We start from the raw sequence: 144,179 nt of genomic DNA on the forward strand, positions 1-144,179 counted from the left end.
GATGATGAACACTCCTGCTCCTACAGCGCCCCCAAGTGGACCTGCACCAGAACCACAGCCCATAGTGCCTTATGTACAATTTCCCCCTCAGACCTATGGGAACCCACAACCATGGAGCCCACCATCACCCAGAATGCCACCTATGCAATGCTGGGGGTGTGGACAACTTGGACACATGAGGAACCAACATAAGGAAACAATGTCCACAAAATCTTAAATATCAAGGATGGGCTACAACACCTGGAGTGAACCGAAGAGGGAGAGGAAATTTCAGGAGGAAACCAAGGAGGATACAAACAATAAGGTGGACATCAGCAGTAGGACGCGGAGGAAATCAACCACAGAGGGGGAAGAGGAGGTGTCTGGCCACAAGGAAATCAGAACATCACCAGTTCCAATTTTCCTGACGTTCAGCAATGAAGAAGCCCAGACCCTTTCCTCCAGTGTTCCCAGTACATATTCGAAGATGGGAAAAAGGACATGACCTCTCTGACACTGCCCTTACTGATGCTGACTTGGAGCTTTTCGTTGACGGTTCTGTATATATAGATCAAACTACAGGGAAGAAACATGCAGGGTTTGGTATTGTGACAATTGATAGAACCACTCACATACAACCATTACCAGATACTTTCTCTGCTCAACAGGCTGAACTTTTGGCACTAACCACTGACTGTAAAATGGGATAAGGGAAAATGGTTACAATTTTCTGTGATTCTGCTTATGCAATAGGGGTTTATCTCTCCTGGTGTGGTGTCTGGAGGAGTAGGGGTTTTCACAATACTTGTGGAAGTCCTATTCGTAATAGAACTATGGTTTTCGATCTTTTGGAGGCTATGATGTTGCCCTTGTGAAGGTTGCTTCTCACACTGGGGGGAAAGATTCTGTGAATATGGGTAATACCATGGCAGCTGAGGCTGCTAAATTGGCTGCCTCAAAGTGTCATAGCCACTCCATGTTCTTCTCTGCTACTGTTGGGAAAGGCGCTGATGATTTGGCATCTAAACAGGCTTTGGATGTTGGTTCTCATTTGGTATGGCAACTGCGGGGTTGTAAAATTGACCACATTTCTAAAATTTGGAGACTGTCTTATCACCTCTGTTTGCCATGTGGCCCATTTGTCAAAGGGGGATATGAGAGGCAATTTCTTTGGATTGGTTTTGTCCAAATTTGACTCAGCATGTAAATCAGTTTCTATTTCGATGTGCTACGTGCATGCAACTTAACATTACCAAAGGAACACCTTTGAAACCAGGTCATTTCCCTATGCCAAGAGGACCATTTGTCCATCATGCCGTGGATTTTATGGATCTTTCAGAAAGAAAAGGAAAAGGTACTGTTTAGTCCTTATTGACAGGTTCACCAGGTGGGTGGAGGCATTTCCCACCACACACTGTGATGCTAAGACAGTAGCAAAGCACCTAGTGAGGGAGATAAAACCTCAGGAACACCAAATCTAGGTATTTTCTGCAGACAATGGTCCCCACTTCACTGGTGATGTAGTGAAGCAGGTAGCCATAATGATGGGAGTGGACCAGAAGTTTGTGTCTATCTACCACCCCCAGAGTAATAGGGTTACCGAGAGAGCTAACCAATCCATTAAAGGGTTAGCTAAGGCATGCCAATCCACCAATAAATCGTGGGTGGATTGTTTACCACGGGTGTTAATGAAAATGTGCAGTAGTGTTAAAAGGCCTGGGGTGTACACCGCATGAAATATTGACAGGAAGACCCATGAATGTTCCCGCACACAGACCCATGACTGACAGAAAAATAGACCTCACTCTAACTGAAGTAGAACACTTGGAGTACATGAAAGAGCTAACTACTATTGTCAGATCTCTCCACTCTCACACTAGGAAAGCTCAGGAGGGGGTACCAGGTGAGGACCCCGACTACCTGCCTGTGGAGGTTGGAGACTGGATCAAAATCCGGGTCCACAGGAGAAAATGGAACCAGCCAAGATGGATGGGGCCATTCAAGGTAACCATGGCAACACCAACGGCAGTCAGAGTTCAGGAAAGGTCTGGCTGGCATCACCTGTCCCACTGCCAGAAGTTGTTCAGCCCACAGGAGATTATGGTACTAGAAACAGCCTGAAACAAGAGGCAGAAGCAGATGTGAGTCGAGACCAAAGACTTGAAATAGATGAAGGGCAAGACCAAAGCCCTGAAGAACCAACTGTTTTACATGATCAGCAAGGTTATGTTGTAAATAAACAAACCCTTAGGGGGTATAAGAGAGGGAAGACGACCGCATGTGGTTGTCGGTGGTTGACTGTGTTGGGTCTATCCACACTACTTGTTTATGTAGGTGAAGCCGGCCCTGTCAACACGTGGGTAAAGTTTGTTCGAGACTTAGGTAGAAAAGTGTCCCCAAACGGAACTGCGGTGTTAATTTTGTCTAAACCCAAATCCATGAGAGAGTTGTTTAGTTCAATGAGTAGACCAATGGCAGCGACAGATCAGGCCTGTGGAATGTTGTATTTTATGAGGAGGGCATAAGACAAGCAGAACTCGTGTAATTGTACCCAAGGACTCTTTTATGGACATGAGCAAATTGATCAGGGTAATAAGAACATATCGAAAGGGACTGGGGGATACAAGATCTGGGGAGTGTGTCTAACAAATGGGAATCCAGAAGCTGTGGATAAAATAGGGACTGTAACTCGTGGGTTTTGGCCACGGCATAATCCCCGGGATGATGATAATTGGAAGGTAGTTAGGAAAAGGCTTATGTGTACTCACCCAACGATGTATGGCTGGAGTGAAAACCTGGGGACCACTGTGGCTGAACCAATTTGAGAGAATCTGAAGCAAGAATGCCACCATTATGTATCTGTAACAATGGCTCTTTGGCTGTAACAGTGCTTTGTAGATCTTATGCAGGCTAACTCCCTGAAGAAGAGCGCTAGAGTGACCTATCTTGCTCTAAACGATGGTATGGGATCACCCTGGGGGTTTATGTGGATTTGCGGCGGTAGAGGTTATCTGGTCATTAAGGCATTTACGGCTAGGCACAGTTTGGCTTACCTGCTGTCAGCACAGGAAGGCGAGTGTAAGGCCCTGGGACTGGATCTCGATGACAAATGCGTAATGCTACTTCCTGACTCTTCCAATAACATGACCAAAATTCTTCTTGATATGTCTAAGCTCTCTAATACTCTCAGCCCTAGTGACGATGATGTTCTGACCAGGATGGGTAAATGGTTCACTGGAAAATTTGGAAATGTTATGGGCCAGATTTTAATGGGTATCTTATAATTTGTAGTTCCTGTGTTGATAGGCTTTTGCTGTTTTTTGTTGTCTTGGTAAATGGGCAGAGAAGAAGACCATGCCTGGTTTAATGGTATTGGCTTTACCTGCCTCCTACGATGAATTGGTGTTGACCCCAACTATGACCCTCCTGCTTTCCCAACTGACCCAGAGGATGATTACCATACTACCTACAGTTGAAGTCGGAGGTTTACATACACTTAGGTTGGATTTTTTTTATTTCCATAAAAAAATGTGTGGGCAGAACTGAAAAAGCTTATGTGAGCAAGGAGGCCTGCAAACCTGACTCAGTTACATCAGCTCTGTCAGGAGGAAAGGGCCAACATTCACCCAACTTATTCTGTGAAGCTTGTGGAAGGCTACCCGAAACATTTGACCCAAGTTCAACAATTTAAAGGCAATGCTACCAAATACTAATTGAGGGTATGTAAACTTCTGACCCACTGGGAATGTGATGAAAGAAATAAATCACTCTCTACTATTATTCTGACCAAATAAAGTGGTGATCCTAACTGACCTAAGACGGGGAATTTTTACTAGGATTAAATGTCAAGAATTGAGTGAAAACTGAGCTTAAATGTATTTGGCCAAGGTGTATGTAAACTTTCCGACTTCAACTGTAAATAGGAATGCAAGAACACAAAATAGCAGGATGTGTAAACATATGCTCTGATAAAAGCATATCAATAAATGCAATAATAATACAGGGTAACAAGGATATTCACACATCAGCAATGTAAACATCCTGAAGGCCAATCAGATTGAGAGGGCCGGCCTTTTTTACTGACTGTTGATGATGAGCATATTCAGTTCATATCCATATGTGAACCATTTCAGGAAACTAGGCGTACGTCGCAAGTCACGACTTCACAGGAGAGCCGTTTGAATGTGAAAATAATAATCATGTTTTATCAAAATGCGTTTTTTTGGCAGAAATGCCTTCTCGAACATGTGAACTTTCATGCCATCTGTAAATACGAATGAAGTTGTTAAATTACGAGTTTAGTAGGTTTAGCCAAAGAAAAATTAAGGAACCTTCCTGCTAGTCATGATTGGCTCTGATAATGAGTGGGCTGGACATGAGTTTCAGAGATGAGTTTCAGATTGGTCTACGGTGTAGCATCTTGTGTCTATAAAATTAGCTGCTCGTTATGCGTACATAATCCTTTCTACTGCTGTTGCTTTTCAAAAGATATAACGTTAGCCATGGAGAACTGCAAATATGTTGCTACTGCTCTCAATAACATTGCTGCCCTGAATTTATCAGGCGCTATCGACAACGGTCAGTGAAAAAACTTCAGCTAGTGTTAGAATTGCGTAAATTCGAATCTGGTATGAGTCACCGATTGTATACTATGTATTTTTTATTAGCTAAGTAATAAATGGCAAATGCAACTTTCGTATATACGGGCTCACTGTAATACCACGCAGGGCAGAACAGAGAACTGACAAGATGTATGTAAACAGTGTTCTTATACTGTGATAGACATTGTCCCAACCCGTCTTTTGGCCTATCACAGTAGAGGCTGGATGTGGTTTAAACTTCCCCCGCCTATCGCAGGTGCTCAGGCGGGTCCCCGCCTCTTGGCGCTTCTTGGAGTCCTCCCTCCGTCGATGTATAGATTCCTACTGTTCTGGTATCAATTCAATTCAAGGGCTTTATTGGCATGGGAAACATGTGTTAACATTGCCAAAGCAAGTAAGGTAGATAATATATAAAGTGAAATTAACAGTAGAAATCACACATACAGAAGTTTCAAAACAATAAAGACATTACAAATGTCATATTATATATATATATATACAGTGTTTTTACAATGTACAAATGGTAAAGGACACAAGATAAAATAAATAAGCATAGATATGGGTTGTATTTACAATGGTGCGGGTTCTTCACTGGTTGCCCTTTTCTCGTGGCAACAGGTCATAAATCTTGCTGCTCTGATGGCACACTGTGGAATTTCACCCAGTAGATATGGGAGTTTTTCAAAATTGGATTTGTTTTCGAATTCTTTGTGGATCTGTGTAATCTGAGGGAAATATGTCTCTCTAATATGGTCATACATTGGGCAGGAGGTTAGGAAGTGCAGCTCAGTTTCCACCTCATTTTGTGGGCAGTGAGCACATAGCCTGTCTTCTCTTGAGAGCCATGTCTGCCTACGGTGGCCTTTCTCAATAGCAAGGCTATGCTCGCTGAGTCTGTACATAGTTAAAGCTTTCCTTAATTTTGGGTCAGTCACAGTGGTCAGTTATTCTGCCGCTGTGTACTCTCTGTTTAGGGCCAAATAGCATTCTAGTTAGCTGTTTTTTTGTTAATTATTTCCAATGTGTCAAGTAATTATCTTTTTGTTTTCTCATGATTTGGTTGGGTCTAATTGTGCTGCTGTCCTGGGGCTCTGTAGGGTGTGTTTGTGAACAGAGCCCCAGGACCAGCTTGCTTAGAGGACTCTTCTCCACGTTCATCTCTCTGTAGGTGATGGCTTTGTTGTGGAAGGTTTGGGAATCGCTTCCTTTTAGGTGGTTATAGAATTTAACAGCTCTTTTCTGAATTTTGATAATTAGTGGGTATCGGCCTAATTCTGCTCTGCATGCATTATTTGGTGTTCTACGTTGTACACGGAGGATATTTTTGCAGAATTCTGCGTGCAGAGTCTCAATTTGGTGTTTGTCCCATTTTGTGAAGTCTTGGTTGGTGAGCGGACCCCAGACCTCACAACCATAAAGGGCAATGGGCTCTATGACTGATTCAAGTATTTTTAGTGAAATCCTAATTGGTATGTTGAAATTTATGTTCCTTTTGATGGCATAGAATGCCCTTCTTGCCTTGTCTCTCAGATCGTTCACAGCTTTGTGGAAGTTACCTGTGGCGCTGATGTTTAGGCCAAGGTATGTATAGTTTTTTGTGTGCTCTAGGGCAACAGTGTCTAGATGGAATTTGTATTTGTGGTCCTGGTGACTGGACCTTTTTTGGAACACCATTATTTTGGTCTTACTGAGATTTACTGTCAGGGCCCAGGTCTGACAGAATCTGTGCATAAGATCTAGGTGCTGCTGTAGGCCCTCCTTGGTTGGTGACAGAAGTACCAGATCATTAGCAAACAGCAGACATTTGACTTCGGATTCTAGTAGGGTGAGGCCGGGTGCTGCAGACTTTTCTAGTGCCCGCGCCAGTTCGTTGATATATATGTTGAAGAGGGTGGGGCTTAAGCTGCATCCCTGTCTAACCCCACGACCATGTGTGAAGAAATGTGTGTGTTTTTTGCCAATTTTAACCGCACACTTGTTGTTTGTGTACATGGATTTTATGTCGTATGTTTTACCCCCAACACCACTTTCCATCAGTTTGTATAGCAGACCCTCATGCCAAATTGAGTCGAAGGCTTTTTTGAAATCAACAAAGCATGAGAAGACTTTGCCTTTGTTTTGGTTTGTTTGGTTGTCAATTAGGGTGTGCAGGGTGAATACATGGTCTGTTGTACGGTAATTTGGTAAAAAGCCAATTTGACATTTGCTCAGTACATTGTTTTCATTGAGGAAGTGTACGAGTCTGCTGTTAATGATAATGCAGAGGATTTTCCCAAGGTTACTGTTGACGCATATTCCACGGTAGTTATTGGGGTCAAATTTGTCTCCATTTTTGTGGATTGGGGTGATCAGTCCTTGGTTCCAAATATTGGGGAAGATGCCAGAGCTAAGGATGATGTTAAAGAGTTTTAGTATAGCCAATTGGAATTTGTTGTCTGTATATTTGATCATTTCATTGAGGATACCATCAACACCACAGGCCTTTTTGGGTTGGAGGGTTTTTATTTTGTCCTGTAACTCATTCAATGTAATTTGAGAATCCAGTGGGTTCTGGTAGTCTTTAATAGTTGATTCTAAGATCTGTATTTGATCATGTATATGTTTTTGCTCTTTATTCTTTGTTATAGAGCCAAAAAGATTGGAGAAGTGGTTTACCCATACATCTCCATTTTGGATAGATAATTCTTCGTGTTGTTGTTTGTTTAGTGTTTTCCAATTTTCCCAGGAGTGGTTAGAGTCTATGGATTCTTCAATTACATTGAGCTGATTTCTGCCATGCTGTTCCTTCTTTTTCCGTAGTGTATTTCTGTATTGTTTTAGTGATTCACCATAGTGAAGGCGTAGACTCAGGTTTTCCGGGTCTCTATGTTTTTGGTTGGACAGGTTTCTCAATTTCTTTCTTAGATTTTTGCATTCTTCATCAAACCATTTGTCAATGTTGTTAATTTTCTTCGGTTTTCTATTTGAGATTTTTAGATTTGATAGGGAAGCTGAGAGGTCAAATATACTGTTAAGATTTTCTACTGCCAAGTTTACACCTTCACTATTACAGTGGAACGTTTTACCCAGGAAATTGTCTAAAGTCTAAAGCTGACTGTGAACGCTCTGAGAGACTCTGGGTTGAGGTCAGTGATAAAGTAGTCTACAGTACTACTGCCAAGAGATGAGCTATAGGTGTACCTACCATAGGAGTCCCATCGAAGCCTACCATTGACTATGTACATACCCAGCGTGCGACAGAGCTGCAGGAGTTGTGACCCGTTTTTGTTGGTTATGTTGTCATAGTTGTGCCTAGGGGGGCATATGTGGGAGGGAATGCTGTCACCTCCAGGCAGGTGTTTGTCCCCCTGTGTGCTGAGGGTGTCACCCCCCTAGTTATAACAGTTGCTCAGTTCCTGCTATTGTGTTGTTCAGTATTTTTCCATCTCAGTGAAACCTGGAGATGACCACCCCTCCATATCACAACTTTGTAAGATACAGCAAGTCACACCATGTGCTCAATATTATTACATACAAACACAAGGACAAAGCATCTGCTGGGCTGTTATCTACAGTTTTGCAACATGCAGGTCACACCATGTTACTCAGTTCTTGTCACACACAACCAGGCAAGTAGCAAGCAGTTGTTTAATCTCATAATGATGCTCCAGTGCACAAATGCAGATACCTCACACAACCAACATCAGATAATATTTAATCATATATATGCTAATGGATATAATGTAAAATACAGGATGCCACACTAGCTATGCCAATCGGTTTGTATTGCTAGTACTCTATTGCTTGGGATTATAGTTAATTGTTTATCTACCTAGCTAACATTAACGTCAAATGTCTAAACGAAAGACTCCAAGTTAAAGATTGCTGTTAGCTAGCTAACGTTAGCTGAGGTTAGACAGCTGGCTTGCTAGCTAACATTAACTTACGTGTATGAACTATGCAACGTTAGTGATGTTTTCTCAAATGCCATTTCACATTGCTAGTTATATCATAGCCTAACGTTAGCTAGCTAACATTGAACTTATTTGTTTAACTTTTTTGACTTATTTTTATTGACCCTTTATTTAACTACTAGGGCAGTCAGTTAAGAACAAATTATTGTTTACAATGACGGCCTACCCCGGCCAAACCCAGACAACGCTGGGCCAATTGTGCGCCCTATTGTGGACCTCCCATTCACAGCCGAATGTGATACAGCCTGGATACAACTTTAGCTAGCAATGACAATCGGTTTGTATTGCTAGTACTTTATGGATTGGGCTTATGGTTCATTATTTAGATAAACAAAAGACCAAGTTAAAGCCTGCTGTTAGCTAGGTAACATTAGCTGACGTTAGATTGCTGGCTAGCTAACATTACATGTATGAACTGTGTGTAGTGATATCTCAATGCCATTTCATATCTATTGTATAATGATAAAATATTTGTATCTGGAATTTGTCTTTCAGCATCAGTAGAACATGCCTGACTGTCAAGAGAATTATGTTCTCAATGTCCATAAACCAATTCAATTAAACTACTCAGTCTGCTAAATTAGGATTTGTAAGATACTGATTGAAATGAAACAGACAGAGGTCCAGCTAAAATAGTCAATAAGGTTTATTCGCGGGAACGTTCTAAAGTCAAGAATACAAAGACATCCAGTTTATAGCTGCCCACATACTTCCACACGAACAGTAGGTATCCTACGCACATACTGTCCCACTAGCCAGCCGACAAAGATTAGGGAGACCTTGGGACGTACTCCCTGTCCTTTCCCAAATCTCTAGTCAGGTCAGCACCAAATTTTGCTCAGACAGTCTGTTTTTAAGATACTATAAACATTAGCTATATTGTTTTACCCTAATTCTGACTAGAACTACACATTTATTGATTATAATTTTATACATTCTAATCAATTCCATACAATTATATGGTTTCAGGGTGGAATATTCTAATCATTCAATTAACAGATAAATCCCATTAACACGGACTCTCCCCCACCAGTCATACAAGGAGAATGTTCTAATGCCTCCCACCAAAAAGAGAGCTGGCCCAAGCAAGCACAGATTACATCTGAAGCATGAGGACTTGCAGCATCTGGTGAACTTCAACAACTACGCAGAGGATAATGCAATAGTATTACCAGGACACTACCTCGGACACAAACTCTTTGGTGGAAAGCTGCTGCCATCCCATGTGACAAAAACAGCATGACATAAGTATTTGATCACCTACCAACCAGTAAGAATTCCGGCTCTCACAGACCTGTTAGTTTTTCTTTAAGAAGCCCTCCTGTTCTCCACTCATTACCTGTATTAACTGCACCTGTTTGAACTCGTTACCTGTATAAAAGACACCTGTCCACACACTCAATCAAACCTCTCCACAATGGCCAAGACCAGAGAGCTGTGTAAGGACATCAGGGATAAAATTGTAGACCTGCACAAGGCTGGGATGGGCTGCAGGACAATAGGCAAGCAGCTTGGTGAGAAGGCAACAACTGTTGGTGCAATTATTAGAAAATGCAAGAAGTTCAAGATGACGGTCAATCACCCTTGGTCTGGGGCTCCATGCAAGATCTCATCTCGTGAGGCATCAATGATCATGAAGAAGGTGAGGGATCAGCCCAAAACTACACGGCAGGACCGGGTCAATGACCTGAAGAGAGCTGGGACCACAGTCTCAAAGAAAACCATTAGTAACACACTACGCCATCATGGATTAAAATCCTGCAGCGCACGCAAGGTCCCCCTGTTCAAGCCAGCGCATGTCCAGGCCCATCTGAAGTTTGGGCTGAGAAAGGGAAAGGGTCAGACATTTCTGTGACAGGAATATAAAAATTGTAAAATTAGCTAAAATGCCAATAGAACATACTCAACATCTGAGCAAAGTTGGCTTGCACTACATGGCTAGCTAGCATTAGCCAGCTAACATTACTGCTGACTAGCTGGCTGACTGACTAGCTAGCAGACTGGATAGCCAGCCCTACATGACTACTGGCTATAGTCATGCTAGCTAGTAGTAACTAGCTAGTGGAAGTAAGTTAGTCCCTCAACCTGATACAAGATGAAGCTGCCCAGCCAGAGGTACCTGCTACAGCAAGGTGATATTTCTAAATTACTTTCTGTAGCTAACTTAGCTAGATCTTCTGTCTGGCTGATGCTGGTGCTCATTGATGGAGTAGGCTACTAATTTACCGTAGTTACTGTAAATGGCTACCTATCTGGGCCTTTATAGAGCTATTTCTTACACATTCATTATAACAATATCCAGATAAGCTATAGTCAATGCTGATATTGTGTGTGGGTTTGGGAATGTGCCTGCAGGAGAAGGGCACCTGAGCAGACCATCATTAACTTCATCCAGTTAACGTTACATCAACCAATGCAGTAAGTTAAAAATCAGCCTTTTTATTGGTGTGGGTATATTTCAAACCTTTCCTGTTTAATAAAAGGCAAATGCAGAAAAGGCATGTGTGTGAGGATACTACATGAATTGCTAGGACAATGTGATTACTTTTCTGAATGTATACCTACCAACTTTCAAGGGGGCTGATAATCAATGATACGGATCCAGTCTGATATTACTTGATTATTGATTCCCGTCACATCCTCTCATTTACACAGTTCAGTCACTCAGCCAGATCCAACAACGTTTACACTACTTCTTCCTACAACACCCTAACGAGAAGCAAAAGGCCTGGCACCATGACTGTAAGTTTGCATATCTCTAACCCTGCTGTACCCTACTGTGCTGAGACAATCTGACTCTAGAACAGTACTACACTATTTTTAAATGAAATGCTCAACAGTGATTTGATTCTCTCTGCCATCCTCACAGTTCACTCACTCCGATGGTGTATAGGCTAGTTGATGGCACCTACATGCCTGTTTGAAGGGACAACTGGACAGAACATCAGAATGCTTGGACCTCAGCTGAGCGCCTTCTCTCCTTCCCAGTCTTTCAAGAAAAGCACCTTCTTTATACTTCCTGTTTGGCATGATGCTCTCAAGGTGTCTCTTTCCATGTTGTGTGGTATTACATATAGATTACTCGTAGACACTTACACATAGTTTGCCTGAATTGGTGTCTACCTCAGGCTATGTACTTATTACCTTTACATAATTGAATGATCCCTCCACTGCCACATGCTCTTGCTCTTTCTCTCCAGGATACATTAGGGGAAGCTGCTTTGGTGTTGTCACCAGTCTCCAGTGGTGTAAAGCTAAAGTAAAAATACTTTAAAGTACTACTTAAGTCGTTTTTGGGGTATCTGTACTTTACTAGTTATATTTTTGACAACTTTTACTCCATTACATTCCTAAAGAAAATAATGTACTTTTTACTCCTTACATTTTGGATGATTAGCAGGACAGGAAAATTGTCTAATTCAAGCACTTATCAAGAGAACTTCCCTGGTCATCCCTACTGCCTCTGATCTGTCACTCACTAAACACAAATGCTTTGTTTATGAATTTAGTCTGAGTGTTGAACTGTGCCCCTGGCTATCCGTAATTTAAAAAACTAAGAAAATTGTGTCTGGTTTGCTTAATATAAGACATTTGAAATGATTTAGAATTTTACTTTTGGGGCGGCAGGGTAGCCTAGTGGTTAGTGTTGGACTAGTAACCGGAAGGTTGCAAGTTCAAACCCCGAGCTGACAAGGTACAAATCTGTCGTTCTGCCCCTGAACAGGCAGTTAACCCACTGTTCCTAGGCCGTCATTGAAAATAAGAAATTGTTCTTAACTGACTTGCCTAGTTAAATAAAGGTAAAAATACTTAAGTACATTTAAAACCAAATACTTTTAGACTTTTACTCAATTAGTATTTTACTTGGTGACTTTCACTTTTACCTGAGTCATTTTCTTTCAAGGTATTTTTACTTTTACTCAAGTATAAAAATTGGGCACTTTTCCCACCACTGCCAATCTCGTGCTGCTAGACAACAGCAACCACTTTATCCCCCTGATCCTAAACTTTGCTAACTCTTGTTCAACTGCTCTTTGATTAAATTGTTTTAATGAAATATTTACATTAGCTTGACGTGTATTTTATTTTTTTAACCAAAAGTTGACATGACACTGAGTTAGAAGTTTCAAAGGGTAACAAAGCATAAAGCCACATTTTCCAGTAGTTTTTGGCTCCAAGTAAAATACAATTACACACACCAATCCCTGACCTAATTTCAGCAATGTGCGCTGATGTGGTATATCTGGAATTTTATTTGTAGTAAATCTCACTCGTGTGCCCCTGGTCTGGAAATTCTGTCATTAAAAAAAAATATTTTTTCAACATCAGTACAAAAATGTTCTGGCTGCTCCCATAGGATATAGTAATTACAAAAGTGTACAACGCTGAAAGTAGGACTTAGGTTTAAAAGCTCACGTCTGGTGTCTGCCTGATGCCTCTGAACCTGCAGGTAGATACAGAAAAAAATATTGGCTCAACACTCACCTGCCAATCGGTGTTGGCATCTCAGTAGCATTGGAAATGACACCCTTCAAGTACTGAGCAAAAGTCCAAATGAATTAAATTCCCTTGTGACTGTTGCTTCGATGGATACTAAATATGACTTGTGATCAACAGCACGAATGTATTAGTGGAAATGTAATGACTTACAGCAGCAGTATGTTTTATGATCCAGCAGATGGCAGTAATCCACCTTCAATAACTGAGTAGCCCAAAGGAGAAGGGGCAGAGAGCACAAGGTTTAGGCTTGAGATCCAACGGTGATACATTCACACAAATGTGCCTATAATCCTAATCGAGCAGCTTGAGTGCCATTACTTGGGGTTGAAGTCATTAAACCCACACCCACATTTCAGAAACGTTTTACCTGCTGTGCTCTGCTCACTATATACTCTCAACTTAAAGTGCAACACATCCTCCTGTTTCGTAAAAAGAAATATGAACACAGAGCAGTTTACAAGGTACATGTAAAATATAACACCAGAATTGGATGACCTTCCCTTAAATATAAATCAACACCAAAAAAAACAAACACTATAGATCTGGAGAAAAAGTGACTGACATATGAGAGAGAGAAGTCCATTTCGAAACCTGCATTGGAAACACTTATGAAATACAGTGTATAAACCATTAAGAACACCTGCACATTCCATGACAGACTGAGCAAGGAGAAACCTTTAATCCCTTATTGATATCACATGTTAAATCCACCTCAAATCAGTTTAGATGAAGAGACTGGTTAAATAAGGATTTTTAAGTCATGAGACCATTGAGACAGGTATTATGTATGGGTGCCATTCAGAGGGTGATTGGGCAAGACAAAATATGTAAGTACCTTTGAAAGGGTTATGGTAGTAGTTAAATAAAGGTAAAACAAAAATGATCACAATCTCTGTCAATAATGACAGGAATGGAGGTGGTCTTTATTACCAGTGAGATATCAAGGCGTATACCGCCATGTTTAGTTTTGCCCTACCCCGATCAAGGAACAGACATGGTCTCAATGAGCTGACTATACTGACTGTGCTAGTGGCAGACTCCACTAAGCTGGCAGGCTGGCTAACAGCCTGTGGAGCTAGAAGAGCGGGAGCCCTGTCTATGCTGATAGATGGGATGAAAGTGTCCTTCCAGCTTGGATGGAGTCCATCACTCCTCAGCAGGCCAGGCTTGGTCCTGTTTGTGGGAGAGTCCCAGAAAGAGGGCCAATTATGTACAAAGTCTATCTTTTGGGAGGGGCAGAAAACAGATTTCAAACAGCGATTGTTAACAGTTATATTGCACTTGGTGACCTCTGTTTCATCCTAACATCGTTGGTACCGACGTGGATAACAATATCCCTATACCATCCACACTTGCCAGTTTTAGCATCAGCCAGCAGCATCTTCAGATTAGCCTTTACATCGGTAGCCCTGCCCCGTGGTAAACAATGTATAATCGCTGGATGATTCTATTTAAGTCTAATATTGAGGGTAATGGAGTCACCAATGACTTGGGTTTTCAATTTGTCAGAGCTAATGGTGGGGAGGCTTCGGCGGCTCAGACCCCTTAACGGGTGGAGGAGAGACCTGAGATGGCTCAGGCTCTGAATCAGACTTGTTGCTTCGTGGGGAAAACCGGTTGAAAAGTTTCTAAATCTGCAGAATGAGCGACACTGGTTGTGTATGCCGAAAGCATTTCTTTCCAGAAGCCATGAGAAAATCGTCTGGCTGAGACGGTGCAGAGAGATTAACAATACCAGCTGTATTTACTGGTGGCACAGACGCTGCATCATCCTTTCCTACACTTAGATTGCCCTTGCCTAACAATTGCGCCTGAAGTCAAGTTTGCAACTCTGCTATCCTCGCCACAAGGCGATAGTTCTCCTGTATATAAAGAATACAGCGACTGCAATGGGAAGGCATAATGTTACTTAGCTTTCTTTTTTCTTTTTGTCTGGAGGAGGTCCTGCAAATCCAATTGTGAGATGCTACCATCCCGCCTTACTAATCAAAAGCAAATAAGAGGTGCGTTTGATTCAGATTGGGTGTACATTTTTTTGAAAACCATATTTCTTTTCACTCCTTCACAATTGTCGGGTGTTTATTGGACAGCTCGCCAGTCAATAAGAGATAGGAGTGTGCCAGAAGGGGAGTGGGACATATTTGTAACTGTGAGCACTGACAGCGGTGGCACAAACTACAAGACCAACCCCAGGCCACATGGTTGCATTAGAATCCACTTCCACATAACTTCACCTCAGTAACCCACCCACCTCCATCTACTTGATTCCTCTCTTGCCCCTCCTCATTCTCTTTACCTCCCTCATCTATTTTATATTCACTTCTACATCCATCTCCCTCCCCCATTCACCTATTTCTCCCCCAATTCCAGGTGACAGTGACAGTACGGCGGTGATCGCCTGCTGCTGCTGGGGGCTGCTCCATGGCACGGAGGGCGTCCCGCCCGGCAACTACACCCATCTGGAGTACAGGGAGCGGCTGGAGAGCAGCACTGAAAAGCTCTACGCCCTGTCACACACAGGAGGTGACAAGTACGATCCATAAAGCACTGAGGGGGAGACGGAGAGAGAAAATGTGTGAGAGAATCTGTGAGTGAGGGAATGAAAATAATGTTTTACTGTCTTAACCACATGCATTGTCGCTGTACTCGGTCTTGCCCAAAAGTAACTACACTTGGTAGGAAGTCAATTGATCCTGTGTGGCGCTGTCACAGTGTAACAGAAAAACTGTCATGTCAACGTAGATGCCTGGCGGGAATGGTTCCGTCCCACTGATCAAGAGCAGGGCTGCATCCCAAATAGAACTCTATTCCCTATGGGCTCTGTTCAAAAGTAGGGAATTATATAGGGAATAGCGTTCCATTTGGGACACACAAAGTCAACACCCAAGTACAATGAGGAGGTTGATTCAGTCATACAAGAGGCTTCCCCCTATTGAGCATTGACAATACATGATAAATTAAGGTAGTACAGTGCATTCGGAAAGTGTTCAAACACCCTTGACTTTTTCCACATTTTGTTATGTTACAACCTTATTCTGAAATGTATTATTTTCCTCATTAATCTACACACAATACCCCATAATGGCAAAGTGAACAGATTTTTAGAAATGTTTGCTACAAAAAAACAACAACTTTTTCTGACCCTTTACCTAGACTCAAAATTGAGCTCAGGTGCATCCTGTTTTCATTGATCATCCTTGAGATGTTTCTACAACTTGATTGGAGTCCACCTGTGGTAAATTCAATAGATTGGACATAATTGGGAAAGGAACACACCAATCTATACAAGGTCCCACAGTTGACAGTGCATATCAGAGCAAAAACCAAGCCATGAGGTCGAAGGAATTATCCGTAGAGCTCCGAGACAGGATTGTGTCGAAAAATTTCTGTAGCATCGAAGATCCTGAAGAACACAGTGGCCTCCATCATTCTTAAATGGAAGAAGTTTGAAACCACCAAGACCTGGTCACTGACAGAGCTCCAGAGTTCCTCTGTGGGGAGAGGAGAACCTTCCAGAAGGAAAACTCTCACTGCAGCACTCCAAGTCAGGCCTTTATGGTAGAGTGGCCGAACAGAAGTCACCCCTCAGTAAAAAAGACGGCCTGCTTGAAGTTTGCCAAAAAGGCACCTAAAAGACAGTGAGTAACAAGATTCTCTGGTCTGATGAAACCAAGATTGAACTCTTTGGCCTGAACGCCAAGCATCACGCCTGGAGGAAACCTGGCAGCATCCCCATAGGGGAAGCATGGTGGTGGCAGCATCATGCTGTGGGGATGTTTTTCAACGGCAAGGACTGCAACACTAGTCAGGATCGAGAGAAAGATGAATGGAGAAAAGTACAGAGAGAGATCCTTGATGAAAGCCTGCTCCAGAGTGGTTAGGACCTCAGACTGGGGCGAAGGTTCATCTTCCAACAGGACAACGAACCTAAGCACACAGCCAAGACAACGCAGGAGTGGCTTCGGGACAGGTCTCTGAATGTCCTTGAGTGGCCCAGCCAGAGCCCGGACCTGAACCCAATCGAACATCTCTGGAGAGACTTAAATAGCTGTGCAGCGACGCTCCCCATCCAACCTGACAGGCCTTGAGAAACTCCTCAAATACAGGTGTGCCACGTTTGTAGCGTCATCCCAGAAGACGTGAGGCTGTAATCGCTACCAAAGGTGCTTCAACAAAGTATAGAGTAAAGTGTCTGAATACTTATTTAAATGTGATGTTTGTTTATTTTTAATACATTTGCAAACATTTCTAAAAACCTGTTTTTGCTTTATCATTATTGGGTATTGTGTGTAGAATGAGGAAATAAAACTATTTAAATTCATTTTAGAATAATGCTGGAACGTAATAAAAAATTTAAAAAGTGAAGAGCTCTGAACACTTTCAGAACGCACTGTATTTACAATACCTGTTGCTAGATAAGTAGCTAAATTAGGGCTGGGAATTGCCAGGGACCTCACTATACGATATTACCACGATACTTCGATCTCTATATGTATTACGATTTGATGTTCCAAACATATTGCACACCAATTGTGCAAGTTCTCCCACTTAAAAAGATGAGAGGCCTGTAATTTTCATCATAGGTACACTTCAACTATGACAGACAAAATGAGAAAAACAAATCCAGAAATTCACATTGTAGGATTTTTAATGAATTTATTTGCAAATTATGGTGGAAAATAAGTATTTGGTCAATAACAAAGGTTTCTCAATACTTTGTTATATACCCTTTGTTGGCAGTGTCAGAAGTCAAACGTTTTCTGTAAGTCTTCACGAGGTTTTCACACACTGTTGCTGGTATTTTGGCCCATTCCTCCATGCAGATCTCCTCTAGAGCAGTGATGTTTTGGGGCTGTTGCTGGGCAACACAGACTTTCAACTCCCTCCAAAGATTCTCTATGGGGTTGAGATCTGGAGACTGGCTAGGCAACTCCAGGACCTTTAAATGCTTCTTATGAAGCCACTCCTTCGTTGCCCGGGCGGTGTGTTTGGGATCATTGTCATGCTGAAAGACTCGTTTCATCTTCAATGCCCTTGCTGATGGAAGGAGGTTTTCACTCAAAATCTCACGATACATGGCCCCATTCATTCTTTCCTTCACACGGATCAGTCGTCCTGGTCCCTCTGGTCCCACCCCCATGCTTCACAGTAGGTATGGTGTTCTTTGGATGCAACTCAGCATTCTTTGTCCTCCAAACACGACGAGTTGAGTTTTTACCAAAAAGTTATATGGTTATATAGTTCATCTGACTATATGACATTCTCCCAATCTTCTTCTGGATCATCCAAATGCTCTCTAGCAAACTTCAGATGGGCCTGGACATGTACTGGCTTAAGCAGGGGGACACGTCTGGCACTGCAGGATTTGAGTCCCTGGCGGCGTAGTGTGTTACTGATGGTAGGCTTTGTTACTTTGGTCCCAGCTCTCTGCAGGTCATTCACTAGGTCCCCCCGTGTGGTTCTGGGATTTTTGCTCACCGTTCTTGTGATAATTTTGACCCCACGGGTTGAGATCCTGCGTGGAGCCCCAGATCGAGGGAGATTATCAGTGGTCTTGTATGTCTTCCATTTCCTAATAATTGCTCCCACAGTTGATTTCTTCAAACCAAGCTGCTTACCTATTGCAGATTCAGTCTTCCCAGCCTGGTACAGGTCTACAATTTTGTTTCTGGTGTCCTTTGACAGCTCTTTGGTCTTGGCCATAGTGGAGTTTGGAGTGTGACTGTTTGAGGTTGTGGACAGTTGTCTTTTATACTGATAACAAGTTCAAACAGGTGCCATTAATACAGGTAACGAGTGGAGGACAGAGGAGCCTCTTAAAGAAGAAGTTACAGGTCTGTGAGAGCCAGAAATCTTGCTTGTTTGTAGGTGACCAAAAACTTATTTTCCACCATAATTTGCAAATAAATTCATAAATCCCACAATGTGATTTTCTGGATTTTTTTCCTTCATTTTGTCTGTCATAGTTGAAGTGTACCTATGATGAAAATTACAGGCCTCATCTTTTTAAGTGGGAGAAATTGCACAATTGGTGGCTGACTAAATGTTTTTTTTGCCCCACTGTATATGTCTGCTGCAGAGGGACAAGAGAGCCACGAGAAAGCACATTTTGTAGATAAGTACTCAAAACATGTTGGCTTGCCATTTAAAAAGAAGACGGAGAAAAGGCAATGATGAGAAATACAGCCGACTAGCACTAGCTAACGTTAACTACCTAGCAAATCAATACTCAGTCACAGTATCAATATAAAATTGGAAAAATTATATCATGATACCCTATACATTTTTTTGACGCATTGCTACATAAATTGTGAACATTTAAGAACTCTGGGTTGGACTGTCATTTTGCAACCATACGTCATGTGTAGACATGTTTATGTGTGAATGCTAATTGTTAAGCTGTCAACAAAACTCCAGTAAAAGTGTAACAAAAACCTCTTAAGTGACTAAAGTACAATGGATACCCATGACGTGCTTAAAAAAATCGGTTTTAACTGTGGGAACTGCATTTGGTTGTTTGTTTAAATGACATTATTCATTTGTTAGTGTCTTCTTTACATTGAAATGTGTCTTACAAATGGTTTCCCTTTGGTATAGTGGATATTATGAGATGAGACTTGACAACTAATATATTCTTCCAATAAAAAAAGTTATACATTCAACAAACAAGATGTTTCTGTAGTTAAGTTTAAAACTTTATTTTTTTGTATTTTCCATATTTTTATTATTATTATTATTCATAATTCGCTATAAGAGAGGAAAGGGGAAGGGTGGGTTGATACCAGGTTAAAGTAAAAATCCAATCTCCTCTTTTATGCCGTTCCGTTCATTCCTCCTTTTTGCGACACTCAACGATTTCTGAGCAAGTGTTTGTATTTCTTCTGTCCATTTGCCCAATATCAAGGAACTTAAGCTAAAGGAGTCAGTCTCAAAGCGATTTGATGTTGTCAAACGTTGTGTCCTTCACTCGTTTGGCGTCAATGTCTTTTCTCTCCACTATGATGATCTCATGTGGTTGTGTCTTTTGTCTTTAAAATGGAAGGAGCTGGAAGAGAGAACGGGACGAAGGTTTGGATTGGGTGCGGCTATAACCAAGACTTTAGCAACGATGAAGCTGAGAAGTGTAGCTGACCAATGAGGTCTTGCCGCTTCTCCCTGCAAGCCAATCACTGTGTCACGTGATTGTGTCACTTCTTGGTTGGGTGTGGTCATGTCCAGAGGGCGAGGGGGGTGGACCGTTCCAGGGGGACAGTTCTTTTGGGAGGGGAGAACAGAGGAGCTCAGTTTCCAGGAGGGTGGAAGGGAGAGGGGTGCGTCTGTACCTGCATCGCTGTGGGGGAAAAAACAAGGAAGAATTGAGTATTGATTAACACAATATTACTATGGATGAAAAAATAAGATGATTAGTAGTGTTTCAGTTCAAAAGGCCACCATTCACCTATTTGATATTTATTGAGGATGTAATAGTACCTTTAAACAAAATATTAAAGTACTTTTCAACTACAGTCATCACGAAACACATTAGAAACCAGCATTTTTAACTACAGTTTTTAGGAAAGTTCTATATACACGGCCAACAACAAGACTGCACAAGACAATATATATGCAAAGAAGTCCAGATACTGCTTCTCCAATAGAAATCCCAGATCACGCTTGTAGGTTGTCATGGCAGCTAAACTCATGCGCAAAAACACATCCTAAGGTCCAACGGAGTCGCGCTGAACTGCGCATGTGCAAACCCGTCAAATGAAAAGGCACCTATTCGCTATAGTTTTTGACAAATGTAAACGTGTCAGTTTGTAACTTTCACAAGGTTATAGTGATGACGTGTTCAGCTACTTAAGACATTGAATCCGGGGTGAAAGTAGATTTAAGTTCTTACTGGTACGAGACACGCAAGCTCGCTTAATTACACATTGAATCCCTATTAATTTTATATATGATCTTTCTATAAATAAAAGGGGCCAATTTGTCACATTAGGATAAACATTTCAAAATGTTTTGAAACAAAAATAAAAAAGGATTTTCATGCAGTTCCACATGTGTACTTAGAGGAATATATAAAAGTGAATTGATTCAAATTAGCCCATAACTCAACCTATACAACAACATAGGCCTATGACTATATATCCTTTAACTTTAAGCAGGGTTCATAAAGACTAGATGAGATCTTTTCTAAATGAAACGTTAAGTATTTATCTAAAGTTAACATTGGTAAGTCAAATTCAAGAACTATCAGGGACTTTTTTGAGAAATGAATTGTAATTTTCAAGGACCTCAATGTTATATAATTGTGCATTCTGAAAGTATTCAGACCCCTTGACTTCTCCCACATTTTGCTATGTTACAGCCTAATAATGACAAAGCAAAAATAGAACCGTAAATATTTAATTTACATAAGTACTCATTTACATAAACCCTTTACTTTGATGAAGCACCTTTGGCAGTGATTATAGTCTCTTGTCATCTTGGGTATGAAGCTACAAGCTTGGCACATCTTAATTTATGGAATTTATCCCATTCTTCTCTGCAGATCCTCTCAAGCTCTGTCAGGTTGGATGAGGAACATCGCTGCACTGGCTGGGCCACTAAAGAACATTCAGAGACTTGTCCCAAAACAACTCCTGCATTGTCTTGGCTGTGTGCTTAGGTTTGTCAAGAGTGCAAAGCTGTCATCGAGGTTACTTTGAAGAATCTCAAATATAACATATATTTTCATTTGTTGAACACTTTTTTTTGGTTACTACATGATTCCATATGTGGTATTTCATAGTTTTTATGTCTTCACTACTATTCTACAATGTAGAAAATAGTCAAAATAAAGAAAAACCCTTGAATGAGTAGGTGTGTCCAAACTTTTGACTGGTACTGTATGCCTATTGTAATGACATTCAGCGATTGTATAATTGAATTGCATCCACTGTTTTCCGCGAACGTCTGTCACTCACCTCCGCGTCGTCTCGATCTCGGCCACTCATCTCTGCCTTGGGAAAATGTAAGTGTTCTCGTCGAACCACAACACAAGTTGGAGCATATACCACCCGGTTTCATGTTAATTCACTCATTTCATGCGGTAATGTAAAATAGTGATGTAATAGCCTAGTTTTCTTGGTATTTTGTATTAATTGTGATTGGCTCACGTTTTACCGGATACGGCGTAGCCTCACTATTTATTTTGCAGGGACGCTGGACCGGCTTACTTTTACCCCGCGTTGAATCAAATCCAGGTTGTGCCTTTAGATTTTAGAGAAAATTAACAACTAAGGATGCATTTTTCACTTCTACCATTGACTTCCCAAACCCCATTCTTTTTGCACTACAGAAATGTCGCGCCCCCTAGTATAACACTCTGGTTCCCTTCTCTGCACTAATACAAGCTTAGGTAACCTTCATACCTTGTGGATGTCCTATGTAGAAGTGTTGGTGGGCCCCTTGTTGGAGGCCGTGTTGGGGGTGCTGGGAGACTTGTCCAAGGCCGTGCTGGGGGGGCGGGGCCTGGAGCATCACTACCTGCGGGTGGCCGTGTTGGCCCTGGTGGTGGGGTCCCTGCAAGGCCCCTTGGACGTGAGCCTACGCAGAGGGACCAGGGACATACAATATGCAGAAACGTTCATAAAATGTGTCACACAATATATAAAAACACAGGTAAAAAGACATGGATCTGCCTAAATATAAACATTAGGACATTGTGTTCTTACAATCACTCTAAATTCCTTATTGCTTGGGCATAGAAATTGATGGACAGTTATGCTTTTTCATTTTAGTCATTTAGCTGACTGATCCAAAGCAATTTAGGTTGAGTGCCTTGCTCGAGGACACGGAGACAAACGTTTTACCTAGTCGGCTCGGGGAATCGAACCAGCGACCTTTTGATTACTGGACCAACGCTCTTAACCAGTGCAACCCATTTTGGATGGAATTGAGTAATTTTTTTTCACTCCTTCCAAAAGGTGTTTACTTTACAAATCCGGCATTAGATAATATATTTTTGACGTCTTCGAATAGATATGCAACACAGAAAAAGAAGGATATCTGTTTGTGGGTTAGCCAATTTGAATTATGAAAGAATAAAGGATGCTGTCAGAAAAGTGAGGAATTCCTGATAAGATCAACAACATTATTATCTCTGGTTACAGTCATAACCAGGGTTATATGAAAAACAAATACTGAAACATGGAGGGACCACCTGGACTTTTCCAATAAGAAAGACACATTTAAATGTTATGTTTTAAAACATGTACCCTAATGAACAGAACCCAGAGTAACTCCAGTGTAAATGTAAATGTACCTGCGTTATCTGCCCCAGACCGGGGTACGTGTGCGGGATTCCCTGGTGGCCATGCAGGCTGTAGCCCTGAAGGGGGAACGAGCCCTGGGGCGATGTTTGTCCCGGGGGCATATTAGAGGGGGTGGGGGCTGAGAGCGGCCCGGAGTGATATAGAGACTGGGTTTGGGGTCCCGACTGGGCAGAGATGGAGAAGGAATTCATTAGCATAGGATAATCTTAGAGAAAAAAAAGCTCAGACTCAGCAATATGACATGACCACGAGTAGTAGTGTGAAACAAAGATACTGCAGATTGTGATAGCTGTGTGACGACAACAGTTGAGAAGATTCATCTCTTGCTTCACGCTCTTTGTATTGAAAGTCAGCCCACTTATCCTATCGCTGTCTGAGTATACCTTTAACATGGCCCTTCAAAAGGCCCAACAACACTGTATGCCGATTTTTTTTAAACGTGGCCAAGACAAAAAGGGGTATGTTCTAGAACTGGTATGCGGTCCGGAGATGGATGGTGAGATTTGAAGCTGTGATGAGGGGTGTTGGTTTTACCTGTCCAGGGCTGGGGGCGTGCTGCTGGGGGGGGGGATGGTTACACGTAGGGGTGCTGGAGGGCCGGGGCTGGTGCACTGCACCCTGGTGATGGGAGAACGACTGGGGGGCTAGAGAGGGGCGAGAAAGAGAGAGCTGAAGACACTTTCCATGATAAATTTCCCAAAACAATGATCCAGTAGCCTGGTACAAGATGTGTTTGGGCTGCATACACAGCTCCTATGGTCATTGGTTATACAGCACAAACAGGAAACAGATCTTGGACTAGGCTACCCCCCCCAAAAAAAACAATGATCCAGTCTAAATCCAGGATCCAACCAGTTTTGGACTCACCATAGATACCCTGCTGTGGCACCAGAGGCCCCTCACCTTGGCCAGGGAACTGGGGGCCCCCTGGAGGGCCCATGACCTGGGGGTGACTCCCTCCCTGGCCCAACATCCTCGCACCGCCCTGTAGCATGGAGTACATCGGCTGGGGAAGGGAGAACGGGTGAGACACATAGAGAAAGACAGAGACATTGTTTTCAGTATCTGACCGCTATAGTTATGATGACCAAAACTGGATAACCACTAAGGCAAAGGGAGGTAGTTCGATTCAAAACTCTGGGGATAGGAAATTGAGGTCTGACCCCCCCCCCCCCACAGTACAGCCATAGACACAGACAAACACACACCTTCCCACCCACACACACACACACCCATCTTCCCACCCACTTCTCCACACACCTTCCCACCCACCCACACACTGACCTGTCCTGGGTAAGGCGTCATGGCCTGGATGACCTGCTGCTGGCTGTACTGCAGGTAGGGCTGGGGGTAGGGCGACGGCACCAGGGGGGCTCCGGCTGCAGACCCTGCCGCCTGTAGCATGGCCTGCGGCGGGCCAGAGTTGCCATGGTCCGAGCGGGGGGCCCCCAACCCTAAGCCTGGGGGAGACCAAAACATGACTGCCTAACAACGTTGACAGGGAGGGGAACTCTGACGCACTAGCAGATATGAACACGCTTTAAAAAGAACAATAAAGAACTGATTTGATCCCCAGGGGGAAATTACGTCACATGCTTACGATTGAAACTTTGGAACAAGGATAAATTCACTACTAGTTTTGCCCGACATTCAACTTTACTATAGAACTACAACAGTTTGCCATGCATTAGTAGATAAAGAAGTTAGAATACTAATAATAATAATAATAATAAACATTTGTACGGTAAGTAAGATATATATACACTGCTCAAAAAAATAAAGGGAACACTTAAACAACACAATGTAACGTGAAATCAAACTGCCCACTTAGGAAGCAACACTGATCGACAATAAATTTCACATGCTGTTGTGCAAATGGAATAGACAACAGGTGGAAATTATAGGCAATTAGCAAGACACCCCCAATAAAGGAGTGGTTCTGCAGGTGGTGACCACAGACCACTTCTCAGTTCCTATGCTTCATGGCTGATGTTTTGGTCACTTTTGAATGCTGGCGGTGCTTTCACTCTAGTGGTAGCATGAGACGGAGTCTACAACCCACACAAGTGGCTCCTGTAGTGCAGCTCATCCAGGATGGCACATCAATGCGAGCTGTGGCAAGAAGGTTTGCTGTGTCTGTCAGCGTAGTGTCCAGAGCATGGAGGCGCTATCAGGAGACAGGCCTGTACATCAGGAGACGTGGAGGAGGCCGTAAGGAGGGCAACAACCCAGCAGCAGGACCGCTACCTCCACCTTTGTGCAAGGAGGAGCAGGAGGAGCACTGCCAGAGCCCTGCAAAATGACCTCCAGCAGGCCACAAACGTGCATGTGTCTGCTCAAACGGTCAGAAACAGACTCCATGTGGGTGGTATGAGGGCCCGACGTCCACAGGTGGGGGTTGTGCTTACAGCCCAACACCGTGCAGGACGTTTGGCATTTGCCAGAGAACACCAAGATTGACAAATTAGCCACTGGCGCCCTGTGCTCTTCACAGAAAAAAACAGGTTCACACTGAGCACATGTAACAGATGTGACAGAGTCTGGAGACGCCGTGGAGAACGTTCTGCTGCCTGCAACATCCTCCAGCATGACCGGTTTGGCGGTAGGTCAGTCATGGTGTGGGGTGGCATTTCTTGGGGGGGCCGCACAGCCCTCCATGTGCTCGCCTGACTGCCATTAGGCACCGAGATGAGGTCCTCAGACACCTTGTGAGACCATATGCTGGTGCGGTTGGCCCTGGGTTCCTCCAAATGCAAGACAATGCTAGACCTCATGTGGCTGGAGTGTGTCAGCAGTTCCTGCAAGAGGAAGGCATTGATGCTATGGACTGGCCCGCCCGTTCCCCAGACCTGAATCCAATTGAGCACATCTGGGACATCATGTCTCGTTCCATCCACCAACGCCACGTTGCACCAAAGACTGTCCAGGAGTTGGCGGATGCTTTAGTCCAGGTCTGGGAGGAGATCCCTCAGGAGACCATCCGCCACCTCCTCAGGAGCATGCCCAGGCGTTGTAGGGAGGTCATACAGGCACGTGGAGGCCACACACACTACTGAGCCTCATTTTGACTTGTTTTAAGGACATTACATCAAAGTTGGATCAGCCTGTAGTGTGGTTTTCCACTTTAATTTAGACTCCAAATCCAGACCCCCATGGGTTGATGAATTTGATTTCCATTGATCATTTTTGTGTGGTTTTGTTGTCAGCACATTCAACTATGTAAAGAAAAAAGTATTTACTAAGAATATTTCATTCATTTAGATCTAGGATGTGATATTTTAGTGTTCCCTTTTTTACCTTAATTTAACTATGCAAGCCAGTTAAGAACAAATTCTTATTTACAATGACGGCCTGCCCCGGCCTCCCCTAACCCGGACAACACGGTGCCAATTGTGCGCCACCCTATGGGACTCCCGATCACGTCCGGTTGTGATAGAGCCCGGGATCAAACCAGGGCCTGCAGTGACACCCCTAGCACTGAGATGCAGTATCTTAGACTGCTGCGCCTCTCGGGAGCCCCTGTTTGTAATGTCTTGCCAACTCAGACTGACCATAGTAGTTGGCCAGACAGCACAAACAGATCTGGGACCAGGCTAGAGTATGTCAAGATGTAAACAATGCATGCACACTGGTAGGGAGTCGGAGAGGAGGCGTGCAGAGCGCGCATACCTTTGACTCGGGGGTATTTCCCCTGGCAGACTGTAGACATGGTATACTGGTACATATGTGGAGGCTGGAGGGAAATAGAAGCCAGGAGACAAGAGGTCAACACGAAGCTACAAGCCGCATTGGCTTTTCAATGAGGGGATTTAGGCAATTTTAACATGAACTCGTACTAGATCCTAAAATGCGCTCAAACAATAGCGTAACACTGTATATAGTCACACACTACATCACCACTGGTGAAACTCAAGAATAGCATTGACTATAATTAAGCAATAAGGAACAAGGTGGTGTGGTATATGGCCAATATACCACGGCTAAGGGCAGTTCTTATGCACGACTCAACGAGGAGTGCCTGGATACCAACCCTTAGCTGTGGTTTATTGGCCATATACCATAAACACCCGAGTGCCTTATTGCGATTATAAACTGGTTACCAATGTCATTACAGCATTACAAATAAATGTTTTGTCATACACGTAGTATACGGTCTGATATACCACGGCTGTCAGCCAACCAGCATTCAGGGCTCGAACCACACAGTTTATAGTCAAGTATAATATTACCAATAATCCCAAAGCCTCACATTCATACAAACAGTGGGAGCAGTATTTGATGGGAAAACAGAATGTCCCACAGCATGCAGTCAATTCAATCACAGTGTCAGAAGTTGTGTGTGCGTTACCTGTACAGAGTGGATCTGGGAGATGTAGGAGAGGTAGGGGGCGTTGTAGATGGGACCCTGGCTGCCTGGGTGCTGCAGCACCACTGCAGGGCTGGGAGGGGGTGGCCGGGGGGGTGTGGGTGAAGGGTTGGGCTTCGTCTGCAGACACAGAGTGAAGGGGAAGAACCTTTTATATTAGTTTTATTAAGTAGATGTCTAGGCAGTGTTTGGTACACTCCAGGGTGAACTTTCCCCTCGATACAGATAAGATCAGCTTCCCCTCCCCCAATCTAGGGATGGGCACGGTTATTTGAATATTCGATATCTCCCCAAAATGAATGACCTTATTTGAATATTGAAATGATTTCAAATGCCCATCCCTACCCCAATCCAAAATCATTAGTGGGGAAAATGTAAAATGGACACAAAAATAAGTGTCTACGGGCAACTTTACCCTACAACAAAGATGGGCAAATGTATTATTAAAAAAAGTTGAGAGTTAGAATAGTAGAATACACACAGTGCAAATGTTTTTCTGTTGATTTTTGTGCAACAGCAATCTCTTATGTCAGACAGCTAGGTTTCCATCCAATTTGCAACAGATTTTCATGCAAAGTTTAAAATCTGCATAAAATATGCGCATTGTCCCACCAGAGATGTGTTTCCATCAAACAGACTTATTGCGAATAAAAGTATGTGCGTGATGACATTGCGCACATAAAAATAACGTTTGCGGTTAAATTCCCCATGTACCGAATAAAAAATACAAGTTAAATGGTTTCCATCGCATTTTCAACTCTGATGGTTGTGTCACAAAAACAAATGTACCCACTCTGGTCTTGGCACGTGCGCTCTAGCCAACAGCTCGCAGATACAGTGCAGGTAAGGCAACTAACAGTGGCTGTGAAAAAAAGTATTTCCCCTCTTTCTGATTATCTATTTTTGACACTGAATGTTATCAGATTTTCAACCTAATATGCAGTGTTTGGTTTCCGGCAGAAATAAAAATGGACCCATCATGTCCAAAAAGTTGACTCAAGTTTGCCAAAAGCACCTGGATGATCATCAAGACTCTTGGAAGAATGTTCTATGGACAGATGAGTCAAAAGTATAACTTTTTGGACGACATGGGTCCCATTATGCCTGGCGAAAACCAAACACTGCATTCCACAGTGAGAACAGAGAGAACCTTAAGCTTTGCTGCCTCAGGACCTGGACGACATGCCTTAAAAGAAGGAACCATGATTTCTGCTCTGTATCAGAGAATTCTACAGGAGAATATCAGGCCATCCGTCTGTGAGCTGAAGCTGAAGCGCAGCTGGGTCATGCAGCAAGACAATGATCCAAAACACACAATCAAGTCTCCCTAAAAATGGTTAAAAAGCAACAAATTTGAAGTTTTAGAATGACCTCGTCATAGTCCAGACCTAATTCCAATTGAGATAATGTGGCAGGACTTGAAACGAGCAGTTCATGCTTGAAAACCCACAAATGTTGCTAAGTTAAAGCAGTTCTGCATGCCATAAGTGGGCCAAAAATTCCTCCACAGCGATATGAGACTGATCAACAACTGAAAGGAAAGCATTTGGTTGGAGTCATTGCAGCGAATGGTGGTACAACCAGTTAATGAGTGTAAGGTTGCAATTACTTTTTCACACAGGGGAATTGAATGGTGCATACATGTGTTAAATAAATAAACAAAGTCTCCATTTTTTTTGTTATTTGTAAACTCAGGTTCCCTTTATCTAATATTAGGATCTGGTTGAAGAGCTGATAACATTCAGTATACATTTTTTTTCAAAACTAGAGAAACTTAGAAAGGGAGCAAATACTTTTTCACAGGACTGTACATTATGAGATAATTATGGGTAAGAGTGATATTCTTGTTATTTATCAAACGGCAGCGAAGCATCGATCATCATGTCATGGAAATAGGACCCTAGATATTTTATTGGAAAGAAACATCATCACATGTAATTTCACCACCCTGTGAAGTTCAACATAACTTATTTCATCTGTAGCCTAATAAACTGCATGGCTTTCCAAGTCGTAGTGGGAGAATCACACGACATATCATCGCGACTTCAATATTGCGGTTATTATATCAATATTATATCAATTTAAAAGGCATTTCCACCATAATCTCGCATAATTCATTTTACTGGACACAAAAAAAAAGAGCCCACCAGGTCGAACAAACAAATCGTCCGTCTGTATTTATCAAATTGTACCGGCATATCCTTTTTCCATCAGACGGCCTTGACTTTTTTCATGCATCAGGTAAATCATCCACATGAAATGGTTAGATAGAAACCTGGTTAGACACTCAAAAAATGCAAAACACTTAGGGTTCTCAAAAAACAAAGTCTGACTGCATGTGTGGGTACGTGGACCCACGAGCCACTGCGGCCCCTCATAATGAGTTTTTGTGGCCTTCCCCCCCGATCGAAGTTGCCCATCCCTACCCTACACCATTTCGTGCGTAGACCTAGACACGATGTCGTGTCTAGACAACGTTTGGTACATAGGCGCGTCTAGACAGTGTTTCGTAGTATAGATACAGTAGATAGCAGACGCTTTTAACCAAAGCGACCGACAGCCATGATGTGTGCAAGCGCCATACTCTACCAACTGAGCCACACGTCAAGACAAAGTCATCGTTTGGTTAGTAGACATCAAGACATTTTAGATCCTAAATATTTTGATCTTCTTGACATGTCATTACACCTTCTTGCTTACCAGAGTGAGCGCGACTTTGTTTGGGTTGAACTCTTTGGCGTTGGGATTCAGAGTTGACTTCCTGATTTGACTGAGAGAGTGAGAGAGAGAACACTGTTAGTACTGTATACACAATGATATCCACTGCTCTGTAACCAAATCCATCTATAAACCAGAAAGTAGTGCTGGCCGATGTGCTTTTTGAGGTAAATTCAGTTTAGATTATTTAAAAAAATGATCCCGGCTATAGATTTAGGTTTAGATCATTTAAACATAAAATGCATGTAGTATGTGAGTTGAATGCTTTAACAGAATGAAACAATTATTAAAAGTCCCATGATGGTAGTGACTGCCCATTACTGCTTCAATAAAATATATTTCTAATTTCTATAGAGCTGCTGTCTATGTATACTTATGACTGCTGAATACCAACTATCAATCACTTAGATTATGTATTTTCAGGTAGGGATACCTCGTTGAGCAACTGCTCTTTATCCCTCTCGATCGCAAGTCTTCTTTCTCATTCTCTCCATTTCAGTGTCTTGACAAGTAGACGCGCAATGGATTTTGGTCATTGGCTAAACTATGTCGAATTTTGGCCTGTTGGGAACTACAACTCCCCACTACATTGCACAGTTTGGGTTTGATCTGATTCATGTCTAGATAAACTGCATGTTGAGCTCACAGAAGAAGAAAAAAATCAAACTAAATGGGATTCTAATAATTGAACCGACTTTGGTCAATTAGTTGTTTAAAAAAATGAAAAATAACTGACATTTTGGTTAAATCGCTCAGTAGTACCAGAAAGAATTCTCCTTTCAGTCTTCAGCAAAACTCACTCAATCACACCCTCCACTCGCTCTGCCTTCTCCTGTCTGGACTCCTCATTTCCTGGGGTCCTGGCTGACTGGGATTGTCCTGGCAATTGCCTGTCTGAAATGGGGCTGGCGGTGGTAGCGGCTGCGCTGGAACTGGACTCCTTGGCGGGGTCCCCTGAGGGGGAAGTGGAGGGCTGGGAAGTACTTTGGGGGGCGAGGGTCTGTTTGGAGTCTGAGGTGGCAGGGCTGGGGTACGAGGGGAAGGACTTGACCGTGTCAGAGGGAGATACCGCTGCAGCACTGGAGCCACATCCGCTGGGCTGAAGCTGAGGAGAATCACATGAAATCAATCTTTATTTATACAGCCAATTCATACAAAGCAAGTGCAACCAAATGCACTCTATGCTAAAAAGAAAGAAACAAGAGGGACTTGCATCTCTCAAAATACATTTCCAAGTTAATTTACAAACACATGTTTAAAAGGGTTTAACAGTAGAAATGGGTTATAAACTAGAAATGTAAGTAATTTATTTCTGACTACTTATAAAAGTGAATAAACTCAGCAAAAAAGGAAACGTCCTCTCACTGTCAACTGAGCTTATTTTCAGCTTATCAGCTTATTTCAGCTTATTTTCAATTTAACATATTTGTATGAACATAACAAGATTCAACAACAGACATAAACTGAACAAGTTCCACAGACTAACAGAAATGGAATAATGTGTCCCTGAACAAAGGGGGGGCCAAAATCAAAAGTAACAGTCAGTGTCTGGTGTGGCCACCAGCTGCATTAAGTACTGCAGTGCATCTCCTCCTCATGGACAGCACCAGATTTGCCAGTTCTTGCTGTGAGATGGTGGAAGAGTGGGGTAACAAGGCAACTGCAAGTTCCCAGACATTTCTGGGGGCCATGGTAGAACCCTGACATTCCTGTCTTGCAGGAAATCACGCACAGAACAACCTGTATTGCTGGTGGCATTGTCATGCTAGAGGGTCATGTAAGGATGAGCCTGCAGGAAGGGTACCACATGAGGGAGGAGGATGTCTTCCCTGTAACACACAGTGTTGAGATTGCCTGCAATCTGGGGTGACACACCGCCCCAGACCATGACAGACCCTCCACCTCCAAATCGATCCCGCTTCAGAGTACAGGCCTCGGTGTAACGCTCATTCCTTCGACGATAAACACGAATCCGACCATCACCCCTGGTGAGACCACGACTCGTCAGTCCGTTGCCAGTCCTGTCTGGTCCAGCGACGGTGGGTTTGTGCCCATAAGCGACGTTGTTGACGATGTCTGGTGAGGACCTGCCTTACAACAAGCCCTCAGTCCAGCCTTTCTCAGCCTATTGCGGACAGTCTGAGCACTGATGGAGGGATTGTGCGTTCCTGGTGTAACTCGGGCAGATGTTGTTGCCATCCTGTACCTATCCCGCAGGTGTGATATCCGGATGTACCGATCCTGTGCAGGTGTTCTGCACAGTGGTCTGCCACTGCGTGGACGATCAGCTGTCCATCCTGTCTCCCTGTCTTAGGCGTCTCACAGTATGGACATTGAAATGTATTGCCCTGACCACATCTGCAGTCCTCATGCCTCCTGCAGCATGCCTAAGGCACGTTCACGCAGATGAGCAGGGACCCTCCTGGGCATCTTTCTTTAGGTGTTTTCAGAGTCAGTAGAAAGGCCTCTTTAGCATCCTAAGTTTTCATAACTGTGACCTTAATTGCCTACCGTCTGTAAGCTGTTAGTGTCTTAACGACCGTTCCACAGGTGCATGTTCATTAACTGTTTATGGTTCATTGAACAAGCATGGGAAACAGTGTTTAAACCCTTTACAATGAAGATCTGTGAAGTTATTTGGATTTTTATGAATTATCTTTGAAAGACAGGGTCCTGAAAAAGGGAGGTTTCTTTTTTTGCTGAGTTTATCTGTCCAACTTGATCCTGCTTCTTGAAATACCACCAGCTCAGGACTTGACAGAACAATTATTTTCACCAAGAGAATTTAGACTCAGAGGTAATTGCAGATTTCTCGTTCACACATGGCTAAGGAGCAGCGACAGAAATCTTACCCTGAATTCTTTGCCGAATTTCCGCAGCTCTTCAATTTGTGACCTTTGCTGAATGGAGGGAGCTGAGAGACAAGGGGGAGAGAAAGGATACAAAAAAGTTCTCTAGCAGGGGAGAATGTAATGTGGGTGTTTTTGACTGCACTTTTCTTTCAGACAGCACCTTATGGCAAACAAACGAATGCTTTTCTACAGGAATACTCTTCTCATCTGCGACAACAGCTAATTGACACACTAACATGCACACACTTTTTGAAGGGAGACCCCGCGACAGCAAACAGTTAAAAATAGGGAGTGGCCACCAACCATCCTACCGACCAGAATATCTGCCGTCATTTTCCAACGGTGTCGACATGTTGAATCAGCGCAAAACTGTCCCCGCTCATCGACACCCAGCAGGTGCTTTAACCATTCATTGTCGAGGCGTGTCTGACCTCTAATACACACAAGCTCCCTCCCACAAACACACATTTCACAGACACACACCTTTACTCTTGCCATCTTCCGTGGTGCCTGGACTCTCTGCTGATCGTTCTTTGGCAGCCATGCAGAGGATCTCGTTCACTGTAGAACAGACAGACAGAATGTGAGACAGAGACATATATATATATTTTTAAATACCCAGGGGACCAATAAGCCACTGGAAAACCCCAACCACTTGAACAGATTCCCACAAAACACCTGTCTGGTTCTTGTACAGGTGACCCTGGTGACAGGTGATTGTGCAGGTGACCCTGGTGACCCAGGTGACCCTGAGACCGGAGATTTGCTTTCAGCCAAATGTATGAAAGTTTGTTTTTATAAATACTTATTATCATGAGCAATTTCATTGTCGTCACTACTACTTCAACTACCACAACCTGTCTCCACTTGTTTATAAATATAGTTTGTTGATTGTTGTCATTGTTCGTACCGTCGATGGGGAAGAGCGGGGCGGGGCCTGATGTTTTCTGGGCGGGCATGGAGACAGATGACGTGTCCAGGTACTGCACCGAGTCCTGCGAGTCAGATTTCGGGGAGCGGGAGGCTGAGGGAGGACAAAACAGAACAGAGGTCAGAATGAAAGACAATGAGATGTTATAAATGGTTAGCATTTTTGGCTGTGTCTGAAATGGCACACTGTTCCCTTTAAAGTGCACCACTTTGTGCCATGGCAACCTAGTACCTATATAGGGCCAAAAGAAGTGCACTGTATACAGTTGTAGTCAAAATTTGTAAGTCGCTCTGGATAAGAGCGTCTGCCAAATGACTTAAATGTAAATGTAAGTTTACATACACCTTAGCCAAATATATTTAAACTCAGTTTTTCACAATTCCCGACATTTAATCAGAGTAAAAAATCCTTGGTCTTAGGTCAGTTAGGATCACCACTTTATTTTAAGAATGTGAAATGTCAGAATAATAGGAGAGAATTATTTATTTCAGCTTTCATTTCTTTCATCACATTCCCAGTGGGTCAAAAGTTTACATACACTCAATTAGTATTTGGCAGCATTCCCTTTAAATTGTTTAACTTGGGTCAAACGTTTCGGGTAGCCTTCCACAAGCGTCCTACAATAAGTTGGGTGAATTCTGGCCCATTCCTCCTGACAGAGCTGGTGTAATGGAGTCAGGTTTGTAGGCCTCCTTTCTCGCATATGCTTTTTCAGTTCTGCCCACAAATTTCTATAGGATTGAGGTCAGGGCTTTGTGATGGCCACTCCAATACCTTGACTTTGTTGTCCTTAAGCCATTTTGTCCCAACTTTGGAAGTATGCTTGGGGTCATTGTTCATTTGGAAGACCCATTTGCAACCAAGCTTTAACTTCCTGACTGATGTCTTGAGATGTTACTTCAATATATCCACATCATTTTCCATCCTCATGATGCCATCTATTTTGTGAAGTGCACCAGTCCCTTCTGCAGCAAAGCACCCCCACAACATGATGCTACCACCCCCGTGTTTCACGGTTGGGATGGTGTTCTTCGGTTTGCAAGCCTCCCCCTTTTTCCGACAAACATAACAATGATTATGGTCAAGCAGTTCTATTTTTGTTTCATCAGACAAGAGGACATTTCGCCAAAAAGTACAATCTTTGTCCCCATGTGCAATTGCAAACCCGTCTGGCTTTTTTATGGCAGTTTTGGAGCAGTGGCTTCTTCCTTGCTGAGCGGCCTTTCAGGTTATGTCGATATTGGACTTGTTTTACTGTGGATATAGATACTTTTGTACCTGTTTCCTCCAGCATCTTCACAAGGTCCTTTGCTGTTGTTCTGGGATTGATTTGCACTTTTCGCACCAAAGTATGTTCATCTCAGGAGACAGAACAAGTATCCTTCCTGAGCTGTATGACGGCTGCGTGGTCCCATGGTGTTGATACTTGCGAACCTTTGTTTGTACAGATGAACGTGGTACCTTCAGGCATTTGGAAATTGCTCCCAAGGATGAACCAGACTTGTGGAGGTCTACAATTTTTCTCCACTTTGTGGAGTAGTTGAAAAACAAGTTAATGATTCCAACCTAAGTGTACGTAAACTTAAACTATATATAAGGAATAGTGTGCCATATCAGATGCATATGAAATGTGAGTTAGTAGTTAGTTTACTAACCAACAACTACCATTAGTAGCAATTCTCAATGGATTCATTGGACTTAAGTCTATGATGAGGCAGAATGTCTGTGTCTTGAGTGCGTCTTGAACTAGTGTGTAGACAAAGTGTGAGATAAAAGGCATAGTTGTATGTTACCTGTGGACTGGGTGTGTGAGTTAGGTGTCCGGACCGGTCGGTTTGACTGGACGGGTCTCTGTAATTTGGGAGACATCCTAGAAGACACTGAGGCAGGGAGAAAGGAGAGAGGAGGTTAAATTTCCCGACAATCAACTGCCAATATATTATTGTAAATCAAAATCAAACCAAATGTATTTGTCACATACACATGGTTAGCAGATGTTAATGCGAGTGTAGCGAAATGCTTGTGCTTCTAGTTCCGACAATGCAGTAATAACCAACGAGTAATCTACCCTAACAATTTCAAAACTACTACCTCATACACACAAGTGTAAGGGATAAAGAATATGTACATAAAGATATGAATGAGTGATGGTAGAGCGGCATAGGCAAGATGCAGTAGATGGTATCGAGTACAGTATATACATATGAGATGAGTAATGTAGGGTATGTAAACAAAGTGGCATAGTTTAAAGTGGCTAGTGATACATGTATTACATAAAGATGCAGTAGATGATATAGAGTACAGTATATACGTATACATATGAAATGAATAATGTAGGGTATGTAAACATTATATTAAGTAGCATTGTTTAAAGTGGCTAGTGATATATTTTACATCAATTCCCATTATTAAGCTTCACCTATTACTTTTCAAGACTACAGTGCAAACTTAAGAAATAAGGCCCGATGAGGACACAGCCCTTAGCCGTGGTATATTGGCCATATATCACAAACCCCAGAGGTGCCTTATTGCTATTATAAACTGGTTACCAACGCAATTAGAGCAGTAAAAATAAATGTTTTGTCATACCCGTGGTATAGGGTCTAATATACCACGGTTGTCAGCCAATCAGCATTCGGGGCTCGAACCACCCAGTCTATAAAAACAAATAATTCATGACTGCCATGTACACTTTCTGGAGTAACACATCCACGTAGACACACAGATATCCCATTACAACACAGATGACTCCCCGAACACACAACACACACACTAATAACTTCACTCACCTCCGTTGACGGGCCTACCAGTGTCCGACGGAGACAGCGAGTTGGAATGGGGGGTGGGGGGACTAGCTGAAGAGGGGGCGGCGTTGGCCGAGGCCGGACCCCCGGGGGAGGTGGGGGCGTAGGGGCTGGCAGTGCCAGGGCTGCCCTGGGAGTGGTGGGGGGAGTAACCTCGGCCAGAGAGGGGGCTGCTGCACTCCGAAGACGGGGGAGGGGGCTGGGGTCCACCAGTGGCCAAGGACAGGTGAGGTTTGGGGGAGGAAGAGGAGGGAGGGGCTGAGCGATAGCCGGCACTCATGCGGTTGTGACCTTGGGGTCCGCCGCTTCCTCCTCCAGGGCCTCGCTCCGCCCGCTCGCGTTCTCCTCGCATGCTGCCCCCCGACGCGCCAATCTCCCTAGCTCGCTGGGGTAACGGAATGTATTTGCCTTCCCTGAAAGAGAGCGATAAAGAAAGAATGGGGGGGGATACTGTAGATCATGTTTCCCCAATCCATCCACTGCTGCCAAAGACTTTCAGCATGATGAGGGGATGAGTTTGAGCAAGGTGAGGGGCAGAATCACTAATCTTGATCACATAATGAGTATTTAATTGGGATGACAGTTGATTTGTAGATCAGCCATTCTACTCAGTCCGAATGAAATGTGGTCAATCTCAAATACACAAACCACTGAGCAGTAGCCAATAGTGACACCCCCCCACACACTAGCCAAAGGACACATCCCAATTTTCCACCCTTCTCCCCAAGTGTGGACTTTTTTACTCACCATCATGTATTTAAAAACATGAAATCATTGGCTAGAAAGAGTTAATTTCCACCATTGTTGAATCCATGAAGTGCACACTTCTGGGAAAGGGTGGAGAATTGTGACATAGCCAAAGAATACAGCCTGACCGGAGCACTCACCTGCTGACTATGCTGGGGCTGTCGCAGCCTTTCTCCCTCTCCCTGGGGCTTCCTCCCCCCCGCTCGCCACCGTGCACCACTGTGCTGCACTTGTCCTCCTCGCTCTTGCCCTCCTCGTTCTCCAACGAGACGCGTTGGCGGTACTGGGGGCTGGACTCGATCTCACTAGCCATGAGGGCGGCACGTGCCTCCCGCTGCCGGAAGCCCTCTGTGCTGCCCCTCTCCAGATGGACCCTGAGGGACAGGGAGGGAGATGGAGAGAGAAAAGGATAGAGAGATGGTGAAGATCATCACTATGCATAAATACATACATACAAACAATCATGTATGAAGATCAGATCTGGGTTCAAATACTTTTGTGTTTGCTCGAGTCTGCTTGGAGTGCCAGATGGGCGAGAATTGCAGTTTTGGGACTCCTCTATTGGATTATTAAGCCAGACATTCTCAAACAAGAACAGATTAAGTATTTGAAATTATCTTTCAAGTATTTCAAACCCAGCTCTGATGGATATTCAGGGGAATATTCTTCAAAAGGTTGTCCTTTTGCTTAGACTGTTTAGGCCTTGAAGACTTGTTTTTTTTGTCTTGACATGGAGGTGGACTTACGTGTACATTGAGAGGCTGGAGTCGTAGGTAGACTCGACGCCGAAGTTCACCTTGTTGTAACGAAACATTTCGTTGGCATCCCAACCATTGGCCTGAGAGAGGGAGAGAAAACTTTGTGTAAGTCGCCAGAGCCTGTGGCGATAAGCTCCAGGTTGTGTGTCAATGGAGGCTCCTCAAAGCAGGAAAGGGCGGACCATCCTTCTCAGTGAATTTCATAAAAATTTAAATAGTGAAACTATACTAAATATATTCACAGCGCCAAATAATTAATTATAACACACTGTTTTGCAATGAAGGTCTACAGTAGCCTCAACAGAACTCTCTGGGGTAGCACCATGGTGTAGCGGGAGGACAACTAGTTTCCGTCCTCCTCTGTGTAAACTGACTTCAATACAAAATCTAGGAGGCTCATGGTTCTCACTCCCTTCCATAAAGTTACACAATAATTATGACAACCTCCAGAGGATGTCCTCCATCCTATCAGAGCTCTTGCAGCATGAACTGACATATTGTCTACCCAACCAAAGTAATCGAGAATGAATCTAGTACTGAAAGAATTAGCTACAGGTAGCTAGAACTGCAGAGCATAAAATGTGGTGGGTAGTTGACTAAAAGAGAAAGACAATAGTTGAAAAGATTTGAACAAATTCATTTCTTCAAAAATGGAGAGAGAGAGCTAGCAATATTTCATTGTATTTAAAAATATATATATGTTCACTTGTTTGGCAAAGCAAAGGCAGCTAGCTAGTCTACTCAAACACCTAGCTCAAACAGAGAGTGATACTATGAAAGCTCGCTGGCTATCCAACACTGGAACGCTTCCAAATCAAGGTAAGCTTTTGGTTTTATAAATGTATTGCCACCAGGGCCTGCCGGTGTAACTGCTTAACTGCTTGCTGTACTGCATGATTGCAGCGGATTATAGTAGCTGTGTTAACAACGATGTAGACAGTGTGTAGCGTTTATGGTATGAAGGTTTGGCTTGGGAAGGTTCTCTCACCTGGTCACGGATAGCTGTTGTGCAATGAAATTCACAAGCGAAGGGAAAAGGTGGGAGGAGGAGACCGCAAAGTTGCGAGAAGGAATTATACAACGAGTAAAGTGATCATGCAGTTTGTATATGGCAGCTATGAAAGTGAACTGTGTTTGTGGGTGATCAGGGGTGTATTAATTTCGCTGATTGTGTTGAAAATGTTTCTTAAACTGAAGGGGATAAACATACCTGAATTTATCCAATAGAAACTTTCATTTTCAACTGTTGGACTAATGATTACACCCTAGATCAGCTGGATGCAGGCAAGAGTGTGCAAGGCGGTAGAGGGCGGGTCCCAACAGAGATCATTGCGGCGCTGTCTGCATTTTTCATTCTGCGGGCTGGTGCGGGCAGACAAATGACTCTGGGCAAAAAATATTTTGTTGTCCCTCAGATTATGTGGAAACTGTCATCTTTCTGCATTGTATGCGTTAAAGCAAATGTATGCTTGATCTGTAAATGTGGTTGCAATTTTCGGAGCCTCTGGGGGAAGGCAGAGGCCAAATTAAGCTCCGTACCGCATCACCGTGCGCCTCTCAAATTGTGAAACCACGCAGAGGGCTCCGTATAGCTCCGCATTGACATGATTGGTTGACGGTAGGTGGAGGAGGTACGTCCTGTATAAACACAAACTCACTTCCTTGACAACTTCCTACACAATAGCTCTGCTCCGCTTAGCGCAAGAAGTATGTGTCAGGAGTTCACCTAGGGGTCATGATTGGGGCTCTACCAAATGATTGATGTATTAGAATAATTGATTATGCTTATGTTCTATTAATAGAAGGGGAGGGGTTATAGATTATAGATGAACAATATATATACAGTGGGGAGAACAAGTATTTGATACATTGCCGATTTTGCAGGTTTTCCTACTTAAAAAGCATGTAGAGGTCTGTAATTTTTATCATAGGTACACTTCAACTGTGAGAGACGGAATCTAAAACAAAAATCCAGAAAATCACATTGTATGATTTTTAAGTAATTAATTTGCATTTTATTGCATGACATAAGTATTTGATACATCAGAAAGGCAGAACTTAATATTTGGTACAGAAAACTTTGTTTGCAATTACAGAGATCATACATTTCCTGATTAACCTGAAAGGCCGCTCAGCAAAGAAGAGGTCACTGCTCCAAAACCCGCCATAAAAAAGCCGGACTAAGGTTTGCAACTGCAAATGGGGACAAATATTGTACTTTTTGGAGAAATGTCCTCTGGTCTGACAAAACAAAAATAGAACTGTTTGGCCATTATGACCATAGTTATGTTCGGAGGAAAAAGGGGGAAGCTTGCAAGGTGAAGAACACCATCCCAACCGTGAAGCACGGCGGTGGCAGCATCATGTTGTGGGGGTGTTTTGCTGCAGGAGGGACTGGTGCACTTCACAAAATAGATGGCATCATGAGGATGGAAAATTATGTGGATATATTGAAGCAACATCTCAAGACATCAGTCAGGAAGCTAAAGCTTGGTCACAAATGGGTCTTCCCAATGACCCCAAGCATACTTCCAAAGTTGTGGCAAAATGGCTCAAGGACAACAAAGTCAAGGCAAGTCTGACATTTCACATTCTTAAAATAAAGTGGTGATCGTAACTGACCTCAGCTCACTGGTCACCATAGCAGCACCCACCCGTAGCACGCGCTCCAGCAGGTACATTTCACTTGTCACCTCCAAAGACAATTCCTCCTTTGGCCACCTTTCCTCACAGTTCTCTGCTGCCAATGACTGGAACGAATTGCAAACATCCCTGAAGCTGGAGACTCATATCTCCCTCACTAACCTTAAACACCAGCTGTCAGAGCAGCTCACAGATCACTGCACCTGTACATAGCCCATCTGTAAATAGACCATCCAACTACCTCATCCCCATACTGTTATTTATTTATTTTTTCTCCTTTGCACCCCAGTATCTCTACTTGCACATTCATCTTCTGCACATCTATCACCCCAGTCTCTGTCACTCAAGTGTTTAATTGCTAAATTGTAATTATTTCGCCACTATGGCCTATTTATTGCCTTACCTCCCTTATCTTACCTCATTTGCACACACTGTATATAGACTTTTTTCTATTATGTTATTGACTGTATGTTTTGTTTATTCCATGTGTAACTCTGTGTTGTTTGTGTCGCACTGCTTTGCTTTATCTTGGCCAGGCCGCAGCTGTAAATGAGAACTAGCCTACCTGGTTAAATAAAGGTGAAATAAAAAATTAAATTAAAAAATAAGACCGGTAATTTGTACTAGGATTAAATGTCTGGAATTGTGAAGAACTGAGTTTAAATTAATTTGGCTAAGGTGTATGTAAACTTCCGACTTCAACTGTACTTCCTACATATGATTAGGCTATAGTTTACTACATTGCCTAGAAGTAAATAAATATATCACCCATATTTCTCTGTCTAAAAATCTTCCCACTACGAAAAGGTAGGCTATAGAAAAAGCTCAAGAGAAAGGTCAAATCTCTCCAACTATGCTCTCTTAAACTACATTTAGCGTATTGGCTGATATAGTCCAGTAATACTGATAGCCTAATATAAATGGGCCACGTGAAAATCTCTAGTAAGTTAACCTATTTCATAAGTTATTTTTGTGCATTTGATATTGCCTATGGGGCGCAAAATTGCTGGGACCATGGCGGGCAAGTGAGCTGCGTCACATAGGCCTAAAATAATATTGCTGTTTGGGACCAGTTCTTGTGATAGCGGGTGGAAGTCGGACTGAAAGGCAGCAGGTGCAGGTGGGTTGTGGTATGAAAAGCTGCGGGTGTTGGCGGGAGCGGGATGAAGATAACACTCCCATGCAGACCTCTACAAGGCAGTATTGAATGTGTCACTGTCACCTTGCTTGCGAGAGAGAGAGAGAGAGAGAGAGGCTAGATTGAAGCAACCTCATGATGGGTATCGGGAAAATTTGAGTATCATATAGTAGCCTAAACCTATCAATGTTACATTGAGCTGGGTGAATGGAATATGAATGCTAGTCATCCAATATGCTGAAATAGAAATAAGGCCCATAATAAAATGTAATCATCCTCCCTCATCTTAAAAAGGCACAGACCGCCACTGGTGTTTGTGTGTCAAAAAGGGTGATGGTGTGTGTGATTGTCAGAGTGAGTGAGCGAGTATAAGCGGTTGTATGTGGGCATACATATAAGCGTGTTCGACTCACAGCATCGTTCTCCAAATCGAAGGCCTCTCCGTTGCCATCTCCTCCCTCCCACCTCTGCAGCACCTTCTCTTTGTCTTCCCCGTTGACACGGGTCGAGCTGATGGACGTGTCTATGAACGTGTCTGCACATACAGGGTAGAGAAACAACCATTATCCAAAAAGTCATATCTCTTTTAATCGGACCCATGAACTGTCCCCACAACGTGTGTTTATCGTAAGCAGACAACACATTACATTCTTACACAAAATAACTATGACCCCATGCAAATTACCCTAACGTCTTATTAGTTTAGCACTCAGATGTCAACTTGGAATTTTGTCTTAAAGGAATAATTCACTCAAAATCCCCTTTATTTGGTTTCGCATTACAACAATCATGTTTACACGATATAGGACATTCAAAAAGCAAATTGCAACTTGCCACATCATCATGATGATGATGCGCTTTGCATCATCATGATGTGACAAAATACAATTAGCTTTCTGAAAGTCCTATATATTTTAGATTTTAGAATATTCAGATTTTAGAATATTCACATAAACCTGTCACCAATTGGATGGAATCTTGATTGCTGACATGCAAAACATTTTCCATCCAATTGGTGACAGGTTTATGTGAATATTCTAAAATCTGAATAAGAAACAGAAGTTCAATGGGATTCCACTGCATTTTCTACTGATGGTTTGGTCACAAACTGTTGCGATGAATAGCATACTTGCCCAATTTGGTTTTGGCGCATGCTCTATAGACAACAGTTCGCTGATAAAGTGGAGGGACAACTTTATGATGATGATATGGATAAACGCAAGATCATTTTTATTTGATAATTGGCAGCCAAGCACCAATCATCATGTCACCCGCATCCTTCAAACAATAGCCGACCCTCAATATTTATTTCCATGGCGCTCATCACCGTGCACTTAACCGTCCTTTGTGATGATGTTATGAAACAAGTTGAGGTTCATCCTATCTTATTCTACATAACTATGCTGTTCCACATCATGGTGGAGGTGGTGGTAGAAGTAGTGAAACGTAACATATCATTGTGTGACTCCAAGTTTAGTGCGACATGATTGTTTTTATATCAATATTTGCATATAAAAGTGTGTCCACCGCAATCGTCGCATAATCTACTTCACCGATAAAAAAGTATCCAATCTTGTCTAGCGTATTTTGTTTCGTCGACATCAGGGCATTTTACTGACAAATGTCCTTGTTCCATCAGGCCTGTCGTGACTTTTTATATGAAATAGTTGGATGGAAACCTGGTTAATGTAACCATCGACAATGACCTACAAATCCTTTAAACCACTCGTCCCTTACCGGACAATGCAGACAATCTACACGTTGATCAAACACTAACCTACAACACATCCCTCCCTCCGTCCAACCCTCCCGATCCCACTTCTCCCTAGCTGTCTCAATTGCTTCAAAGTTCGTCCTTCTTCCTCTGCACTTGCAAAGTGAAAACAATATGATGGAAGATCATCATTAGGTTGGCTTTCACCTGGTATGTTCTTATAGATTAGTGAAGATGAAAGAGGTGAGGGGGTGACAGATTTTGTGCAATTGAGAAAAAGCACTCATCTGTACCTCTGGTGGCGTAGTTTAGGTCCACGTCTCGGCAGGTCATGGTGACCACATCGTAAGAGCTGAAGACCATGGTGTCGGTGATCTCTTCCCTCCGGGGCAGGGCGGGCCTCTCGTCTTCGCCTCGCTTGTGGACTGCGTCCACTGCCAGCTCACACTGCAGACAGAAGAACATTTAAGTCAAAGGGAAGTAGGGCTGACCCCAACAAAAAATACCTTAACTCGACCAAAGGTCATCTGTTCTTTCGACAAATCGATTGGTTTACATTTTAAAAAGTGTATTTTTCCATATGTAGACAAACCCTGTGTGTTAAATTAAATCAACTACACACAAAATATATACAGCACCAATCAAAAGTTTGGACACCTACTCATTCCAGGGTTGATCTTTATTTTTTGTATTTTCTACATAATAAATAATAATAATGAAGACACCAAAACTTAGAAATAACACACATGGAATCATGTTCTTCAAAGTAGCCACCCTTTGCCATAACGACAACTTTGCACACTCTTGGCATTCTCTCAACCAGCTTCACCTGGAAACTTTTCCAACAGTCTTAAAGGAGTTCCCACATATGTTTGGACACACTTACTCATTCGAGGGTTTTTCTTTATTTTTACTATTTTCTACATTGTAGAATAATAGTGAAGACATCAAAACTATGAAATAACACACATTACTAAGACATGAAGGTCAGTCAATGCAAAAAATGTTAAGAACTTTCAAAGTTTCTTCAAGTGCAGTCGCAAAAACCATCAAGCACTATGATGAAACTGGCTCTCATGAGGACCGCCACAGGAAAGGAAGACCCAGAGTTACAGTACCTCTGCTACAGAGGATAAGTTAATTAGAGTTTCCAGCCACATCAATTTCCAAATAATTGCTTCCCAGAGTTCAAGAAACAGAGACATCAACATCAACTGTTCAGAGGAGACAGCGTGAATCAGACCTTCATGGTCGAATTGCTGCAGAGACACCACTACTAAAGGACACCAATAAGAAGAAGAGACTTGCTTGGGCCAAGAAACATGAGCACAAAGACCGGTGAGAATCTGTCCTTCGGTCTGATAAGTCCAGATTTGAGATATTTGGTTCCAACTGCTGTGTCTTTGTGAGACGGAGTAGGTGAACGGATGATCTCCGCATGTGTGGTTCCCACGGTTAAACATGGTGGTGGTGTGATGGTATTTTGCTGGGGACTCTGTCTGAGATTTACTTAGAATTCAAGGTACACTTAACCAGCATGTCTACCAGAGCATTCTGCAGCAATACGCCATGCCATCTGGTTTGCGCTTCAAGGGACTATCATTTGTTTTTCAACAGGACAATGACACCACACAGTATCATCCGCAAACTTGATGATTGAGTTGGAGGCGTGCATGGCCACGCAGTCGTGGGTGAACAGGGAGTACAGGAGAAGGCTCAGAACGCACCCATGTGGGGCCCCAGTGTTGAGGATCAGCGGGGTGGAGATGTTGTTACCTAACCTCACCACCTGGGGGCGGCCCGTCAGGAAGTCCAGTACCCAGTTGCACAGGGCGGGGTCGAGACCCAGGGTCTCGATCTTGATGACGAGTTTGGAGGGTACTATGGTGTTAAATGCTGAGCTGTAGTCGATGAACAGCATTCTCACATAGGTATTCCTCTTGTCCAGATGGGTTAGGGCAGTGTGCAGTGTGGTTGAGATTGCATTGTCTGTGGACCTATTTGGGCGGTAAGCAAATTGGAGTGGGTCTAGGGTGTCAGGTAGGGTGGAGGTGATATGGTCCTTGACTAGTCTCTCAAAGCACTTCATGATGGCGGAAGTGAGTGCTACGGGGCGGTAGTCATTTAGCTCAGTTACCTTAGCTTTCTTGGGAACAAGAACAAGGCCCTCTTGAAGCATGTGGGAACAGCAGACTGGGATAAGGATTGATTGAATATGTCCGTAAACACACCAGCCAGCTGGTCTGCGCATGCTCTGAGGGCGCAGCTGGGGATGCCGTCTGGGCCTGCAGCCTTGCGAGGGTTAACACGTTTAAATGTTTTACTCACGTCGGCTGCAGTGAAAGAGAGTCCGCATGTTTTGGTTGCGGGCGGTGTCAGTGGCACTGTTTTGTCCTCAAAGTGGGCAAAAAAGTTATTTAGTCTGCCTGGGAGCAAGACATCCTGGTCCGTGACGGGGTTTTCTTTTTGTAATCCGTGATTGACTGTAGACCCTGCCACATACCTCGTGTCTGAGCCGTTGAATTGTGACTCTACTTTGTCTCTATACTGACGCTTAGCTTGTTTGATTGCCTTGCGGAGGGAATAGATACACTGTTTGTATTCGGTCATGTTTCCGGTCACCTTGCCCTGGTTAAAAACAGTGGTTCGCGCTTTCAGTTTCACGCGAATGCTGCCATCCATCCACGGTTTCTGGTTTGGGAATGTTTTAATCGTTGCTATGGGAACGACATCTTCAATGCATGTTCTAATGAACTCGCACACCGAATCAGCGTATTCGTCAATGTTGTTGTTGGACGCAGTGCAGAACATATCCCAGTCCACGTGATGGAAGCAGTCTTGGAGCGTGGAATCAGATTGGTCGGACCAGCGTTGAACAGACCTCAGCGCAGGAGCTTCTTGTTTTAGCTTCTGTCTGTAGGCAGGGAGCAACAAAATGGAGTTTCCGAAACGAGGGCGGGGGAGGGCCTTACATGCGTTGTGGAAGTTAGAATAGCAATGATCCAAGGTTTTACCAGCCCTGGTTGCGCAATCGATATGCTGATACAATTTAGGGAGTCTTGTTTTCAGATTAGCCTTGTTAAAATCCCCAGCTACAATGAATGCAGCCTCAGGATATGTGGTTCCAGTTTGCAAAGAGTCAAATAAAGTTTGTTCAGAGCCATCGATGTGTCTGCTTGGGGGGGGATATATACGGCTGTGATTATAACCAAAGAGAATTCCCTTGGTAGATAATGCGGTCGACATTTGATTGTGAGGAATTCTAAAATCAGGTGAACTGAAGGACTTAAGTTCCTGTATGTTGTTGTGACCACACCACGTCTCGTTAACCATAAGGCATACGCCCCCGCCCCTCTTCTTACCAGAAAGATGTCTGTTAATGTCGGCGCGATGCGTGAAGAAACCAGCAGGCTGCACCAATTCCGTTAGCGTCTCTCGAGTGAGCCATGTTTCCATGAAGCAAAGAACGTTACAGTCTCTGATGTCCCTCTGGAATGCTACCCTTGCTCAGATTTCATCAACCTTGTTGTCAAGAGACTGGACATTGGCGAGAAATATGCTAGGGAGTGGTGCGCGATGTGCCCGTCTCCGGAGCCTGACCAGAAGACCGCTTCGTTTCCCTCTTTTACGTCGTCTTTGTTTTGGGTTGCAGGCTGGGATCCATTCCGTTGTCCTGGGTGAAAGGCAGAACACAGGATACGCTTCGGGAAAGTCATATTCCTGGTCATACTGATGGTGAGTTGACGTTGCTCTTAAATTCAGTAGTTCTCCCCGACTGTATGTAATGAAACCTAAGATGACCTGGGGTACCAATGTAAGAAATAACACGTAAAAAAAAAACCCCACTGAAATAGTTTCCTAGGAACGCAAAGCGAGGCGGCCATCTCTGTCGGCGCCGGAAATACACGGATCAGTCGTCCTGGTCCCTTTGCAGAAAAACAGCCCCAAAGCATGATGTTTCCACCCCCATGCTTCACAGTAGGTATGGTGTTCTTTGGATGCAACTCAGCATTCTTTGTCCTCCAAACACGACGAGTTGAGTTTTTACCAAAAAGTTATATTTTGGTTTCATCTGACATTCTCCGGATCATCCAAATGCTCTCTAGCAAACTTCAGACGGGCCTGGACATGTACTGGCTTAAGCAGGGGGACACGTCTGGCACTGCAGGATTTGAGTCCCTCGCGGCGTAGTGTGTTACTGATGGTAGGCTTTGTTACTTTGGTCCCAGCTCTCTGCAGGTCATTCACAAGGTCCCCCCGTGTGGTTCTGGGATTTTTGCTCACCGTTCTTGTGATCATTTTGACCCCACAGGGTGAGATCTTGTGTGGAGCCCCAGATCGAGGGAGATTATCAGTGGTCTTGTATGTCTTCCATTTCCTAATAATTGCTCCCAGAGTTGATTTCTTCAAACCAAGCAGCTTAACTATTGCAGATTCAGTCTTCCCAGCCTGGTGCAGTTCTACAATTTTGTTTCTGGTGTCCTTTGACAGCTCTTTGGTCTTGGCCATAGTGGAGTTTGGAGTGTGACTGTTTGAGGTTGTGGACAGGTGTCTTTTATACTGATAACAAGTTCAAACAGGTGCCATTAATACAGGTAACTAGTGGAGGACAGAGGAGCCTCTTAAAGAAGTTACAGGTCTGTGAGAGACAGAAATCTTGCTTGTTTGTAGGTGACCAAATAAGTATTTTCCACCATAATTTGCAAATAAATTCATAAAAAATCCTACAATGTGATTTTCTGGATATGTTTTTCTCATTTTGTCTGTCATAGTTGAAGTGTACCTATGATGAAAATTACAGGCCTCTCTCATCTTTTTAAGTGGGAGAACTTGCACAATTGGTGGCTGACTAAATACTTTTTTGCCCCACTGTATATATTAAATGCATTATCAGAAATTACTGTAACAAAACAGACATTGTAGTTTAGAAATTATGGGAATTAATGGTAAATGTAGGCTACTACTGGTGATACTGTAAATGTCATGGGGAATTGATAGACGCTATCAATCAAAGGGCAAACAATTTACACAGTGAAGTTATTAAACAACAAATGGGCACAAAGTGGCGGAAGAGGATTGGATTAGTCCACTGAGACAGGCCTGAATCGGAAAGGTGTCTCGTTTGTCATGAAAAAAATATATCTGTAAATCTATTTGCGTTTGCTCAACTAAAATAATCTTGGTCGACCAACAGCCTATCTACCAAACAATTGACCAGTCGACTAAATGGGGTCAGCCCTAGATGGAAGACAACCTTCTTTAGGCCGTAAGGACTAGTAGAGAGATCAGAGCCACAAACACAAACCGTGGTTTGGATCTTAGAGACTTTCATGTACTTACCCGTGAGCCGAGGGTCTTGAAGATGCCCTCGTACACGTTGCCGTTCTTCACTCTTACGTCACAGGTGGAGCCCTGTAAAGGAGGCATAAAATAGAGGGGCATGGAGGGAGGTATGTAGGCAGGAGAATGAGAGAAGGAGCAGAAAATTGAAGAAAATACTATCTAACACACTATGATGAGCTATGTCAACATTATGGTTCGATATAACAAGATGCTAAATGTCCGTGCAGACATAGCCCTGAGAAATGGCTGTAGACTACATTGAATTCTACAGCCATGTCTCAGGACTAAAACAGACAACAACAAAAATGACTCACCACCACAGCTGTGAGGAAATGTATCATTCTGGCATTGTTGTAGACGCCATCAAACACCTAGGAAAGGGACCAGAACATTCACCTTGAAAGAAACTCCATTCATTAGACTGCAGCTTTGTGCAATATGGCCCATGATTCAGAAATCGATGACAATATATGTGATCTTCACAAATATCGACAAAAAATACACACGGCTTTCAAATGGAGAACAGATGATAGTTGCGTGCCTATTTCTTAACTGATATAATACTACAGCTGAAGACATAAAAAACTGAAAACAACATTAAAATGTATTCCAACCAGAAGCAATGAATTAAAGGCAACATCCGCACCGAGCTAAAGGCTGCCGCTTTCAAGAAGCGGGACACTAATCTGTACACATAAAAAATCCCACTATGCCCTCAGACGAACCATCAAACAGGCAAAGCGTCAATATAGGACTAAGACTGAATCCTACTACACCGGCTCAGAAGCTTGTCGGAGGTGGCAGTGCTTGCAAACTATTATGGACTACGAAGGGAAACCCAGCCACGAGCTGCCCACTGACACCAGACGAGCTAAATGCCTTTCATGCACCCCAATTTGCATACTGCCCCAACAAATCCACAGATGACCCAATATTAATTGCACTCCACACTGCCCTTTAACAATTACGTAATTCTATGGACTTTTGGTTTTGTTGTTCTACAACCTTTGAGTCATACTCACAGGAGAGGACAGGAAAGGTGGCTTCACAGAGGTTTGACTCCTGGGGGGAGGGGGGGGGAGAGATTACAATGGGGTTAGAACAGATTTGACATTGAACAAAAATGCAATAGTCCTTTCACTATATAAAAGACTGGTCCTACTATACAGATTGCATTAGGTGTGCTAATGTCATAGCAAACCACAAAATAAGAAAGTCACATTCCTAAATGGACTCCTACAAAGTGTAGATGGCTGTAATATGCACTTGACAAAACTGTGGATGTAGAACAATACAAAGCAGAGGTTTGGTGACTAAACTAATCAGCTAACATGAGATAACTAATTTCCTTACAAACCTAGCATGACATCATTGGAAAATAGCAAGATAACTTTGTATACCTTTTCGTCTGACAATCTCTGTGAATTAATTTATGACTAATCTCATGCTTTGTTAGCAGATGGTCATTAGTTAAAAATTCTTTATTTCGTGCCACAAAAAAAACCCCGCTTATAGTCAACGTCCTCCTCTGCAACACAGTGAGCGGTTGGCAGAACGATCAATATCCCATATTGTCCCGCCTTATTTGCTCATCAAAGCTTTCAAACTTTTTACTCGCCTCACATTATCGTCTATTTGCCCAAACTCGATATGGAAAATCGGATTGGCTAGTATGTATGGAGGACTGTTCCCGCCACCCCCAAAATAAAATCTGACTAGGAGCTGCGATGATAGCAAGTCATTATGAAATGGTAAGTAGAGCTTAACTAATTTTTTTGGCTGATATTAGTTTTTCACGGAAATATTTATAAAATCGGTCTTTATTCTACACATAAAGAGCAGATATTATAAACATAGATTGAACAAATGCATACATCTGCTCATTTGTGGTCATTTTTTTTAAGTCAATGATTGTCCGAAGAGGGCGCTCTACTCTATGCTCTTTGAACATCATATAGCTCGGAAGTCCCGATGTGAGAGAGTGGGCATGGTGGTTTGACGGTGGGAGGCTTGCAACAGCCAGCATATTTGAATAAGTAAATAATCAAAAGTATTTTGTACATAGTGTTGATGCAACCGTCTCTTTTAACCGAAAATAGTTTCTGGTTATCAGATCAGCGATTACGCACCTCAAACTAAAGGAAGATGTTTTCATGAGTCTGATGCAAAAGATATAATGTTGCTCCCGGACTAAGAAAATAAGGAAATACAGGGGTGCAGATCAGGATGCTTGTGAGAATTCGTCGGCGAGTGGGTAACCTGCCACTACCATCCGTTCTATTGGCCAACGTGCAATCACTGGAGAATAAACTGGATGAGCGAGACTATCCTACCAACGGGACATTAAAAATGGTAATAAACTGTAATATCTTTCGTTTCACAGAGTCCGCACAAGCTAATAAAAAATAATAAACTCTAGACCACCTTCACTCCACACACAGAGACGTGTACAAAGCTCTCCCTCACCCTCCATTGGCAAAACTGATCACAATTCTCTCTTCCGGATTGCTGCTTACAAGCAAAAAGTAAAGCAGGAAGTACCAGTGACTAGATCAATAAAAAAGTTGTCAGATGAAGCAGATGCTAAGCTACAGGATTGTTTTGCTAGCACAGACTGGAATATGTTCCAGGATTCATCCAATGGCATTGAGGAGTACAACACCGGTCATCGGCTTCATCAATAAGTGCATCAACGACGACGTCCCCACAGTGACTGCACGTACATATTCCAACCAGAAGCAATGAATTAAAGGCAACATCCGCACCGAGCTAAAGGCTGCCGCATTCAAGAAGCGGGACACTAATCTGTACACATAAAAAAATCCCACTATGCCCTCAGACGAACCATCAAACAGGCAAAGCGTCAATATAGGACTAAGACTGAATCCTACTACACCGGCTCAGATGCTTGTCGGATGTGGCAGTGCTTGCAAACTATTAAGGACTACGAAGGGAAACCCAGCCACGAGCTGCCCACTGACACCAGATGAGCTAAATGCCTTTGATGCACCCCAAATTTCCATACTGCCCCAACAAATCCACAGATGACCCAATATTAATTGCACTCCACACTGCCCTTTCCCACCTGGACAAAAGGAACGCCCATGTTTGAATGCTGTTCATTGACAACAGCTCAGTGTTCAACACCATGATGCTCATCACTAAGCTAAGGACCCTGGGACTGAACACCGCCCTCTGCAACTGGATCCTGGACTTCCTGAAGGGACACCCCCAGATGGTATGGTTGGGCAACAACACATCTGCCATGCTGATCCTCAACACGGGGGCCCTCAGGGGTGCATACTTAGTCCCCTCTTGTACTCCCTGTTCACCCACAACGGTGTGGCCAAGCACGGCTCCAACACCATCATTAAGTTTGCTGACGACAACGGTGGAAGAACTGATCACCGACAACGATGAGACAGCCTATAGGGAGGAGGTGGCCGTGTGAGACCTGGCCGTGTGGTGCCAGCATAACAACCTCTCCCTCAACGTGAGCAAGACAAAGGGAGATGATTGTGGACTACAGGAAAAGGAGGGCCGAACACTCCCACATTCACGTCGACGGGGCTGTAGTGGAACATGTTGAGAGACAAGTTCCTTGGTGTCCACATCAACAATCTATCATGGTCCAAACATACCATGAAAAGTTGTGAAGAGGGCACGGCAACACCTTTTCTCCCTCAAAAAAGATTTGGCATGGGTCCCCAGATCCTCAAAAAGTTCTACAGCTACACCATCGAGAGCAGCCTGACCGGTTTCATCACTGCCTGGTATGGCAACTGCTCGGCATCCGAAAGTAAGGCACTACAGAGGGTAGTGTGCACGGCTCAGTACATCAAGCTTCCTGCCATCCAAGACCTATATACTAGGCGGTGTCAGAGGAAAACCCCAAAAACTGTCAAAGACTCCAATCACCCAAGTCATAGACTGTTCTCTCTGCTACCGCACGGCAAGCGGTACCGGAATGCAAAGTCTAATTAACAGCTTCTACCCCCAAGCCATAAGACTGCTGCTCAATTAAACAAATGGCCATCCAGATTACTTTTGTGATACTTTTCTTTTTCACTTTAGTTTATTTAGTAAATATTTCTTAACTGCATTGTTGGTTAATGGCTTGTATGTAAGCATCTCACGGTATTCATTGCATGTGACAAATAACATTTACAGTAGTTGCATTAATCAACCTCCATAGTCCCCACAGCCGGACAATTTTCACTAGGCTTCTGAAAATAAATGTTGTTGGCATTCTCAGTGTCGCTCATTCAGCCAACAGAAACTTTCAACCGGTTTTTCCCCACTAAGCAACGAGTCGGAGCCCAAGCGTTCTCAGGTCTCACCTCCACCCATTACTGGGTCTGAGCCGCCGAAGCCTCCCCACCATTAGCTCTGACAAATTCAAAAACCCAAGTCATTGGTTACTTCATTACCCGCAATATTAGACTTAAATAGAATCATCCAGCGATTATACAATGTTTACCACTGGGCAGGGCTACCGATGTAAAGGATAATCTGAAAACGGTGCTGACTGATGTTCAAACTAGCGAGTATAGAGAGAATATGGATATTGTTATCCACTTCAGCACAAGCGACATTAGGATGAAACAGTCAGAGGTCACCAAGCGCAGTAACTTCAGCGTGTAATTTAGCCAGAAAGATGTGTTGGCATCGAGTAGCTGTCTCTGGCCCCTTCCCAGTTAGGGGGAATGATGAGCTCTACAGCTGACTTGCACAACTCAATCGCTGTTTGAAAACTGTTTCCTGCCCTCCCAAAATATTACATTTGTAGATAATTGATCCTCTTTCTGGGACTCACCCATAAACAGGACCAAGCCTGGCCTTTTGAGAAATGACGGACTCCATCCTAGCTGGAGGGGTGCTCTCATGTTACCGGTCATGGCAGATAATTCAATTTTTTTGGTGACTTCAATATTCACAGAGAAGTCCACAGACCCACTCCAAAAGGCTTTCGGAACTATCATCGACTCCGCTCTCACTGTTGCTGCCTGTTATAGACCCCCCTCAGCTCCCAGCTGAGCCCTGGACACAATATGTGAATTGATTGCCCCCCATTTATCTTCAGAGTTCGTTCTGTTAGATGGCCTAAACTGGGATATGATTAACACACCAGCAGTCCTACAATCTAAGCTAGATGCCCTCAATCTCACACAAATTATCAAGGAACCCACCAGGTACAACCCTAAATCCGTAAACATGGGCACCCTCATAGATATTATCCTGACCAACTTGCCCTCCAAATACACCTGCTGTTTTCAAATCAGGATCTCAGCGATCACTGCCTGTATCCGCTATGGGTCCGCGGTCAAACGACCACCCATCATCACTGTCAAACGCTCCCTAAAAAACTTCTGCGAACAGGCCTTTCTAATCGACCTGGCCCGGGAATCCTGGAAGGATATTGACCTCATCCCGTCAGTCGAGGAAGCCTGGTCGTTCTTTACAAGTAATTTCCTCACCATCATAAATAAGCATGCCCCTTTTAAAAAAATTAGAACTAAGAACCGATATAGCCCTTGGTTCACTCCAGACCTGACTGCCCTCAACCACCACAAAAACATCCTGTGGCGGGCTGCACTAGCATCGAATAGTCCTCACGATATGCAACTTTTCAGGAAAGTCAGGTACCAATACACGCAGTTAGCTAGGAAAGCAAAGGCTCGCTTTTTCAAAACAGAAATTTGCAAAACTCCAAAAAGTTTTGGGACACTGTAAAGTCCATGTAGAATAAGAGCACCTCCTCCCAGCTGCCCACTGCACTGAGGCTAGGAAACACTGTCACCACGATAAATCCACGATAATCAAGAATTTTATTAAGCATTTCTCTACGGCTGGCCATGCTATACACCTGGCTACCCCAACCCTGGGCCAACAGCTCCGCACCCCCCGCAGATACTTGCACAAGCCTCCCCAGCTTCTTCACCCAAATCCAGATAGCAGATGTTCTGAAAGAGCTGCAAAACCTAGACTCGTACAAATCAGCTGGGCTAGACAATCTGGACCCTCTTTTTCTGAAATTATCAGCCGCCATTGTTGCAACCCCTATTAACAGTCTGTTCAACCTCTTTTTAATCGTCCGAGATCCCCAAAGATTGGAAAGCTGCCGCGGCCATCCCCCTCTTCAAAGGGGGAGACACTCTGGACCCAAACTGTTACAGACCTATATCCATCCTGCCCTGCCTTTCTAAAGTCTTCAAAAGCCAAGTTAAACAGATCACTGACCATTTCGAATCCCATCATTCCTTCTCCACGGTGCCATCCGGTTTTCGAGCTGGTCACAGGTGCACCTCAGCCACGCTCAAGGTACTAAATGATAACATAACCACCATCGATAAAAGACAGTACTGTGCAGCCGTCTTCATCGACTTGGTCAAGGCTTTCGACTCTGTCAATCACCGTATCCTTATCGGTAAACTCAACAGCCTTGGTTTCTGAAATGACTGCCTCGCCTGGTTCACCAACTACTTCTCAGAGTTCAGCGTGTCAAATCGGAGGACCTGTTGTCCGGACCTCTGGCAGTCTCTATGGGGGTACCAGAGGGTTCAATTCTCGGGCCGACTCTTTTCTCTGTATATATCACCGATGTCGCTCTTGCTGCGGGTGATTCCGTGATCCACCTCTATGCAGACGACACCATTCTATATACATCTGGCCCTTTTTGGACATTGTGTTAACAAACCTCCAAACGAGCTTCAATGCCATACAACACTCCTTCCGTGGCCTCCAACTGCTCTTAAACGCTAGTAAAACTAAATGCATGCTTTTCAACTGATTGCTGCCCGCACCCGCCCGCCCGACTAGCATCACTACTCTGGACAGTTGATTTAAAATATGTGGACAACTATAAATACCTAGGTGTCTGGCTAGACTAAACTCTCCTTCCATACACATAAACATCTCCAATCCAAAATTAAATCTAGAATCGGCTTCCTGTTTCGCAACAAAGCATCCTTCACTCTCGCTGCCAAACATACCCTCATAAAACTGACTATCCTACCGATCCTCGACTTCGGCGATGTCATTTACAAAATAGCCTCTAACACTCAACTCAGCAAACTGGATGCAGTCTATCACGGTGTCATCCGTTTTGTCACCAAAGCCCCATATACCACCCACCACTGCGACCTGTATGCTCTTGTCGGCTGACCCTCGCTACATATTAGTCGCCAGACCCACTGGCTCCAGGTCATCTATAAGTCTTTGCTAGGTAAAGCTCTGCCTTATCTCAGCTCACTGGTCACCATAACAACACCCACCAGCAGGTATATCTCACTGGTCTTCCCCAAAGCCAACACCTCTGCCATTGCAGTCTTTCTTTCCAGTTCTCTGCTGCCAAATGACTGGAACGAATTGCAAAAATCGCTGAAGTTGGAGACTTTTATTTCCCTCACTAACTTTTAGCATCAGGTATCTGAGCAGCTTACCGATCGCTGCAGCTGTACACAGCCCATCTGTAAATAGCCCATCCAATCTACCTACCTCATTCCCATATTGTTTTATTTACATTTTTGCACCCCAGCATTTCTACTTGCACATCATCATCTGCACATCTATCACTCATGTTGATTTGATCAATTGTAATTACTTCGCTACTGTGGCCTATTTATTGGCTTACCTCCTTACGCCATTTGCACACACTGTATATAGACTTTTCTATTGTGTTCTTGACTGAACGTTTGTTTATTCCATGTGTAACTCTGTGTTGTTGTCGGTGTCGCACTGCTTTGCTTTATCTTGGCCAGGTCACAGTTGTAAATGAGAACTTGTTCTCAACTGGCCTACCTGGTTAAATAAAAAGGTGAAATAAAAAAAATATTGCCACAATCATACCATGGATCTAGTTGTCCCATGGAATAGATATTGTCGATCTAAATGTTTTTCCTCATAATTATGGATCGTCAGACCACGTTATGTTTGCCATCACAAAAAAATAATGTGCTTAGACCCCAACCCATGATTATCAAAAGCCGCATTATAAATTCTCAAACAATCCAAAGATTCCTCAATTCCTTTCCAGACTCCCTCCACCTACCCAAGGACGTGGGAGTACAAAAATAAGTTAACCGCCAAACCGAGGACCTATACCTTGTGTAATACCCTAGATGTAGTTGCACCGCAAATGATTTTTTTTAAGTAATTGCCTCTAAACCTTCCAATTGTCTACTGGATCCTATTCCAATATGCAGAATATCTAAGCAAACAGCTGGAGGCAGGGCTTTCTCCTATAGAGCTACATTTTTATTGAATGGTCTACCGATCCATGTGAGAGCTGGAGACTTAGTCTCATCCTTTAAGTCTTTACTGAAGACTGATCTCTTCAGTAGGTCCTATGATTGAGTGTAGTCTGGCCCAGGGGTGCGAAGGCGAACGGCAAGGCATTGGAGTGACAAACCACCCTTGTTGTCTCTGCCTGGCCGGCTTTCCTATCTTCACTGGGATTCTCTGCCTCTGACCATATTACCTGGGCTGAGTCACTGGCTTGCTCGCGCTCTTCCATCCTTCCTGTCCTTGGACTCGTACGGTGGGGAGATCTTTGTGGGCGATATTCAGCCTCGTCTCTGGGTAATAAGTTAGTGGCCCATCGATTTCCCTTTGGTGGTGTGGGGGCTGTGCTTTGCCAAAGTGGGTGGGGTCATCCCTGTCTGGGGGTGACTTTGGAAGGGGCCAGTGTCCCTGACAACCCACCCTGTCTCAGTCTCCTGTATCTATGCTGCAATAGTCTATGTGCCGGGGGGCTAGGGTCAGTCTTATATCTGGTGTAATTCTCGTCTTATCTGGTGTCCTGTGTGATCTTAGATATGCTCCCTCTCAATCTCCCATCTCTCTGTCCCCTCCTGGAGGACCTGAACCCTAAGACCATGCCTCAGGACTACCTTGCCTGACGACTCCTGACTGTCCACATCCCTAGCCCACCTGTTCGTTCTGCTGATCCGGTTTCTGCTGTTCTACATGTGGCTATGGAAGCCAGACCCCCCTGGACATGCTGTCTCTACCTCTAAATGCTCAGCTATGAAAAGCCAACTGCCAGTAACTCTTGAGGTGCTGACCTCTTGCGCCATTTACAACCACTGTGATTATTATTTGACCCTTCTGGTCTTCTATGAATGGTTAGACATCTTGAAGAACGATCTGTCCTCAATGGCCATGTACTCTTAGAATCTCCAACCGGCCCAGTCAGAAGAGGACTTGCCACCCCTCAGAGCCTGGTTCATCCCTCTAGGTTTCTCCCTAGCCGCTTGCACTCTGAGGTTTTAGGCTAGGTTTCTGTATTAGCACTTTGTGACTGCAACTGCTGTTGTAAAAAGGGCTCTATACCTACATTTGAATGACTGAATAGTCCTGCAGGTCGACCATGCAATTGTAAACAAACTGTAAACACTGTAAAGCTTAACATTTTTATTATTTTGATCTCATGGATGGAGTAAGTAATGGATTAAAACAAAACTTGCTTTGGGTAAGACATACCCCTTTTTACACTATTAAAATGCTTTGAATGTAAGAAATTGTACCCTCTCTCATCTTTAACAACCAGGAAGCCTGAAAGAACAGGCTGAGTGGGCAGGGATCTTATATTCATGAGCTCACCTTGACTAACTGCTCTTTGATACACCCTTGTGTTCATTGCCAGGTAGCAAGGTAAACAATGGGCCACATGTCATTACAAGCCTAAATAGTATGCCTCAACCCATCTTCTCTGCAAAATGCTCACATGGTCAACAGAGCTAATCATGGACTGTTGGACATCAGACAAACAGCAGCAACACACAATTGCATTTCCATTGATTTGTAAGCAATTACAGAATACAGTTCACTGATAAGCTTCTTCACAATAATTAGTAAAGCCTGGGTCAACTTAGAAGATTAGAGAATAAGATAAGGGAATGTACAATAAAACAGCATACAATAAGTGTACTGGACAATTTATTGGTGCCTCTACATTAGCATTATAAATTACAATATGTTCAGAATTATATATATAGATCAGATATTTATTTGATAATTTACAATAGGTCAGAATAGCAGGAAATATTGATCAACATGAACACTCATGAGAAATAATGGTTTGACATAAAATGTTTTTGCCATAAGCCTAATATTGGGACCCGGCCTTTAAAGTGTGCAGGTACCATTGATTCATAACTCTCATCGCTTATCCAAATGCTTTAAAAAAAATACAAAGCAACTAAATGTGATTTCAAACCAAGTAAAAGTGAATTACTTGTGCTTTAGGAAGCGCAACAAACTACAGAGGTTGATGGGGAGGGGGACCCATGTACCCCGCTTCAATCAAGCAGGATTCAGATTCCGAGTGTTTAATAGTCACGTGTCGTGACTACCATTAATGTGATGACTGCTATTTATCAAATAATTACCGACTCCGTTTAATTTTTACTCGATTAAATGAATCATGTAACAATTAAGTCATGAGGAACATAGTCACACTTTTCCCGTGGTGCCCCATCTCCCGACTTAAACTCTAAAGATACATAGATCTCTTCAATCAATACAGTCAATTATTACCTCAGTCTCATTCTGGACGTCACAAATATCTTAATCCGCAAGAAACCTAGCCTGAGTGATGAATCAGCAATTCACAAAGTCAGTAAATAAATAATTAAGCCTAACTAAATAATCACACAGAAATACATAGACACACGGTATAGGTTTTCATTTTGTTAGTAATTGATAAGTCCCTAGTGGACTAACCCAATATGGACTAACCCAACACAATGGAAGTGGGGGATAAAGAGCGGGAGAGAGTTGACTTGTCCTACATACACTTGGAAACGACGCTCACCAGAAATATTTAGCATCCTAACAACCACTCATTCGGATTAGGAGTGCAACATATATTTACGCGTAGATGTCTTTCTCTGTCGAAACCACTATCCGTTTATGGCGAGTAGTTTGATGCAAGTCTCGGGATGTCCACCAGAGGTCAATGTCCTTAGTTGTAGGCCCCTGTCTTGGGAGTGTTCGTTAGAATGGATACGTCAAAAGGTGTACAGTGGGATCTGCACTTCCCCCTGTCCGTTAGAGTAGATACATCCGAGGTATCTATGCTGGTGAGAGAGATTTGTCCTTCCCTCTCATCTTGGTCAATTGACCTAGACCACATCACATACCAGCTGCAGACTGGGAATGTTTTGGTCTAGTCTTCAACTTCTTCCCTCCTCGAGAGTTTGAAGGTCTTACCATTTTCTGGTCTTGTAGTTTTAACCATTTCATGACATCTGGCTTACACGATCCACCTGCTTGGCCTAATGTACATTTTGTTACACATCCTTTTAAACACTCTGGCCAGAAAGGCAGTTCCATCATGTTGACACAAACTCTGAGCTCACTTGGGCATAGCTACTGATTGGCACAAGTTTTACAAGAAAAACAATTCTCATTTAGAAGGATAAAATAACATTGCTATATTTATTCATATAAGTTCTACAACATTTAGATGTAAATCTGAAATACACGTTGTGAAAGCTCTCAGTTACAATGTTTCCATTATAACTTATTTCTGATAAGTTTAATGACATGACAAAATAGACTAATTTTCTATATTCCATCTGTCATAGTTCCCAACATTTGGATATTGAAATATATTGTCCCAATGTTCATTGTTTGAGGTTTTGGCAAAGTCTCTGTTGTACTCAGACATTCCATTCTCAATACTGCAGAGCCAAAGGGAGAGTTTCTGCCAGGTATTTACGATCCGGTTGTTAACTCAACTCCCAAGAGAGAGAGACAGAGACACAGAGAGAGACACAGAGAGACAAAAGCTTGGTTGCAAATGGGTCTTCCAAATGGACAATGACCCCAAGCATACTTCCAAAGTTGTGGCAAAATGGCTTAAGGACAACAAAGTCAAGGTATTGGAGTGGCCATCACAAAGTCCTAACCTCAATCCTATAGAAAATGTGTGGGCAGAACTGAAAAAGCGTGTGCGAGCAAGGAGACCTACAAACCTGACTGTTACACCAGCTCTGTCAGGATGAATGGGACAAAATTCACCCCACTTATTGTGGGAAGCTTGTGGAAGGCTACCTGAAACAGTTGACCCAAGTTAAAGAATTTAAAGGCAATGCTACCAAATACTAATTGAGTTTGTAAACTTCTGACCCACTGGCAATGTAATGAAATAAATAAAAGCTCAAATAAAATTACAATTAAATAAATCACTACTTTTATTCAGAAATTTCACATTCTTAAAATAAAGTGGTGAGCCTAACTGAACTAAGACAGGGAATTTTTACTTGGATTAAATGTCAGGAATTGTGAAAAACTGAGTTTCAATGTATTTGGCTAAGGTGTATGTAAACTTCCGCCTTCAACTGTCACCCTGTGAAGAGCCTTGCGATCCGTGGAGGTAGAGTTATTTACCATCTCCACAGCAGCCCCGTTGATGAAGATGGGAGCATGTCCAGCCTGGTTCCTCCTGAAGTCCACAATCAGCTCCTTTATTTTGCTACCGTTAAGGGATAGGTTGTTTACTTGGCACCACACCTTTAGAGTGCCCACCCTGTAGGCTGTCTCGTAATTTTTGTCAATCAAGCCTACTACTGTTTATCAGCAAACTTGACGATGTAGTTGTAACTGTGCGAGTCTACGCAGTTGTGGGTATACAGGGAATACAGGAGAGGACTGAGGACGCACCCTTGTTGGGCCCCCATGTTGGGAACCTGTGTCGAGGAGGTAATGTTGCCTACCTTCACCACCATGGGGGGGCCCTTCAGGAAGTCCAGGATCCAGTTGCATAGGGAGGAATTCAGACCCAGGGCCGTGAGCCTTCTAATGAGCTTATCGGGCACTGTGGTATAGAAGGCCGAGCTGTAGTCGATAATGGTAGAAATCTTGAAGCAGGTGGGTATTGAAGTAGGAGACAAATTCAGCTATGGACTCCTACTTGCCTCATACTTGCTTTGGGAAATCTGATTTTGTATGACTGCTGCAGTCATTTTGTAATCCTGCTGCAGATGTCTGGGAAGCTGTGCAGACAGAGTAGATGTTGAATTTTCTAAAATGTCTGCTTTAAGATAGTGAAAAGAGAAAAGGAGCTGGAAAGTGAAATAACAACAGCATCCGTATTAGCTTCCTGGTAAGACCCATCAAACGTTCTAACGAATTGATGAAGCAACTTTGCTCTAATGTACACTGCACACACACGACTGTAATTTTCAGTGCAGCCTGTCCACCCGAAATTAAAAGCAGACTGCTGTTGGATTTCTTCACAAAATAGTGTAACGTTAAATTTACTCTCTGGCATCCAGTCACAGCACAGTGTGTGCTTTTGCCGGCATGCTGGTAAGTAGCTTGCTAGCTAACAGTCACACCACAGAGTAAAGGTTACCAGTATCTTTGTAAACAAAGCCAAAGCAAGGTGTTGGCACACGTGATGGCGGTTTAAAACTAAAAGATTCACCCATTTTGAATGTTATATTGTTTTTGTGCATCTCTGATGTTCTATCGATTCCCTGGGTCATTTCATGTTGCCATGTGTATTTGAGCTATTGCCGTTCAAGCAGGCATAAATTTGGCCAGTATGACATCGCATTGCGATAAAGCCGCTCTCACTACGCTGAAAGTTAATAGGAATACGACTTTTAGATTGCGAAAACGTCTATCATACATGTCAGATTTCAATACTTCCCGATGTCATAACGCAGGAGGTTGTCTTCTCTTGAATAAGCCATTGATCATATTTTTGTGGTATTCCTACCTTGAGAAATGTGTCATTTAAAAGAGGGTTTAACAGATTTATTATAACGACAACAGGAAACATTTGTTAACACTAATATGTAAAGAACAATATTTTTTGTCATGTAAAACTAAATTATAGGAATGAGTGGTTTTTGGTGGAATTTTCCTTCAAGGCGGTACATACTCACATTAGTAAAGATGACAACACGCTACCATTGGTGTAAATTTAAAATCGATGCCTGCCTCCTGATTCCAAGTGTTTGACATGAGGGAGGGGACCAGTAACTTAATCAAACTACCAGCTACAGTCATTGTTCATGCTTAGGTAACCCTAATTTTAACTGGCTTTATCCAAGTATCATCCAATTTGACAGAAAACATGATTTCCACTGTTCAGGACCTTTAATATACAGATATTGCAGGGTTCTCCCCAAAGACTGTAGGAGGGGCATTGCACCACCTTGTGGACTAGCTGCGCCACTATGTAAAAACATTAACACAATTGTTTTTGTCACCATTTAAGGCCAGGCACCACACCCTAACACAGTATATATGTTTTGCTGTAGATTGCAGGAAATGGCAGTTACAGGTGTTCAAAAATGCTAAACTCTATGAGTTACAGTACTATCTCACAGTAAGTCAGAGTTTTTTTGGGGGGGGGGGCAGGAAACAATAGCTATTCTGTATTAAAATGCGATGTACCAACACTAGATTGCTCCTTTAATGGTTTAATTGACTTAATAAATTAAATCTGATGTCAACCAGAAGTCATTAAACATGCACCAACAAAACTGAAACAATAACTCCCTCGCGTACACACTGTGATTGACTATAGGCTATACATAAGATTATCCTTGGAAGTTGAGGCGGGCCTGATGCAAAGTGCACATTGAATTCATGAGATACGTTTAGGCGATATGTATCTCACAATAACAACTTACTGTCTCACAAAAACGTACTGTGTCACAACTCCATCTGCGGACCGTGGTTACTACATGGCGTGCCCACTACTTGTCACGACATCCAGCGCCCACTGCCATTGAGGCTGCTAGCTAGCTACTTCTAAGTAATGTTAACAGAAAACAGTTTTCGGCAGGCAGGGGCAAAATACACCGGGGGAATCTCAATTTCACACTCCTTGTGTCTCTCCTGACCTTCTCAAAACCCATTGAAGGTGGTCAGGGAGGAGGGACCTCTGGCTTTCTCATCCAATGGGTTTTGAGAAAGAAGCAAGGAGAAAGGACAGAGGATGCGAGGAGTAGGCAATTGAGATTCTCCCATAGTGCACCGGTGTCCCCTAGCTAGCTAGCAGCCTCCTTCGGTGGGGTTTTCGGAGGGTGGCATCCAACGTTATTGGTACATTACCGCCACCTACTGCGCTGGAGTGTGGACCAGAGACAGTGCTAGCAGCACAGTGGGTGTGGCATAGTGGGCGTGGCATGTAGTAACCTCTTGTCAACTGATGACATATTTTCTTGGTGCCTTGAAATAGCTTCCATAAGAACTTGTCAATCACGCACAATATATTTTCACAGGCCCATCAACATAACCCCATTTCCCACCACAACAAGCAACACATGCTTTGACTGGTAGGCCTTGAAGCCATGATAAAAAAATCACCAGCCTTTCCTATCTGGACATCCTAATTTCACTCACCTCCCAACCTGTGCTCTGTTGTTGATTCCACTGGCCGTGGAAGACATACTGGCAGGGCCCGAAGTCCAGTTGGATGTTTTTCGCCCACATGAGCTGGGCTGCTGTTTCAACATGGCCAAGCAGCAAGCTTTCACAAAATCAAGTTACAAAACTAAATATTATTCGAGCAAATAATTGGAGACAATTTGATACACCTACAACGGGAAGTTACTTTTTCGTAGCAGGTTTGGAGAATTAACGTTGAAGGTTAGTATAATTATCTAGCTAGGTTAATGTTAGGAAAAGGGGTAGGGTTAGCGAAAATGCAGTCCTAACCTGCTACCGATGGTCACTTCCGGTCGTAGCTGTATCTTAGTTGAGTGTTTTTAGGGAGTCCCAAATAATTCGTTTAACCTGTATTAATCTCAATGACTGAGAACTGCCATGCTAACTAACGCTAATAGTAATTGGCATCGCAAACTGGAAAGCTACAGTAAGGCGGCCCGACATTAAAATATACCTTGATTTCTGATTGTATTCCCTGGTTGGCTACTTTGTTGCTACACAGATAATAAGTTGATACAAAATAGCAATGTTTTCACACCAGATCGTGGTTTAGGATTCTTCTGATCCAAGCTAACTACGTTAGCTAGCTGGCAGTCTCTTGAACATTCGCTTGGTAGCTTCACTGTCTGGATTACTTGCTTCTTTAGGTCAACTTGACGTATTCTTCTTGAAGGTTAAACCTTAGAATCTCAGTTGTGATGCTCGTATACTGGTCATAAGCGTTTTAAATTGTATTTTCTTCAGGTTTCGGGATGAAAACCCGCAGTCGCTCGCCACCTCTCGATGTAAGCTTCACTCGATCAGAGCGCTGGTGAGTGGTCGTCACAAGCCAATAATAAATCAATTGTTCCGGGTCAGGGATTTTTGGAATCCTTCAGAATAAGAGTCCCATCGTGTGTAATAATTGGGTTGAAAATGATGCACAATTATCGATGTATTTTCTACTAGTTATCGAGTAAAAGTATTTCTATAAGATACGTTTTTTCTTTGTTCAAGCCAAAATGGTCAACAATGTGTTGTGTGTGTACTATCATTTATTGCACTTACACACTTTTCTGTATCTTGTGTTGCAGTGAAAGGGGTATCCATTATACTCATGAGCACTTCTTGCTTCTAAATCCACAGAGTTAATATCCAGAGGAGCGTGGCTGCTCATTTTAAAGAGTGACCTATCAGCCTAAATCCAATCGTTTTATCATATTGGGCATATACAGTGGGGAGAACAAGTATATTATTTGATACACTGACGATTTTGCAGGTTTTCCTACTTACAAAGCATGTAGAGGTCTGTCATTTTTATCATAGGTACACTTCAACTGTGAGAGACGGAATCTAAAACAAAAATCCAGAAAATCACATTGTATGATTTTTAAGTAATTAATTTGCATTTTATTGCATGACATAAGTATTTGATCACCTACCAACCAGTAAGAATTCCGGCTCTCACAGACCTGTTAGTTTTTCTTTAAGAAGCCCTCCTGTTCTCCACTCATTACCTGTATTAACTGCACCTGTTTGAACTCGTTACCTGTATAAAAGACACCTGTCCACACACTCAATCAAACAGACCCCAACCTCTCCACAATGGCCATGGCCATGACCAGGGGGCTGTGTAAGGACATCAGGGATAAAATTGTAGACCTGCACAAGGCTGGGATGGGCTACAGGACAATAGGCAAGCAGCTTGGTGAGAAGGCAACAACTGTTGGTGCAATTATTAGAAAATCGAAGAAGTTCAAGATGACGGTCAATCACCCTCGGTCTGGGGCTTCATGCAAGATCTCATCTCGTGGGGTATCAATGATCACGAGGAAGGTGAGGGATCAGCCCAGAACTACCAGGCAGGACCTCATCAATGACCTGAAGAGAGCTGGGACCACAGTCTCAAAGAAAACCATTAGTAACACACTATGCCGTCATGGATTAAAATCCTGCAGCGCACGCAAGGTCCCCCTGCTCAAGCCAGCGCATGTCCAGGCCCGTCTGACGTTTGCTAATGACCATCTGGATGATCCAGAGGAGGAATGGGAGAAGGTCATGTGGTCTGATGAGACAAAAATAGAGCTTTTTGGTCTAAACTCCATTTGTCGTGTTTGGAGGAAGAAGGACGAGTACAACTCCAAGAACACCATCCCAACCGTGAAGCATGGAGGTGGAAACATCATTCTTTGGGGATGCATTTCTGCAAAGGGGACAGGAAGACTGCACTGTATTGAGGGGAGGATGGATGGGGCCATGTATTGCGAGATCTTGGCCAACAACCTCCTTCCCTCAGCTGAGCATTGACGATGGGTCGTGGCTGGGTCTTCCAGCATGACATGACCCGAAACACACAGCCAGGGCAACTAAGGAGTGGCTCCGTAAGAAGCATCTCAAGGTCCTGGAGTGGCCCAGCCAGTCTCCAGACCTGAACCCAATAGAAAATCTTTGGAGGGAGCTGAAAGTCCGTATTGCCCAGCGACAGCCCCGAAACCTGAAGGATCTGGAGAAGGTCAGTATGGAGGAGTAGGCCAAAATCCCTGCTGCAGTGTGTGCAAACCTGGTCAAGAACTACAGGAAACATATGATCTCTGTAATTGCAAACAAAGGTTTCTGTACCAAATATTAAGTTCTGATGTATCAAATACTTATGTCATGCAATAAAATGCAAAATAATTACTTAAAAATCATACAATGTGATTTTCTGGATTTTTGTTTTAGATTCCGTCTCTCGCAGTTGAAGTGTACCTATGATAAAAATTACAGACCTCTACATGCTTTGTAAGTAGGAAACACTGCCGATTTTGCAGGTTATCAAATACTTGTTCTCCCCACTGTATATTGCACCGTACACAATTTGATGTTGTGTCGCAGAAAAGTTTAGTCCATTGTACTCAGGAGGGCTTCTAGTATCCAAATCTAGAGTTTACATCAAGAGGAGCTGCAAAATGAGCAGCGATATTCCTCTGGGTGTAAACTGTAGACATGGTAACTAGAAGTGCTCCTGAGTTGAATGGACTCCGTTTTTACTGAGACACAAAGTACCAAAAATGTGTTTTTTGTGGTTGAACCGGTGTTTGAAATTCACTGTTCGACTGAGGGACCTTACAGATGTGTGGGGTACAGAGATGAGGTAGTCATAAAAAATAATAATGTTAAACAGTCCATACAACTTATTTAGGCTTGCCATAACAAATGGGTTGAACACTTATTGACTCAAGGTATTTCAGCTTTTCATTTTTAATTAATTAAAAAAAGTCTAAAACCATAATTCCACTTTGACATTATGGAGTATTGTTTGTAGGCCAGTGACACAAAATCTCAATATAATCAATTTTAAATTCAGTCCGTAACACAACAAAATGTGCAAAAAACACTTTCTGAAGGCACTGTATGTCCAGAGGCAATTTTAGCATGTAAATCGTCGTGAGGCAAACTCACCGTTTTCGGGGGGGTTGCATGCAGCAAAGCCACTACACAATACTGGACAATACATTAATTGCACTATAACGGTGACAAATGGTGACCAAAAGCTGTTATAGCCTACATAAAGCTGTCCCAACAATAGAACTTTCCTTTCAGCGCCATAAAGTGAATCCTTACCACTGCTCCACCTTGTCTGGCAGCGAAACAGTTCATTCAGCCTCATTTACTGCCCTTTTAAAAACCATAGCAAAACAACCCTCGCAATATCAACTGGAATAACATGGGTCTATTACTGAACTTCTAGTTAAAAACAAACATTTGAATGGGAAGAGACTGTAACTGGGAAACATGGTTACAGACCCAACAACATTATTTAGTATCTCCTCCTCGTCAAGAAAAGCACATGAGCTAATTATAATGCACAAAGTAACCAAAACAATTCAATCATTCCAACATTGCCTAAAATTATGAATAAGATATTAATTAGATAGACCTATATACGCAATGGGCCTATAACAATTGAGATGTACAAACTATGCCATAAGGGCACAATGAGCAAATAAGAGGCAATCTGTAATTTCGATAAAGACATTCATGAGCGAGCTAAGATGGACTTAGTCAATATAGCTATTTGTTCAATACTTTTTAAACGTACAGCAGCATAATTCAGAACATGGGCCATTCTTACAGTATTCTCCCTGTACACCAAGACAGAATCATATAATAAATGAAGGAGGCATATAAGCAGACAAAGAGAGCTCTTACAATATTAAATTATGGCATTTCTCTAAAACAGGCTATAGGCTACATGTGCACTACCAAGTCTGAACAGTAGGCTAAGTTCTGAGGGGGAAAGGGGCCAAAATATTAGGGTAAGGCACATGGGCTACTAATAGCTTAGTACACAACATACACTTAGTATTACTTTCTAAGCTACCGTATACATATCTTCCTGGCATATCATATAATTTATGCAGCAGCATACAATACATTTTGTGATCACTTGAACAGGAAGGTGGCACGACAGTCCTTCTTGTGGGCAAATTTTGTCATGAAACTTTGTCATTAAAGTCTGGCATTCTCTGGATTTATGGTGCTATCAAGACAACTGTGAACTCTGGAAGAAAAAAAAGTTTGAATCATGAAGTCAGTGATCTTCAGGTCGGAGCTCTAGAAAGAGGCCTGTGTTCCCAACTTTTTTTGATTTGGTGACGAATGATTTGATGAGTTTGATGACGGTTCAAAAAACGTATGTTCCCAGATGTCTTGAACTCATTGAAGTCTGAGATTTCCCAGTTCCGATTTTCCAGTTGTTTTGAATGCGGCAGAAGTCATTCTGGATTGACAGCATGACCAATGTATTCAACCTTTTCTAGCCCATGTGGTTGCGTGTGAATGTTGATACTTTTAAGCCTGGAAAAGAGACCCTTTCAGACAGATATTTTAAATCCTTAAACCCAGACTTTGACCACATATCCTCTCCACTGAATAGCAGGCAAGGGAAGCAAAATAGTGATTGCTTTGCAACTCTTGCCGTTGGCCATTGATTTCTTCCAAACCACTCATTGTAGAATTAGCTTTTTCCGACTTGTTGTGTAATGTTTATGTCCAATGGCCGATGAGCACCGATACGTTTTATCTATAATTTTTCTTCATATCACAAGGATTGAAAAGGATTTGCCAGTAGATTGTTGAGGTGATTTATCATGATGACTGCTTGCTAGGTAAGATTTTGAAAGTATGATGTTGACATGATCAGTCCAATCAAAGCTACAGTAAATATAACGTGATTTTAAGTATTTTTTTATGGCCAATGAGGGATTAGACACTTCTAATGTAAATCTATGGCAGCACCAAAGGGGGCTTGAATTGCCTCGCTCTCCCTGTACATTATGAGGTGACGTAGTGTCCCTATGAGTGACAGAACACTGAGCCAATCACGGCGCAATTAGAGAAGATTACGAACGCCTATGCTCTGTATTTTCCGCTGGCTCCGGCTCCACCACAGAACGCACTGGGCTCGGCTGAAACACATGTATTTTGGAGCTGCCTTACTCAAGTCGGCAAAAAAAGAGATTGTTTGTATGTGGCTTTATAAATGTGTTTTTACATTGTTTGTAAACTGATATGGAACAAATGAATGCCAAAATAACATGCAAAACAGGCAATAATATATATATATATGTATGTATTATTATTATTTTTATTTTAGCTAAACAGGATGGGCTCAAAACCTGCCCTGGATGACAGGTCACCGCTGAGTATGTTCAATATGAAAAACGCACTAAACACTGTGCAATATGAATAAGTTGATTGTTATAATTATTATAATATTATTAATAATATCAATATTGTTATTTGTATTACCGTTGTTACCATAATAACTATTTAGCTACCATAATAAGTAACTATCTAATTAATGTTAATGCTGGTAACAATAATGTCAATGCTATAATATAATTTTTGCTATAACGGCGATTAACTTTTTTTTATTTCTTCATACTGTAAAAAAAAAAATAAAAAAAAAGGCTGCTAACAGTTCCTCATAAAATATGACGAATTTCGACCATTTTTGCGGGACTCTTACTTTGAAGGGAAATCGCCGAGGTCACCAAAGTAGGGTTAACCAACACCACCCCACTTTTCAGCTAGGGGCGTATTCCAGCCTACATAGCCCACGTATTTAGTCAACAGCATAAGATCGGCGATTGGTTGATTTCGGAGAGCCTGGAGTAAATAATGCGCATAGGGTGACTGCAGGTCAAAATCCGTGCTGATTTGGGACGCCATACCGGCACTTGTGTTGAATTGTTGTGTGTTCCAGCACCTCAAAGAAAACAAAGTATCCTATTGCTGGCCCAGATTCACACATCGAAGGCGGGATCTTCAATGAATAGCAATACTTTTCTGATTCCGCTATGTTCAAATTCATTTGCTGCTAGTCTGTGAATCTGTGCGTGGCAGTAGGCTGTCGAGATTGTGCAAAAATAAAATGTGCTGGCCTGAATGGTATGATGCGCTGTTCCAAGTTGTCAAGGTTTGTAAGGTCATTCAAAGCACGGAAATGTGTTTCAGAATTATTGTTTATGTAATTTATGAAAACACACTTTTAAATGTGACCAATCAATAAAAAAAACATATCAACTATGATTGGAATGATCCTTCAGTGCATGTATGTGATGCTGCTTGTGTGCCAGTGTGAGTGCACCATTGCCTAAGGAGAGCGAGTGCGACATTTCGGCAGCTGAACAACAGACATACTAACTAGATCACCAATTCAAAACAGAACTTGTAGCAGTTATCTCTCTAGTTAACTATAGCTAACTAAGCCTTCATTTCGTTGTTGCCTTCCACCGGCACTGTAGAGCCTAAATAAATCTGCACCTCTGGAAAGCTGGGATTTCCCTCTATTAAACAGTAGCCATGTAATAATTGCGACAACGTAAAAAATATTATAAGAATAGTCTAATTGACAAATAACTTGCTGTGCATAGATCTCCCCTAAAACATGAATAGTTGGGCCTTATACACTATATGTACAAAAGTATGTGAACACCCCTTCAAATGAGTGGATTTGGCTATTTCAGCAACACTCATTGCTGACAGGTGTACAGTGCATTCGGAAAGTATTCAGACCCCTTGACTTTTTCCATATTTTGTTCACATTACAGCCTTTTTCTAAAATGTATTACATTGTTTTCCCACCTTATCAGTCTACACACAATATCCCATAATGACAAAGCAAAAACAGGATTGTAGAATTTTTTGCAAATGTATAAAAAACAAAATACGGAAATATCACATTTCCATAAGTATTCAGACCCTTTACTCAGTACTTTGTTGAAGCACTTTTGGCAGCGATTACAGCATTGAGTCTTCTTAGGTATGATGCTTCAAGCTTGACACACCTGTATTTTGGGAGTCTCTCCCATTCTTCTCTGCAGATCCTCTCAAGCTATTCAGGTTGGATGGGGAGCGTCGCTGCACAGCTATTTTCAGGTCTATCCAGAAATAGTCGATCGGGTTCAAGTCTGGGCTCTGGCTGGGCCACTCAAGGACATTCAGAGTCCTGAAGCCACTCATGCATTGTCTTGTCTGTTTGATTAGGGTCATTGCCCTGTTGTAAGGTGAACCTTTGCCGCAGTCTGAGGTCTGGAACAGGTTTCCGTCAAGGATCTCCGTTAATCTTTTCCTCGATCCTGACAATTCTTCCAGTCCTTACCGCTGACAAACATCCCCACAGCATGATGCTGTCACCACCATGCTTCACCGTAGGGATGGTTCCAGGTTTCCTCCAGATGTGATACATTTACATTACATTACATTTAAGTCATTTAGCAGACGCTCTTATCCAGAGCGACTTACAAATTGGTGAATTCACCTTCTGACATCCAGTGGAACAGCCACTTTACAATAGTGCATCTAAATCATTTAAGGGGGGGGTGAGAAGGATTACTTATCCTATCCTAGGTATTCCTTGAAGAGGTGGGGTTTCAGGTGTCTCCGGAAGGTGGTGATTGACTCCGCTGTCCTGGCGTCGTGAGGGAGTTTGTTCCACCATTGGGGGGCCAGAGCAGCGAACAGTTTTGACTGGGCTGAGCGGGAACTGTATTTCCTCAGTGGTAGGGAGGCGAGCAGGCCAGGGGTGGATGAACGCAGTGCCCTTGTTTGGGTGTAGGGCCTGATCAGAGCCTGGAGGTACTGCGGTGCCGTTCCCCTCACAGCTCCGTAGGCAAGCACCATGGTCTTGTAGCGGATGCGAGCTTCAACTGGAAGCCAGTGGAGAGAGCGGAGGAGCGGGGTGACGTGAGAGAACTTGGGAAGGTTGAACACCAGACGGGCTGCGGCGTTCTGGATGAGTTGTAGGGGTTTAATGGCACAGGCAGGGAGCCCAGCCAACAGCGAGTTGCACTAATCCAGACGGGAGATGACAAGTGCCTGGATTAGGACCTGCGCCGCTTCCTGTGTGAGGCAGGGTCGTACTCTGCGGATGTTGTAGAGCATGAACCTACAGGAACGGGCCACCGCCATGATGTTAGTTGAGAACGACAGGGTGTTGTCCAGGATCACGCCAAGGTTCTTAGCGCTCTGGGAGGAGGACACAATGGAGTTGTCAACCGTGATGGCGAGATCATGGAACGGGCAGTCCTTCCCCGGGAGGAAGAGCAGCTCCGTCTTGCCGAGGTTCAGCTTGAGGTGGTGATCCGTCATCCACACTGATATGTCTGCCAGACATGCAGAGATGCGATTCGCCACCTGGTCATCAGAAGGGGAAAGGAGAAGATTAATTGTGTGTCGTCTGCATAGCAATGATAGGAGAGACCATGTGAGGTTATGACAGAGCCAAGTGACTTGGTGTATAGCGAGAATAGGAGAGGGCCTAGAACAGAGCCCTGGGGGACACCAGTGGTGAGAGCGCGTGGCGAGGAGACAGATTCTCGCCACGCCACCTGGTAGGAGCGACCTGTCAGGTAGGACGCAATCCAAGCGTGGGCCGCGCCGGAGATGCCCAACTCGGAGAGGGTGGAGAGGAGGATCTGATGGTTCACAGTATCGAAGGCAGCCGATAGGTCTAGAAGGATGAGAGCAGAGGAGAGAGAGTTAGCTTTAGCAGTGCGGAGCGCCTCCGTGATACAGAGAAGAGCAGTCTCAGTTGAATGACTAGTCTTGAAACCTGACTGATTTGGATCAAGAAGGTCATTCTGAGAGAGATAGCAGGAGAGCTGGCCAAGGACGGCACGTTCAAGAGTTTTGGAGAGAAAGAAAGAAGGGATACTGGTCTGTAGTTGTTGACATCGGAGGGATCGAGTGTAGGTTTTTTCAGAAGGGGTGCAACTCTCGCTCTCTTGAAGACGGAAGGGACGTAGCCAGCGGTCAGGGATGAGTTGATGAGCGAGGTGAGGTAAGGGAGAAGGTCTCCGGAAATGGTCTGGAGAAGAGAGGAGGGGATAGGGTCAAGCGGGCAGGTTGTTGGGCGGCCGGCCATCACAAGAAGCGAGATTTCATCTGGAGAGAGAGGGGAGAAAGAGGTCAGAGCACAAGGTAGGGCAGTGTGAGCAGAACCAGCGGTGTCGTTTGACTTAGCAAACGAGGATCGGATGTCGTCGACCTTCTTTTCAAAATGGTTGACGAAGTCATCTGCAGAGAGGGAGGAGGGGGGAGGGGGAGGAGGATTCAGGAGGGAGGAGAAGGTGGCAAAGAGCTTCCTAGGGTTAGAGGCAGATGCTTGGAATTTAGAGTGGTAGAAAGTGGCTTTAGCAGCAGAGACAGAGGAGGAAAATGTAGAGAGGAGGGAGTGAAAGGATGCCAGGTCCGCAGGGAGGCGAGTTTTCCTCCATTTCCGCTCGGCTGCCCGGAGCCCTGATGATTGGCATTCAGGCCAAAGAGTTCAACCTTGGTTTCATCAGACCAGATTATCAGCTCCAGGAAGAGTCTTGGTGGTCCCAACCTTCTTCCATTGAAGAATGATGGAGGCCACTGTGTTCTTGGGGACCTTCAACGATGCAGACATTTTTTTAGTATCCTTCCCCAGATTTGTGCTCCGACACAATCCTGTCTCGGAGCTCTACGGACAATTCCTTCGACTTCGTGGCTTGGATTTTGCTCTGACATGCACTGTCAACTGTGGAACTTTATATAGACAGGTGTGCCTTTTCCAAATGATGTCTAATCAATTGAATTTACCACAGGTGTACTCTAACCAAGTTGTAGAAACATCTCAAGGATGATCAATGGGAACAGGATGCTCAATTTCGAGTCTCATAGCCAAGGGTCTGAATACTTAGTTACCAGTCAAAAGTTTAGACACACCTACTCATTCAAGAGTTTCTTTATAAAAAAAAACATTGTAGAATAACAGTGAATACATCAAAACTATGAAATAACACATATGGAATCATGTAGTAACCAAAAAAGTATTAATGGTATGTTTACAAACATGTATAATGGTAAATAGAATTGATGCTCATTATGGTAAATGGTGAAATAAGTATAGCTAGTTATAATTGTAATAGCTTAGCAGATCATAAGAAAAAACGATCAGTGTGTACCTGGCTAAAAGTGAAGGAATATAGTATCTATCATTTACAACTCATTCAACAATTTTAATGAAGATGTGTGGAAAAAGGACTATACAGTGCATGCAGAAAGTACTCAGAATCCTAAACTTTTTCCACATTTTGTAAAATGAAAGCCTTATTCTAAAATGTATTTAATTTTAAAATGTTCCTCATTTATACCCGATAATGACAAAGCGAAAACAGTACCATCATTTCTTGCATAGATCTAATCTCTTTCAAATAATGCTTTGTCTCAGAAACATGTTCTCCTTTTTAAGTGCTTTATTAATGTACATTTCAATAGTATTGACTGTACCTTTCAGCTTGTTTGTTTCTTGTTCCATTGTCACTCATCTCTAGGCTCACCTTCAACTCCTTTATATCTTTACTGATAGTTAAAGTATGCCCAATTTATAATTTATCGACTTTAGCAAGTCGGTTTCTACACTTACCGTTCCAGGTGGTGAAAAGCAGAAATCGTTTGTGTCAGTTGAGTTTTGTTTTCTTTTGGGATTTGGTTCTCCATGCTCACTCTCCGACATGTTTTGGGTGTTGACTTTGTTGGTAATGGTACATTTCTCAAGCCTTGTAATTTGTTTTGTGTTGTTATCCAGATTGAAGGTTATTGCCCATGAGTATACAAGTATGTGGAGTGAAGTGCTGATATTTAGTCAGATTTACAGATACTGAAAATTACATTTTTATCTTGAGGCATTCTGCTCTGATGTCTTCAGTCCGCAATTGTTCTTCCCTACCTCTTCCCTGGAGAAGGAATCTTTGTTGGACACTTTACAGCTATTTGCTACTGTACTGGTAATTCTGTAGAAGTTGTCTTTACTAAATGGGGTGATTTGGAATCCTCAGAGACTCTGCTTATAGGATCCAGTGTTATACAATTCAGATTTGCATCTTTAGGGTATTTTTATGGCAGAAAACTACAGCCACCACTGACAAAAATCGTCATTTTCAATACAGACCTGTTTTACAGTACTATACAACTATTTTCTACGGTACTGTTACTACTACAGCTATTTGCTACTGTACTGGTAATTCTGTAGAAGTTGTCTCTACTAAAGGGGGTGATTTGGAATCCTAAAAGACTGTACTAATAGGATCCCGTGTTAAAAGATCATGGTTTGCGTCATTATGATCTTTTGTTTCGGTAGAAAACCATGGGTACCGCTGAAGGAGAATTGTGACTTTCAATGAAGATCTGTGGCAGTGCTATACACCTATTTGTTACTGTACTGTTAACTCTATAGACGTTGTCTCCAATAAAGGGGGATGATTTGTAATTCTCAGACACTCTGTTAATAAGACCTGGTGTGATATCATGGAGACTTGTGTCATTCAATCGTTTTTTGGAGGAAAAGCCATTGTCGACTGTTACCAAAACCGTTTTTTCATTGTGGCACTATACAGCTATTTTCTACTGTACTGTTCATTATGTAGAAAATGTATCTAAGGTTTGCGTCATTAGTATTTTTGGGGGGATAAAACTATTGGCACAGCTGACGAAAATCGCCATTTTCAATACAGACCTCTTTTACCACAATATACAGCTATTTGTTACTGTTCTGTTGTAACTATACAAGTTGTCTCTAATAAAGGGGGGTGATTTGGAATCCTCAGACACTCTGCTAATAGAACCTGGTATGATATCATGAAGATTTAAGTCATGCAATAGATATTTGGAGGAAAACCCACTGTCAACTGTTACCAAAACCGCTTTTTCATTGTAGCACTATACATATTTTTGCTACTTATTTATTTTTATTTCACCTTTATTTAACCAGGTAGGCTAGTTGAGAACAACTTCTCATTTACAACTGCGACCTGGTCAAGATAAAGCAAAGCAGTGTGACACAGACAACAACACAGAGTTACGAATGAAATAAACAACAAACAAGCCAATAACACAATAAACAGGTCAATGACACAGTAGAAAAAAAATAAAGTCTATATACAGTGTGTGCAAAAGGTATGAGGAGGTAGGCAATAAATATAACATAGGAGCGAATAACTACAATTTAGCAGATTAACACTGGAGTGATAAATGAGCAAATGATGATGTGGAAGTAGAGATACTGGTGTGCAAAAGAGCAGAAAGTAAATAAAAATAGTATGGGGATGGGGTAGGTAGATTGGGGGGGCTATTTACAGATGGACTATGTACAGCTGCAGCGGTCAGTTAGCTGCTCAGATAGCTGATGTTTAAAGTTGGTGAGGGAAATAATAGTCTCCAGCTTCAGAGATTTTTGCAATTCCTTCCAGTCACTGGCAGCAGAGAACTGGAAGGAAAGGCGGCCAAATGAGGTGTTGGCTTTGGGGATGATCAGTGAGATATACCTTCTGGAACGTGTGCTACGGGTGGGTGTTGTTATCGTGACCAGTGAACTGAGATAAGGTGGAGCTTTACCTAGCATAGACTTATAGATGACCTGGAGCCAGTGGGTCTGGAGACCAATATGTAGCGCGGGCCAGCTGACTAGAGCATACAGGTTGCAGTGGTGGGTGGTATAAGGTGATTTGGTAACAAAACGGATGGCACTGTGATAGACTGCATCCAGTTTGCTGAGTAGAGTATTGGAAGCTATTTTGTAGATTACATCGCCGAAGTCGAGGATCGGTAGGATAGTCAGTTTTACTAGGGTAAGTTTGGCGGTGTGAGTGAAGGAGGCTTTGTTGCGAAACAGAATGCCGATTCTAGATTTGATTTTGGATTGGAGATGTTTAATATGAGTCTGGAAGGAGAGTTTACAGTCTAACCAGACAAGTAGGTATTTATAGTTGTCCACATATTCTAGGTCGGAACCATCCAGGGTGGTGATGCTAGTCGGGCAGGTGGGTGCGGGCAGCGAACGGTTGAAAGCATGCATTTCTGTTCTGTTAATTTTGTAGAAATTGACTCTAATAAAGGGGGGTGATTTCAAGTCCTCAGATACTAATAGGATATAGTGTCATACCATTCATATTTGCATCAGTAGGGTGTTTTTCCGGCAGAACGCTACTTCCAGTGCAAAGTGGTGTGTCTGGGATCCAGACACACCACTGTAACCAGCTGCTGACAGTACAACTTCACCTGACCCAGCCACAGCCCTGGGTCCCATTCCAGGTGTCCAGGCTGCCCCTGCCCAGCGTGCAACACCTGACCCAGCTCCAGTCCTGGTCCTGCTGACGTGACTGTGGGGGACACGCCAGACCTCATCGGGGGCAAACACCATTCCAGGGACACTACCGGTTCTTGCTCTTGGGGTTCAGCCTGATCTGTCATCTGCACTGGACTTACTACCATTACCTCCTGATCTGGGCCCACCTCTGGTTCCACGCCTGCTCTCCTCTGCTGCCCCTGCCAAGGAGGCACATCTGCTCTTCTCTGCTGTGGTATGGTCTGCCTCAGTTGGGGAGCCGCCGCCCCTGGGCCTACTCTCCTCCCCGGCTCTGGTCACAGAGGCTGTCTTGGCCCGCCAGGGGGCCTGGCTCGCTTCTGTGGGGGAGCCTCCCCCCGCCACATGATTTGGTACAGTGGACGGGCCCTACTCTGACGTGCCATCTTTATGGACACCCTCAGCACTCTGAGCCCTGCCTGCTGTTTGCCTGCCTCTGATGTGGTGGCCACACAGGGTGGCCGGACCTGTCTTGGGCCCAGCGGGCTCTATACTGACATTCCGGCCGGGAATTTCTCATTTGTAAATATGCTGCTTATATTTACGGGTGGCTGTTATGAATTACGTATTATTCTGTACATAAATCCGAGACACCCCATTTAGTATTATATGTTACGAACAAGTTCTCATTCGCAACTGCGACCTGGTCAAGATAAAGCAAAGCAGTTTGACACATACAACAACACAGAGTTACACATTGAATAAACTTACATACAGTCAATAATACAGTAGAAAAAGTATATATACAGTATGTGCAAATGAGGTAGTATAAGGGAGGTAAGGCAATAAATAGGCCATGTGGCGAAGTAATTACAATATTACAATTAAACACTGGAATGGTAGATGTGCAGAACATGAATGTGCAAGTAGAGATACTGGGGTGCAAAGGAGCAAGATAAATAAATAAATACTGTATGGGGATGACGTAGTTGGATGGGCAATTTACAGATGGGCTATGTACAGGTGCAGTGATCTGTGAACTGCTCTGACAACTGGTGCTTAAAGCTAGTGAGGGCGATATGAATCTACAGCTTCAGTGATTTTTGCAGTTTGTTCCAGACATTGGCAGCAGAGAACTGGAAGGAAAGGCGGCCAAAGGAGGAATTGGCTTTGGGGGTGACCAGTGAGATATACCTTCTGGAACGTGTGCTACGGGTGGGTGCTGCTATGGTGACCAGTGAGCTGAGATAAAGCGGGGCTTTACCTAGCAGAGACTTGTAGATGACCTGGAGCCAGTGGGTCTGGCGACGAGTATGAAGTGAGGGCCAGCCATCAAGAGCGTACTGACTTCGCCTTCTGGATGATAGCGGGGTGAACAGGCAGTGGCTCCTGTAGTTGTCCTTGATTATATTTTTTGCCTTCCTTTGACATCGGGTGCTGTAGATGTCCTGGAGGGCAGGTAGTTTGCCCCCAGTGATGCGTTGTGCAGACCACACCCCCCCCCCCCGCTCCTGCAGGTTCATGCTCTAAACATCCATAGAGTACAACCCTACCTCACACAGGAAGTGGCGCAGGTCCTAATCCAGGCACTTGTCCCTTCTCAGCTGGACTACTGCAACTTACTATTGGCTGGGCTCCTCGCTTGTGCAATCAAAAACCCTGCAACTTATCCAGAACAATGCTGCCCACCTGGTTTTCAACTTTTCCAAGTTCTCTCATGTCACCCCACTCCTCCGCACACTCCACAGGCTTCCAGTCGAAGCTCGCATCCACTACAAGACCATGGTGCTTACCTATGGAACAGCAAGAGGAACTGCCCCTCCCTACCTTCAAGCTATGCTCAAACCCTACACCCCAACCCGAGCACTCCCTTCTGCCACCTCGGGTCTCTTGGCCCTCCCACCCCAACGGGAGGGCAGCTCCCGCTCAGCCTAGCCTAGCTCTTCTCTTTCCTGGCACCCTGATTGTGGAACCAACTTCCCCCTGAAGCTAAATCAAATCAAATGTTATTGGTCACATACACATATTTAGCAGATGTTATTGCAGGTGTAGTGAAATGTTTGTGTTCTAAGCTCCAACAGTGCAGTAGTATCTAACAATTCACAACAATACACACAAATCTAAAAGTCAAATAATTGAATTAAGAAATATATAAATATTAGGATGAGTAATGTCGGAATGGCATCTACTGTCTACTCCAGGAACTGAACATTAATGTGTAATAGACACGGAAGCGGTGGATGGTGTGCACGCCTCCCGAGTTGGACTAGAAGTCCACTTCGAATACCTCTTCTCCGCTGGCGGCATCTTGGAGCAGCCTCTGGGATAAGTTCAATTGCCCTGGGGGGGTACGAACAAATAATCCAATTTGAGAAAGTCGTATTTCTGGTCGTAATGCTAGTGAGTTTCCACTGCTCTGATATCCAAAAGTTCTTTCCGGCTTTATGTAATAACACCCAAAAACTTTCTGGGCTAATAATGTAAGAAACAACACACAAAAAAAAACAATACTGCAAAGTTGCTTATGAGCTAGAAGCTTAGCTGCCATGTCTGCCATCTTACAGCTAGGACAACAGAGTCCCTGCCCATCTTCCAAAAATATTTTCAAACAGTATCTTAAACAATCCACCTCTTCATTTAACCAGCACTTGCACTTGACCTCCCCAACCCCCTTCTAGCTCTATTGATAGCTACATTTGAGGAAAACATTTATTTCTATGCCTTTGATATGTAGTTGTCCCATCTAGCTATCTTAAGATGAATGCACTAACTGTAAGTCCCTCTGGATAAGAGTGTCTGCTAAATTGCTAAAATATAAATATAAAATGGCAGGCAGAGTTGTGTACTCGAGTCACATGACTTGGACTTGCGTCTGACATTTGATGAATTGAGACTCGACTTGATAGAAAATAAAATAACTTGAGACTTGACTTGGAGGCTCAAGACTTGGGACTCAACTTTGACTTGAAATGATCTGGCCAGGTTTCGCAACGTTTGCCACTAATTTTGTGGCACATATTCTCAGTACTTACTCTCCACACAGCCAGAGACAGTAGCCTCATCATCGCCCTTCCAACAGAATCCTTGCCACAGATTGGCGAGCGAAATGCACACTCGGCCCTCTGATTGGACCAGAAAACTGTTAATCAACACAGGTCGGGGTGGCTCAGGTGCAGTGCAAACTTCAAAATTGTAGAGAGAGAGAATTGCCTAAATGTTTTGGTGATCTACAATGTTAATTGTTTAGTAATGATGAGGAAATTAGCTTCCTGAAGCTTTCCAGGTGTAATGAACATGATGGGAGACAGAGAGCAGGTTTCAAGCGCAGGGCGCAGCAGATGTTTATTGGTAAAGGACCACAGGAGTAGGCAGGTAGCTGGGTCCAGAGGCAGGCAGAAGGTCATACACAGCGGGTCCAAAAAGGCAGGGAAAAGGCGAGTAATGTCATCCGGGAGGTTGATAACAGGAAATCCGATAGGCTAAAGTACAGGCAGGGAATAAGCAAAAGGCACCGTTAGTGAGGCAGGCCAAAACAATCATACACCGGAGGATTAAATTACAGTGAAAACCAGAGCTCCAAATAGAAGCGTGTCACAAGACAAACAATACATCTCAATGATGGGGTGGAAAGAACTGAACTAAATAGTGTATGATAATGACATACAGGTGTGTGAACAGGTTATCAGAATTCAGGTGATTGGGATCTGGAGAGTGAGCTGCGTTCAGGGGATCTATGTGTTTGAGAGTGTGAGCTGGAAAGTGAGCTGCGTTCAGGCGATCTACGTGTTTGAGAGTGTGAGTTGGAAGCAGACGTTACACCAGGCAATTGTGTCGAAAATAAGTTAATTACTCTGAGCTTCATTATCCGATCACAATGCTCATTAGTGGCATCTGCTGGTCAGCAATAAATAGCAACATGTGATTATCAGATAAAGGTAATTTTTTTCTCCACCAATTTCATCAAAACTCCATCCTATGGTGCAGCAGTAAATCATTGGCTTTAATAGCCTACAATCAGTTGGATTGGCAGGTTCGCACCTTACATCGTGCTTCCCTTTTTTGCCTTCAAGTTTACTATTTTTCAGAAAAGCAATCTATGGCAATATTTAGGATGCTTAAGACAGAAGCGTATATTATTCTAAAACAAATTATTTGAACAGTGCAGTTTCAGGAAAAACTATTTTCCAAATAGTGTTCCTTAAACAATAGTCGAGATCACACCCTCACCTTTTGGTTTGTCAAAATTGCTTGAAAATTATAATTTATTTATCAAGCATTTGTAATTTGTTGTTACAAATTAATTATTCCTGTGTCGAAGACGCACCATAGATGCCCTTGCCTCTGTAACGGAGACACTGGGAGTTGAGAAGCAGGTGCCCTCTCTGGCGCAGGTGCACGTAACGATGGTGCCAGGTGTACACAATGATGATTGCCAAGACCAGTGGCTAGTAAACCAGTGATGTTGAGCGCCGGAGAGGGGGAGAAGACGTGACAGTACCCTCCCCCCGATGCACGGCTCCGGCCGCAGGATGCCGGCTAGGGGGACGGACCCGAGAGCGAGGAGTGGGCCGGTCCGGACTGCGAAGGTGGAAATCACGGATGATGTTGGGATCCAGAATGTCCTCCACCGGAACCCAACACCGCTCCTTTGGAACATACCCCTCCCAATCCACCAGGTACTGGAACAGACACCCACAATGCCGGCTTGTCCAGTAGGGATCTGACGGCATAGGCAGGACCTCCCTTGGCATCCAGGGTAGGTGTAGGGTTGTCGTGGGGGACAGCGTCAGCCAAGGGACCAGGAACCACCAGCCTGAGGAGGGAGACAGGAAAGGAAGGTGAGATAAGGTCGTCAGTGGGGAGCTGTAATCTTTCCTCTGGAAGGCCATAATGCTGGAATACATGGACATAATCCTCCATCCTTCTTCACCACGAAGAAGAAGCCTGCAGATGCAGGAGAGGTGGATATGCAGATGAAACCTTGTTGGAGCGCCTCATGGATGTAGCATGGCCTTGGTTTCTGCCACCAACAGAGGGTAGATGTGTCTGCGCGGTGGTGCAGAGCCTGCAAGCAGGTTGATGGCACAGTCCCAGGGGCGATGAGGAGGGAGACAAGTGGTGAGGGTTTTGGAAAAAACCTCCCGCAGGTCCTGGTATACCTCAGGGATGTTGGGCTGAAGGGTGAACACAGGACTCTCAATCGAAGTGGAACCACAGGGAATGGGAAATCAGGTCCTCCGGCATCCGGTTTCCCAGTTCGTGACTCTCATCCTCGACCTTGAGATTGTGGGGTTATGGCATTGGAGCCATGGGAGGCCGATGATGATCTTGTGAGCTGGTGCACTAATGATGAAGGGAATGTTTTCCTGATGGCTGGACTCCACGGTGAGGGTGAGTGGTATGGTGATGTGTGTGATGGTTCCGGATCCTAGTAGCGGATCAAGGGCTTGAACTGGAAACGGAGAGGAGAGTTGGTATGAGGTGATGTCCAGAGCGGAGGCCAGGTCAATAAAGTACCCCGCGACACCGGAATCTAATAGCACTGTAGAAACAGTACACGAGGGAAAGTGATATTCAAAACCTACCCCAGGAGGTGGAAGATCACGTGATCCTGAGTACCGGACACTGCTGAAGTTGGTTCCCCCCTTGACCACAATAGGGACAGAGCCCCAGCTGTTTCCACTCAGCCGCGGAGAGGTGCGTGACCCCTATCTACATGAGTTCAGGCTCTGATACAGAATGGTCACGGAGGGAGGGAAGCGATAAGGGTACCGATTCTCCCGAAGTAGGTTATCCAGATGGATGGCCATCGTGATGAGTGCGTCCAAGGAGAGGTTGTCATAGCTGCATGCCAGTTCCATCTGGACCTCCTTGCGCAGTCCTCTTCTGAATAGAGGGAGCACTGGAGTAATAGAGGGAGCACTGGAGTAGGAAGCCACAGTATTTAGATGAGGTTCCGTTATATTTATCCGGGAGGGACAAACGGGCATCGCTGACCTGGGCGGACTGCTGAATGAACTGGTGTGCTGGCTCACTGGGTCGACTGGCAGTAGAGTATCCTCCGCTAGTTGAAAGCAATGCCTTTCGAGTATTTTTGAGATGTTGAAGAACGCAAAGGACCTCATCCATCGCCGTCCCCAGTTGCGCCAGCTGGTCATGGTGTTGACGAAGTAGGTATCCCTGTTCGTCAACTGTCTGGGAGATGTCCTGATTCCCTGCTACTTCCATTTGTCGAGGCAGTATTCTGTAACGGAGAAGCTGGGAGTTGAGAAGCAGGTGGTGAGTTTAGTAATACAAGAAACATATACCTATACAAAACAGAAGTACCATCTGGACATGAAACACATAACCAATACTGCCTGGGGAATGGAACTAAGGGAGTGACAGATCTCGGGGAGGTAATAAGTGTAGTGATGGAGTCCAGGTATGCTCAGGTATGCATAACGATGGTACTAGGTGTGCATAATGATGATTGCTAGGACAAGTGGATAGTAAACCGGCAACATCAAGCGGGAGTAGATGTGACAGACTCTCCAAACTCCCGCCAGTGGAGAGTGCTTGTTCTGTTGTTGAAATGTTTGCTGTTGCTTTCACACGTTTCAATGCATATGTGGTAAATCTATATTCCATCTAATCCTACAATAATTGCTAACATTAGCATTTCATCATTCCATCCCTCTATCATTTATTGCAACACTTAGACATTTCTGTTTCTGCGCACCATGCTTTAGAGTCAGTACATTCAATGAGATAAAATGTTTGTTTGATCCATTTATGAATGGTGAGGAAATAAAATTAATTCTAATTTAGACAGATGTACCAATGTAACAATGGTTGTGGAATTTACTTTTACATTGTAGTACCAGTTTATTGGCTGTAATTGCCAATTGGGTAATTGCATGGCACTGAGGGGTTGCATGTACCTGTTTGAGCTCCTGTTAGACAGATTTGATTTGGTTTCTCAAGGGGAGGTTGTGCAGTCTTGCGCTCTACCTGTGTCCTTTCAGATAGGACAGGTTCGAGGGATTATCCAGTACTTTTGTATAGCCTCCTTTTTAGTCAGTAGTTCTGAAATTAGCGCCCACGAATCAAGTGGTCCCTTCAAATTGTGTACTACATCACATATTATATGTGCAGCAGTCATTGCTCTCTCACTCTAAGGTGTGTGCATCTTGCTAACTGTTACTCAAATGGTAAGGGGCTGAAGTACATTGGCTAGAACTTGAAATTGCTAGGGGGCCGGCCAAATAGGGAGGAAATGTAGGGAAAATGGTGATTCACAGCACCCAGAAAAAAGATACTTTCAAACTAGGGATTTTGTGGCTAATTGAGGTGAGACAGTAATTCTGCTCATATATTAGACATGTATCAATTACACATTGACACATCCAGCCCAAAGCAGGTTTTTTTTTGTAAACGTACTTGTCGCCAATGTACCGGAGCATGTCTTTAAGCCTCATATGATATTGTGCTTTCACCATTGGATCACCAAGATCTGCAAAATAAACCTGCACTCTGAGCACGTCAACCTGCCTTGCTGTAACGTTGGGTGAGTGATGGGTGTGGAGTCAGACGCAAAGAGCAGAAAGCAAACGGGAAAAAACGCTTTAATGTCCTCTTTCAAAGTAACAGGTCCAAACTTGGGTGAAGCCCTAAACACAGGTGCAAACAAACCCAAAACCACTGTTACAAAAACCCGGACAGCGAAAACCCAAAAGACAACAATACACCACTAACGTAACAAATACAAAAACAAGCCCGCACAAACGAAACAAACTTAAATAACACCCATCCCAAAACCCCAACAAGGCACTGGTGAAAACAATTAGACAAAATCAAACGAAAAGGAAAAAAGGATCGGTGGCAGCTAGTAGACTGGCGAGGACGACCGCCGAGCGCCACCCGAACAGGAAGGGGCGCCACCTTCGGTGGTATTTGTAACGCTTGCCTTCTCTGCTGATTTTATGCCCTTAAGTCTGCTACAAGATCATTATTCTACAATTACATAATCAAAATGTGTTGTAGACAAAATAATGAAAATGGCTGTCTGGTTGTAAGATTTGTAGTTGATCAAGTCGTTGCATCTAAAGATTTTTATTACTTGACTTGTGACCGGACTTGACTTGCACTTATAATGCACGACTTGGACCTGCTTCTATAAACCAATGAGGAGATAGGAGAGGCAGGTCTTGCAGCGCAATCTGCATCAGAAATAGAACTGATTTCTATTTTACAGGCTGACCACACCGCTGGCATTGTGTGCGTGAGCATCGCAAAATAAATGTAGAAATCCCATGTTATTCAATTATTGCACCCACGCTGCTCGCGCGCGCCAACGAGCGTCTGCGATGCCAAGGGCGAAAATAGAACTCCTTTCTATTTCTGACGCAGATCGCTCTGAAAGTCCTGCCTCTCCCATCTCCTCATTGGTTTATAGAAGCAGGTACCCATGTGCCATCTCCTCATTGGTTATACCCACGTGGGTGATTGAAATACGAAATGTTTTGCCGGTCGTTGTGGTAATACTATGAAAGTTTAAATGCGATCACCATATAAGTTCAAAGATGAAAAAGCCTGGGAGGAGAGATGTCTAGAAACGATTCGGTTGACCGTTTTATGTGTGGATTAATTGTCGGAGTAGAGGACCTTGTGCATTTCAGGTAAAATAACAACTCAATGTTTATATCCCAGGATAAATGAGCTAGCAACAGCAAGCTGATGTTAGCTAAATAGGACAAATTAGCTAGCAAGTGCAAACTAACTAGCTAAATTGCCATACATGTTTAATGCTTTTTGACCTGTCCCAAAATTAATGTCATTGGTTCATAGGTTGTTTTGATATTTGAACCTGCGTGTAGTGATCGAGTTTGGTGTGGGTTCTTGGTATCGCACGTTCGTTGGCGCGCGAGCAGTGTGGGTGCATTCATGGAATAACAGATTTCTACATTTATTTTGCAACGCTCGCGTCGCGTAGTCAGCCTGTTAGAGCCGGGTCGCTCTCTTTCATGTCCAATAGACATACTAGTTTTCGGTGCTAAACGAGATATTATACTGGCCAAATTCAGTTAGGTCGTTCCCCGTTTCGTTACGTTTGTTTCAGTTTAAGAAACGTTTTCCAACAGAATTGGCGTAATGAATAGCTATCTAGCGTTAGATTGCTCCGAACACCACCACGTAAGCGTACTGTAACTGGGGAGAGTGTAGTTCGTCAACTGGAGGCATACACAACGTATCGATCTGAGCAAATCTGCAACAGTAATTGTATATTTTTTTTATTTGAAAGATTATTATTCGTTGATATGAAAGACAAGGGCCATATGTTCTGAAAATCATTTGGCAAGTGATGCTTATTTACGTTTCCAAACGTTAAAACCAGCACCAGAATTATAGTTCACATGGCTAGTTGTGGTTAATCGCAGAAGGGTTTTCGAGCGCTAAACTAGGCCTACAGTACCGACATCATCATCATCATTAAACATAACTGTGCCACATTTTTGTGCGCATATACACACTATATTACGGTTACGGGCACTGACGGCAAAACAATGGCGGCCCCCGGTGGGAACTATTAGATTAATGTTTTGTAATACCTCTCTTCACAGCAATTTACCTATTGTTCTGATACTTCTGCAATATTGAACACTCCTGTATGATTATAAAACTGTTTCGTGACCAGTAAAACGGATTACATTGTTAATTCTGATATGAGGGCAGTTGGTAAGTGGACATGGCTAACGTTAGCTATTCAGAACCAGAATTGAGTTTTGCAGTTGAGGTCAGATATGAGAGAGCAAGTCTACGTTGAGATCAATAACGTTACATCTTATTCAAATGCTCTTGCTTTTTCGAAAATGCAGGCATCTGAGTTTTTTTGTCAAATGCTTAGTAAACAACAGGCTTAGACTAACAGTGAAACGCTTACTTGCGGGCCGGGAACCTTCCCAACAATGTAGATTTTTTGTTGTTGTTTAGAAATAATAACACCAGTAAAGATAACTTGGCTATATACACGGGGTACCAGTACCAAGTCGATGTGCAGGGGTATGAGGTAGATTTTGTTAGGATAGTCTTGGAGGTAGTGCCACATTGTCATCCTAACATGTTTCATTTGATCATATTTACTGATCTATTATCAACAAGTAAAATCATTTAAAATGTTGATTATCTACACAACCTAACTCTTCTTCTCTTACTTTGATAGTTGTCATGAAACTTTGACATGTTGGCACAGAAACTGCACCTGCTCCGACGCAACGTCCTGTCATTTGTATCCTCTCGGACTGGCAGTGACCTCACCAGGCGCCAGTATGATGTCATCGTGGTGGGGGGAGGACATGCTGGGACTGAGGCAGCGGCCGCATCAGCCAGATTGGGGGCAGAGACTCTCCTCATTACCCAGAAGATCATGACTATCGGTGAGAGAGAGGAAGAGCCGCCTGTTATTTACTTGTGGGATCAGTAGGAATAGAGCAGTATCTCTCTCTGAGCCACCCACCCACTCACACTCCCTCTCTCTCACCCTTCTCCTCTCGTTGTACCTCAGGGGCCCTCTCCTGTAACCCATCTCTGGGGGGCGTGGGGAAAGGCCAGCTGGTGAGGGAGGTGGATGCTCTGGACGGTCTGTGTGGGCGAGCAGGCGACTCGGCCGGGGTCCACTTCTCCATCCTAAACCGCAGCAAAGGGCCCGCTGTGTGGGGACCCCGGGCACAGCTGGACCGGGAACGCTACCGCCAATTCATTCAGGTACCTACCACTCAGCACAGCCAGGATCTGTTCAAGTTCATTTAATTGAATTGTTTAAACAGGAATCAGACAAGTTGTTTACATAAAGTCCTGTGTCGGCTTCGTTGGTAAGAGCGTGGCGCTAGCAATGCCACGTTTGTGGGTTTAATTCCTGCATGTATCACATAAAAATACATGTATACACTCACTGTACTGTAAGTCCCGTTAGATAAAATCGTCTACCATGTTGGAGATAAGAGCACATATTGGCTCCAAATCCATGTTGCAGTGATACTCTTTTTAATTGACCATCTATCAAGAAAATCTGTATCTAAAAAATGATTAGTGCTTTAATCCTCTCCTGACTCCTCTGCAGTCAGAATTGCTGTCCACTCCCAGGCTGACAGTGTTGGAGGGCTCAGTGGATGAGTTGCTGGTGTCACAACCCAACCCAGAGGAGCCTGGACACCACAGAGTCACTGGGATAAGACTGGGTAGGAAAGACTGACAGACTGATAGACTGACTCTCTCACACAAACACACACTACACATTCACACACTACACAATCTCTCTTAGTATCTGGTACTTGTGTTTTCCTGTTGAATCTTTGACCATTCCCCTACAGCGTCATGCTGTCATCTGTTTTATGTAGGATGATTGTAGGTCTATGTTGTACAAGTATTTGAACCGTAGTAGTATGCATCCCCTCTTTCTCCCTTCCTCTCACACACACACACACACAAATTCCTCTCTCACTCTCTCACACACTCACTCTTTCACACACACTCCTCTCTCTAACAAACCTCTCACTCTCTATTTGAATTAAATTCAAAGGGCTTTATTGGCATGGGAGCAAGTGGAATAGATAAACAAAAGTGAAATAAACAATCTGAAATGTACATGAGAAGATTACACTCACAAAAGTTTCAAAAGAATAGAGATCTTTCAAATGTTATTACTGGCTATGCATAGTGTTGTAACAATGTGCAAATAGTGTGCAAGTACAAATGTGAAAATAAATAGTTTGTATTTACTGTTAGGTTCTAATGAACCTATTAAAACTTACTGACCGTTATTAAAGCTAAAACTAAAAGTTTATTCACCCGCTGGGTCATACAGCTGCATAAGACACAGACATGGTTCCAACATTGGTAGTGTTTATATACAATTGAAGTCTGAAGTTTACATACACCTTAGCCAAATACATTTAAACTCAGTTTTTCACAATTCCTGACTTTTAATCCTAGTAAAAATTTGCAGTCTTAGGTCAGTCAGGATCACCACTTTATTTTAAGAATGTGAAATGTCAGAATAATAGTAGAGAGAATTATTTATTTCACCTTTTATTTCTTTCATCACATTCCCAGTGGGTCAGAAGTTTACATACATTCAAATTAGTATTTGGTATCAATGCCTTTTAAATTGTTTAACGTGGGTCAAACGTTTCAGGTAACCTTCCACAAGCTTCCCACAATAAGTTGGGTGAATTTTGGCCCATTCCTCCTGACAGAGCTTGTGTAACTGAGTCAGGTTTGTAGGCCTCCTTGCTCGCATATGCTTTTTCAGTTCTGCCCACAAATTTGCTATAGGATTGAGGTCAGGGCTTTGTGATGGCCACTCCAATACCTTGACTTTGTTGTCCTTAAGCCATTTTGCCACAGCTTTGGATATATGCTTGGGGCCATTGTCGATTTGGAAGACCCATTTGTGACCAAGCTTTAACTTCCTGACTGATGTCTTGAGACATCAAGAACGTGAACTTTTGCTTCAATATATCCACATATTTTTCCTCCCTCATGATGCCATCTATTTTGTGAACTGCACCAGTCCTTCCTGCAGCAAAGGACCCCCACAACATGATGCTGCCACCGCCGTGCTTCATGGTTGGGATAGTGTTCTTCGGCTTGCAAGCGTCCCCCTTTTTCCTCCAAACATAACAATGGTCATTATGGCCAAACAATTATATTTTTGTTTCATCAGACCAGAGAACATTTCTCCAAAAAGTACGATCTTTGTCCCCATATGTGCAGTTGCAAAACGTAGTCTGGCTTTTTTATGGCAGTTTTGAAGCAGTGGCTTCTTCCTTGCTGAGCGGCTTTTCATGTTATGTCAATGTTTTACTGTGGATATCGATACTTTTGTACCAGTTTCCTCTAGCATCTTCCCAAGGTCCTTTGCTGCTGTTCCGGGATTGATTTGCACTTTTCGCACCAAAGTACGTTCATCTCTAGGAGACGCGTCTCCTTCTTGAGCGGTATGACAGCTGCGTTGTCCCATGGTGTTTATACTTGCGTACTATTGCTTGTACAGATAAACGTGGTACCTTCAGGCATTTGGAAATTGCTCCCAAGGATGAACCAAACTTGTGGAGGTCTACAATTTTTTTGTCTGAGGTCTTGGCTGATTTCTTTTGATTTTCCCATGATGTCAAGCAAAGAGGCACTGAGTTTGAAGGTAGGCCTTGAAATACATTCACAGGTACACCTCCAATTTACACAAATGTTGTCAATTAGCCTATCAGAAGCTTCTAAAGCTATGAGATAATTTTCTGTAATTTTCCAAGCTGTTTAGAGGCACAGTCAACTTAGTGTATATAAACTTCTGACCCACTGGAATTGTGATATAGTGATTAAGTGAAATAATCTGTCTGTTAACAATTGTTGGAAAAATTACAAACTATAGTTTGTTAACAAGAAATTTGTTGAGTGGTTGAAAAGCAAGTTTTAATGACTCCAACCTAAGTGTATGTAAACTTCCGACTTCAACTGTATACCCCAATTTGGTTGACATTCCCTCCACTCTAAACATGACATATTTATTATTATGCAGGAAGTTAAGTGATGCGGGCAACAAACTGTTCCTTCTCCTTAATGTGACCAGACCTGACCTTTGCCCCCCATTCCTCACTAAACCACATCTCTCCATCAGTGCCTTCCAACATGTTATTGCCTTTCCTTTACCCAGTACATTCCAAGCTTAATTTCCTTGATCATATACATTCCTTCTACAGATAACCATTAACTTCTGGTGTAGATACCAGACTATGGCACTCAATATTTCAATAGGATACCTGATAATTAACCATATTTAATGTTTAGGAGTCAGAACTCCGAACCCATCATTACAATAGTGTTTGTGCTTCACTGACTGCCCTTTTCTTGTGGCAACAGGTGACATATTCCACATGTTTTTCCAGCAGCAGATTATGATCGATAATGTCAAAAGCCACACAGAAGTCTAACAAAACAGCTCCCACAATCTTTTTTTTTAACAGTTTTTACAGTAATTTTCCTAATGGGTGCATGCTTATTAGTAAATGGAATAAGAAATTTCATAAATGTGTCAAGTGCAGCGTTTGGTTGTTCCTCATTACACACCAGCAAATATTATTTATATCATCAACGTAATAATCACTACAAAACTTATTGTATACACTATATTAGGCCCAGGCTTTGGAACTTTGGTTTTCCTAGATATGGCTCCTATATTGTGATCACTACATCCTATGGATTTGGATACTGCTTTAAAGCAAATTTCTGCAGCATTATTAAATATGTGATAAATACATATTGATGATTTCATTCCTGTGCTATTTGTAACTACCATGGTTGGTTGACTGACAACCTGAACCAGGTTGCAGGCACTGGTATAAGTTTGATGTTTTTTCTTGATTGGGCAGCTTGGTGGAAGCCAGTCAATATTTAAATCACCCAGAAAATATACTTTGTTAATATGACATACATTATCAAGCATTTCACACATATCATCCAGATGCTGTCTTGGTGGTCTATAGCAGCTTCCCACAAGACTGGGCTTTAGGTGAGGCAGATGAACCTGTAGCCAAACAGTATTTAACATGAGATCCTCTCTAAGCTTTACAGGAATGTGGTTCTGAATATAGACCACAACACCACCCCCATTGGCATTTCTGTATTTTCGGTAGATATAACAGCCATGTATTGCTAACACTGTATCATCAAAGGTATTATCTAAGTGCGTTTCAGAGAGAGTCAGTATATGAATGTAAAATGTTAAGTTATTGACTTCATGAACCTTGTTTCTTAGACTACATATGTTATTATGGGCTATTTCTGGGTTGCTTTATTGTTTTGCATGCTTTACTGGGATGCTTATCAGAAGTAAACTTGCTTATGTTATTTATATTGGAGCTGATGGTGCACGGTGAGCTGTACACAGTGGACTTCCTACTAGGGCATACCTCAGTGTTAACAGTGTAACTCTGGTTCATAGGCACATGATTACTGCATACAATAGCTGTAGAATCAACAGAGGTATTCAGGGCAGTTAGTGGGACAATTAAGTTACTTACAATGTGCCTTCCAACGTCCCTGGGATAATGTACATTTGATGCAGCATTATGACAACATATTGTCACAATGGTAGGGATAAACTGAGCTGGTCTTGGGTCATTGAGAAGTTTTAACGCAGCCTTGAAATGCATCCAGGAGCCAAGATGATTTGGATGGACTCTGTTTTTCCTTTAGAGTATTTTCTGTTTCCAGAAGGAGTCATGGTTATCTATAAAAGTGATTCCAACAACACGACAGTAATCTTTTAGCCAGATGTGTAATGCCAGTTGTCTGTTGAATCTTTCACACCTGTGGCCCAACGATGGTACCGGACCTGAAATGATTGACCGCTTTTTGGAATCTTTCAATGCTAGAATCAGTTCTTTAAAATACATTTTCAGAAGTTGCGAGCTAGCCCTCCCGATGTCGTTTGACCCCACATAGACTATGACAGTGTCAGCTCCCGTCATCTGTACGGTCAGAAGCAGCCTTGTAATGTCCTGTACTTGTGCTCCTGGGTAGCACAGGGTTTTTGCACTTAAACCGAGATGTCTCACCATAGGCCTGCCAATGATGACAAGTATTGAAATAACCGGGAGGTCCGGCCGTTCTTTTGCCTCGAGTGGTTTACAAGACCCCTTGAGGACCGAAGAGCAGTGGGGCCCGATGGACCAGAGCCGGCTGTAGTATATGTGGTAGAGACCCCCCTGGGCTGGAGACAGTGTAGAGGATGAAGGAATCTCTGGAAGCAGGTGGGAAAAACTGTTGGTCAGTGGGATGGGATCCTCCAAAACCATTTCAGCCCCCTTCACCAAAGACCGCTGCCTTGCGCTGGGCTTATTGTGTGTGATGTGCCTCACATGGGATGCAGGATGGATAAGTGGCATCCACCAGCTCCTCATAAAGCGTCATTGCTCTTTTATTCTCTGGGGGGGGGGTCTCTGCAGGGCAGCCCTGGCCAGTCAGAGAGTGGCAACGTGGCGTGGCAGTGGCACGACGACCAGCTGAGGAGTAGAAAAGGTCTTCGAGTGGGAACTAACCAGGATACGCTGCGATGTCTCAATGTGCTTACTCTGGACATCCAGCACAGACACACAGTACCAGTCAAGAGTTTACACACCTACTCGTTCAAGGGTTTTTCATTCTTTTTACTATTTTGTACATTGTAGAACAATAGTTAAGACAAACTATGAAATAACACATTGAATAATGTAGTAACCAAAAGTGTTAAACAAATCTAAATATATTTGAGATTCTTCAAAGTAGGCACCCTTTGCCTTGATGACCGCTTTGCACACTCTTGGCATTCTGTCAAGAGTGGCTACTTTGAAGAATCTCATATCAAATATATTTTGATTTGTTCAACACTTTTGGTTACTAAATTATTCAATATGTGTTATTTCATAGTTTTGATGTCTTCACTATTATTCTACAATGTGGAAAATAGTAAAATGTTTAGAAAAACCCATGAATTAGTAGGTGTGACGGGTACTGTATATTCCTCAATAAGCTGACAGTTTCCACATTGGAAATTTGGCCTGACAATATTATCCTGGAACTGAAAAGTAGATGCAGCTCCAACATGGGATGAAATGTTCACCGTAGTCTCTGAAGGTGGTTGCTGCCAATCTGGAAAAAGTCTGTTTCCCCATACGGCGGAAAGTGGTAGACGCCATTTTGGAACAACTCTGTTCAAAACCTTGCAAATAAAATAGGTTGTCGAGGAATCAGATAAAAGTCAATCAATCCACACAGTGTGATTGTCAGGTGGGATCACCACAGTCATAGGCAACAAGCCAGAACCCAACCACAGACTAGAAACTAGCCAGCACCCACAATAAACACAACCAAGGCACAAAACTCGGCAGCATAACAACAGCAAGGAGAGAGCGGTGACTTACTCAATGCGATTGAATGCTGGGGCCCACCAGCAACGCAATGAAGGCTGTGTTACCAGTATGATAGCCAAGAGAGAAGCACCTTGGAGGGATGTAGTTTCCAGTACAGGTCGGTGGAAAGTCGGGAGGGTGGCAAGCGCTACACCGGGACACGGGAGAGTCAAAAAGAGTAAACCCATGTGGTTCAAGTTTGGCAATAGTCCAAAAACATCCACGGCACAATGTCAAGTGGAAGGATGAAAGCAACAGTATGCAGGTGTCTGTATAGTGTTTCTGCACATATGCAATGTAGTACACAATTTGAAGGGACCACTTTTGGTTCGTGGGGCGCTACTTTCAAAACTACTGACTATAAAAAATATACAAAAGTGGATAATCCCTTGAACCTGTCCTATCTGAAAGGACACAGGTAGAGGGAAAGACTGCACAGCCTCCACTTGAGAAACCACATTGAATATGTCTTAACAGGAGCTCAAACAGGTACATATAAGCACTTGGCCCCTCCCAGCACCAAACAATTACCCAATTGGCAATTACAACCAATAAACTGTTCTGCAATGTAAAAGGCAATTTCCACATCTGTTACAATCAGGATTATTGATAATTCATCACCATACATAAATGGAACAAACAATTATTTTCTCTCATTCAACGTACTGACTAAAAAGTGTGCACCCTCCTATTATGCACAACTAAGAATGACAGAGACATAGGACACATACACAAGAAACTCAAGCATAACCCCTTAAATATGAACAAAGGAAACCATACATCGAATTAAATAAACAGAAATTCTACCTCAAGTCATGAGACTTGCGAACATTCATGTGCACAATAAAGATTGTGCCCACTCAGAGGGTAGGGCTATGGGCTAAATAAAAAATGTATCAAACATGAAACAGAAATGTCGAAGTGTTGCAATAAATGGTATGGGGATGGAATGATGAAAAGCTAACATGAGCAATTATTGTAGGATTCGTTGGAATATAGATTTACCACATATGTGTTTTAAACATGTGAAAGCAACAGCAAACATAACAACAGAACAAGCACTCCCAACTGGCCATAGGCGGGAGTTTGGGGAGCGCAAGTGTGTCTTTGCCACTAATAATTTTAACAACAAATTCCAAATGCAAGCTTCATGAGTAAATTATACATTTCAAGCAATTTTGACCAAAGACCAGTAGGCCTATGTGAGTAATTGTTACTTGATGCCCCATTGCCGGGGAGCTTGCAAAGTAGGCCTAAACAGTACTGATGTTACGCTTGATACTGGAGCTCTGCTAAGCAGATAATGCAGTGTTCACATACTAGTTGGAACTGGGAAACTAAATGTGCGACTTGTTGATTCATTGAATGCTGCACGTGTATAACTAAAACCAGCTAGCAAGTCAGACATTTCAGAGTTTCCTATTTCCAACTAGCACTTACAGTGGCAAGAAAAGTATGTGAACCCTTTGGAAATACCTGGATTTCTGCATAAATTGGTTATAAAATGTGGCTGAACTTTATCTAGGTCACAACAATAGACACACACAATCTGCTTAAACTAATAACAAAAACAATTATATGTTTTCATGTCTTTATTGAACACACTGTGTAAACATTCACAGTGCAGGGTGGGAAAAGTATGTGAACCCCTGGATTAAATAACTGGTTGACCCTCCTTTGGCAGCAATAACCTCAATTAAATGTTTTCTGTAGTTGCGGATCAGAACTGCACAGCGGTCAGGAGGAATTTTGGACCATTCCTCTTTACAAAACTGTTTCAGTTTAGCAATATTCTTGGGATGTCTGTTGTGAACTGCTCTCTTGAGGTCATGCCACAGCATCTCAATCGGGTTAAGGTCAGGACTGGGCCACTCCAGAAGGCATATTTTATTCTGTTGAAGCCATTCTGTTGTTGATTTACTTCTGTGTTTTGGGTCGTTGTCCTGTTGCATCACCCAACTTCTGTTGAGCTTCAATTGGAGGACAGATCGCCTTACATTCTCCTGCAAAATGTCTTGATCAACTTGGGAATTCATTTTTCAGTCTGATAGCAAGCTGTCCAGGCCCTGAGGCAGCCACAACCCATGATGCTCCCTCCACCATACTTTACAGTTTGGATGAGGTTTTGATGTTAGTGTGCTGTGCCACACACAGTGTTGTGTGTTCCTTCCAAACAACTCAACTGTAGTTTCATCTGTCCACAGAATATTTTGCTAGTAACACTGTGGAACATCTAGGTGCACTTTTGCAAACTTCAGATGTACAGCAATGATTTTTTTGGACAGCAGTGGCTTCTTCCGTGGTGTCCTCCCATGAACACCATTCTTGTTTAGTGTTTTACGTAATGTAAACCCGTCAACAGAGATGTTAGCATGTTCCAGAGATTTCTGTAAGTCTTTAGCTGACACTCTCTAGGAAAGTGCATTAAAATATAATTGTATTCATAATTCTGGCTTGTAAAGGTCATGATAGGAAACTTTCCTGATTCAAACATTTCTGCCCAAGTAGAATTCAATGCCGTTCCACGGCTGGTTTCCAGGCAACCCAGAAGCTTGTGCATTCTTGTAGTTTGTACATCCAGGTACTGAGCACCACAGCATGACTAAACTTTACAGATGTTGTTGACACAAAAATACAATATTTATTCGCAAGCTGATGTTCTATGAAAGAGTGGCTGGTACGGTGAGTAACGTTAGCTATCTGTTGACCCCCATTCTCAACTGCATGCACCTCGACAGGGACGTACTACATCCTGAAATCGCAATGAATTCTGGATATTGTGGTTTAGTTACAACCAGGAGATGTAGATGGCCTTTTTCTACTGGTGAGATACAAAAACGCTTATATTTGCGTGTAGTGAGGAAATTCTTGATTTTCATGACATATGTCAATAACATATTAACCTCTTACACTTATGGTGGCGCTATTTCATTTTCAATAAACAAGATATTAATGGACATATAATTGCTAGTTGAAAGAGCAGCAGTACAAAAGATTTCAGGCAAAACCCTTGGCATCCAGGAAATGACAGAACTTTTGATCTCCAACTGACCAGTAATTAATTATATCAAAATAGAGAGTCTGAAAAACCTGCCATATTTTTTGCTTAAACTGCATGTATGGAGATATGTGAAAAAGGTAAATGACAAACCTTGATTTTCATGATATGTCAATAACATATAGCATTATTTTAATTTTATTTGATTTTCATGGAGTTTCACGTTGTAGGTGACTGCAGTGCAAAACAGCAGACGCTTTCAGGAAACACTGCGCATCTGGTATGTGGCTGGGAGTTCCTCTTGAAAAACAGAACTTTGCCAACATGACCAGTAATTACACAAATTATATCAAAATATTTTGAAAATCTGAGATGACAGTGTTGTTAAGAAAAAATCATTATTTTAATTGATTTTAAAATATGGAGTCACAATCCCGGATCGGGATGGGGAGTTTCAAGAGGTGCTGAAAGAGCAGGTGAACAGCAACAAGTAAAGACGCGTTTTCTCGGTGCTCCGATCCAGGGCGAACAATTTACTATTAATACTTAACCAACACCTCCCCCAGCGTGTTAATTTTGTAACATTTAAATTGGAATCAAACCCAATTTACTCATCTGCAGTCATGAAGAAGAGGTCAGCCTTCAATGAGGTGAGGGAGCTCCTACACCGCTGTCTGGACACCAAATTTGGCATTCTTTACCCAGTCATACTGAAGATCACTACTACCTCCGGCGAGTAGAAGACATTCAAAGACCCAACCAAGGCCAAAGGATACATTGTTGTGCACCTACAGTGGTTCCTCCTTTAACTTCTTGATACTACCCATCCCGTATCCAGGATCGTGAATACAGCCTCAGGCTCATTACCATAACGCAACGTTAACGATTTCTGAAAATCGCAAATGAAATGAAACTAATATGCCTGCTCTCAAGCTTAGCATTTTCTTAACACTGTCATCTCAGATTTTCAAAATATGCTTTTGAACCATAGCAAATCAAGCATTTGTGTAAGAGTATTGCTAGCTAGCTTAGCATTTAGCGTAGCATTTAGCACGCAACATTTTCACAAAAATCAGAAAACCAAATAAATAAAATCATTTACCTTTGAAGAACTTCGGATGTTTTCAATGAGGAGACTCTCAGTTACATAGCAAATGTTCAGTTTTTCCTGAAAGAATCTTTGTGTAGGAGAAATCGCTCCGTTTTGTACATCACATTTGGCTACCGAAACGAACCAAAAATTCAGTCACCAAAACGTCAAACTTTTTCCAAATTAACTCCATAATATCGACCGAAACATGGCAAACGTTGTTTAGAATCAATCCTCAAGGTGTTTTTTCACATATCTCTTCATTGATATGCCGTTCGTGGAAGCCTGCTTTCGTCTCAGAATCCCATGGAAAAATACCAGCAGCTGAAAATGACGCAACAATTTCGACGGAGGACACCGGGCGGACACCTGGAAAATGTAGTCTCTTATGGTCAATCTTCCAATGATATGCCTACAAATACGTCACAATGCTGAAGACATCTTGGGGAAACGATAGATAGGGCAGGCTCATTCCTGTCGCATTCACAGCCATATAAGGAGGCAATGAAAAACAGAGCCTCAAATCCTGCTCATTTCCTGGTTGCAGTTTCATCTTGGTTTTGCCTGTAGCTCCTGTTCTGGGGCACCCACAGACAATATCTTTGCAGTTCTGGAAACCTCAGAGTGTTTTCTTTCCAAAGCTATCAATTATATGCATAGTCGAGCATCTTTTTGTGACAAAATATTGCGCTTAAAACGGGCACGTCTTTTTATCCAAAAATGAAATGGCGCCCCCATAGATTTAACAGGTTAAAAGTTGCGAGCTTGCACCGCGGGACTTAGAGGTACCCAGCGTCACGCCTTCATTGCTCCAGACCACCACACGGGGGGAGTTAGAGCACTCATTATGCATTTGGGTCCCAAGATTTTTATATGACCAATCATATCGTGTAGTTCCAATGACGAATTTTGACACAAGCCACCTGTCCCTGGGTGAAGATGGCTGACAAAATGTACAATTGAGGGGAATATGTTAGCTAATGTAGAGACAAACATTTGTGCATATTTTTTGTCATGAAGTTAACTTGCTAAATAGCGATTTTCGTAAATTATCTGACTAGCTAACATTAGCCAGCTAGCTAGTGTTGGGAGAATAAGTTTGATTCGTGGTGTTTGTTTTAGGGACTCCTGAGAACCAGCAAACCAGGCTGTCGTCTTGTGAAACAGTGGATGTAAAGAATTTAGCTAGCTAAAGCATTTACTGCAAATTGAATGTACAATTGTGTAAGCTTGCCTTGCAATGCAGCTGAAGTAACAGCACATTCTTCCTTGCATATTGTGTAGTGGAGGATAAAAATAACTGTATGCCTATGGATGTGTAGCTAGCTACAGTATGTAGCCGATCTGTGTATGGACCCTAAAACATTAGGTTCTGAACTACTATTCATACCAATCTATGAACCTCAGCTATCATAGTTGTTGTTGTTCAAGTCTGAATGGCATTAATGAAGCCTATGTGGACCCGGTGAGAAATGGCTGGCTAGTTAGTGGGGTGCGCGGTAATAGCGTTTCAATCGGTGATGTCACTCTCTCTGAGACCTTGAAGTAGTTGTTCCCCTTGCTCTGCAAAAGCCACGGCTTTTGTGGAGTAAACAATGGGAAGACCATCGTAAACAATGGGAAGACCGCAGAGTTCCAATATTATTTTTGTTTACATTTGAACTATAGAATAACGTGAGCAGGTCTCATTGCCAATAATAGCGAATGAGGCATTGTGACGTTGAACAATAAGCTGGGAAAAGAACGTTCGGAAGGTGAGTTGGTGCCACAGTGCTCAATAGAACTAATAGGAGCTGGCACCACACAACTGCCACAGACACTTACCCAGGCGACTATTTTGGTTTTGCTTAAAAAAGACGAATCCCCTAGATTGTGGCTCATACCGCCCTATAATACTTTTGTGCTGCAATTATAAAATTCTCACTTAGGTCCTCTCCTGCCGTTTTAGAGACAGTGATGCCTAATAACTAACTGACCAAACCAGATTTCTCAGGTAGGTAATCTTTCTATAATAATATTTAATGTTCTTTATTCTGCCCACTCAGATGTTGTCTTCTTTCTTGATGCTGAAAAGGCTTTCGACCAGGTTGAGTGGGAATATCTATTGACAGTACTAGAGAGATTTGTATTTGGCCTGTCATTCCTTTCCTGGATTAAGATTTTGTACTCGTCCCCAGTGGCTTCTGTTCGCACCAACAATGTTACCTCCAGCTACTTCCCTCTCCACAGGGGGGGCCAGGCAGGGTTGCTGTTTATCCCCTTTCCTATTTGATATGGCTATTGAGCATCTTGCTATTGCCCTGCGGGCGGAGGAAAGGATTAAGGGAATATTAAGGGGCAACATAACTCACAAGTTGTCCTTATATGCAGACAATCTTATTTTATACTCATGGACATGCTACAAGGTTTTGGCACATTCTCTGGTTATAAGTTAAACCTAACAAAAGTGTGCTCCTCCCCATTAATCAGTTAGCAGAAGGTATTGGGAATGCCAACTTCCCATTTAAGGTGGAGCATCAGGTCTTTACTTATTTGGGGATAAAGGTCACACACTCATTTAAGGCTCTGTTTAAACAACTTCAAAACACTCCTGGAGCGCACTAAGCAGGATTTCATAAGGTTGTCGTCTCTTCCCATTTCATTAACAGGTCGCATTAATTCTGTTAAGATGCCTGTACTACCTAGTGTAGCAGGCTCAATGGGGTGGGGTTTCCACGTCACCAAGTTCAATAACAAAACACGCACACGAGCACAACTAGAATACAAATGGGCAATTTATTAGGGAGATTGGCACACTGTGGGAAAGAGGGGATTTCAGCAACCAATCCACAATCCGTTCTCATTGTCCGTTCTGTTCTCCAGGGGCAGGAAGTCCATATAAGGCTAGGTTAGGTACACTGCATGGGTCCCGACAAAAGTTTGACTAAACCTGGTCTCCATTAATACAATACGTGGAGAGCCTGCCTTTTACTTAGTGTAATTTGCATAGTTTGGTAAGCAGTTATGTCTGTTCTAGTGGCCATTTGTTGTGCTGATATATAAAAATGAACTTTTTTCCCCATTGTTTTTGTTTCTATTACTGTTTGTTTCTTTCCTATTTAACTTACTTTTATAGATGCCTTGGTGGGTGGGAGAATGTGGAGGGTATGGATGGGAGAATGAGGGGTTGAGGTTGTGCTGCTTTTGTTGTTATATCTGAATCTATAAAAGTTTTTTTTAAATAAAATAAAAATATGAAGAGTCAGATGGGGCATATACACTGAGTGTACAAAACATTAGGAACACCTTCCTAATATTGAGTTGCACACCCTTTTGCCCTCAGAACAGCCTCAATTTGTTGGGCCATGGACTCTACAAGGAGTCGAAAGCGTTCCACAGGGATGCTGGCCTATGTTGACTCCAATGCTGCCCACAGTTGACCAAGTTGGCTGGATGTCCTTTGGGTGGTGGACCATTCTTGATGCACACGGGAAACTGTTTAACATGAAACCCAACAGCATTGCAGTTCTTGACACACTCACACCGGTGCGCTTGGCACCTACTACCATACCCCGTTCAAAGGCACTTTAATATTTTGTCTTGCCCATTCACTCTCTGAATGGCACACATACACAATCCATGTCTCAAGACTTAAAAATCCTTCTTTAACCTGTCTCCTCCCCTTCATCTACACTTAAAGTGGATGACATCAATAAGTGATCACACCTTTCACCTGGATTTACCTGGTCAGTCTGTCATGGAAAGTTCCTAATGTTTTATACACTGTGTACATTGCACACGTCAATGTCTCAATCTGAATTGACTTTCTTTTTTTTCTTTATGTATTATTTATATTCTTCCTGCTGTGATATTTGAAAGATCTTATTTAAACCATATTATAATCCCTCCTGAATCTCAGCCACAATTTACACGTGGATGTTTCACTGAAGATACAGTAAACTCGCTGTAATTGTTTGGAGAGGATGTTTGTAAATCTATTCAACTCCCTGTCTCTAGAAGTATAATAATGTCTACATACAGCATTTACAAGGTCTGGGTCTGGGCTTTTCACACCAAGAGAGCACAAACCCTGAATATTATAGCCGCTTATACTTAAGGATGTTATGTTTCAAATGTTCCTTTAGGACATGTTCTCTCTATTCTCTCCTCTTAGTCGATGGAAGCCACCCCATCTTGTCCAGCTCAGTGGTACTTACCACTGGCACTTTCCTGTCCGGCTCCCTCTTCATGGGCCAAACCACCTCTCCTGGGGGGAGGATGGGGGATGCTCAATCATGTGCCGGACTTTCATACACACTGAAAGAGACATTGGGGTTGAGGGTGGGTCGGCTGAGGACTGGCACACCCCCTCGGATAGTGAAGGAGTCCGTGGATCTGTCATTGGCTCAGCTCCAAGCCCCGGACAAACAGCCTACTCCCTTCAGTTTCCTCAACACCCACACCCGCTGCAAGGTAAAAACTACAAAGAAAGACTACAACTGCCAATATGCCAACATAAAACTTTACACCTGGCAAAGATTGTTTTTGGGTTAATTTGAAGGTAAAGAAGTAGTACAAAGCGATTTCAGGTATTTCTAAATCTTATTCTTTAAAAACCACTGGTCTAGACAAAATGATAAACAAAATGTTGCATAATACACCTTAAATTCTCTAGAAACTGGCTGTGATTCTAACATGCTGTGCCCTGTAGCCAGAAGAGCAGCTCCCCTGCTATCTGACCCACACCACGCCTGGAGTGGAGAGAGTGGTCAGGGAGAGTGTCCACCTCAACTGTCACATACAGCAGGACGCCAAAGGTCCCAGGTACATGCACACGCAGACAGACACACACACTCACCCACACACACAGTAAACTGTGTACACATTACTTTACAAACTGCATTTTGTCTTTCCTCCTCTCTTAGATACTGTCCCTCCATCGAGTCACGGGTGCTGCGGTTTCCGGGGCGAAGGCACCAGGTGTGGCTGGAGCCGGAAGGTTTGACCTCTGACCTGTTGTACCCCCAGGGCTTGTCCATGACCATGCCCCCTGACCTGCAGCTCCGCCTCCTTAGGGAGATCCCCGCCTTGCACCGAGCTGAGATCCGCACTCCTGGTATGCAGCCCAAAATACAGACACCCACTCTGGGTCCCAATAATCTGTTTTTTCTCCCAAAGTGTGCACTTGTTCACTTCCAATGAGTGAGGGAGGAGTGCAGGCAGAAAAATGGTATGCAGAATCTCAGGTCAACCTATCCTGTACCCCTTGATCGTTTATGCACCTTTCTAGATCTGAAAGAATTGGATGGGCGTTAACTATATAGTAATAGCTCCACCTTGCTAGCCTTCTTGTATGCTAGTAGGATTTTTGCCATTTTACTTACACGCATCCAGTTCTTTCAAGCCTGAGGAGGAATCCAGAAGTTAACTAACTGCTAAACTTTCGATCAGATTTAAGTGCACCTGTTCAGCTCAACTGTTGTAGTTTTGTTAGATCAAGTTAGATACAGTTATCATCAAGCTTGATTGACCTAAACACGTTTTAGTTTGCTGCCTACATCTACATTAGCACTCCGAGGTGTGTCATTGCGGTTGTTTTGGAGAGGCTACACTATAGTTGGACTGCGCTTAACCACTGATCTACAAATCCCCACTCATTATTATGTGAAATAACTAAAGTTATGAAAATTAGCGATTCTGCATCTCACCCCAAACTGATTTCCTCAAACATAAGCTCCTTATCTCTCTGGATTCCAGGTTACGGGGTGCAGTATGACTTTGTGTGCCCCACCCAGCTGACCCCGTCTCTGCAGGTGAAGAGCACGCAGGGGCTCTTCCTCGCGGGTCAAATCAACGGCACCACGGGCTACGAGGAAGCAGCCGCACAAGTAGGTGTTAAATCTGTTCTAATCTGGGAACTGGGACACCTGGGTTGTGCTGTTAGGGCACGTAAGGGAAAATGTTTTGAAACTAAAATGTGCATTTTTTTGGGGCAAGTACAGGTAGTCCCTCCCTGTTTTAGTCTGTTTTCTTCCATTTGGTGCCTAGTAAACACAACCCAGGTGTGTGGACTCTCTGGCCAACAAACAGTGACATTAATTGTTCACCTTACTATCAGAAAAGAAAACGGGCAGTGCTCTTGGACTGAAGGCTGGTAGCAGAATAGCCATTTTACATGTTTGTCATTTAGCAGACGTGCTTATCCAAAGCGACTAACGGTACAGTGAATGTATATATTTTTTGTATGACCACTGTGGGACTTAAACTCTTAACCTTGGCAATGCTACCGGCCGTTTGCCACACTTTTTTACCAACTGACCCACAACAAACCCCTTTCTCTCCAGGGCTTGTGGGCGGGGGTGAATGCAGGTCGGACGGCCCTCTCCTTGCCCCCCATGACACTGTCTCGTACCCAGAGCTACATCGGGGTGCTGATCGATGACTTGGTGTGCCGAGGGGTGACAGAACCTTACCGCATGTTCACCAGCCGCGCCGAGTTCAGAACCTACCTCAGGCCCGACAACGCAGATCTCCGTCTCACCCCCAGAGGTATCATAATGTGTGTGTCTGACAGTCCCCAACTACTGGCTGCACTTGTTTTGGCTTACATAGGGCCCCGGGTAATGTAGTGATACATGAACAGAGTGTATTATTGGCTGAGTTCAGTTATGAGGTCAAGCATGAGTCACTGACAGGAAATCCAGCAGCTTGAAGCTTAATATTGTTAACGAAGTGCACATTGTCATTGGCTGCAGAGGTTTATAAGATAAGAAAATGACAACTGTCATTAGCCAACTGGAGGAATTCTAAGATATATTGCATCTCTGGCCATGTTCGACTGATCAGACTGAGCAATCTTACTGATACAAATAGTCTCAGTCACCAACTGCAATGTAGTCAATCTCATAATTCCATATCAGACTTTGTGGATGAATAATATTTTGACCTTTGACCCGGTCTGCAAGGGTTTGAGGAGGTGGGCTGCGTGACTTTGCGGCGATACAAGAAAGCGGTAAGTGTGAGGGACGGCCTCCAGGAAGCCCTGATGGCCCTGCAGTCCGTGGCGCTATCCTCCACCCGCTGGAGAGAGAAGCTGGGCAACATCAGCCTGAGTGAGAACAAGAGCACCACCTTAAAGTGAGTGGGAAGTGGTTCAGCGGTGGGTGGTTCAGCATGCATTTACTGGGATGCGCTCAGCAGAAAACAATGTGGGACGTTTAGAATAGAAATATACGGTACATTCAGAAAGTATTCAGACCCCTTGACTTTTTCCACATTTTGTTACATTACAACCGTATTCTAAAATGGATTAAATATATATATATTTTTCCCCTCATCAAGCTACACACAGTACCCAATAATGAAAGCAATAACAGGTAAAAAAAAATAGAAATGGGGGAAAAAAATACTATTTACATAAGTATTCAGACCCTTTACTCAGTACTATGTTGAAGCAGCTTTGGCAGCGATTACAGCATTGAGTCTTCTTGGGTATGACGCTACAAGCTTGACACACCTGTATTTGGGGAGTTTCTCCCAATTTTCTCTGCAGATCCTGTCAAGCTCTGTCAGGTTGGATGTGGATCGTCGCTGCACAGATATTTTCAGGCTCTGGCTGGGCCACTCGAGGATATTCAAAGACTTGTTCCGAAACCACTCCTGCATTGTCTTGGCTGTGTGCTTAGGTGTCATTGTTCTGTTGGAAAGTGAACCTTTGCCCCAGTCTAAAGTCTTGAGAGCTCTGGAGCAGTTTTTCATCAAGGATCTCTACTTTTCTCCATTCATCTTTTCCTCAATCCTTACTAGTCTCCCAGTCCCTGCCACTGAAAAATATCCCCACAGCATGATGCTGCCACCACCATGCTTCACCATAGGTGCCAGGTTTCCTCCAGACGTGACACTTGGCATTCAGGCCAAAGAGTTCAATGTTGGTTTCATCAGACCAGAGAATCTTGTTTCTCATTGTCTGATAGTCTTTTAGGTGCCTTTTGGCAAAATCTCTGCCATAAAGGCCTGATTGGTGGAGTGCTGCAGAGATAATTGTCCTTTTTGAAGGTTCTCCCATCTCCACAGAGTAACTCTGGAGCTCTGTCAGAGTGACCATCGGGTTCTTGGTCACCTCCCTGACCAAGGCTTCTTCTTCCCCGATTGCTCAGTTTGGCCAGGCGGGCAGCTCTAAGAAGAGTCTTGGTGGTTCCACACTTCCTTTTCGGAATGCTGGAGGCCACTGTGTTGTTGGGGACCTTCAATACTGCAGACATTTTTTTGGTGCCCTTCCTCAGATCTGTGCCTGGACACAATCCTGTCTCGGAGCTCTATGGACAATTCCTCCGACCTCATGGCTTGGTTTTTGCTCTGACGTGCACTGTCAACTGTGGGACCTTAAATAGACAGGTGTGTTCCTTTCCAAATCATGCCCAATCTATTGAATTTACCACAGGTGGAGTCCAAGTTGTAGAAACATTAAGGATGATCAATGGAAACAGGATGCACCGGACCTCAATTTTGAGTCATAGAAAAGGGTGCGAAAACTTATGTAAAAAAGGTATTTGCAATAAATCTGCAAAAATGTCTAAACCTGTTTTTGCTTTGTCATTATGGGCGATTGTGTGTGGATTTAGGATTTTTTATTTAGTCAATTTTAGAATGTCGTAATAAATCAAGGGGTCTGAATATTTTCCAAATGCACTGTATGACATGTAGAATAAGAAGTCATATCAGCTCTATTCAGGAAATGTCTCTGCAACATTCAAGGTTTGCCTACTGAATATAGCCCTGACTTTCTATTGTTCTATGTATGGGAACAGTATCCTTAAAACATCCGTATCTGGTATTTGTGTACACACACAGGTTGTCAAAAAGATAGACTCCTCATTCTGAAACAGACTAACAACACTGCAACCTATGAGAAAGTGAATGCGTTACATCTTGCTACATTTTCAAAATTATTTTCTATTTTCTCAAGCAGAGGTGTGTGTGTGTATATAGTCTGCTCATTAACTTTACTATACCATGTATCTTTCTCAGTGGTTTGGATCTGTTGCAATACAAAGATGTGTCCTTTGAAATGTTGGCCTCCGCCTTCCCAGAGTGCCTTTCACAATATTTTGAGTACTCACAACGACTCAAGATTGAAGGTAAAGGCTCTTTAAGTCTCAATCAGTCTGTGTCTGAAATGGCAGTTGATTTCCTACATAGTGCACTACTTTTGTGGCTCTGGTCAAAGGTAGTGCACAATATAGGGAATAGACTGTCATTTCAGACACGCACTCAGTTTAGTCTGTTAAACTTGACCTTAAAATGTACTGAACCCTGTGCTTTGTGGCTTTCAGCTGTGTACAGACCCCACTGCGAGAAGCAGAGTCGAGAGATGGAGAGAATACGGAGCGAGGAAAGTCTGTCTCTCCCCTCTGACATGGACTACCTCTCCTTACCAGTGTCCCTCTCTCAGGAGGTCAGAGAGATACTGGACCGAGTCAGGCCCAACACTGTGAGTCTCAGTAAAACTACATTTCCACAGTTTATGCAAATAAAGTCATATTGAAAAAATATATAATTACGACAACTGATGTAAACAGGAAGTTTCGGTAAAATATTATAAATACCGACAGATAACGTGTTTGATCGACAAACTGGGATATTTTCTAAGTCAGTAAAATGAATTAGGCTAGAAATGGTGGTGGAAACATAAAATTGTATTTGTTACATGCGCTTAATTACAACAGGTGTTGACCCTACTGTGAAATGCATATTTACAAGCCCTTAACCAACAATGCAGAGTTAAAAAAATAAAAGGAAAAATGGTAACAAAATAATAAGACGATATACAATCGGTACAGAGTCAATGTGTAGGGGTACGGGTTAGTTGAGGTAATGTGCACATGTAGGTAGGGGTAAAGTGACTATGCGTAGATAAGACAAGAGTAGGGTGTTGAAAGTGCACTGTGATGAGCTTGATGCTCCTTTCCAATAAATATTGAGGGTCTTATTCTGATGACATGATCGATGCTTAACTGCTGTTTGACAAATATTCTCATCATGTAGACTAGCCCCTACCCGCACTGTATCTGCCAGCTGTTGGCTAGAGCACACGTGCCAAGACCAGAGGAGGTACATTTGCTATTTAACACAATAGTTTGTGGCAAAATGATCAGTAGTTGAAAATGGGATGGAAACAAATTCGGTACATGAAAACTTAAGCGAAAAATGAAGTGCACTGTCATCGCACACAGATTTCTATCCACAATAAGTTCGTTTAATAAATCTATGGTAGATTCATGGTAGATTTATTAGAGACAAACTTTTGACTGGTACTGTGTGTGGGCCTATAGCTTCAAAGGATGTTCCTTGATGAAAGCTAACTAAGCTCTATCTACCAAAAGTTGGGCTGTGCTTAAATAGTCATGATAATACATTATTTGTAAAATGATTGTTTTTGAGTTTGACACTTGTCTTGTCTTTGTAAATTAGCTGGGCGCTGCTACCCGTCTACCAGGCATGACGCCTGCTGGGATCATCCACCTTCTCAACTATGTCCTCAGGACCGGGCAGAGGAACAGACACACAGAGCACAGAAACCGATCGAGCCAAAAAGAGGGGGGAAAGGGACAGCTGTGTGCAAGCAACATACCGATATCTCAGTGAAATAATGACTAAGAAAAAAATAAATGTACAAAAATTAACTATGGTAGTTTAGGAAATCATTGCTGTTTAATTTAAAATTGCCTGAGATTTCAAACCAAACAATTGTGCCCAATTTCACAAATTATTTAATCTATTCAGCCACAAACAGTAACAAACAAATCCAACATGCAAGCTAAATTGATTATCAAGTGAACATTTCTAGTTCTGTAACAAACATTTTAGTGAAACCAGCACAACAGTAGTAGTGCAACAAACATTATATCCCACGTGACCTTTTTGAGGCCACTACTGTTGGTGGTGACAGTCTGTCCATCCAGCTCGCCTGTCCCTCTGGAGAAGAAGTCAAATGGAAATTTCCACTTGGGCTGTGGCGTTCCCCTGGGGGGTTCTGGGTAGACTGTAGTGTCAACAAACATCACTTCTGTGGTCACAGCGAAAGGCGAGACGAGGGGACACTGAAGAGGAGAAAGACCGTGTGCAGGGGGAAGAAGGTTGTTGAGAGGGAAACAATGGCATTCCAAGTCATTTATTTTACAGTGACATGTCTCAGAAGACTGCAGCTATATCATATTAATGTGGTTCCAGAGAAGTTCAACACTTCGGGCTGTAAAATCTGCTCAGCACAGCTACAGAAATGATCATACATAATAAGCCCTTGAGGTTTATGCACACGTTATAGGGATAGTTTACCGAAATGACACGTTTCATTGGTGAACTATCCCTTTAAAATAGCAAAGGAGGTCAGAGGACACCCACTAGTTTAAACTAAATTAACTGGGACTAGAGCAGGGGTATTCAAGTCTTACCCTATGAGGATCAGACTACTGCTGCTTTTCTGTTTCTACCTGACAATTAAATTGCACCCACCTGGCATCCCCAGGTCAAAATAAGTCCCTGGGGACTTATGGGGAGGGAAAAAGCAGTGGAACTGGATTTGAGGTCCAGATTTGAATTTGAGGGGATTAGAAGATATGGAGAGAGCTCAAACTGTTCACCCACTGCAAGAGGAGACATGCTTGACCCTTACCTTGACCTTCTGACAGTGGAAGAGGTATTTGGCCCCTAGAATGTAGTTCTGGGGAAAGGCCAGGGGACCTGTCTGAGCCCACAGCACCTGGACTGACAGGGAGTGGGGGAGGAGACACCCGGACTCACACGACTCCTCCGGAGACTTAAGGGAAGAGAGAAGACATATGTGTAGAAAATCCCCCTGTTGAGGGACAATCTTCCGTGTATTGCACAATCATCGGTTGCACACGGCCTTGTGCTCCCTCTCGTGGTTTCACAGACTTAATTAATCTGCTGCATTTCACCTGATGCAAGCCTGCATCTGTCAGCAGCTCCATTTAGAGATGGTCCTTGCTATCTGGGATCATTGGGACATCCCTACCCCATTGACATTTAAAATTAAGGGCTAAGGTTAGGGACAATTCAAGGATCCCAGAGAGCAGTAACCATTTAGGGATGGTTTGAAATTTACAGAATGGAGACCTGGAGGAGGGTCATTATTTTATTTTTACTTCAAGGGGGGGGGGTTAGGTTTTTTTGTTTGTAAAAAATCTAGTTCAGGGGAGGTTCATGTAATTTATTAGGCTATATATCGGTGTGCTCAATGTCGCCCCTCATCTCTGATTTTCCATCAATCAAAATGATCCATAGGCCATGCTCGGAGAAGCACAGCACAGCACAAAGTTACACTCCATTTAGACTTGAGTACCTTGAGCATCAGCAATTGTGGGTTCGATTACAGGCTCAAAATTGCCAGAAACAAAGACCTTTCTTCTGAAACTTGTCTGTCTATTCTTCTGAGAAATGGCTATTCCATGCGAGAAATTGCAAAGAAACTGAAGATCTTGTACAACACTGTATACTACTCCTTTCACAGTACAGCGCAAACTGGCTCTAACCAGAATAGAAAGAGTGGGTGGCCCCGGTGCATGACTGAGCAAGAGGACAAGTACATTCGAGAGTGTCTAGTTTGAGAAACAGACGAAACAAGCCCTCAACTGGCAGCATTATTAAATAGTTCCCGCAAAACAACAGTGAAGAGGCGACTCCGGGATGCTGGCTTCTAGGCAGAGTTCCTCTGTCCAGTGTGTTATTTTGCCCATCTTAATCTTTATTGGCCAGTCTGAGATATGGATTTTTCTTTGCAAGTCTGCCTACAAGTCCAGCGTCCCGGAGTCGTCTCTTCACTGTCGAGACTGGTGTTTTGCGGGTACTATTTGATGAAGCTGCCAGTTGAGGACTTGAGGCGGCTGTTTCTCAAACTAGACACTAATGTACTTGTCCACTTGCTCAGTTGTGCACCGGGGCCTCCCACTCCTATTCGGAAGCTCTAAAATCAGAGCTAACATAATTGCAAAAAGGTTTTAAAATGATAAACTTGGATTAGCTGACAACGTGCAATTGGAACACAGGAGTGATGGTTGCTGATAATGGGCCTCTCCATTAAAAAATGAAGACGTTTCCAGCTACAATAGTCATTTACAACATTAACGATGACTACACTGTATTTTGATCAATTTGATGTCATTTTAAAATGGACAAAAAAAAAAAACACATTTCGAAGTGACAAACTTTTGAACAATAGTGTACATTTTATGGACACAGTATATTTTACATGTTATTTTTTGTCCCATATTTCAGCTCCCCTATCTCTGAACACTATCCAGTTTTAATTTCTATTTGCCATAATTTAACACTGCTGTGATGTTTCACAAAAGTTATAGTTTTATTTTCATAGTTTCTACAGATTGTAATTGAACCATTTCTGCTAAGAGTATTATATTATTGAGCAACTGACAATGACTTTTCAGATCACTCAGCAGTGCTATTTGCAGTGTTAACTCCAGGTAAATGTTGCAATTCTTCAAACATTCCTGAACCTGTGACCAAAAACAAGCTACATATGTACAGTACCAAATGATTGTCTCTTCGCAGCAAAATCTACAGAGCTGGGATGGTTGTATTCCCTATATACAGGGCCTTCGGAAAGTATTCAGACCCCTTGACTTCCACATTTTGTTAGGTTACAGCCTTATTCTAAAATTGCTTACATTATTCCCCCCCCCCTAAATCTACACACAATACCCCCAAAAGACAAAGCAAAAACAGTAAAAATAAAAAAACATGTAAATATCACATTTAAATAAGTATTCAGCACTTTGTTGAAGCACCTTTGGCAGGGATTACAGCCTCAAGTCTTCTTGGGTATGACACTACAAGCTTGGCACACCTGTATTTGGGGAGTTTCTCCCATTCTTCTCTGCAGATCCTCAAGCTCTGTCAGGTTGGATGGGGAGCATCACTGCACAGCTATTTTCAGGTCTCTCCAGAGATGTTCGATCGGGTTCAAGTCCGGACTCTGGCTGGACCACTCAAGGACATTCAGAGACCACTCCTGTAGTTGTCTTGGCAGTGTGCTTAGGGTCATTGTCCTGTTGGAAGGTGAATCTTTGCCCCATTCTGCGGTCCTGAACGCTCTGGAGCAGGTTTTCATCAAGGAGCTCCCTGTGCTTTGATCCTGCCTAGTCTCCCAGTCCCTGCCACTGAAAAACATCCTCACAGCATGATATTGCCACCACCGTAGGAATGGTGCCATGTTTCCTCCAGACATGACGCTTGGCATTCAAGCCAAAGAGTTCAATGTTGGTTTCATAAGACCAGAGAATTTTGTTTCTCATGGTCTGAGAGTCTTTAGGTGCCTTTTACTGAGGAGTGGCTTCCATCTGGCCACTCTACCATAAAGGCCTGATTGGTGGAGGGCTGCAGAGATTGGAGAACGTACCAGAAGGACAACCATCTCCTCAGAGTGCCCATCAGTTTCTTGGTCACCTCCCTGACCAAGGTACTTCTCCCCCGATTGCTCAGTTTGGCTGGGTGGCCAGCGCTTCTAGGAAGTCTTGGTGGTTCTTCTTCCATGTAAGAATGCTGGAGGCCACTGTGTTCTTGGGTCTTCCAATGATGGAGAAATGTTTTGGTACCCTTCCCTAAATCTGTACAAAATCCTTTCTCGGAGCTCTACGGACAATTCCTTCGACCTCATGGCTTGGTTTTTGCTCTGACATGCACTGTCAAGCGTGGGACCTCATATAGACAGGTGTTTCTTTCTCAACCATGTCCAATCAATTGAATTTACCACAGGTGGACGATGATCAATTGAAACAGGTTGCACCTGATCTCAATTTGAGTCTCATAGCAAAGGTTCTGAATACTCATGTAAATAAGGCATTTAATTATTTTTTAGCAAAAAATGTCAACCTTTGTGTGTAGATTGATGAAAAAAAGTGTATAATACAATTTAGAATAAGGCCGTAACGTAATAATGTGGAATAAGTGAAGGGGTCTGAATACTTTCCGAATGCACTGTACATCTGTAGTCATACTCATCTCGTATTCCACAGAATATTAAACTCAATTACATGAAGTACATTTTTATATAACACTGACATTGAGGAATATCAACACACCGACAAACTGTTGATTTTTGGAAGTAACTGTGCCTTTAAAGAAGAGCATCGTTTGCCTACTCAACTCACGCTGTGCCGTTGCCATGTGCCAAATGTAATATTTAAATGAGTAAATTAAGAGTCTGCCTGAGGTAAAGCATTAAAGGGATAGTTTACTATCCTTTTAACAGACTCACCTGTGGCGTCACAGAGCATGCCTGTGTGATGACTCTTGCCCAGTCTGGTTGTGACCCCACAGTCATGGCAACCAGGTTGGGTGTGGCAACCCCCCGGAGGACTCTATAGAGCTGGGAGCGCAGCTTAGAGCAGTTACTTGAGGGAGAACTAAGAATGAGAGAGAGACAGAAAATAATGAACTAAATGCAGCAAAGAGGTTCAGGAACTTTCTTTAAAGGGATATTTCGCTTAAATGAACTTTCTATAAAAATTAACTTCTTGAAAGAAGCTCATACTTGAGTAGTGTGACTATGCAACTATGAGCTTCTTTCGAAAAGCAAGACGATTAACAAATACGTGTGTTTCAAGTTGCCACAACAACAGATGCGATTGTAACTGATGTACAGTCAGTCGGGTTCAAAATTACCGGTACCCTTGATAAAGATGAACAAAAAAAGACACCAATAATTTTGGACCGGACTGCATAGAAAACTACAAATGGAAAAGCCAGGTGGACAGGGCACTGTCACTAAGGGATGAGCATGATGGATGGGTAGTGTAGTCTCACCTGAAGGTACATCCTGTGATGGTGTTGTGAGTGAAAAGGATGGGCATGCGGCTGCTGGGGTTAATAGAGCACTCTCCCCCCAGTGACACACCCAGAAGTGTTAGCTGACCCTGAGTCAAAGAACAGGAAATCTCAGTATATTGGCACTACACACAACCCAGTTTAAACCAGTGCAGTGTAGTATAAGAATGGAAAAGTAAATATAGCTGCAAGCAGCAATGAAACGTGGTGCTGGCTATGAGCAGGCTTAAAGAGTTGCATGGAAGCATTATACGTCCTCCCTTTAAAAAAAATCAAAACAAGTTCTATGCAAGTTAAGGTGAAGTTAGGATTCTAGCTTATTGAGACAAATATTTTGGGAAAATAGAAAGTTATTTTCCAAAATGCATCATACGGGGATGATTTCTGCATTTTGATAGTTACAGATCTTTGAAACTTGAGTGCTAACAAGCAAAACTGTGAATGTCAACAAAGGACAAATGAAAACAGTGTGCGGAATTGTCCTTTAACTCCTAACGTACTTGAGACCGACATGATTGAGTTGTCAAATCGGAAGTACGGTTCATGATGATTTTCGAAGATGTTTGTTCCTTAAATTGAGAAACTCATACTGAGTGTTGTGGTTGCATGGGTGGACCTGAGCCTTAGACGTCTTTATCACTGGCATAAATGCTCAGTTTGAGATTCACAACTGAATTGCATGCCGTTTACATGTTTGAGATCAACACCTGCTTCAGCATACACCTTCCTACTACTGACCACAAAACCCTCAAATCAGTTAAGTTATTAGCGTTTCATTCAGAACACAATTTTTAAGAAAGGTTCAATTTTGTCCATTTGACGTTTATCATTAATTTTTTTTTGCGACTGACATGGTGAAAATACTGTATATTTGGAGTTCCGAGTCAATCAGATTTACAGCTCATGAGAAGATTAAGATTTTATTTAAAATCCAGGATTGTAAAAAATCTAACATGGCGGACCTCATGATTCAAATTTGTTCTTTATGATGAGAAACACTGATATACCAAGCTTCATGTTTATACGTCAAACAGGGAACTGGGACTGAGCCTTAAAATGCTTATTACAGCACCACCTATAGACCATATTGCCAAAGTATAATTGTTTTTACCAATGGTGCATTGCGATATTGAACAAGTGTGAAAGAATAATCAGAAGGGAGTAAAAAAATCCATCAAATGTTTTCTTGCAGCTTTGCCTCCAGCACCCCTAATAAAAACATTCAGTACATAGTGTCACGGTTGTGATTCTTTAAAGCAACTGTAGTGTAGGCCCATTGATTTCACTGATCTTCTGTGTCTTCTCTGAATAGTTTTTAAATTAAAACAATGTCGCATACATGTCTCTGTATATCAACAAGTAGCATGCCAAAAAATGAAAAACATTGGTTCTGCATGTCATGATGTGTGCTATTCTCAAAGGATACAGGTTGGACCGCGTCGCCAAACTGACCAATCACAGGAGTCCCCATTGTTAGTCCCACCACAGGGGTTGGTTCAGGAGTAGGAGGGGGCGTGGATAACTGAGAAATAGATTACATGCAATTAAATTTGAATATTGAACCATACATGCACTGTCAACTGTGGGACCGTTTTTGTACAGACAGGTGTGTGCTTTTCCAAATCATGTCCAATCAATTGAATTTACCACAGGTGGACTCCAAGTTATAGAAACATCAAGGATGATCAATGGAAACAGGATGCAACGGAGCTCAATTTCAAGTCTCATAGCAAAGAGTCTGAATACTTAAATAAGGTATGTTTTTATTTTTAATACATTTGCAAACATTTCTAGAAATCTGTTTTCATTTTGTCATTATGGGCTATTGTGTGTAAATTGTTTTCCTCATCAATTTGGGGAAGGAGTCTGAATACTTTCCAAATGCACTGTATCAACAGAGCAAAAACCAAGCAGAGGTCGAAGGAATTGTCCATCCAACTCCAAGACACGATTGTGTCGAGGCACAGATCTGGGGAAGGGTACCAACACTTTTCTGCAGCATTGAACGTCCACAAGAACACAGTGGCCTCCATCAGTCTTAAATGGAATTAGTTTGGAACCACCAAGACTCTTCCTAGAGCTGGCCTCCCAGCCAAACTGAGCAATCGGGGGAGTAGGGCCTTGGTCAGGGAGGTGACCAAGAACCCAATGGAACTCTGGAGCTCTGTCAGAGTAACCTCTGGAGATGGGACAACCACCTCTGCAGCACTCCACCAAAGCAGGGCTTCATAGCAGAGTGGACAGATGGAAGCCACTCGTCATTAAAAAGGCACCTAAAGGACTCGGACCATGCAAAACAAAATTCTCTGGTCTACTGAAACCAAGCTTGAACTCTTTGGTGTGAATGCCAAGCTTAACATCTGGAGGAAATCTGGCACCATCCCTACGGGGAAGCACGGTGGTGGCAGCATCAAGCCGGCGGGACGGTTTTTCAACGGCAGGGACTGGGAGACTAGTCAGCATCAAGGGAAAGATGAACGGAGCAAAGTAGAGAGATCCTTGATGAAATTCTGATCCAGAGTGCTCAGGAACTCAGACTGGGCGAAGGTTCACCTTCCAACAGGACAACGACCCTAAGCACACAGCAACGACAACACAGGAGTGGCTTCAGGAAAAGTCTCTGAATGTCCTTGAGTGGCCCAACCAGAGCCCAGACTTGAACCCGATCAAACATCTCTGGAGAGACCAGAAAATAGCTGTGCAGCGACTCTCCCCATCCAACATGACAGAGATTAAAGGATCTGCAGAGAGGAATGTGAGAAACTCCCCAAATACAGGTGTGCCAAGCTTGTAGTGTCATACCCAAGAAGACTTGAGGCTGTAATCACTGTCTCAGGTGCTTCAACAAAGTACTGAGTAAAAGGCTGAATACTTACAGCACCATTCAAAAGTTGACACCTACTCATTCCAGGGTTTTTCCTTTGAAATAGCCTATGGAATCATGTATTAACCAAATCAAAATATTTTATATTTGAGATTCTTCAAAGTCGACACCCTTTGCCTTGATAACAGCTTTGCACTCTTGGCATTCTCTCAACCTGCTTCATGAGGTAGTCACCTTTTGGAAATAATTTCATTAACAGGTGTGCCATATTGAAAGTTAATTTGTGGAATTCTTTCCTACGTAACGTGTTTGAGCCAACCAGTTGTGTTGTGACAAGGTAGGGGTGGTATATAGAAGATAGCCCTATTTGGTAAAAGACCATATTACGGCAATAACAGCTCAAATAAGCAAAGAGAAACGACAGTCCATTACTTAAGACATGAAGGTCAGTCGATCTGGAAAAAGTCAAACTTTGAAAGTTTCTTCAAGTGCAATCTCAAAAACCATTAAGTGCCATGATGAAGCTGACTCTCATAAGGACCGCCACAGGAAAGTAAGACCCAGAGTTACTTTTGCTGCAGAGGATAAGTTCATTAGAGTTAACTGCACCTCAAATTGCAACCCAAATAAATGCTTCAGAGTTCAAGTAACAGACATCTCAACATCAACTGTTCAGAGGAGACTGAGTGAATCAGACCTTCACGTTTGAATTGCTGCAAAGAAACCTCTAAAGAACACCAATACAAAGAAAAACTTGCTTGGGCCAAGAAACAAAAGCAATGGACATTAGACCGGTGGAAATCTGTCTTTTGGTTTGATGAGTCAAAATGTGAGATTTTTGGTTGCAACCACCGTGATGGTGATTTGCTGGTGCCATCCCATCTGGTTTGCGCTTCGTGGGACAATAAATTTGTTTTTGAACAAGACAATGATTGATCCAAAACACACCTCCAGGTTGTAAGGACTATTTGTCCAAGAAGGAGAGCGATGAAGTGCTGCAGATGACCTGGCCTCCACAATCACCCAACCTCAACCTAATTGAGATGGTTTGGGATGAGTTGGACTGCAGAGTGAAGGAAAAGCAGCTAACAAGTGCTCAGCATGTGTGGGAACTCCTTAAAGACTGTTGTAAAAGTATTCCTGGTGAAGCTGGTTGAGAGAATGCCGAGAGTGTGGAAGTGTGTCAAAGGCAGCCTTTTCTGGTATATACATGATTCCATATGACTTATTTCATAGTTGATGTCCTCACTGTTATTCTACAATGTAGAAAATAGTCCAAATAAAGAAAAACCCTTAAGTACGTGTCCAAACTTTTGACTGGTACTGTATGTAAATATATCAGTTTTAATTTAAAAAACTGTTTTTGCTTTGTCATTATGGGGTTGTGGGTAGACTGAGGGGAAAAACAATTTAAATCAAACTTTAGAATAAGGCTGTAAGGTAACAAAATGTGGAAAAGGTCAAGGGGTCTGAATACTTTCCAAATGCACTGTACCAGGGTAGGTGTCAATTCCATTTCAATTTAGTCAATGCAGGAAGTAAACAGAAATTCCAAGATTGAATTGAAATTGACCAACTCTGAGACAGATATTTACTGGATGCATAACTATAACCATCAGTTGTGTTTTCATGGTCATCACCCACATTCACTGTTAAAGGGATACTTTGGCAATGATTTTGACAATCATGTCTGTCTCTGTGTCCAGTATGAAGGTAGAGGTAGTTTTGCGGGCCAATGCTAACTAGCGTTAGCGCATGACTAGAAGTCTATGGGTATCAGTTAGCGCAATAACTAGAAGCTAGCAGATACCCATAGACTTCCCGTCCTTGCACCAGCTAGTTAGCAACTTCCTTCAAACTGCATGCAGAGACAAAAAAAATTGTATCCACAAGTGCATCTGCCTCTGGCAAAGTAGATAAAGGGCCTCATTGCCAAAATCCCAAAGTATCCCTTTAAGTTTGTCAAAGTCCCGACATCAGCGTATAGTTACTCTGCAAAAGGGAAATTTGATGCGAGAATGCATGCACATTGCTGGAACATGTTTGTAAACCAAAAATTGCTCTATACACCATCGATTGAAAGCTTACCTGAAAACGGACAGTGTGCTTCTGCAAAAGATTCGTATCCGAGTCAGTGTCTACCAAGACCATGTTTACTGTTGCCATAGCGATCTCCCCTATAATTGTGTACCATATAAGATAGTCCACCTGCATGTGGAAAAGAATGAGAAGATGTGAGCTAGGAAGATTAAATGGATATTCAGTCATTTTGTCAAAATTTGTCTTCTTGGACTATTATTTTACTTGATTGTTTAATCTAACCTTTGACACCACATTGAGACAGGAACCATTTTGTTCTCTCGGTTTAGGCCAACCATGGCCAACTACTGGAGTGACTGGGATCTAACAGAGGAAGAGATTGAGAGGTCAGTGTGTGCGGTCCAAATCTTTCCCCTTAGCCTCAAAGAATGCACTTCACTCCCTTCCCCAAAGTACAATGCCTAGTGAAAGGATTGCAGTCTTCAAATGTTGCCGCTTTACATTTTTTTTCCTACTGATCTCACAACCTACTCCACATTCCAAATGAATAGATGACATAATTGCATATACTTGGTGGAAGAACCTTAGACAGCCATTACAGCTGTTTTGTCAACATTTCTCAAGCTCAATACATTTGGTTGGAAATCTTCAATGGACAGCAATATTCAAACCTTCTCAGATTTTCAAGCAAATTTAAGTCAGGACTGAGTGAGCCTGGACTATTCTGGTGTGTCTTTGGCTTTAAAATGTGTGTAATTTAAAAATAAACTATCCCAGGGTTAGGTTTTCAGAAGATCGAGACGTTTCTCTAATCCTTTACCTGGGCTTTCCAGTTCATCCTGGTGAAAAGTATAACCATAACATGATGCTGCTGCCACAATACTTAAAAATAGAGAGTGGTTCACTGTGGTGTGTTGTATTGAATTTGACCCAAACCTGTAATTTTTAATTTAGGCCAAAAATTGTAATTTATTTGCTGTGTTGTATTACTTAACAGCCATATAGCAAACCCAATGGATGATGGAGTGGATTGTTATTTATTTTTTTCACAATTTTGTGATATCCAAGTGGTAGTTAGTCTTGTCCGTACGGGAGTTGCAGCGATGGGACTCGGGAGACGCGAAAGTCGAGAGCCATCCATTCTTCGAAACACAACCCTTGCCGCACTGCTTCTTGACACACTGTTTGCTTAACCCGAAACCAGCCAAACCAATGTGTCGGAGGAAACACCGTACAACTTATGATCAGCCAAACCCTTCCCCAACGCGGGCGCTGGGACAATTGTGCGTCGCTTCATGGGTCTCCCAGTCGCGGCCGGCTGCGACACAGCCCAGGATCAAACCCGGATCTGTAGTGACACCTGAAGCGCTCAGGAGGCCCATGGAACAGATTCTTTGAACACAGGCTTCCTTCTTTTAACGTTTTCATACTGGCCAGTAATTTGGAGTTACTGCAATGTTTTTGGTCCTCTGTAATTTCAAGGTACTGTGGTGGCAGCATCATGTTATGGGTATGCTTGTCATTGGCAGGAACTGGGCAGTTTGTCAGGATCAAAAGGAATATAAAAAGTTAAGAGAAACTCACCATAGTCTTCTGAAAACCCTGGGATAAAGTTATTTTTCAGTGGGACAATTACACTAATTGTAATGCCAAAGACACACCAGAATGGCTTTGACAGGTGTTGAGTGTTCCCGAATGGTCCAGTTTTAGTCTTGACTAAAATCTGATTGAAAAACAGAAAAGTTTTGAATATTGTGGTCCATCAATGATTCCCAAACAATTTTACTGCGCGAGAGCAATTTTGACAAAACAATGGATATAATGTACAGTGGGGCAAAAAAGTATTTCGTCAGCCACCAATTGTGCAAGTTCTCCCACTTAAAAAGATGAGGCCTGTAATGTATCATAGGTACACTTCAACTATGACAGACAAAATGAGAAGGGAAAAAATCCAGAAAATCAGTTTTAATGAATTTATTTGCAAATTATGGTGGAAAAATAAGTATTTGGTCAATAACAAGTTTCTCAATACTTTGATACGTTTTCCGTAAGTCTTCACAAGGTTTTCACACACCGTTGCTGGTATTTTGGCCCATTCCTCCATGCAGATCTCCTCTAGAGCAGTGATGTTTTGGGGCTGTTGCTGGGCAACACGGACTTTCAACTCCCTCCAAAGACTTTCTATGGGGTTGAGATCTGGAGACTGGCTAGGTCACTCCAGGACCTTGAAATGCTTCTTACGAAGCCACTCCTTCGTTGCCCGGGCGGTGTGTTTGGGATCATTGTCATGCTGAAAGACCCAGCCACGTTTCATCTTCAATGTCCTTGCTGATGTAAGGAGGTTCACTCAAAATCTCACGATACATGGCCCCATTCATTCTTTCCTTTACACGGATCAGTCGTCCTGGTCCCTTTGCAGAAAAACAGCCCCAAAGCATGATGTTTCCACCCCCATGCTTCACAGTCGGTATGGTGTTCTTTGGATGCAACTCAGCATTCTTTGTCCTCCAAACACGATGAGTTGAGTTTTTACCTGACCATATGACATTCTCCAAATCTTCTTCTGGATCATCCAAATGATCTCTAGCAAACTTCAGAAGGGCCTGGACATGTACTGGCTTAAGCAGGGGGACACGTCTGGCACTGCAGGATTTGAGTCCCTGGCGGCGTAGTGTGTTACTGATGGTAGGCTTTGTTACTTTGGTCCCAGCTCTCTGCAGGTCATTCACTAGGTCCCGTGTGGTTCTGGGATTTTTGCTCACCTTTGTGATCATTTTGACCCCACGGGGTGAGATCTTGCGTGGAGCCCCAGATCAAGGGAGATTATCAGTGGTCTTGTATGTCTTCCATTTCCTAATAATTGCTCCCACAGTTGATTTCTTCAAACCAAGCTGCTTACCTATTGCAGATTCAGTCTTCCCAGCCTGGTGCAGGTCTACAATTTTGTTTCTGGTGTCCTTTGACAGCTCTTTGGTCTTGGCCATAGTAGAGTTTGACTGTTTGTGTGACTGAGGTTGTGGACAGGTGTCTTTTATACTGATAAGTTCAAACAGGTGCCATTAATACAGGTAACAAGTGGAGGACAGAGGAGCCTCTTAAAGAAGTTACAGGTCTGTGAGAGACAGAAATCTTGCTTGTTTGTAGGTGACCAAATACTTATTTTCCACCATAATTTGCAAATAAATTCATAAATCCTACAATGTGATTTTCTGGATTTCTTTCTCATTTTGTCTGTCTTAGTTGAAGTGTACCTATGATGAAAATTACAGGCCTCATCTTTTTAAGTGGGAGAACTTGCACAATTGGTGGCTGACAATACTTTTTTGCCCCACTGTATGTTGCCTTAAGAGTTGTGCAAAGTTGGTCTTATTAAAGTCTTATTATAAATGATTCACACACAGATATTCACTAGGAACTGTGTACTCATTCACCTTTCTCCCCGAAGGATATACTCGTTCACTGCATATATTGAAAGCATGGAATTTGTGTAAGAAGAAAAGGTAGAGCTGCTCTCCAGCTCCACACTCACACCAATCCAATGCTTTGAAATCCGAGGGGAAGTGAATGAGTGCACTTCGGAAAGAGAATGGTGCCGCAGAAAGTGAGTGCCATCCAACCCTGAGACAAGTCACATGTTTTTGCCCTCCAATGTGTGGTCAATCTTACCAGATTTTCTGGTAAAATCTGAATACTCTCACGGACTGGAATCTGTAATGACAATTAGTTGTGGCAGAATGTGTTAACATTACTGGAATTTTCAAGATAAGGCAATATCAATGTAGCCAATTGCAACCAAGAAGCTGAACTTCTTACATAGTACTGTGTTATTGCTGGCTTTCTTAAAATGACATTAACACCTGCGTACTAAAATAAGGTTGATTGCAATGAAAAACCCACAAGAATAAACCAGTGATATAGCTGATCTCACATTGATACCAGACAGCTGCAACTTTTGGCATCTAGGTTCCCTATTCCCACCCCCAATGAAATAACGTCATATCAGCCTTTCGGTTTCCGATGCTCCTGTTGAATGTAAAAATACTTATTTAGGTACAAGATTATAAAAAAGTAGTAGGCCTATATTTCACTCAAACATTTAATCGTAAAATAGAAAATTATAGCTAAATGTGCCATTTGAAATAACTTCGTTAGACTACATTTTAATTTGATAAAGATGACTCAATTATGATTGGCTTGATTTAGTTACACATTTTAAAATATGGACAGTGCAGGGATATCCCCCCATTTTTACATTTTGTCTCAGAAATTAAGCTAATTGATTGCACCCAAATTGGTCATTTTAATTTATAGGATTCATATTAAAACTTCTTAGGGCTGCAATCCCGTTAACGGGATCGATATGACAACAGCCAGTGAAGAGTAAAAACAGAAATCTCATAATTAAAATTCCTCAAACATACATGTATCTTATACCGTTTTAAAGGTAATCTTGTTGTTAATCCCGCCACAGTGTCTGATTTCAAATAGGCTTTACAGCGAAAGCACCACAATCGATTATGTTAGGTCACCACAAATTCAGCCATTTTTCCAGCCAAAGAGAGGAGTCACAAAAAGCAAATTAATCACTAACCTTTGATCTTCATCAGATGGGACTTCATGTTACACAATACATGTTTTGTTTGATAAAGTTTATATTTATATATAAAAATCTCAGTATACATTCACTAGTTCCAAAAACATCCGGTGATATTGCAGAGAGCCACATCATTTTACAGAAATATTCATTATAAATGTCGATTTAGACATGGAAATATTGATATACCTCTCCTTAACTTCATATGGCTGCAGGGGCAGTATTGAGTAGCTTGGATGAAAAGGTGCCCATTGTAAACGGCCAGCTCCTCAGTCTCAGTTGCTAATATATGCATATTATTATTATTAGTATTGGATAGAAAACACTAAAGTTTCCAAAACTGTCAAAATATTGTCTGAGTATAACAGAACTGATATTGCAGGCGACAAAACGAGACGAAACGCACCCTGACGAAAACAAAATAGGAAGTGGCTTCTATTTTGAAAACACCATGTTCTATAGTCTCCCTTTGCTGGATTTAAAGGGATATGAACCAGATTCCTTTTCCTATCGCTTCCTCAAGGTGTCAGTCTTCAGACATAGTTTCAGGCTTTTATTTTGAAAAATGAGCCAGAACGATAACATCGCGTCAAGTGGTCACTTGAGTTTCTCGCTCAGAGTTTGGATAGGTATTGCTTTTCCCTCTCCTACTGTGAAAGGCATTTGCAGTTGATATATTATTGATTATATATTTTAAAAACCTGAGGATTGATTATAAAAAATGTTTGACATGTTTCTGTGGACATTATGGAAACTATTTGGAATTTGTCTGCGTTGTCGTGACTGCTCTTTCCTGTGGATTTCTGAACATAACGCAACAAACAAGCGGTATTTTGGATCTTAAAATAATCTTTATGGAACAAATGGAACATTTGTTGTGTAACTGAGAGTCTTGTGAGTGACAAACAACAGAGTTACACATGGAATAAACAAACGTACTGTCAACACAATAGAAAAAAATCTACATACAGTGTGTGCAAATGAGGTAAGATTAGGGAGGTAAGGCAATAAATAGGCCATAGTAGCGAAGTAATTACTATTTAGCAATTAAACACTGGAGTGATAGATGTGCAGAAGATGAATGTGCAAGTAGAGATAATGGGGTGCAAAGGAGCAAAAAAATATGGGTATGAGGTAGTTGGATGGGCTATGTACAGGTGCAATGATCTGTGAGCTGCTCTGACAGCTGATGCTTAAAGTTATTGAGGGAGATATGAGTCTCCAGCCTCATTGATTTTTGAATTTGTTCCAGTCATTGGCAGCAGAGAACTGTAAGGAAAGGCGGCCAAAGAAGTAATAGGCTTCGGGGGTGACCAATGAAATATACCTGCTGGAGTGCGTGCTACAGGTGGGTGCTACTATGGTGACCAGTGAGCTGAGATAAGGCGGGGCTTTACCTAGCAAAGACTGGTGACAGCCAACGAGAGCATACAGGTCGCAGTGGTGGGTAGTATATGGGGCTTTGGTGACAACACAGATGGCACTGTGATAGCAAATTGGATGCAGTCTGAGTAGAGTGTTGGAGGCTATTTTGTAAATGACATCGCCGAAGTCGAGGATCGGTAGGATGGTCAGTTTTATGAGGGTATGTTTGGCAGCATGATTGAAGGATGCTTTGTTGCAAAATAGGAAGCCAATCCTAGACTTCATTTTGGATTGGAGATGCTTCATATGAGTCTGGAAGTAGAGTTTACAGTCTAACCAGACACCTCGGTATTTGTCCATATATTCTAAGTCAGAACCGTCCAGAGTAGTGATGCTGGACGGGCAGCGATCGGTTGAAGAGCATGCATTTAGTTTTACTTGCATTTAAGAGCAGTTGGATGCTAAGGAAGGAGAGTTGTATGGCATCGAAGCTCGTCTGGATGTTAGTTAGCACAGTGTCCAAAGAAGAGCCAGAAGTATACAGAATGGTGTTGTCTGCATAGAGGTGGATCAGAGAATCACCAGCAGCAAGAGTGACATCATTGACGTATACAGAGAAATGAGTCGGCCCGAGAATTTAACCCTGTGGCACACCCATAGACTGCCAGAGGTCCGGACAACAGGCCCTCCGATTTAACACACTGAACTCTATTAGAAGTAGTTGGTGAACCAGGCGAGGCAGTCATTTGAGAAATCAAGGCTGTTGAGTCTGCCTATAAGAATGTGGTGATTGACAGAGTCGAAAGCCTTGGCCAGGTCGATGAATACACTGCACAGTATTCTCTTTTATCAATGGCGGTTATGATATAGTTTAGGACCTTGAGCATGGCTGAGGTGCACCCATGACCAGTTTGAAAACCAGATTGCATAGCGGAGAAGGTACGGTGGGATTTGAAATGGTCAGTGATCTGTTTGTTAACTTGGCTTTCGAAGACCTTAGAAAGGCAGGGTAAGATAGAAATATGTCTAACAGTTTGGGTCTAGAGTGTCTCCCCCTTTGAAGAGGGGGAAGACCGTGGCAGCTTTCCAATCTTTGGAGATCTCAGACGATATGAACGAAAGGGAGGATGAACAGGCTAGTAAGAGGTTGCAACAATTGCGGTGGATAATTTTAGAAAGAGAGGGACCAGATTGTCTAGCCCAGCTGATTTGTAGGGGTCCAGATTTTGCAACTCTCAGAAAATCAGCTATCTGGATTTGGGTGAAGGAGAAAAGGGGAGGCTTGGTCAAGTTGCTGTGGGGTATGCAGGGCTGTTGATCGGGGTAGGGGTAGCCAGGTGGAAAGCATGGCCAGCCGTAGAAAAATCCTTATTGAAATTCTGAATTATCGTGGATTTATCGGGAGTGACAGTGTTTCCTAGCCTCAGTGCAGTGGGCAGCATATAGGAGGTGCTCTTATTCTCCATGGACTTTAGTGTCCCAGAACTTTTTGGAGTTTGTGCTACAGGATGCAAATTTCTGTTTGAAAAAGCTAGCCTTCGCTTTCCTAACTGCCTGTGTATATTGGTTCCTAACTTCCCTGAAAATGACGGCCTAGGAACGGTGGGTTCACTGCCTCGTTCAGGGGCAGCTCGGGGGATTCATCCTTGCAACCTTACAGTTAACTAGTCCAACGCTCTAACCACCTGTCTCTCATTGCACTCCACGAGGAGACTGGCTTACTGCATTCGCGTAACAGGCAAAGTAAGTTGCTAGTTAGTATTAAACTTATCTTATAAAAAACAATCATAATCACTAGTTAACTACACACGGTGGATGATATTACTAGTTTATCTAGCGTGTCCTGCGTTGCATATAATCGATGCGGTGCGTTTCGTTGCTCCAATGTGTACCTAACCATGAACATCAATGCCTTTCTTAAAAATCAATACACAGAAGTATATATTTTTAAACCTGCATATTTAGCTAAAATAAATCCAGGTTAGCAGGCAATATTAACCAGGTGAAATTGTCACTTCTCTTGCGTTCATTGCACGCAGAGACAGTGTATATGCAACAGTTTGGGCCGCCTAATTTGCCAGAATGTTACGTAATTATGACATAACATTGAAGGTTGTGCAATGTACAGGAATATTTAGACTTATGGATGTCACCCGTTAGATAAAATAAGGAACGGTTCCATATTTCACTGAAAGAATAAAAGTCTTGTTTTCGAGATGATAGTTTCCGGATTCGACCATATTAATGACCTACGGCTCGTATTTCTGTGTGTTATTATGTTATAACTAAGTCTATGATTTGATAGAGCAGTCTGACTGAGCGGTGGTAGGCAGCAGCAGGATTGTAAGCATTCATTCAAACAGCACTTTCGTGTGTTTTGCCAGCAGCTCTTCGTTGTGCGTCAAAGCATTGCGCTGTTTATGACTTCAAGCCTATCAATTCCCAAGATTAGGCTGGTGTAACCGATGTGAAATGGCTAGCTAGTTAGCGGGGTGCACACTAATAGCGTTTCAAACGTCACTCGCTCTGAGACTTGGAGTGGTTGTTCCCCTTGCACTGCAAGGGCCACGGCTTTTGTGGAGTGATGGGTAACGCTGTTTCGAGGGTGGCTGTTGTCGATGTGTTCCTGGTTCGAGCCCAGGTAGGGGCGAGGAGAGGGACGGAAGCTATACTGTTTCACTGGCAATACTGAAGTGCCTATAAGAACATCCAATAGTCAAATGGTATAGAGAGAAATAGTCCTATAATAACTACAACCAAAAACTTCTTACCTGTGAATATTGAAGACATGTTAAAAGAAACCACCAGCTTTCATATGTTCTGAGCAAGGAACTTTCTTCTCCAACACTTTGTTTTTGTATTATTTATTTGAGGCTAAATTGATTTTATTGATCTATTATATTAAGTTAAAATAAGTGTTCATTCAGCCAAACTTCTTCCTACTAAATGATTTAAGACATAAAAATGGTCAAAAGCCACACAGACGCGCGCCCTCCCCCCGTGAGGTGGTGATGCAGGGTACCATACTGAACCAGAAATTACCTCTGTCTCACGCCGTAAGCTCACAACTTTTAAAGGAGGAACCACTGTAGTATGAAGCTGCATCTTGGAGTATTACTTCTCCATATTATGTCATTTATTCCCTGTGAATCCCTTACATTATTTACCACGCAATTAATTAGCTTCATTTCTTAGGAATCAAATTATATATTTCAACAAAATAATGTTTCAGGAATGCTAATTGTATCTGTTACTAACCACAGAAACGATTTCAGAACAATCTGAGATGATGGGTGTCGAAATAGTCTTTCTTGTGCTTTGAGGTGGAACGACCCTTGGTCTGCTCAATAAGCAGTTTCAATAATACCCACCAGAGGGTGAAAATGTCTTCAAAGATTTTGAACTAAAAGTTTAACACTGACATCAGCTTTAGGGAGTGGTAATCAAGTGGCCAATAATGGTTGCAATTGAAATCAGTTCTGTGGGTGATTGTATTGTGTATTGATCACTTAACAATAGATTATCTTGTGTTAATACGGAAGCCAACGGTGGTTGCAATAGGCCCAAGGTATTTATATTATAGAGATACTGTACGCATGCATCCAAAACTTTAGCACACACATGCACACACACTAACCTTGAGCAGGCTGATGTCATGGAAGTAGGACTGTGCATTGAGACTGGGGTCTGTGGCACAGGATAGGGGAGTCAGTGTGCGGGTGCAAGAGAGAGAAATAGACCTCAGGAACCCTACAAGGGGAGACCAGAAATAGAAATATAGAACAATGCTGGTCAAAACAAACATGAGCAACTCTTATTGTACAAGTCCTGGTAGACCATCCCTGTTTCAGTCAGTTTTCTTCCATTTGGTGCCAAATGAACAAGACCCCGGTCTCCCAAGACTATTAACACCACCCAGCACTTCAGCCAACTGCAGCAGTGCGTAAGATTTATACTTTATTCAGAGTATAGGGACACGGTTCAGAAGGACAAGACTTTAGCCAACAGTCAGATAGAAATATGCTATTTAGAACAAAAATGTCTGACTGTTGAAGGAATCATGTCAACTCTATTCATGGCATGTCTATCTGCAAGGTTCAACAACATTTGGCTACTGAACAGGTGCCATCTTACTGGCAGGGTTACGGTCGACACAGGAAGACGTGGCGGCCCCTGGTGAAGGCTGTCGAAGGACCCCACGAATGGAGGAGCTGTTGAAATGGGACATGATTGTGTCATCAACCTGCGACAAAAATAACATGACCAATCAGAGAGAAAAATTACTAGGCCTGTCTGAATGATTAAAATCGCTGGTTAAGATTATTATGCAGACACCACATCTCAACATACCCTGTAGAAATCTTTGGTGTGGGTACTATAAGTTGCGGATCCCTTCCAAGAGAAGTGGTAGGAGGAGTCCAATGGTGTATTAGCAAGAGCTGGAAGGATCTGGGAAACTGTATTATTATCTGTAGACAAGGAATGGATGGATCACCATCAGGAAAATGTTGTTTTTGTGTGTGTGTGTGTGTGTGTGTGTGTGTTTACCCTCTTCTGGTCGAATGCAGACAAATTTGTTTGTGACAGTGACGCATGAAGGATCCACATTGACTCTGAATATCAACCAGCTCTCAATGCATTCACCATATCTGTAAAACAAACAATTCAATTGGTCAAATCAATGTTCCTTGATGTGCTTTAGCAATACATAACTAAATAAATCACTTTTCAGTGCATTCGGAAAGTATTCAGACTCCTTTACTTTTTCAACATTTTCTTACGTTAGTCTTATTCTAAAATTGATTAAATTTAAAACATTTCACTACACACAATACCCCATAATGGCAAAGTGAAAACCGGTTTAGATTTTTTTGTAAATGTATTAAAAATTAAAAAATAAACGTATTCAGACCCTTAGCTATTGTAAGAATATTTAACGATAAATACACAACCCAGAGGACTAAAGGTCAAGAGGGAATTAACCATCGATGGAAATAGTTGCTCTTCTGTAATAGGGAATTAATGATCAATAGAAATAGTTGTTTCTTTGTAATGGGGAACTGAAGATTAATGGGTCAGGGACACGGGAGGAATTTCAGTCGGACTCATAGCTACATGTGGCAAGTTCATTGGTCCGAATTGTCTATACATTGAGCCTCAAACAGAATACTTGGTATTTGGCCATTGGCCCAATTTTACTGCAATGAATTCTAATTGGTCAACCACAGGCTAGGCTTGGGTATAACTCCATCCTGTCTCCTTTTTTTCAGTGGAGAAACCATTGAGGACAGGGAAGAATAAACATCTACTTTCCAGCATAACTGATTTGTTCTCGTTGAATAAATAGATTTTGCTCCCCCTGATTTGCTTTGGGCTCTGTGTTATTGAAGAATGACATCAACAGCTAACACATGGTGCCGTGACCCGGATTAATTGGTCTTGACCAACAAGAAAAAAACAAATCAACTGTGTGTTGATCCAGGGGAAAGATAAGTGGGTTGCGCAGCCCTCTTCGGGGGAGTCAGCTCTTAATCTCCTGACTGCTAAGATATTGCTGGGTGAGTCTAGACCTATATCTATAAGAACCAAATCAGGTTAAAATAAGTGCAAGCATTGAGTGATACATATGTGATGTATAGGGGTTCAAATCCTCTGTTAAAGCCCTAGCAGTTAAAATAAGTCACAATTGAGGGTGTGAAAACTTTTCCATAGAAATGAGTTTCTAGTTGAGTAGAAATTTAAGGTAATGTAAGCATTGTACAAGCTTTTAAAGTGAACTCACATTTTAGGGGTATCCAGGCCCTGTAGAAACAATGTGTTCTATAAGATAGGAGGTTAGAGTCCTCAAGTGGTTGTAAAACTATAAATACTTTTGAAGTTAATGTAATGCAATTTTATTAAATGAGAGAACCACTCTGGAAAAGGGCAGGACAGCTGTTCTGGATGTGAACATGGAAAGTATAAAATTCACTGGCTAGTGATATGAAAAACCATTTCAAATTAGAGTGTAGGCAAGAAATTAAAGAAATATGTCATAGTTGACAAAGATGGAATCTTTCTGATATACAAAAAGCTTGGGGAGAAATAAAATGTCTAACTTATTGACAAAGACACAATGGTCTTTAACTGTATTAGCAAAAGTAAGAAAACATGATACATTCCTTTGATTCTCATGATAGGACATTGCAGAGAGAGAATTTGAGGGCTCTTGGTGAACAGAGACATTAAAAGCCGAAATTCAACAATTACAGGAGGCAAGGGTGGAAAGGGCAGACTTGGCCCCTACCTGTGGGCTCTCTATTCCCTCAATCTACCTTCATGCTGAGTTGCGCAAGACAGATCAGGTTTAAAGCAACTGGTCAGCACTTCCTGGCTTTGAGTCAACAGATTTTGACAGCGGTGACGAACGAGGTCTTAGGGAGTAAAGACAAACCTCCAGTGACAGTAATCACACAAATCAGCATCTCCAAAACAGTTGGATGAATGGTCAAAGACTTTGAAGCATCCACGAAGCGTGGGTATGAAGACGTGGGACCATTTAAAGCGATATAAGGCACTCCACAATCTACATCCTTATAATGGGTTACAGTTGTTCGCCTTTGTTTTGAACAACCATGAACATGGTGTACTTGAAGAAAAGGTTTTATAGAGTTGTGGGTGATGAAGAGCAAGATGTGGCCAATGGATGGAGAGCCATTAATGTTTTCCTTAAGGGTCTGACCAATGCTGTGGGGATGTTTTTCAGCGGCAGGGACTGGGAGACTAATCAGGATCGAGGCAAAGATGAACGGAGCAAAGTAGAGATCCTTGATGAAAACCTGCTCCAGAGCACTCAGGACCTCAGAATGGGCAAAGGTTCACCTTCCAACAGAACAACAACACTAAGAGCACAGACAAGACAACGCAGGAGTGGCTTTGGGACAAGTCTCTGGATGTCCTTGAGTGGCCCAGCCAGAGCCTGGACCTGAACCTGATCTAACATCTCTGTAGAGGCCTGAAAATAGTTGTGCAGCGACACTCCACATCCAACCTAACTGAGCTTGAGAGGATCTGCAGAGAAGAATGTGAGAAACTCCCCAAATACAGGTGTGTCAAGCTTGTCATATCCAAGAAGACTCAAGGCTGTAATCACTGCCAAAGGTGCTTCAACAAAGTACTGAGTAAAGGGTCAGAATACTTATGGAAATTAGGTATCTACGTTTTTATTTTTCAAAAATTTAACATTTCTAAAAACCATTTTTTTCTTTGTCATTATGGGTATTGTGTGTAGATTGGTTAGGGGGGGAAAACAATGTAATGCATTTTAGAATAAGGCTGTAACAAAAAGTGGAAAAGGTGAAGGGGTCTGAATACTTTCCAAATGCACTGCACCTTGACACCAATGTAGCGAACAGTGGCGGTGAACGCAGCGTCCCTTGCGAGGATCGAACCTGGACAGTCATGACCCCAAGGCAAATGCACAGGCGTATAAACTTACATGACTTCATCTAAACATCCATTGAAGACAGAGCTCAAGTCAGGGATGTCGCAGTCCACAATGTCACAGCAGCAGCCAATATCACAGAAGTCTGGGGTCAAATCACATAAACACACTACAAGACAGCAAATGTTAATCTCAAAAATATTGGAGCACACTAATTTATTTTTTCAATGACAATAGACAACCTACCTTTTGGAATCAGACTTGTTTTGGCAGTAGTTTCAACAGGAGGTGCGACAGTTTCAATGACTGGCTCGGTGGTGGCTTCAGATGATGGAGCCAGGTCCGTGGTTACCGTGGAAACACCATCTTGAGTGACAGTTTCAGCAGAAGCAGTTGCAAAAGTATCCAATGCAACAGTTGAAACGGTATACATCGGGTCAGTGCTACTGAAAGACTCATAGGTTTTTGGACTGTTCGTTGTTATTGAAGACTCTGTGTTGACTCCTCCATCTGTGGCCGCATGGGTCACACGTGCAGAAAGTACAATAACTAGCTGCACTGCGCGATAAAAATGGTATGTGGACATTTTTGTCTAACAGGTGCGAACTCTACCGGCTAACGTTAGCTAGATAAAAACATAGCTAACGTTAGCTAGCACCGCAAAACAATAGGTAGCATTAACTAGGAAACGAGACAAACTACTCACGTGACCTATGCACGAAAATCCAACACTATTGAAGACATGCTAACAAAATGTAGCTATAAAAAGCCTCACGTTGCCAAGGAAGCTCAAACCGCTTAGCTTACATCCGTTTCTTCTTCTTCTATGGTATTTTGGAGGTCTGCGAACAATCAGCTGCCTACTGTGTACGGCCAGTCGTGTATACCCCTAACGGACATTTTGGTGACCTTATTTTACCTTTTCTGCTGCTTTTGAGACATGGTTCGATCCCTCATTGGGGCACTACCTGAGTAAATAAAACACTAAACAATACAGTAACTATTTGTCACTATGTATTATTATTCTAATGTGTATTAATTACAGAATTGTGTCAGTTATTAATGATAAACCTTTAAACTGCACTCTTTCACCCCTCCCTCCCCATCTCTCTATTTTTTCAGCTCCAGGTGACAAAACCAATACACAGTCCAAGGGTTGCAGGTCTGCCAATTTCCTTCTGGTCACACATTCAGAGGCGGCCACTAGGAGGAGCACTCTTTTCTATTTGAAGATGTTTTTTTATATATATATATATATATATGTATATCTACTAGGGTTGAGGTTAGTGCACCTGCCTAGTGATTATTTGGCCGGGTTTCAATACCTGCTATAGTCACAATTTTTTTGCTCACAGGCCTAATATTAGACAAATAGCTACCTGTAAAGGAATGAGAGTGACCATTTTAGAAAATCATAGGACATAGTCTTTGGTTGCATGCTATATTATGTCAATCAATGCCTATAACTGATGCTTCGTGGTCTTATGCTGCCATCTATTGGAAATATTTAGCATTTAAGTTATTCATTTACAGACATTGTTGAAGCAGCTGAGAAAGTGTATTTTTCTTATTAATTCCTGAGATCAGTCTCAAACCTGCCCCACCTATCCCAGCCAATTGCAGTAATTTCACATAGGTTACTAGGTCACACCCAGTTCAAACCACATTTGAAAAATAAAATGTGGCTTGTTTATCAAGTGTTCTGCCTTGCAATAATATATATTATAAAATAACTATAACAAAAATGGCTAAATGCTTGCATAGGGTTTGATTTAAAAAATATATAAATGATATTTAGTACTATAATGGTATTTACTAACATAATATTATTACAAAAATAGTTTAAAGTGTTCTAGGCTACCCTACCCAAGAATTGGGGTTAAGGCTAAAATAGGTTATAACTAGGGTTAGGGTTTAAGGCAAAAACCAGTATGGGTTTATAGCTCTTGCGCCTCCCTGTGGCCTTCTGTGGTTAGTACGTAACTCATCCGTGACACATACTAGCTCGTAATCGGAGATGGCAACTGCGTCAGATCTACAAATCAATGAGCTCGACCTATGAATTTGGTTTGCAACTCTGTGAACCTGCGCAGCGTTCGCTCCACCTAATGCCGACTAACAAACCAATTGGCGCATATCAAATTACCCAGCAGCCATTTAGAAACAACAAATTGTCCAAAAAATAGGTTATTTCTTAATTTAAAAATGTCTTCTGGCTGTTTAAAAAGAAAATCTGCCACATCTTGAAAAAGAGGACAGGGACATGCGTTTTGTTTAGGTTTACACCTTTTTCTGAAAGAAAATATAGTTAACCATGACCAGAAAATGTTTAACGCTATGCGCCAGCCATCGTTAATACTGTGGATCACAATTGTGTACCCAGGTGAACAGTGAGTGCACACAGTGAGTGCTGTAACCTAGTTAATTACTTGAGGTAAGCCTAACAGGCTGACTACACCGCAAAATATATTTAGACATACATGTTATTCAATTATTGCACCCACACTGCACGTGCACACTAATGAGCGTCTGCGTTGCTCCTCATTGGTTATACCCACGTGGGTGACTGTGGGTGACTGAAAGACGAACTAGGTCAGGAAGGAGGAGAGATGACTAGAAACGATTCGGTTGACTGTTTTATGTGTGGATTAATTGGCGGAGTAGAGGACCTTGTGCATTTCAGGTAAAATAACAACTCAATGTTTATATCCCAGGACAAATTAGTTAGCAAAAGCAAGCTGGTTCAGAGTTTGTTTTGATATTTTAACCTGCATGTCGTGATCGCGTTTGGTTTGGGGGGACAAAATGCATTTATGCACGATGGTGCATGTGCCACCGGTTTGGGTTCCGTGTATGAGTTTAAAGTGGGCATGTCTCTTTGCCAACAATTGCAAAGCAGGCATTGTGACGTAGAACAATAGGTTGGGAATAGAATCTTCGGAAGGTGAGTTGGTGCCACGGTGCTCAATAGAACTAACAGGAGCTGGCAGGGGGAAAAATGCCCTAAAATAAGTGCTGTTTTTTCAACTACGGCAAGCAGTTGGGACAGATGGTATAATATTATGAAACTGGGCTCCAGGGCGGGGTGGATGCAATGAACTCGTTATCAGAAAAAAGCGTTGTTAAAAATGTTGTGTCCAGCCTACTGATATGCCTCTGTACTCTTCTAATTTTTCATAGTGGAACCATCCACTCCAAAGGAGAACACAAAGTAATAAAAAATGTCCCCATACGTAACTTCACGCAATTTTATCATGTCAAGTAAGTATTAATCATGGACGGATGGGATACGGTGATACCATCCGACCTCCGAAGATCCATGTGTGTGTTCCCAAACGTAAGCCATGTTTTGATTTTGTGTTAACGATGCATGTTTTTTATTATTAGCTAGTCACCGCTCTGAGGTAATTTGCTAGTGTTGCCGGAAGTTGTGAAACTGAAACAAAAACACAATTGCTTTAGAATGGAACTAGGTGAAGTGGGCGGTCTTTAGCTAAATGACCCTAAAATCAAAAGTAACAGTCAGTATCTGGTGTGGCCACCAGCTGCATTAAGTACTGCAGTGCATCTTGTCATGGACTGCACCAGATTTGCCAGTTCTTGCTGTGAGATGTTACCCCACTCTTCCACCAAGGCACTTGCAAGTTCCCAAACATTTCTGGGGGGTATGGCCCTAGCCCTCACCCTCCGATCCAACAGGTCCCAGACATGCTCAATGGGATTGAGATCCGGGCTCTTCGCTGGCCATGGCAGAACACTGACATTTCTATCTTGCAGGAAATCACGCACAGAACGAGCAGTATGGCTGGTGGCATTGTCATGCTGGAGGGTCATGTCAGGATGAGCCTGCAGGAAGGGTACCACATGAGCGAGGAGGATGTCTCCCCTGTAATGAACTGCGTTGAGTTTGCAGGCAATGACAAAACCATCACCCCTGGTGAGACAAAGCCGTGACTCGTCAGTGAAGAGCACTTTTTGACAGTCCTGTCTGGTCCAGCGACGGTGGGTTTGTGCCCATAGGCAACGTTGTTGCCGAGGACCTGCCTTACAAAAGGCCTACAAGCCCTCAGCCCAGCCTCTCTCAGCCCAGCCTCTCTCAGCCCAGCCTCTCTCAACCCAGCCTCTCTCAACCCAGCCTCTCTCAACCCAGCCTCTCTCAGCCTATTGCGGACAGTCTGAGCACTGATGAAGGGATTGTGCGTTCCTGGTGTAACTCGGGGAGTTGTTGCCATCCTGTACCTGTCCCGCAGGTGTGATGTTCAGATGTTCAGATCCTGTGCAGGTGTTGTTACACGTGGCCTGCCACTGCGAGGAAGATCGGCTGTCCATCCGGTCTCCCTGTAGCGCTGTCTTAGGCGTCTCACAGTACGGACATTGCAATTTATTGCCCTGGCCACATCTGCAGTGCTCATGCCTCCTTGCAGCATGCCTAAGGCACGTTCACACAGATGAGCAGGGACCCTGGGCATCTTTCTTTTGGTGTTTTTCATAGTCAGTAGAAAGGCCTCTCCTGTCCTAAGTTTTCATAAGTGTGACCTTAATTGCCTACCGTCTGTAAGCTGTTAGTGTTAACGACTGTTTCACAGGTGCATGTTCATTAATTGTTTATGGGTCATTGAACAAGCATAGGAAACAGTGTTTAAACCCTTTACAATGAATATCTTTTGGATTTTTACAAATTATATTTGAAAGACAGGGTAATGAAAAAGGGGCGTTTCTTTTTTTGCTGAGTTTATATGGATCACTCCAATATATTGGTATCACTCCATGGCGGAGGGATACATCCGAGGTGAGTATTTACAGATTTACTCCTGTGTACAAGAGGTACAAGAGGAAGCCCAGCTGGCCGCAGCACAGATCTCAGCGAGGGGCACTCCTCTCAGTAGAGCCCAGGATGCAGCCACACCTCGTATTGAATGTGGCACCACAGATCCCAGCACTGTTATGCCAGCCAGGTGGTATGATGTCATAATCGTGTCCACGATCCAGTGAGAGAGCCTCTGCTTTGATAGCCCAGCCCGTAGGACTTGTTCACCATAGCAGACAAAGAGCTGGTCTGATTTCACTGACCGCGTCCGCTCCTAGCTGGACGCAGGCGACAAATCCCCTTAATAAACCTGGAGACCAAGGGATGGTGCCCCACTGGCCTGTCCATCCACCCCACATAGCAGGCAGATATAGCGGCCAAATACCCACTCAGTGTAGATACTGCCAAGCCCTCATCCAAGCGAGACTGCAGTTATTGAAGGACATACTGCCTTCCACATGACTCGGGCACAACCTCAATACCAGTTCACCAAGAGCAGAACAACCGCCAGCGCAACTGGTGTGCCGCTGTTGTAGCCAGCGCCCTTGCGCTCTGCATGGTGTTCATGTCACCCTGCTGTAGTCCTAACATGGATCATTGGTGCCATTCAGTGGCCAAGCCCACCGGCTGAGACAGTGTGGTCTTGGATACCACAGAGTTCCCCCGGCCTGAGACAGCAAGTTCGGTCGCAGGGGAAGTTGACAAGATGTCCCAGGCAACAGGGATAGGAGAAGGCTGAACCAAGGTCGCCTGGGCCAGAAAGGGGCCACCAGAAGCAGACAATACTCTGCCATCCTGGTCCTGTCTAGCACAGCCTGGATCAGAGGAAAGGGGGGAATAAAGCTCCAGCCCGACTGAGGTTCCACATGCTGAGCCAGAGCATCCAAGCCCAGAGGCCCTGGAGACTCCGACATGGAGTACCACAGGGGGCAGTGTGCATTGTCCAGTGAGGAAACAGATCCACCCGCGCCCTCCCAAACCTTCCCACAGGTGCTGCACCACCTGGGGATGTAGGCTCCAGTCCCAAAGTGGCGGACCCTCCATCGAGAGCATATCCGCTGCCACACTCAGGATGTCAGGTACGTGCGCTGTGCATAGAGACGCTAGACAGCCCTGAGCCCAGAGAAGGAGCTCCCGTGTCATAAGATGGAGGCGGTGGGACCGTAGTCCACCTTGATGGTTGATGTAAGCCACCACTGTGGTGTTTGTGTTCTCACCAGTACATGTCTTCCTTTCAAATGTGGAAGGAAAGACCCCAGGGCCAGCAGTACAGCTCTAGTGTATTGATGTGCCTGTCGCTCCAAGGGGGTAGCCAACAGCCGCTGACCTGCTCTTGGAGGAGTCTGTGCTGACCAGCTCCTGGCGGCACATCCTCAGCATCTCCAACCCACCTGAGACAAAGGAGTGACAGCGCCACCTCAACAATGCCTTGAGGCACTGTGCAGTCACCTGCAGCTGGTGATGACGGTGGCGCTTTGGGTGCAGCCGGTGGGAGTTGAACCACCGTTGAAGAGGCCGGAGATGGAGCAGGTCCAGGGGAATAGGCAACGAGGCCGCCGTCAGCCAGCCCAACAGGCATTGACAGGTCAGGGCGGACACCACTCGCCTCTGCCGAAAGTGGTTGAGGCAAGATGGATAACCTGAATCCTTCTGGTGGGCAGGTGTGCTCTCATGAGGACTGAGTCCAGTTCCATGCCAATGAAGGCCACCCCCTGGGTGGGTGTCAGATCACTCTTTCTTGTCATTTACAGTAATGACCAGCCCGCCAATGTGAGTCAGGAGCATGTCTGTCTGACAGGACCTGGGTCCTGGTCGGGGCACAAATAAGCCCATCGTCCAGGTAATTGAGGCTCAACAATCCTCGGGACGTGAGAGGTGCCAGGACAGCATCCATGCACTTTGTGAAAGTGCAGGGTGCCAAGGCGAGGCCGAAGGGAAAAACCATGAATTCGTAAGACGTTTCTTCTAAGTAAATCGGAGGTACTGCCAATGAGCTGGGTGAACAGGAACATGGAAGCACGCATCCCTCAGGTCCAGTGCCACAAACCACTGGTCCCTGGACACTGCCTGCAACACGAGGCTGGGGACAGCATGTGGAACCTCAGTACCTTCAAGTAACCATTGAGGTTGCAGGGGTCCAGAATCAGGTCGAAACCCTCTCTTTTTGGAACCACAAAATAAGTGGAGTAGAACCTAGCTAGTCGTTCTGTTGTCTCGATCCTGCAGATGGCACCCTTGTCCAGGAGTGAGGAGATCTCCAGCTGCAGGGTTTTCTTCAGGGGGGGGGGGGGGGCCGGCACCGGAATTGAAGTCGGTACCCCTCGAGCATTGTAAACACCCAGGGGACTCCACACCCTCCTCCCACTTTGCTCTTTGAGACCTGGAGAAGCGCTGAGGCCGGGGAAGCGTGTGTAAGGGGTCCTGCCTGGGGCCCGCCTCTCCTCTGGCGCCCCAAGCACCTGGGTCTCCCAGGCGGTGACGGATGATACCATCACACCTGTCACAAAGGGAAGCCATAAACTCAACCAAGCCAACCATGCCACGGAGCAGGGGCCCGACACCCTGGGAGAGCTTATGTCGTGACCCCCTTGGAGGAATAGGAACCCGGTGAGGAATAATTTACCCAGTACCTCTGCAAACACAGGGGAAGACCCCTGTGGGAAAAACAGGCAGACAAAAAAAACAGCAACCAAGTAATGGATTTGTTTTTTGTTTTTACACCAACTGCAATATTACCAACCAGTTTAATATCCAAGCAGTAAAAACAGCACCATATGGAGTAACACCCATTAAGGAACCCCAAAGTTAATGTCTCAACGTAGTTTTCCATGATACTCACACTCTGTAGGGGAAAGAAACAGCACGTACAGCCGGGGAGCAGCATGTTAAGCAATTCACAACAGACATAGAACAAGCCAGTCGGCAAGTTGTGTAAGGTAAATTACAGTTTGTGGCAGCAAGAGCTACCAATATATTAATGCACACGGAGTCGTAGTGTACACAAGCACGACAATCCACTGGCAGAAGATACAGATCAACCGTGTACAGCAAGTGGAGCAATCAAGAGGGGCTGGCCATGTGGCCAGCTGTTCCAGGATGCAAACAGCCAGAGAGTACACTTCCACGCAAGATATTACACTTATCAAGCGAACTTCAGAAAGCTTTTTTTAAAATGTTTTTAAAAGTTTTTGTTGTCATATTTCCTTTAAAAACAGCTCATACATTTTTTACAACATTTCATACACATAAAAATGGCAATAAAGCATAAAACACAGCTTTTTAAGGTTACATTTAAATTAGTTAAAAAGTACATGTTGTTAAAACCAATAAGAACAACCATGAGTAAAAGTACTTTTCATTGTAAAAACCTCAAATCTGTAAAAGCCATTTAAAATGTGTACAATTGATTTAACAAAGGTAAAAAAAAATTAAGACATGAGAAACATGTTAAAAAGTCACTTTGTTAAAAGGCTGACTTCGATCCTTTGTTCAGGAGTGGGGTGAGTCCTTATCAAACTCGCCTCCTCCTGCTCTCCCGAATCAATCATTGTCCTGTCCTTCGGGGCCCAGAGGAGATCCCTCCCCTAGGCGCATCGCCCTAGGCGCTGCAGCGCTGTCAGGCCGTGGCCGCCGGGACCTAGGGTGTTGTGGGGGACCCTTCGCCTGGGGTCGAGGCCCCCTTCCTTCCGTACCACCCCAGGGCTTCCGTGGCTACCATGGCCACTGCCTGGGGGGTGGTGTCTACTTGTTTCGCTACCAGCAGGTTACGGGAGGACCACAGTGCTTCCTTCAGGCACGTGAGGGTGGGCCAGAACTTGGTGAAGGCCTTCAATGGAATAGGATTAAAATTGATTAAAATGGCAACACCGTAATTCTTGATAAAATTGGAACCACTCCAAATGGAGGGACCGTGCTGCCACTTATCCTCCCATTTGCTGTAAGAGGATAAAAAGGGTAGACCACACTCCTGTAATAAAAACACATCTGAGTTAAACCTTTCTAAAAAGGATAAAACTGACTGTGCTCTCATTGCTGTTTTTACGCTACTCACGTTTATAATGGTGATTTTAAAAGCCAGGGGGTGAGTAAAAACAGTGCTTAAAGAAAAGGCATTTGAACAGTTAAAAGGGGGTTAGGGAGAGGAGGTTAAAACTGGACTTAAAAAGGCAACTTATTTGGGGGAGTTGGAGGGGAAGGTTCAAGGTTCTTCCTCCCCCTGGGAGCTCTCCCATTTCACCTTTTTTTTCATCACCCTGTTCGGGGCCGGAGAGCTCCTTAGCATTTCTTTTTCGTGGGGGGAGGTGTTCCTCCAGAATCTCCCCCCCTTCTCCCGTATCTCCTGACACCATCTCCATGGTGCTTTCCGACACCGTCCCTATAATGTCTGACCCACTTGGGGAGCTCTCGCTAAAAATCTCTCCAGAGCCGCCTTTCTCGGCCCTTTCTCCTTCAGAGGTCACATTAGTCAGGGGCAGGGGGGTTGGGGGGGGTTGTCCTCTCCTCCCACTTCATCCACCACTGCACCTTCCGCGCCCTCCACTACAGCCACCACCTCCACCGGCTCCATAACTGCCTCCTCCACCACCGGCTCCACAACCACCTCCTCGGCAACTGCCGTTCCAACCACCTGGCGCTTGAAAGCCCGGTCCGCAGCAGCCCACTCCCTCCTTCCAGCCCTGGCCTTATTGACCCAGGAGGAAGGGAAGCCGAGGATGAGGTGGGACCACTCGCCACAGGCCTTCCGTTCGTGCACTCCTCGTAGTGGTGGCCCACCTCCTGGCACTTCTTGCAGTCAACCTTTTGACAGGCGTCTGCAAGGTGGCCATGTTCACCACACAAACATTGCTGTGAGGGACCCCTGGGTGTTCAGGGCGTTCTGGAGTTTCCCCCAGAACTCCTCCAGGAAGCTGGCATTGGCAAAACTGACATCGAAGTCTTTCCCATAGGCGAGGGCTAAGATGCAGTTTACCTGCGCGGGATGGAAACCAAGTTATTTTTGGAGGAATTTTCTGGAGAAATCCAATCGGGATAACTCCATTGTTTCTCCTCCCTTCTCCTTTAAGAGGAGGCGCACTGCATGGTGCCTCCTCATGCCAGCCTGTGCTGCTGACATGATGGAAGCCAATTCCCTTTAAACACAACACCAGTGAAAAGGGGGGGGGGGGAGGGGGAGGGGTGTGGAACAACCGAGGGAGCTCGCAGGCTCAGCTAGGCTAGCTAAACAGGGCCTACCAGCACCACGGGGCACACAACAAACTATCTAGCACAGCACCAAGCTAATCTTATTAACAAAGGGAAGGGACACAAGGAGAGGAATTTTTTAAATATTTTTTTCCACAAAAGGGAGAGACAAAAAAGAAACCACACAAACTAAACAAAGGCTAGGAAGCTAGCAGGCCACACCAGCAGGCCAAGCTAAGCTTACCAGCTAGCAGGCCCACAAGCCAAGAGGCTTCACAACAAAAACAAACAAAGCACACAAACCAAAAAGGGGGGACAAACTAGGGGGTAAGACGAACAAACAAAATAATTGAGGTTAGAGGGAAATAAGGGGATAACAAAAGGGGACACACTGACCAACAACACCTGCCAGACTTGGGGGCCGAGTAAGCTAGCAAGCCTCACCAGCAGACCAGGCTAGGCTAACCAGCTAGCAGGCCGGCCAGCAAAAGTCCCCCAGTTGACAATGCAAAACAACAAGGAATTGAGACAAAAGGCAATTTGGGGGATAAACTAAAGGTACAAGGTGGCTGGGGACAAGGGGGGCAAAGGAAATACAGTCAACCAAACAAACAAACAAAGCCTGCCGCGCCTAAAGGGTCAGGAGGCTAGCAGGCCAAGCCAAGTTAAAGCTAGCAGGCCAACAAGCCAGAAAGCCACTCCAGCCCGCGGACAACACAAAACAGTAGGATACAAGGGGGAGGAGAGATGCAAAACAGGACAAACA

The 144,179-nt window shown here is 43.2% G+C and overlaps 3 protein-coding genes across 5 annotated transcripts; 1 reads left to right on the forward strand and 2 right to left on the reverse strand.

Moving 5' to 3' along the window:
• Nucleotides 1-19,712: 19,712 nt before the first annotated feature.
• On the reverse strand, nucleotides 19,713-65,575 carry LOC135504748 (ataxin-2-like protein). Of its 3 annotated transcripts, none has more exons than XM_064923591.1 (24): nucleotides 65,298-65,575; nucleotides 64,715-64,841; nucleotides 50,368-50,407; nucleotides 49,660-49,716; nucleotides 49,343-49,414; nucleotides 44,296-44,449; nucleotides 42,702-42,823; nucleotides 38,496-38,587; nucleotides 37,890-38,123; nucleotides 36,988-37,415; nucleotides 35,992-36,078; nucleotides 34,178-34,291; nucleotides 33,751-33,828; nucleotides 33,268-33,329; nucleotides 31,216-31,520; nucleotides 30,398-30,467; nucleotides 27,680-27,817; nucleotides 27,001-27,064; nucleotides 24,616-24,791; nucleotides 24,199-24,337; nucleotides 23,866-23,975; nucleotides 23,322-23,495; nucleotides 22,429-22,603; nucleotides 19,713-20,363 (listed from the first exon to the last, which is right to left on the reverse strand). In XM_064923591.1, the coding sequence occupies exons 2-24, from the start codon at nucleotides 64,825-64,827 to the stop codon at nucleotides 20,314-20,316; spliced, it is 3,054 nt and encodes a 1,017-aa protein (XP_064779663.1). In that variant the 5' UTR covers nucleotides 64,828-64,841; nucleotides 65,298-65,575; the 3' UTR covers nucleotides 19,713-20,313. The 3 variants fall into 3 exon arrangements, with proteins under 3 accessions (XP_064779663.1, XP_064779662.1, XP_064779661.1); XM_064923590.1 differs by having other exon boundaries at nucleotides 65,214-65,575; XM_064923589.1 differs by having other exon boundaries at nucleotides 65,030-65,575.
• Nucleotides 65,576-87,832: 22,257 nt separating this feature from the next.
• mto1 (mitochondrial tRNA translation optimization 1) lies at nucleotides 87,833-110,000 on the forward strand. Its single transcript, XM_064923593.1, has 13 exons — nucleotides 87,833-88,046; nucleotides 88,531-88,744; nucleotides 88,873-89,072; nucleotides 89,428-89,545; nucleotides 103,493-103,791; nucleotides 104,030-104,142; nucleotides 104,244-104,434; nucleotides 105,076-105,206; nucleotides 105,663-105,867; nucleotides 106,284-106,455; nucleotides 108,346-108,455; nucleotides 108,651-108,808; nucleotides 109,789-110,000. The coding sequence occupies exons 2-13, from the start codon at nucleotides 88,549-88,551 to the stop codon at nucleotides 109,960-109,962; spliced, it is 2,067 nt and encodes a 688-aa protein (XP_064779665.1). The 5' UTR covers nucleotides 87,833-88,046; nucleotides 88,531-88,548; the 3' UTR covers nucleotides 109,963-110,000.
• LOC135504750 (tectonic-3-like) lies at nucleotides 108,993-135,133 on the reverse strand. Its single transcript, XM_064923594.1, is given in 14 exon segments — nucleotides 108,993-110,417; nucleotides 110,990-111,133; nucleotides 114,611-114,758; nucleotides 115,159-115,262; nucleotides 116,606-116,701; nucleotides 120,092-120,211; nucleotides 120,326-120,406; nucleotides 123,710-123,751; nucleotides 129,640-129,752; nucleotides 130,137-130,245; nucleotides 130,353-130,478; nucleotides 130,480-130,651; nucleotides 133,480-133,594; nucleotides 133,672-135,133. Coding segments are annotated over 14 exon segments (1,947 nt in total). The 5' UTR covers nucleotides 134,012-135,133; the 3' UTR covers nucleotides 108,993-110,180.
• Between the last annotated feature and the right edge of the window lie 9,046 nt (nucleotides 135,134-144,179).

The sequence above is a fragment of the Oncorhynchus masou genome, chromosome 18 (assembly GCF_036934945.1).
Source record: "Oncorhynchus masou masou isolate Uvic2021 chromosome 18, UVic_Omas_1.1, whole genome shotgun sequence".
In the NCBI taxonomy this organism is placed as follows: Eukaryota; Metazoa; Chordata; class Actinopteri; order Salmoniformes; family Salmonidae; genus Oncorhynchus; species Oncorhynchus masou.

What these genes read in the sequence shown, in the direction of transcription:
- LOC135504748 (XM_064923591.1), bottom strand. Translation starts at nt 64,827, where the DNA reads ATGTTGAAACAGCAGCCCAGCTCATGTGGGCGAAAAACATCCAACTGG. An exon ending in TCAAGACCCTCGGCTCACGG is followed by an intron (nt 44,450 to 49,342) that starts GTAAGTACATGA and finishes TTCTGTCTGCAG; the next exon opens with TGTGAGCTGGCAGTGGACGC. An exon ending in CCCAGATCCACTCTGTACAG is followed by an intron (nt 27,065 to 27,679) that starts GTAACGCACACA and finishes ATTTCCCTCCAG; the next exon opens with CCTCCACATATGTACCAGTA.
- mto1 (XM_064923593.1), top strand. Translation starts at nt 88,549, where the DNA reads ATGTTGGCACAGAAACTGCACCTGCTCCGACGCAACGTCCTGTCATTT. An exon ending in AGTCACTGGGATAAGACTGG is followed by an intron (nt 89,546 to 103,492) that starts GTAGGAAAGACT and finishes CTCTCCTCTTAG; the next exon opens with TCGATGGAAGCCACCCCATC. An exon ending in TCTCCGTCTCACCCCCAGAG is followed by an intron (nt 105,868 to 106,283) that starts GTATCATAATGT and finishes CCGGTCTGCAAG; the next exon opens with GGTTTGAGGAGGTGGGCTGC.